Source organism: Gallinula chloropus (assembly GCF_964237585.1).
Source record: "Gallinula chloropus genome assembly, chromosome: 9".
Taxonomy (NCBI): domain Eukaryota; kingdom Metazoa; phylum Chordata; class Aves; order Gruiformes; family Rallidae; genus Gallinula; species Gallinula chloropus.
In genome coordinates, this window is record NC_140094.1 from 838,795 (window position 1) to 960,592 (window position 121,798).

At 42.6% G+C, this 121,798-nt stretch overlaps 4 protein-coding genes across 4 annotated transcripts; 2 read left to right on the plus strand and 2 right to left on the minus strand.

Annotated features, from left to right (window-relative positions):
- Positions 1-14,232: 14,232 nt before the first annotated feature.
- On the plus strand, positions 14,233-24,363 carry LACTB (lactamase beta; the record flags this gene model as incomplete). Its single annotated transcript, XM_084267997.1, has 6 exons — positions 14,233-14,490; positions 15,384-15,450; positions 18,249-18,439; positions 18,781-19,130; positions 20,623-20,784; positions 23,197-24,363. The coding sequence occupies 6 exons, from the start codon at positions 14,233-14,235 to the stop codon at positions 23,738-23,740; spliced, it is 1,572 nt and encodes a 523-aa protein (XP_084124123.1). The 3' UTR covers positions 23,741-24,363.
- A 2,509-nt stretch (positions 24,364-26,872) lies between these two features.
- RPS27L (ribosomal protein S27 like) lies at positions 26,873-30,913 on the minus strand. Its single transcript, XM_084268062.1, has 4 exons — positions 30,794-30,913; positions 30,402-30,510; positions 28,063-28,173; positions 26,873-27,065 (listed from the first exon to the last, which is right to left on the minus strand). The coding sequence occupies exons 1-4, from the start codon at positions 30,797-30,799 to the stop codon at positions 27,037-27,039; spliced, it is 255 nt and encodes an 84-aa protein (XP_084124188.1). The 5' UTR covers positions 30,800-30,913; the 3' UTR covers positions 26,873-27,036.
- A 6,468-nt stretch (positions 30,914-37,381) lies between these two features.
- On the plus strand, positions 37,382-62,044 carry RAB8B (RAB8B, member RAS oncogene family; the record flags this gene model as incomplete). The annotated part of the gene is given in 10 exon segments (XM_084267956.1): positions 37,382-37,505; positions 52,421-52,481; positions 53,630-53,690; positions 55,657-55,734; positions 56,584-56,673; positions 57,447-57,512; positions 61,019-61,069; positions 61,557-61,581; positions 61,711-61,784; positions 61,786-62,044. Coding segments are annotated over 10 exon segments (702 nt in total). The 3' UTR covers positions 61,858-62,044.
- Positions 62,045-76,254: 14,210 nt separating this feature from the next.
- CA12 (carbonic anhydrase 12) lies at positions 76,255-99,204 on the minus strand (the record flags this gene model as incomplete). Its single annotated transcript, XM_084267895.1, has 10 exons — positions 76,255-76,336; positions 76,439-76,523; positions 82,729-82,855; positions 83,867-84,024; positions 85,084-85,147; positions 86,587-86,682; positions 87,573-87,715; positions 90,019-90,198; positions 96,189-96,209; positions 99,114-99,204. 10 exons carry the CDS (start codon positions 99,202-99,204, stop codon positions 76,255-76,257), a joined length of 1,047 nt encoding a protein of 348 aa, XP_084124021.1.
- Between the last annotated feature and the right edge of the window lie 22,594 nt (positions 99,205-121,798).

Here is a 121,798-nt window from a genome sequence, read left to right on the forward strand (position 1 = left end):
GTGTAGGTCAGCATTTCACCTTGAGCATTCATTCGATTGTATTTTTCATGTTGAAATGAATGATTCAATAAATTCAGGAGAAAACATATATTTGGAAAAGATTGGTTCAAAGTGTATCTTATTTGTGTGGATCCTGGGGAGGGGGAGGAATTTATAAACCGATATTTGCCTCACTTTTTTTCACACTTTCTTTGAGCAGTTTTAAAAAGTATGCCTGTATGTAAACATTGTATAATGATATGGAATAAAATGCACATTTTAGGACATTTTTTAAATTCTGTTCTCCTGTGGTTTGTTTTTTTGTCACTTTGGTCTCCTGTGTGTCACTGCATAAAGCAGGCACCTGTGCAGTGTCTCTCACTGGGATGCACTGGGAAACAGTCTCTTCTGCACTGCCAGGCTGGTGGGTAAAAATGCAGTGAAGGGCAGTGGTTTGGACTGATGCACATCTGGAGCTGCTACAAGGGCCTTTGAGGGCCGTAATGCGGGAACCCCTCCCCACTGCTTGACTGTATTTCTGGCTGCACAAGGCATCTGTCCCCCCAAAGGACAAATCACTTCTGAAATCACTCATTGGTGACCAAAACGGCTTTCAGTAAGATCACTGCAGAACTCCCATAGATTCCTGCAGGAATTGAGCCCAGAAGGCCATGCTTCTGGAAGCACTACCCTGTCTACATGTCTTACCTGTTAACACATGTTCATTTACTTTGATACAGCACTAAACCTTGCAAAATGATGTGCCAAGTGAGATTGTGTCACCCAGCTTTGCACTACTGGTTGCTAGTTTCTCTATGAGTAAGATGTATCTATTTGAATGGCAAGGTATGACAATGAGCAACTTCAGAACTTCAAACATAATTCTCATTCCTTTTTCTGTAGTATGTTGGTGAAGGTTGATGCTGTCCTTCCTTCTAGCAGCAAGGAGCTCAGTAGGAGACAGGGGTCAATAACCTTCCAGATCATCAACAAATCTCCATTAGTGGACACTTAGCAAGCAACTGAAAACAAAGGAGTTTCCTAGCAGCTGGTGTAGTGGTGGAAGGGTAAGGTAATACAGAATCTCAGTTTAAGTGGGAGTAGGAGAGGGAAGATACACTTACTAGTGTGAGTCTGGCTATTTTGATTGCGTTATAAAGGGGAGAATTTAGTAACATCTCAAACTTTGGCATGATTTGTTAGCTGCTGCCAAGTCACTCTGAATGGTAAGGATGAGATCCTTGGCTTCACATTTCCCCTTAAATGTTTTTGGAAAGCAAAATACATGTTACAAGGCTCCTACGGTGCCTTAAACACTGGAGGCTGACAGTCTAAAACTCCAAGGAACAGCTGTGCAGAGGTAAGTTAATCTCTTTCTTCCTCCTTAGCACACAGATGAACTATCATGTAAATGGGTTCTAATAGTTCAAGCTTCCATCTACTCATGGCTTTGAGTGGTGCTGCTGGAGTAAGTAGGGCTGCTTCTCATAGGAAGTGCTGCACTGAGTAGTAGTTTGTAGGGTAGGGCCTGAGGCCACCCAGAGAGTTGTAGGCTGTGCTGGGAGCTGAACAGAGACATTCCTGGCACTTGGCTGTGAGTCTTCAGCAGCTGAGTGAGTTGCCTGCTCCATTGGATTGCTTTTATGATCCCATGGTCTGTGACTGGCTCCTACACAATCTCTGAGTGAGGTCAGATGCTTTGTTTGCTGCTTAAAATTGCTTGCTTTCCAGGAGACCACAAACTGCTTTGTGGTTTGGGGACTCTGAATTCACCTCTTACTGTGTGTGAGTAAGGAGGCAGCTGTGGTTTTTATGTCTCTTCATGAGATAGTGTCACCAGTAGCAGGGCAAGCATGTGCAAGCAAAGAGATAAGGCTTAATCTGGAGAGGAAAAAAAGTAAATCTGTAGAATAGACTTCCCCAAAATGCATTGTTGCAGATGATAGATCCATGAAGCTTCATGATGGGTACATAAAAGCTGTCCAGTTTCAATGAGACCTGAAGGGACCAGAGAACATAACGATGAATCAAAACAAGTGGCTGTTTTTGCTGACCAGTAACAGACACAAAACCAGGCAGATGGATGTATTTGCTGGAGCAGGAAAATCTCTTCTACTGTATACCATAAGCCATTACCCCTTAGGGATTCTTTGCAGTCAGTGCCTAGTCAGGCAGAACTTGGGGAAGGTAGAAAGCATTGGCATGTGAAAACAAATCGGGCTCTGCTTTACCCCCATTCCAAACCAATAGGAATTTTCCTCCTCTTGCAGCTACTGCACTGAGAATGTTGCTACTGAAGAAAGGACAGAACCCTGCACTGCTCAGCGTTCCTCAAGATGCACATCTTGGTTTGGAGAGCGGCTCACCCTTTTCTTCCATGCAAAACCACTTTTGGCAGTTTGAAGTGCACCATTATTGTGCAGCAATGCTGTGTAATTGTCATGGTTGTTCTGTGAGTTGGTCTCTCAATGAAATGAGTAGTTCTGAGAGCACCAGAATGGGTGAGACCTGCCTTCTTGCAGATTCATCTCTCATAGGTGGTTCTAAGCTTGCAATGATTTATACTTTTTTCCAGATACAGGGATGTTACAGTTGCCTCCTGGTCTCTCATGGGATTTTGCTGGTATTTAACAATATGCAAGGCATGCTGCAGGGTGTGCCTTTCCTTCCATGCTCACAGGCATGCTTTTTCCATTAGAATGGTTCCTTGCAGAAATACAGTGTTCCTTTTAGAGTTCGATGTGGTTGAAACTAGGCAGCCAGTTTGAGAGGTGTTGAGTGGGATGAGACAGATAAGGATGACCTCCAAGTCCCTTTTCTTTAACAAACAAGGCTGAAGTAGCCCACACCTGTGGAGCTCTAACAGCCAAGTGAGAAATGTGACTCTGTAGGGTGGGTATTATGTGTATCAACTGATCTCTGCTGTCGCTGATGCTGCTCACAACCTGGATTAAGTTGGCAATCTTGGTCAATGTTGTAGGAGTACCTGTTACACTGGGCTGGCTGTGGCTGTTGTAATGTCTGGTAGCAGCAGCAAAAGGAAGGAAGTGATGGGCCAACTGAAACATTAAAAATCAAGGAGGGGGGGAAATACTTTTCACATGGCTCAGCACTTGGGAAAATAGAGTATTTTTTTCCTCCCACGTTCTTCTGGGTGTGGGATTTATTTTCTTAAATTTCTGAGGGTTTTTTAATAATAAAACAGGTGCAACAGTGAAAGATTAAGTGGGAATGACAGCAAAATGGTCAAAGCAGTAGAGAAAGTAAGGATTATGCTGTATGTCTTCATGGGGTTGTTCTGAAAATGGTCCTTTTAGAGGGAAGCTGTGTAACTTCACTGTGTGTTGTGTTCTTTCCAAGGTGCAGAAAATCTGTACAAGTTTGCATAATCTTCTTGAGTCCAGTTCCAAACCTATTTAGTTTTTTGTAAGCCATAGCCTTGTCAGTTTGTGAGCTGTTGCTGAGAATGGCATAAATGCAGGATACCCCACATGATGAGAGCACCTTAGCGAGCAATCCAGATACCCCAATTAATTTATATGGCAACAGAAACAATGGGAAACAGAGGCAGATAGAAGCCTTACAGACACATTAAATAACATTCCTTCCCATTTATGATTTCTTGTCTCAGTGTGCTGAAGTGACAGTGTATTATGCAGTATTTTGGATTTGAATATAATGCCCTTTAAGGGCACCTCAGCACTTGTTTCTTCCTGTCTTTTTGCTGGTTGGAGGAATGCTTGAGTGAAGATTATGCAGCATCTTTTTCATAACAGCAGAAAAAATAATAGAGCCAACACACCTGCCAAAAAAACCCTCCTGCAGACCTAGCTGTGAATGTCATAATGTACTGGTGTGCATGGTTGTAACGCTGCTCTCATTTGTGTGCAGCAAACATACACTGATTATGGGTATAAAGGGGTAAAATGTGTGGGGCTGTGGACCTGCAAAGTATTTTGATTGCTTGTATTGCAGGGCACGACCATGAGCTGTTTCTTGGGCTTATGGCTTTCATTGATTCTTTCCAGTTTTTGCCCTGAGAAACAGAAATGTGAAGGAAGTGTCCATATGATCTGTCTCAGGCAGAGCTCATGGCAAATGAAGCCCTGAAAAGCTGGAATCAAAGCTCAGTACCCTTGATGGCTGTGAAGCAGGCATTCCTTACTGCAGTGCTGGGCACACACGGGATCAATCGCTCCTCTGAATCAGTGTGCACCATTTAAAGCAAAATTGCTCTTATTTATACAGATAAACTATACATATTCACTCTCATTTCCAACCACCACAAAGAACGTTGAATTGCCACAAGAAACTAAACCCAAAATATCTGGTGTAATAATAAATACAAACAGTTGCTTGAGCCAAGCACAGTTCAGTAGCCAGGAAGTAGCTTGTTCTAAACCTCTTGAAATCCCCATGGTGCATCAAAACATGCAAACACTTTCTAGTCTCAAAACACACACAGTCTCCTTATATTAAAGTTATATTAAGCCATTGTCTCTTAAGCTCCATCAGTGAATCGCAAACAGTGTGAAGACCCAACACCCAGCAATAGTTGTTTGTGCCACTGAGGGAAATGCTGCAGGTCTGGTGTCTCTACCGTAGAGTTTGTGAAAGAATCATCAGGAAGGGGAAACCTCAAAGCTCTGGTAAGTTGTTTCACCTTGCTGAGGGCGTATTAGCATTGATATTAATGTGGAGATCTGTGTAAGATTCCCATTTAAAAATGGAGTGTTTCTTTGCAGATTCACCAATAGGTCACGTTTCTCTTGTCAAGAATACCAGTTGGAGAAATAACCTGGGAAAATGCTTCAAAATATTTCCTGGATTATGGTTTTCTGTGGCCAGCCAGGAGGAGCCTGCCAGACTTCTTGCCATTTAATGAGGAGTGCTGTACTACTTCCGTATCTGCTGTACACACACAGACTACAGAACAGGCTAAAGGGATGATGTCATTTAAAGCTGCACGCAGGAGCTGAAGGCTAGTCAGAAGGGTACAGGCAGCATGGAGGTGACCTACAAAGGCTGAATCCCTGCCTCAAAATGCTGCCCTGTAGCTATGCCTTGTCCTGCACCCCTAGCCTCTGCTTGTGTCCCTCTGCTACAGCAGGAGATGGTTGGCACAGCTCAGGGAGCAGCAAATTCTCTTGTCACCCTTCATCTGAGTTTGAAGTACAATATGCTTTTCCTGCTTGAAAAAAATCAATAAAAATAATTTCACTCAGTGGTTCTCATCACTGGCAGGATCTGGGTTAAATTTCTCTATCTGAGGACTTGATCTCAGCCAGGAAATTGACAAGGCAGGAGGGGAGCAGGGGGTGGGGGAAGAGACAACTCCACCAGTTTCTTTGCTGCTTTTCAGCAGTTACCAAACATAGCAAATGTATGTATGAGCTTTCATTACATGCACATGAAGAAGCCCTGTCTTGAGTACAGGGCATTCCTTGGGAGATTAACAACTGAGTGGGAAGGATTGTGGATATGAGGATATGGCCCAAGGGCCCCAAACTGTTTGTCAGTCCATGAGAAGTGCTCTGTGCTGAGACACTGTTGTAAACTAAAATAAAAGGCACACAGGCCTATAAGTGCCTGTGGAGGAGAAGCAGGTATCGTTGCCTTTTGAGCAATTAAGTTATTAACTCTTCCTTCTGCTTTCCCATCAGTGCTGCCAGCATTAAGAAAACTGCAGCTCACAAAAGGCCTGATAAGAAGTGTTTACTTCCTAAGGATCCATTCTTTTTGTGAATCGCTTGCTATTAACAGTTAGGATTTAATGAAGGAAAATCAGTAAAATCCAAGTTTAAATCGAGTGCAGATTGCATATGGGGTTTTGTCTTTTTAGCTAACTACTTCTATCAAACCACACAAGTGACATATACAGCTTTGGCCATACACATGCGTGGAGTGTACACATCTAAGGCCTGCCTGTTTGACTAAGCCTTAGTCAAACAAACAGTTCCATTAGAACAAAGTCTCAGTGTTGTAGAATCGAGCTTTACAGGGTTGTTGCACAATAGGAAGTTCTCTCTTGCATCCAAGATGCTTGGCCTTTAGTGGCTGTGACATTTAGTACGTAGGTTTGAAAAACAAATGACTGTCCCCAGTGACAATTTCAATGCTCTATTTCACTTTCTAAAAGGAAGAGCCAGATGTTCAAAGGTGCCAAGCAGTCTTTTTCAATCCGAGTAGGACACCTCCACGCTGTAGGTAAAGGTGGGAGATTGCAGAATCCCTAAACTGCAGTAATACCAGAAAGCTCTGAAATGTGTTTTCCCAGTTCTTCTTTTCCCCGTTTTGCCTTTGAAGCAACAATGAACATCTTACTCTACTGCAGTGTGAACAGCAAAATGAAATGTCTCACTTTGCTTGGGTTGTAGATACATTTCTCAGACAATACGGGGATTTCTCTTTGTGAGCACCAGCTGTCCATGTAAGAAATGCTTCTTATGCACACCTGTTCTTTAAATTTGGCAGGCACCAAGTCGAGTAGGAACTTGCTGGCTTTCATTACACCACTTGGAAAAAATGTCCTCTTCCCTTAAGTAGAGCACAGCTTCCCCTCAGGCATCGTTGCACCTTGAGCTTCGTCTTCTCCTGGTGCGTGCGTGGACGCCGTGCTCGCCTTCGCGCTGCGAGACTGCTTTTATTGGAGCTGAAGGGATGAAAGGAATCCAAGCTGAGGGGCAGGCATAAGGATGAGGATGCAGGTGGGTAACCTGTTCTACTGAGTCAGGTTCAACAGGCTGAAGTGTAACTGTCAGTTAAGTGCGTGTGTACCTGCTGTGCGCCCCGAAGTAAATACAGCATCTCAAGCATGGAAATGGTTCGTTTCAAGGTCAAATAAATAAACTGTGATAATTTTCACCCAGGCAGTTGGTGGGTTATTCTGACTGGCAGGAGGGGCAGTCTGTCCCACACTTAGTGCTTGCTGCAGCAGTCAGTCATCCCAGGCAGTAGCCTTCCCTCAGGAGTGAAGTTTTCTAAATTTTCTTAGTTGTTTGCCATAGCTCTGCACGCAAAGCTTCAAAAGAAATACCTTCATATCACAGCACAGACCTGTGTAAATGCCATTAACTTGATTTATTCTTACTTTACATGTATGGAAAGGGGGTAGAGCAAAACCCCTTTGTGTGCTTCTACGTCTTTAGAGAGGCTCTTTTGAAACATGCCTCAACTTGGGAACAATGATGTGAAGCCAAGGTGCCTGTGGTATGCGTGGAGTCGCTCCCATAAGAATACGCACGCCCAGTGCCAAATGCCTCCACCCAAATGTCCGAGATGTTACTAATTTGATAAGAGGCCTTTTCCTGTTTTTTACTAGCCTGGGCAGTTTCTCAAGCTATCTGTGCTTGGTTCTCACGAAGAGCACTTTCAGCAGCACAGAGTATGTCTGCAGAGCAAAATGAGGGTGTAATCGCAGCACAGGTAGGTGAAACCACACCAGGGTGGGCAGTCAGAGCAGTGAGAGCGTGGAAAATGGGCTGGCAACCTGTGTGCACATAGAGCTGGATGAGTATTTGGTGTGAACTGCAGGGAAGCCTTTGTGTATGACAAGAGTCATAAGTAAAACCACTGCTGGAGCTTCAGGTAATGTTGAATGGATTGGAGGAAAAAAAATGCTGGAATAGATACTGAGAAGGATCTAGAGTCTTCTATCTAGAAGGGCAGAAAAAGACAGTAAATGGGAACCAAGATTTTATCCTTCACACAGGGATATCCCTGAAGATCCACATTCAAAATCTGGGAGCACTTTTTTTCTCCTGCTGCTGCTGCAGCTGTCAAAGGAAAGGTGGCTGTGGTTTTCCTTCCCGACCCTTAGACTCCTGCTGTGGAGGTGGCACGTGGCCCTGGCACTTCAGGATGGCAAAATGCAGCTGCGTGGTCTGCTGCTCTCCCAAGTCACTCAGTGGGAAGCAGTCAGAGTTCTCACTGCCAGGTGTAGTTATCTGAGACTCACTCATTTTGCTGAGGTTTGTATTTTGGGGAAAAGGGTGCAAAGTAGGCAGGTACCACCAAATCACAAGGAGCTCTTCCCAGAGCAATCCTCCTGCCCTTCATAGTTGTATCTTTGGGCATATGAGCTTCAGAATGATACTTTATGGTTAATATGTGTAATCTTTAGGTGTTTGGCACTTTCCATGATTGTGAGTGGTTACCTGGTTTTGAAGCAACATGCACCAGTCTGAAAGAATACACTTGGAACAGTCAAAGGCACTGCTCCTGTCTCCTGCCTGTTGCTTTGTGTGACTAGTGCTTATGCAAGCCACCCCTTCCCATGGTGTACTGCACCTCTACCCACTGAGTGGGGAGAAAAGCTGGAGCAGGTAAAAAGTTTAGGTGCAGCAACTGAATACTGATGATAAACGTGAAGCCACGCTCAGGCAAAGATGTTCCATCCTTTCAGTGCTCAGTTGTCTATCAGAAGAGATTGTTGCCTGGAGAGTAACTTCATGAAGAACCAGGAAATAATTTGGTGTGGGGTTTTTTTTTTTGTTTTCCTTTATTGACAGTGATATTTCACAAATGTTCCTTGGTTACTTACTTGCAGCTGGCGACAATTATTTTTCCTCTGAGTCCCAGGAGGCTTAAAGTAGCCCCTGAATTAAAAGTATGAGGAAATCACCACTTAGAAGCTGGAGTTTCAAAACCAATGTTTTTGCAAAGAAGAAAACGAAATGTGTCCACCCCTTGGCTGGTCTGGAACCACAGCATTCTCTTTCCAGCATTCCTTTCCCCAACATGCAGAATGTTTTCCCCAACTCCCATTCTGTTGTTTCTAGGAACTTTGTCAGACTGTGTGCCACTCACAAGACAAAGGCAGTAACAATGCAGCACTATAAAATCTTTCATATTCTATGTAATTGGAAGTAAATGATCCCCAGGTGACACAGCCTGAGTAGACAGGAAAGTGGAGTAAATGGAGGGTAATGGTGTTCTTTTTATGGTGTGCCTGTTGTGGGGGGAGGGGAAATACAAAGTCACCAGCCTGTGGTGCTGCACAGGTCCCCGGGCAGGAGTTGCTGCTTGGAGGGCATGGCCAGCCCTGCTGGGCTCCTGCTTGAGCTTGAGGACCACCACTGCTACCCTGTCTGTCAACTTGTGATGGGGACACAGACAATAGCATGACTGTGCTCCGGTGTAGTGTAGAAAGAGTGACACCAGGTTGAACTACACTCTTCCAGAAGTTAAGATGAGCTAAGAGGATGCTAAAGGTGTTGATCTCAGTGTCTAAAGACCCACTGTTTCCAATGCTACTCTTTCTCCTGGTACAGATACATTAGGAGCTTAAAGATTTGTTCCTGATTAATGTTTCTCAGCTGAACTGTTGGGGAATTCACCCATCCATGACTTCAGAAACCCAAAACAACCCGGAGAAGATTTTAATCTTAAAGCTGTGAGTATGCCCCTACTTATGTACCTTTTGGAGGAGGGATGCCTGGCTTTTGTCTGGGTGTAGCTGTTGTAGCACAGACCGGTGTCGGTGCACGTTGGTAGGGTTAGCAGCATTACTGCAGGCTGTGAACTGTAATCATTCCAGAAGTACCTTGTTTGATAAGCAAATAATAATAATAATAATAATACTCTGAGAAGTGCTATACTGACGAAGACCAAAGAAGAAATGTACGTGGGGGAGGAATGTGTCAGAACAACCCAGTTCAGGAAAACTCTCACAACCCAGAGATCCGCCTGCAGTGGAGACACCCCCTGTTGCCAACAGCTGGAAAAAGAGGGAAGGTTTCTTGCTGCCATCTACTGACGAATGCCTCCAGCCACGGGGTACTAAAAATACTTGTCTTGGCTCTCAAATGAGTGAAAGTGGTGCTCAAAAGAGAGAGAAAGCAGAGCGTGAGATCTCTCAACATCTAACGCTCCCTTTATCTGTCCTCTTTTCAAGTTCATAAGGAATTTGGGGGTTTTAATCTTTCCTTTGCTGAGAGTAGAAACATCAGGTGTGATTAAGGGGATCGTCATCCCTTTATTTCTGCATTTTCCATCAATATCAGGTTCCCCTATATCTATGTATACAAGCATAGATAACATTTTTAAATTGTTGCTTTCTTATTTTTCTTCATTTTTATCTAGCACAAATATAAATTATAGTCCTTTTGGACAATTTTAGCTTTTATCTGTTAATTCTTTTCCATTAGGTTCAAGACTTTTAGATCCAGAAGTCTTTAAAAAAAGTTACCACCTTTAATTTTGGGAATCCACTTGGAATTACTGTGATCCATTAGATTAATGGAACGTTTTGTTGTTTCACAAGATATCCAAACAAAGCAAGCAAAGGCCTTTCTTTATAGTGCTACTTCCTAAAGTTTTAAAAGCCCCTTCCTACAAACTCAGCCTGCAAGCTTCAGTTTGGATCTGTGGCAGCTGTTAGTGGCATTTAATTGGATGGAGGAGCAGAGCTGGGCTCATGATTTCAGAAATTATCAGGGGAATACTAATAGGCATCACTTGTTTCCTACCCTTCCAAGCACAGATGTTTTTAAAAACATTACCCACCTTTTCTGTTTCATAGGAAATGTTGTATTTAGCAGCATGGCACTGTAGAATTTTGCCACATCAGCAAGCTACAAAAGCAAATGAGATCTATCACCCTAGCAAAAATACTGGGATCAAAGTCCAGACCTACAACTAGGAGCAGCCAGAGTAACATCTGTTAAACATTGCTGAGACGTCAGGATCCACAAAAGCACTTGCAGAAATGGAGGAGGACTGACAAAAGTGATAAAGTTGTTCTCAAAATGCCTGAGGAATTTTTTTTTTTTAAGTGTCACGTTTTAGGAAATACTGATCAAGCCTCACAGTTTGCAAATACTTTATGCTTCCACCTGCTGCTGATCACCCACAGGAGAATGAGCATCTCAAACCTTTTGATGGTGGGCTGCACCACTGCAGAGCAGTATAAAAGCTGCTGCCCACTTTGTTTTTCCCTAGCTCACACAGCATCAGGAAAAAGGCAGTGTACACCACAGCGTGTGCTGCAAGAGCAGGGTGACTGGGAAGATACATCAGCACGTTCCTTTGAGGTCTCCTGGTACTGAGCCTTTGGTGTTTGTCATCCTCAAGGCTGTAAAACCTTACAGGATTCCTGATGGTGAGACTCTCAAGCTGGCCTGCATGGAGCTGAGTGAGCGCAGCTCTGCTTTGCCAAGAGACCCATTACGCTGCACCACACTTTAACACCCAAATAAGGCACACCTCTTCACACAGGCTCTTCAAATCTGCCAAGTACCACTTGGTAAGGAGGCAGAGCAGAGGAAAAGTCAGCTGGTTTAGTGTTAAACCATGTGAAGTTTCTCCACTGTGCCAGAGAGATCTCCAGACACGCTCTTCTGGCTGTGTTACATAAGGAAGATTGATTACAGCTGAGTGTCTGTACCTGTGCTTCTAAGCACTGATGGACAGTGGCAGGAGAAAAACCTTGGGAGTTGTGGGTTTTGGTTTGGGGTTTTGTTGTTGTTGTTGTTTGGGGTTTTGTTTGTTTCAATTCAGAACTGGATTAGCCTAGTGCTCGCTGTCCCTCATTTTCTGTTGCCATCAGTGGGAGCAGAAAATTCTCAAAACCTTGCATACCTGGTATTTCAACTCAAAGTCAACAAAACCAGCAGTTTAGGGAAAGATACAACAGGTAACAGTAGGCCATCTGGTGCTACTGGATCTAACAGAGCTCTTCATCAAGTCAACCTGAGAAAAATGGCACAATCCGTTTCTGGCTTAGACCCATTCAAAAGTTTGATGCCAAAGAGCTGCTGCTGAGCAGGTTAATGTAAGAATGCAGAGAATCCTGCTACAAAATGCTTCCAGAGACAGTTTAACACAGTGAGAGTGAGTTATGAGGAGGTAAACACAGTATCTTGTACCAGCTGTGTGTGCAGTTGCACTGTGGTAAGCAATGGAGTTTTATTGAGAAAATACTAATGTGCAATAAATGGCTGCAGTGCAAAGTGTGGCATCTGGTCTGCATTTGGCTTTGTGCATGAAAGCTGTTCAGCCTGACTTCCTGCCAAATCCCAAAGGTTTTGTGATCTTTGGACATGAACTCCCTGGGTTAGCATCTAAAACTTGTCCTAGCAGAGCGTATACGGAGCTCTAAAAGGACTGACTTCCTCCCCCACCCCACCCCCCATTTTTCCTTACAAGTGTGGCTCATTTTTTCCCCCTTTTCGTTTTATTTTAAGCTGATGTATTCCCTGTCAATATCTCTAACATGTATGGAGTTGCTGTTGTTCCAGGCTGTTAGCTGTTCAAGAATCCTTCAACATGTATACGTGGGTTTTCAGCCGTTTGTCTAAATGCCTCAGAAAGTCTCCAAGAAAGAAGTGGCAAACCCCTGCCTAATCCATCAAACTGGACAGTGTGGGCTTTCTGTGTAAGGATATTTCTGCACTGCTAAGTAATTATACTTCCCTTTCAATGCATTTATGATTTGCAGGGCTTGAGGTCCTTAGGACAGTCCAGTCTAAGGCATTTCCTTGGAAGGACAGACTTTGAACAGTTAAAAAGAAAGGCTACTGTGAACGTTTCTGGACTGTTTGGAGGCCATTGCATTCTCCACAGTAAATGAAGGGCTCTGCTCCTTTTGCCTCTAGAATTTTCTATTCACCTCAGAAAATGCAGTGTTTTGTTCACATAAGCTCATCCCTCCCTGTCCTTCCCTGTTGTGCACAGGCTATTGGACTAGGTAGTCTGAAATCCAGAAAAGGAGCAGTAAGAGTGCTGAAGAAAAGACTGGAAGGAGCTGTTAATGAGGGCTTTGCTCTTTTTTTACTTTCTTGGGGCTGGACATCACCTGCTCTAGCATCATTGCAACTGGTGATTTCATAGCAGGGACACACAGGAGGGGGAGGGCAGAGTATCTGGTCACGAGTGGCATCCCCCAGGGCTCAGTCCTGGGTCCAGTCTTATTCAACATCTTTATCAATGACCTGGATGAAGGGATTGGATGCTCCCTCAGTCAGTTTGCAGATGACACTGAGCTGGGAGGAAGTGTTGATCTGCCTGAGGGTAGGGAGGCTCTTCAGAGGGATCTGGACAGGCTGGACCGATGGGCTGAGACCAACAGGATGAAGTTTAACAAGGCCAAGTGCAGAGTGCTGCACATGGGACAGAACAACCCCATGCAGGACTACAGGCTGGGGGAGACTGGCTGGAGAGCTGTCAGGCAGAGAAGGACCTGGGGGTGTTGGGTGGCTGCAGGCTGAACATGAGCCAGCAGTGTGCCCGGGCAGCCAAGAAGGCCAATGGCATCCTGGCTTGTGTCAGACACAGTGTGGCCAGTAGGTCTGGGGAGGGGATTGTGCCCCTGTACTCAGCATTGGTGAGGCCAAACCTTGAGTTCTGTGAGCAGTTCTGGGCTCCCCAGCATAAGAAGGACATTGAGGTCCTTGAGCAAGTGCAGAGAAGGGCAACCAGGCTGGGGAAGGGGCTGGAGGGCAAATCATATAAGGAACGGCTGAGGGAGCTGGGGGTGTTCAGCCTGGAGAAGAGGAGGCTGAGGGGAGACCTTATCACCACCTACAACTACCTGAAGGGAGGTTGTACAGAGGTGGGCGATGGTCTCTTCAGCCAGGTGACAGGAGATGGGACAAGGGGCAATGGCATGAAGCTGTGCCAGGGCAGGGTTAGATTGGATATTAGAAAGTCACCATCCCCTGGATGTGTTCAAAAAAAGGTTAGATGAGGTACTTAGGGATCTGGTTTAGCACAGGATGGGAATGGTTGCACTCGATGATCTTCAAGGGTCTCTTCCAACCTTGTGATTCTGTGATCTTCCTGCCCATGAAGGTGTTTTGATGCCCTAGTTAGACATGTGGCTAGTAACTCTACTGACAGCTTTCAGGTGCCCTGGCTGTGCCCTGGCGTCAGGCACACACCATCTCCTGAAGGGTCCCAAAAGGCTGGTGTGAGGACCCCAAAGCCACGGACTGATCTGCCTGGCGAAGCCCCCGAGGGTGCCGGCTGTCGGGCACACCCTTAGCTGGGACTGCCTGTCAGTCTGGATCTGCTGAGGCGCCAGAAGCCCTCCTTTCCTTCTGCCGCCTTCAGCAGGGTTCTCACTTCGGCCGTTACCCGGCTGCTCAGCCAGCGCCCAGGCCGCGCCCGGCCCCAGCTGCTCCGGGCCGCGCCGCCGTGAGGCGCCGTTGCTCGATGCGCTCGGAGCTCGGCTGCGCGAGCGCTCAGGAGCGGCTGGAGCTGCCTAGGGCGGTGGCCAAGAGGTGGGGGCGGGGAGGGGGGCGCGGCGCAGCCATGTACGGGCTGGCGCGGGTCCTGCGGGGGGCGGCGGGTTGGGGGCGGCTGTCGGCGCCCTGGCGAGGGGTCGGCGGGGCTGCGGCGCGGCCCTGGGGCTGGGGGCTGGCGCTGGGGCTGGCGGTGGGGGTGAAGGTCCAGGCGCCGGCGGGCTGCGAGGCTGACGGCGGGCAGGAGGCGGAGGCGAATCCGCTGCCGACCCCTCGAGGCTTCGGCGCGGCCATCGAGAGGAGCAGGGACCTGCTGCAGAGGATCAAGGTGCTGGGCCGGAGGGGAGCCGGGAGCCTCACCCGGCTTCCGATGCGACCCGATCCTCGCCTCCGGGGTGGGAGTGGGGAGTGGGGTTGGGGCTCGTATCCCGTTCCCGGGGGCATGGCGAGCGCTGCGTGTGGGGAGCGGTTTGTGGGGTGTCCCGCCGGGCGCGGCAGAGCGGGAGGCGGGAGGCGGGAGGCTGCCGGCGCTCGCGGCCGGCCCTCCGCTGAGGAGCCGCTGCCGCCCCGGCCCGGCCCCCGCAGGGCCGCGGCCCGCAGCTCCTGCCGTCACTCGCCGGGTTCCCGCTCAGCGGCCGCAGGTGAAGCGCTGGCGGTTGCGGTAGCTGCCTGGCGGGACATTCCCGTGTTGGCCTTCCCGTGGGCCAGGCGCAGCTTGCTGTGGGGAGCTGGTTCGTGGCACGGCGTGGGGCCTGAGGGAAGGGCAGGCAGGTCTTCAGGGCTGCAGGAAGGAGAAAGGGGCCAGGGGGTGTTTGCAGAGCACCCCGTAGTTCCTCTGAAGATCGAACTGCAGCTCCTTTGACGTTCTTCTTGCGGTTTGTGTGCTGCCTTTAGCTCTGTAACGCTTTGTTTCCGTTCAGGTTTGGGGGGTTTTGTGGTACGTCCTGGTTGCTAATTTAGTTAAATTATTAAATAAATGACTTTATTTAAGTCACTACCTTGCTAGATATGTGCTTCCCAGTTGCTGGATTAAAACGCCTGGCTGTTGAAAACAGTTTATACCAGTTCAGCCCAGCTAGTATGTAACAGAATTCCAGCTGTTGCGTGACAGCAGTTTGGAGGTGAGATTCTAGGGCTGCTTGTACACCCTTAGGGTTTGGGAGATGCTCCTCAGCTGTAAATGTCTTCTGTCCTTCTTTCTGTTTTGTTTTCTTTTGGCAGGATGAAGCAGGAATCCCAGGTGTACTGGTGGGAGTTTCTGTAGATGGAAAGGAAGTGTGGTCTGAAGGTTAGTATACAGGAGTGGTAGTTATGCATGCTGTTGAGAAGTGATGAATGTTTTTTTAAATTAATAATTTAGGCACTTTAATTGGGCTGGGATGTCATTCACTTGATGTCCCATCTCTGGCCAGTAGCCAGAAACAGGTGCCTGGTAGGAAGTGACGCTTCCCTGGGTAAACTTAAGTGATTTCCAGGAAGTGAGAATTTGTTGAGGACTTGAATGTGCCAGTATCACAGAATCATAGGGGTTGGAAGGGACCTCAAGAGCTCATTGAATCCAACCCCCTGCCAAAGCAGGATCCCCAGGACAGGTCACGCAGGTCAGCATCCAGACGGGTCTTGAATATCTCCAGAGAAGGAGACTCCACAACTCCCTGGGCAGCCTGTCCCAAGGGCTCTGTCACCCTCACTGTGTAAAAGTTCTTCCACATGTTGGTGCAGAACTTCCTGTGCTCCAGCTTGAGGCCATTGTCCCTTGTATATCTCAAGTTATGTTTCAGAGCCATTCTTCCATTAGTTTGTCAGCTCCATACCCAAGACATACAGCTGTGCAGCGGTCTGGTGGAGTTGTATCTAGGAGATAAAGAACTGTTCTCCCCACAGGACCTTGCATAATAGTTAAAAGTAATAACAGCTCACGTTCAGTGATCTCTCTCTCATTTCTGGGCTGAGGTATGGATTTCTCCTGGAAAGATACTGAGATTTAACAGCTGTCATCCTCCCAGAAACTGCAAGTGATTTTTCTGGTTATGCAGTTTAGTAAGTAGCCTGTTAGTGCTGCTCATTTGGTGTTCATGAAAAAAACCAACCAACCTGTGTGTCTGCTTTCAGAAACATTTTCATGATGTGCCTTGGGTTTTATGGACAACTTAAACAGTAGTAGGAAATGGCAACAGATTTTATGAGTATGTTACAGAAAAGTAAATCTTTGTAAAAAAAACTTTCTTCTGACAGTCTGTTGTTGCATTAACTTTTTATATGTACAAAGTTGATATGTTTTCATTTCTCTTTTGTCATGACAGAATTGAGTTGGAGAGTTTCTGGTACCTTTTGTAATGTGGCCTAATGAAAAAAAGACTGTGCTAGGAATTTAAGCACAGACTTTCACAACTCACATAGCTTTTTCTGAGCTCAAACTACTTAGCAGTGAAAGCAGGTTTTATAAGACTCCTGCAGAATCCCTTCCTTGCAGAAAAATGCCTGAGGGAACTAGTGCTAGGGTTGCTGTTAATCACCAGGACTGCCAGATCCAGTAGCAAGACAGCTGCATGTGGGAGCATAAGCCATGGCAGTGCTTTCTATGCCCTGCTGCATACAGATACAGAGAAGAAGAACGCTGCCTTGAGTAAGTGGCTGGGGGATGGGTAACACTGCTTTAGCAGGCTTTTGGCTCATTTTGCTGTCTTCCTCCCTTCTTCATTTTTTTTTTGAAGCAGGGGAGGAATAAGAACAGGTAGAAGTTCAGTGTATTCTATGACCATTCTACTAAACCTGCTTTCTTGCTAAACTGATGGGAGCGATTTGAGATTTGGAAGGGGTTTTCACAGAGGAGTGCATCATCCGTGTTCACAGGCACCATGCAAGCACTGGAGTGGCAACTTTACCTGAAAGAAAGGGTCTTGGGCAACCGATATGCCATCTGTTTAATCATTAGACTACAGTTTTATATAGTGTAAAGGACTGTTGTGGTGTTGCCCCACCTGAGAGCCGAGCACCGTGCTTGGGGGTGGGGAATTGAGGGAGGGGGAAAGGCAGGGAGAAGAAAACCCAAGGAACCAATACTTCGCAGGCTGGGATAAGAATAGTTTCCTGGGGTAGCAGAAAGATAGATAATAATAACAGGACTTTCTAGCAAAATCCATAAAGCTGGTGATCCTCAGTGCAGTTTCTCACCACACCGCACAACTCGCACTGTGCAGCTCAGAGCCGTCCCGACACCGTATCATCCCCAGAAACCCTGCGTCCCGGAGCTGCCTGCTCCTCCCCTCCACCAGCCCCCCCTTTAATGCTGAACATGATGTAATTGGCATGGAATACCCCCTTTTGGCCAGTTCTGGTCACCTGTCCCAGCTGTGTCCCCTCCCTTCTCCTTAGCAGGGAAATATGAACAACTGAAAAGTCCTTGATTGCTTGGCAACAACTAGAAACATCAGTATTATCAGCACTGCTCTCCTCCTAACTCCCAAACATGGCATTCCACCCGCTGCTAGAAAGAAATTAACTCCATCCTGGCTGAAACCAGGATATATAGACAGACTCTCATTGCTTGTAGGGCTTGCTGCTTGTACTGAAAACTGATGTGATGACTGCATTTCAATTGTGTTTGTTCTGCATCACCGCTCGAGTTTTTTCAAATCTGGCTCAGACTGAAGACTTATGTGGAAGCTTGATAATGCCTTTAATTAATTCCAGTTCTTGCTACCAGATTTGTGGGTTGATGACTTAACAATTAACACTGGTATGGAGACTACTAAGATGGGTTATAATTGAATCTGTGTGGAGTGATGTTGAAACATAGAGTGTAACAACACTGTGTGGAGCTTTACAATTTAGGTCATTGCTATGAGCTTGTGATTGATTTTTCTTTCTCAGTTTCTGTATTGATAAAAACAAGACCCTTTACTGTTTAAGCTGTTGATTCAGAACAATAAAAGGATTATTTGTGACTGTTGGTCAGTTATTTTACAGTCAAATGCTTTACATTCCAGTTAAGGTAGAGGAAAAACATTTTAATCCATTGCAGATAATTAATCCAGCATGTCTCTGTGCAAAATATTTAACCACAGTGTTTTTATTTTCTTAAAGGTTTGGGTTATGCTGATGTAGAGAATCGTGTAGTGTGCAAGCCAGAGACCATCATGCGAATTGCCAGTATTAGCAAGTGCCTCACAATGATGGCTGTTGCTAAATTGTGGGAAGAGGGGAAACTGGATTTAGATGCTCCAGTGCAGAAATATGTCCCTGAATTTCCAGAAAAAGTCTACGAGGGTGAAAAGGTATGTCACTGCTTGTTGGTAACAGCCTTTTGGACTTAGGTTCCTGTCACTGCACAGCTGTGTGTGTCCATGTGCCTCTGTGTGGACCTAGTAAAACACCAAAAATCCCCTAGGCACGTAGTGGTGGTTGCTGCTTGAACAAGCAACACTGGGAAATTGGATCTTCAGTTTTAGATGTGTGCATTTATGTGTATATATTGCAACTTTGCTCAATACATCATATTTAAAAGGTCTTATATCTTTGTTCCTTGTCACATTGAATTTTGCTTTTCTGGTGACTTAGCATGTGTCATACCTTGAACAGAGAGACCTCCCAGGTAAATGCTGTCTTTTCTACTTAGGTCACCATTACAACAAGACTGCTGGTTTCACACTTGAGTGGGATTCGTCACTATGAGAAAGATATTAGGAAAGTAAAGGAAGAAAAGGAAAAGGCAAACAGAGCATTTAAGCTAACAAAACCCTGTCAGGATAAAGAACAGAAAGAAAAAGAAGGCGAAGGGGTTGAAAAGACTGATCCTGCCAAGCCAAGGAAAGGGCACGAAGGTGAGGTAAAGAGCCACAACTCAAAACCTGGCAGGAGAGACAAGGAATTTGAGCAAGAAGAGTATTATTTGAAGGAAAAATTTGAAAGTGTGATTGAATCACTGAAAATATTTAAAAATGACCCTTTGTTCTTTAAACCAGGTGAGTGTCTGTTCATTTAGGCCAAAGTATTGATTTTTTTTTTTTTCCTTTGGATTGTTTTACATGGGGTGAGGATTGTATTTGGGCTGTTCTGCACAAGCCATCTAATTGTCTTTTAAATGGATGTAACTTTTGAAGACTGAACTAAACAGGATTTCATCAGTTTGAATTTAGACAACTGTCTTGTATAGTATCTCTGCCAGTCTGCTGACTTACACAGGCAGGTTGGAATGGGGTACCTGCACCAGCAGCCTGTAGGTTCACTGTGTGATGTAGCCAAGTCTCAAAAAGTGATACAGAGAGCCCCAGATAATGCAGAAGAGAAAGTGGGACCACTGGTAGGAATAAGACTTTCCTTCCAGGAGCTCTAAGTAATTCAGTAAGTTCTGTGAAACATGCCAGTTGCTCAATTGGTATAATACTAAAGTAGATTATAAGCTTCTTACCAAAGTTATACTTGCTTACAAAATACTTTGTAAGCAGATACCAATTTGTTGTATTCATGCTCTGGCCTCTGAGCAAAAGGAAAATTTAATGAGGTACTAAACCAGAGCTAAAAAATCCTATAGAAAGACCACAGCATCACAGAATTGTTGAGGTTAGTTATTGCTGGAATTAAAGTTAATTCTAGGGAGGACTCAGAGGAACTTCAGGTGTAAGTTCAAGTGAGTTAGGTTAACAGGCAAATAATAATTCACTGCTCATAAACAGCAAATAATGTGCTCTTAAAGGGAGAGAGGTAGGAAGGGGGAGAAGTTAACCACATGCCATCTTGGAGAGTTCTAGGAGCCATTTCAAGTAAGAGATTTGCCTTGACTGTAGGCGGTTTGGCAGTTGCTTGATAGCAGATGTTTCATAAAAGGTGTTAGTGTAAGAATGGGATTTTAAAAAATGAAGCTTTGCTGTGTAAATAAATGATACTCTCTTAAATAATATGCATGTTAGGGTTCATAAAATCTTTCAGGATATGCTAAAACTATAAAACTAGAACTAGGAACACTCTATTAAGTGAAAACCTTGAGTGTGACCCTTGTCTGCGTATCTAGGGTGTAGACACACAAGCCACAGCAGGTGAGCGTCTTGCAAGAGGTAATGTTATGGTTTGCTTCAGCTTTCCAAGTCCAGGTGTCCTTGTTAGCAGTGGTGTGGTCCATTTTTGAGGAAGGATGTTAAAAGTCAGCCTGTGCATCTTGGCATCCAACCTGGCTGCACGTGCAGAACCCTGGAAACTATTTAGTCCTACTCTTGGAGTCACCTGCACTTAGCAACACCTATCTATGGTGATAGACAGAAATTGCTGGGGGCCAGTATCATGAGCTTGTGATTCACATCACATTAAAATGGGGCTTGGGGGAGTGTCTGTTAACTGATTATTCATTGTTGTATATACCCTTCTATTTGTGAGTGTGATTACTTTATCTTTCAGATTGCATTTAAGCATCATGCAGCTAACTTCCCCCCCCCCTCCCCTTTCTCATTGTGTTTCTTCAAGGTAGTCAGTTCTTGTATTCAACATATGGCTTTACTCTCCTAAGCGCTGTTGTGGAGAGAGTTTCAGGACAAAACTTTACAGATTATATGCTAAAAATGTTTCGTGATTTGGATATGCTGTCAACTGTGCTAGATGACAATGAAGCAATGATATATAACAGAGCAAGGTAAACAAGGCTGAAACTCCCCCCTGCCCCCAATTGTTGCTCTCTCTCTGTTTGCATTAAGCCAACTGAATTAAGAATGTGTGGGTTTAATATTTTTAAATTATTTATTAATTTTTTTAATGAAGTGGGTTATGGTATTGGTTCTGTAAATAGCAGTGTAAAAAATACAGAATAGGAAATGAATGTTTCCTGCTTCAAGAGTATATATAGGTAGGAATGGCAGGCGTGGCTGAAGTCTGCATTTATTTTGGATACAAACAAACAGGTAAATACAGAGTAAAATAAAGACACAGCTAGGAGGTTATATTAGAATATATAGTTACCTTGGTTTGCTTAATAAACTGACTTTTTAAGTGTTCCATGAAATTGCAATAGTCTCACAGTGACACAAGGTTTACATAAATTAGTAGTATCAGTTTTAACTGGAGTTAAAATTGTTTAACACAGAATATGTTATAAGAATTTATTTTATTTTTATTAACTTAAACCCCAACAAACCAAACAAAAACCCCAACAATCCCTCACACCAAAAATCCCAAAGCAGTTTATGTAACTGGATAATCCACTCCAATATAGTGGATAAGGATAGAATTTCTTGTCTTTCTCATCTTACTGACCTACCTATTTGGGCTCTGAAATTGAATAGTTCTGGAGAAGAATTCTAACTGAATCACAAAAGCAGATTATGAAAAAAGTCCTATAAAAACTAAATTCAAACTTTTTAGAAATGTGGCTTCTAAAGTGCTTTCCAAGAATGAAAATGGTGATGAACATGTTGAATCCAAAGTTGATACTGCTTAGCTATGGGTGTATATTTAATGTGTCACAGTTTGTGATGTTTCAGGGATAGCTTTACTGCTGTATTCCAAGATGCTTTCTGCTGGTATTTATTTTCCTTGCAAGTTGTCAGAGGCTCTTCTGGCTGTAGATCTGGATGCTAGTGATGTTCTAATCTGTGACGCATGCAGAGCCAAGTTCTTTTACATACATGTGTGTATATTAACCTTTTTGTAAACTGAAACGTGGTAGGGATGAAAGAATTGGGACAGGTGCTTTTTTGGGGGGTCTTTTTATCTTAAGAAAAACTGAGATGCCAGTGTGGTGGTTTTGCTTCCACAAATAGCTGGTGCTTGGAACTAGAACCTACAGACACACTGTGTTTTGTTTAATGGTTTGGTTATACTATATTTCACTGACAGGAAAACGTTTCAAAATTCATGTTCTAGATCTTTTAGGAGAGTAAGTCAAGCATTTAATCATCTTTGTAAAACGTTTTGTTGTGATCTGAAAAGCTGACTGTAGGGACACCAAGCTAATCAAGTCACTGGCAGAACTGATGAGACTATTGGTGTCTCTTCCTTTCCTCCAGCCTCCTGGTTTTCAGTATTAATGGCTTTCATAATTCTGATAAGAGTTTCGTTCCTTTTCAGAACTCCCCAAGTAGTACATGGGCCTCTTGTGGTTTAAAGGCCAGAGGCTGAAATTCATCAGATTTTATAGTTATTTTGTATAATGGTTTTGTGTGTTGTATGAAATCAATCCAGTGGTGACTGGGCTGTTTCTTTCAAAGCCTTGTTCAGTTTCAAACAGTATGGGATTGGTGGTACTCGGGTAAAGTGATGGCTTCCCCTTTGTGAGAGTGTATTTTGATGACAATAAGCTCTTCCTTGCTTGGAATAAACTTGGTAATCTTGTCCAGCTCTGAGGTTAGGAAAAGCTGTTGCAACATCAGTTGGTAGTTTTCTCCATTTGGACCCTTTGATGGCGGTGTTGGGTCCTGTCAGTCCTGGATACTTCAGGGTGCAATTCTGGTTGATAGTTTCTAAGGTATATTTTAAGGATAGGAACTTTTTCAGGACTCTTTGGTGCTTCTCAGTTCTATTTGTAGTTCTAGAACATTCAGTTGTTGTAGTATATGGCAATTGTGTTGGGGTAGGGGGGGAAATCAATCATAAATGGAAACTACTGTCTTGGAGCTGTCACCTGAGACTTGGGTGAAACTTCAGCTCAGCGTCTGAGAATCATAAGGCAGCTGTAAGATTCATCTTTCTTAAAACACTTAAAGAAAAAGATTAAAGAAAAATCCTGTGCTGCCTGATCTATAGATTTCTGTCACATCTCTTCTTTGTGTATTGCCTTTACTCTTAGTATATCCTGAAGTAAAGATATTAATACTTGTATTGAAACTAAGCTTCTAACTGAAGGCGTCACCCTAATTTTTGTTTTCCTGTCTCCATTTCTTGTTCATTTTTCTGCAATAAATGGATTTAAGAAAAAGGTGTTTAAAAAAAGAATCTCAAGTGCCATGAGTACAAACTAATACATACCCAGTTAGCTCTTTTAAGGTGGGAGAGTTTAAAGTAGTTGTGCTTTGTATCTGAGAATGACAAGTTGAATTTTCCTGAATTCTAGGTGTTACGTGTACAACAAAAAGGGACGGCTGGTCAATGCACCGTACGTGGACAACTCTTACAAGTGGGCTGGTGGTGGCTTCCTGTCATCAGTAGGAGACCTTCTGAAATTTGGAAACGCCTTGTTATACAGTTACCAAGCCGGCCAATTTAAAAGCACCGATGGCAAACTCCTTCCTGGGTACCTCAAGCCAGACACCGTCGCAATGATGTGGACCCCTGTGCCAAAAACAGAAGTATCATGGGACAGGGATGGTAAATATGCAATGGCTTGGGCTGTGGTGGAGAAAAACCAGCAATATGGCTGTTGCAGACAGCAGAGACACTATGCATCTCATACGGGGGGTGCAGTGGGGGCCAGCAGCGTCCTCCTCATTCTTCCCGAAGAGCTGGACTCTGAAACCATGGGTAGTGGGCTGGTGGCACCACCTAGAGGCGTAGTTGTTACTATTATCTGTAATATGCAATCGGTTTCTCTCAACAGCACTGCCTTAAAGATTGCAAGGGAATTTGATAAAGAGAAATGGATACAATACGTAGGTTAACGAAGGAGGTGAGTGTAACTGAACTCACTGTACTGAAACATGAAAAGCCAATGGAGAACATGGTATAATTGGACTCCAAGATCACTAAGAATACGTGAGGGAAATGCATAAAAAACTAACTGAAACCTCTGTGAGTGGTGCTAAACTTACGTGTCACTGGAATTCATCTCTCAGGGAAGTTCCTACCTTACAGAAAAAGATAATGTCACAGGCAAATTTGACTTCCTTTAGTACCTGTGTAAATCATCATTACATCACCAGGTTTATTTCTCATCCTGCCAAGCACTTGAAAGAGGTGAAAAAACTAGCATTGTTTTCTTGCACTGAGAAGTACAATGAATTATTTACCTTAATTGTTGAGCTTTTAGAAAAGTTCCCATCTTGATTTGAGCGCACAGAGAGGCGAGTTGTTACTCTTAGTTCCAGTCTACCAAAACTCTTCAGTATTACTTTTTAAAGAAAAATGGTTTTATGCTTAGGTTTTGTTTTTTCACATAGTGCTGTCCTTATCTGCTTAAAAAGCAAGAAAAACCCAACAAACCCTAAATCTTTAAGCTACCTCCAGAATGAAGATGTTTATCAGAATTATGCTTTGTCAGAATTGTGGGTCATTAGGAATTGGAAAAGAATGGAGCCAGAGTAATGTACATAAAATATTTTTGTTATTTAGATGTCTTCTCTTCCATTTTTATTGCACACAGAGTGTGAAACTAGTTTACTATTCAGTAAGAGTATAATTTCCACAGTCGAATATACCCAACATAGCACAACAGGGTGAGCTGTCTGACTGTCCTGTTGGGTTTGAAAGACACACGTGCTAACTTACATAGCCAGAAATGACCCTGCATTCTGTAATGTAGATATTCCTTAGATACAGGAACTGGGATCTCAAATAACTCCATAAAATATAAAGTCCATTCTTGAAGCCAGTAGTAGAGTTCTCACAGGCTTTGAGAAGTTTTGGGGTTTTTTTAAACTGTCCCTTTCTTCCACCTGGAGACCTGCCTCAGGGAGTCAATGTTTGCAAAAGGGAGAACAGGAGTTGTGTTCAGAGTTCCAAAAAAGCATTTTGTCATTTGGGGGTTTACCATAGGAATAGAGTAACATGTGGATATGTTAATTTTATATATTCCATAATGGCAAGGAAGATCTCCATAATCTTAAATGTTTACCCCCACCCAACAGACAGTATTTCCAGGCTGAGAAAAAAAAATGAAGCACCCTTCAGGAAAGGTTTGAATACTTAACTGTGCTGTTCAGTAGCTCTGCTTCTCTGAATTTAAGGAGCAAGATGTCTTAGGTAACAGCTAGCAGAAGATAGCCTTATCTGCCTCTTTGTCACGTTAGTGCTCTTAGTATTGTCTTCATAGTGGTTACCTGCCTGGTGATGAAGCTCCATGCTGTCACCTCTGATAATGCTTATTACCCAAGACTAACAAACCAGAACACTGGTTTTGTGGTGTTTGTGGTGTTTTGTGGTGTCAAGTGTTTTACCTCTGTTTTTAACTGAACCAAGTAGGGCTGCTTTACATCATAATAATCATTTTTGTGCCTTAAACTAGTAAAAGCTTACACCTAAACAGGTAAGAGGCAGATAAGGCTTCGGTTTTCTGGCCCAATCACCAAAACTTCACTTTTTTATTCATTAATAATGAGTTGTCTTTATCTCAAGAATATTGAATCAGCAGAGACAACCTTTGTGAACAAACTTTGGTTAGGTAATAAACAGTAAGTTACCTTCTCTTGCACTGAAGTCTGTGATACTGTTTGACAGTTCCATTGCAGTACTGGAGGTAAGCGTTCTCCTCCACAGGCTGCTGGGGAATCTTTCTCCCTGGCACCTGCAGCACCTCCTCCCCTCCTTGTTCACTGACCTTGGATGTCTGCAGAGTTTCTTGTATCTTCTCACTCCCGTCTCTGGTGGCAAAAAGCAGCTGCTTGCAGGTTTTTTTTCCCCTCTTAAATGTGATTCCCAGAGGTGCTGTGACTGTTGCTGATGATTGGCTTGTGGTGGGTCCTTGGCCAGTGGTGGGTCCAGCCTTGAGCCTGGCTGTTTACTCTGGGAAAAGCTTCTAGGGAAAGCTTCTAGATGGTAATTGCAGGTACCTCTCCTGCAGCACCCCAGCCCCCCTCCCCTCCCCTTCCCCCCCCCAGAACCTGACCATGCAAAACCACAACATCTGGTAATTTGTAGCAAGTTCACTCTTTGATTTAACTGAAATAAAACTTATCTTTCAAATGCAAAATACCCCATAATAGCAAGTTTGGGGGTTGTTGGTTGGTTTGTTCTGGTGGGGTTTTTTCTCTTAGAGACTAGAAACAAGTTTGGAAATCAATAAAACTAATAGAGGTTAAATACAAATTCCCAACAATAAGCAGCTCATCAAGACACCCCATACTTAGAGATGTTGATACATAACTTAAGGTATTATTTAGTAAACAAGATACACCTAATAATGTTTAAATGGGTTCTCATGGTTAAAGATAACATGCTTCTTAACAGCCATGTAGAAGGGCCAGCTTTTAAAAACTAATTGAAAACCTGTTTCCTCATCATGAAAAGGTAATTAATTAATGTTGGCATTTAATACTGAAAAGATGTATGGTCTAGCTGTACTCATTTTTTTTAATGAGTGGATACCATGTGCCACTGTTAGCAGAGTTTGCTGGCTTACTGTTGCTTGTATACTACATGCCTTCTCTATTTCTATTGCTTTCAGTGTTCTGCAAAAGACTGGGGTTTTTTGTGTTTGTGTCCAGAAATCTGTTACAGAATACAAAAATTACAGTTTTGAGAGCAGATGAGAGGGAGGGAAAACCCCACATATTCCAGAAAAACAGGTGTAAGTAGCTTTGTATTTTTCTTTAATCATGTTATTCCACACCACAGAGGAACTAAAGCAATGCTGAAAGCAAATAAGCCATTATAAATCTTATCTACCCTTTGCAATCCTTATAGTTATGAGTAGATGCAGTAACCAACTACACAAAGTGTAGTCGTAGAGCAGCATTAAACGGCTCTACTTGATTAGGAAGGGGAAGGATATGGACAGTCCAAGGTTTTCATGGTAAGTGACACCACACAATTAAAGTTTAGAAGTAAAATTACAAAAATAGAAGTTGTCTGCAAGCTTGCAGGAAAAGCACTTCATTTATTGAAAAAGAGATTCCAGCTCATTAGTCACCAGTAGGATGTAAATTTTACAAAATCACTCGTAATCACATTGTTGTATGAACAGGCATTTTTAAACTGTTAAGGCTTTCAGGAACACAGACCCCAAACCACATGCTGGTGTTCAGTGCTGCTTTCTTCTAAATGAACAGCCTGTAAAGAAAGCAGAATTAGTATAGAGATGAATAGTCCTTAAATTGTTAGGCTTCCTTAGAAAATTGCCAACCTAGCTTCAGTAGGAGAACTCATGCAGTAAGTTTAATGTATTGCAAGAGGTAAAGATTTAGCACTTAGAGAAGACTCAAACTCAACCAGAACAACAGGGCTGTTGTATAATTAATCTTAAAATAAAGCTAAGGTGTACTATTTCTTTTCTTCCAGATGCCTTTTAAAATTTCAGTCTGCTATTCTATCCATTAGTGACACACAGCCCACACTGAAACAGCTGCTAAGAGTGTTGATACCTTTTTAACTGCTCAACAGCCTTATTAATTAAGGTACTGTGTCCTTATATAAAGTACATAATGCAAGCATTACTCATTTCCATATATACTTACTTTTTGTCATTTAAACAAAACAGTAATATAATCTGGATTTGTTCTTTATTTTTTTTAACCCAGACACTGGGTTGCATCTCAAGATCGTGATGCTACCCCAGTTAACCACTGATAATTATATACAGGTATCCGCTCCCTTCTAATTTGTATATAAGCCAGGGAACAGCCTTCACAGTGCTACTGTTGAAAGGCTAACAGGTGAGCCACCACTAACTCCAGGTGTCAGAGAATCCCTTTAGCCTGGCAAAAGGGCCCTAGTCCTTTACCTGGTGCTTGTTAATGCGCTGAACTTACCTCAGAATTAAATTATCAGTGTGGATCACAGATTGGCTAAAGGAAGGCAAGTCAAAGCACCTAAAATCAAGAGTGCTCAACAACAATGTAGCTGCTTAGCTGCCTAGCCTACCTGTGTAGCTATTGACAAATAAGAATCTGAAGGAAAATACGCACTCCAGGGCCTGTTAGCGATGGCCTCACTGGCTCCACGTTCCAGGATCAGTTTTCAAAATCAAAGCTAAAACATCTGCAGGCTATAAATATGTAAATGTATTGATGTAAGTAAAATATTTAGGCTGATAAACACTGTTCCTTACCTTCTGTCAGCCTGGCTTTCCCCCCAGTAGGCTGACACAGGACCGTTGAGCACCCTACACACAGAACTACAGTCTGAGCATGGCTGAATACAGTGGTGATCTTGTAGCAGCCTGGAAAACAGCGTTGTTAAACTTGCCATGGGGTGTTTCCAGCATGACTTTACTGTATGCTAAATACTCTTGTAAAAATACTCTAAATAATCTTGTAAAAAAAAATAAAATGAAAAAATCTGTATTTCATTACACAGCACACCAGCTTAATGCCAACCACTCTCACTGTGGTCTGAAGTACTTGTTTTTCTAAGATGCATATGAAAGCAAGTTAGTTAATTGAAACTATTATAACTCCCCATGTGAAAATTAACACAGCCTGATGGCTGACAATCCCTAATTTGCCTGCTCTTGCAAAAAAGATGAGGAGTTCTAGACTACCCCTCTGTGCTGAAAAGAATAACCCATCTAGCTAGAGAAATAGTTAACTTGTAATAACAGAACACTGCTGTTGACAAAGTCTGGCAGCTGTGAATATAAACACTGCTGTTCAAATCTGTGTTTGCTTTCTGTTTAATAATTGGTAGCACAGGGCATGTGGTTGGTCAAGTTCTACAAGTTACACTTAAGGGACAAGACTTGGACAGAATAACTTCACTGCAAGAAGAGGCATCACTAATCTGTGATCTACAGCTTCTAAAATGCATGACATAAGAAAGGATCGTGGCTTAGACAAAGGGATTTTCGCTGCTTTCACTCTTTTTTCTGAAAAGTGTTTTTAATTAGCCAAGAGGAATTTTTGGAGAGAGAAAACTTGTAAAGAATTTGATCTAGATGTGGATATAGAAAATAAGGCAGGTAAACGTGGACACAGATTCCATTTTCAGCATGTGTGGACCAGAAAGATATGGTGGAATATATGCTATGAGGAACATCCTCAGAAAGCTCTGACATGAAAACTGGTTGGTAGGGGGAACAGAGTAAATAGATTTCAGTTTTAAATCACAAGTAGTAACCACACAAATCTTTGCAAAAAAATCTGCTAGCAGCTCAAATGTAACCACAGAAAATGTTGTTTTCTGTCCCTGAATGTGAAATTCCATGTTGAGAGGTTGTTTGTTAGTTTTGTGGATTTTGGAGGGAAATGAGCCTAATCCATTTCAGTAACAAGGTCCCAACAACACTGAAATAATGCATAAAGCCATCTGGTATTTTCAGTGCCTTGTGCTTACTTAGGACCAAGTCATCACTGAGGCTTTCCTGCTTTGCTCTATATATCCCTCAGACTCAATAACCAATTAGTCTAACAATAATGAAGACAGCTAATGGACCTACATTAACTGTATCTTCCTATACACATGCATGTACACCAGTTGGAAAGAATTTTAAAAAGAAAATAAAAACCAGTGACTTAGCCTCAGCAATGTAAATTTTTTTACATGTAACCACTCTTAATTTGTCAGTTTTAATGGATTTATCTCACTTTTAGATGGAAAACAACGTCTCAGAGCTTCTTAGACTCTAAGCTACTAGAGAAAGAATAAGATAGTAAGAAAACCTGAAAAACAGCCACAATTCCTCACTTCTAGTCAGGATGATCACTATTGTAAGTCCATGCATTTTCTTACTCCTAGAATCTTCTTAGACTGCAGTAGTTTCTAGGAGGTAAGTTACCACACTTGACAATTTCTGTGTCTTGATGTAGAGGTAGCTGTGCTGATCAAAGCAGCTGTTCTCTGCTAGGGCATACTCCTGTAATCCTGCTAGAAAATCATGTGTTTTAATTTATAAAAGAGAAACTGGTTATACAGGTGCTTCTGGGCCAAAGCAATGAAATCTGTGAAAAGCAGATGCAGGCACCACCTTCAATGTAACCTGTGTGTGTGTGAGCCAGGTGTCAGCTTACTTAACAGGAGGTGCTAAAGAGGCAGCAGTCAGCGGCAGTTCACTTACCCAACTTAGAAAAAAGAGGGAAACAATGTCTTCGATGTGAAACTCGTGCCGTTGATGCTTTAAAGCATCCCCTTCCTTACACGCACAGCTGAAGTGTTTGGGTCTTTTTTCTTACTACTTGCCAGGATTTTATAAAGGGTAAAAAAAGCAAAACCCCAAAAACTACACTACCCAAAAGCTGTCATGCCCCACCTCCAGAAAATAAACCAAAAAGCTGGCTGTTCACGCTTTTATTGTTAAAGAAACCCCACCAACGGGATACACGGACTTGTTTCTCCTCTACAGAGCAAATAAACCAGGTTTAGATTAAAAAATTATACATTTTAAGCACCTGAACCACATACAAGACGAAGGTTTTATTCCTTGTGTAAGATAGGAACGTTTTAAACCTTTACCTGGGCATTTTACATCCATAAAGTAGGAGTTCGGGCTCTGCACCAGGCGCTTCTTTTTGTGCTTTCTCTTCTCATCCTCCAAGGAGGGATGCACAAGGTCTTTAGCCAGCTGGGTAGGACGAGAGGAAGAAGGCGCTGCGCGTCAAGCGGCGCCGGGGCAGGCGGCGAGCCGCGCGGCAGCGGCGCCGAGGGTAAGGGGGGCAGCCCGAGCCCTCGGGCCTCTCGCAGGGTAGCGACGTGAGGCGGGGGGCGGTGACGGGGCTGCGCGGCCGCTCCGCTCCCCATCCCCACCCCCAGCGCGCCCCGTCCCGACGAGACCCGAGGGCGCGGGGGGTCAGCCCCTCAGCCGCTGCCCCGGGGAAAGGCCCGGCCGGCGGCGGTAAACAACTCACAGGCATGTCCGCCGCCGAGCCCCGTGCCGCCACCGCCAGCCCGCCCCCTCCCCCGCGCGCTCCCGGCGGGCGCCAGGCTCAAGCCGCTCTAGGCGCCTGGCGGACCCGCGTCTATGGTGTGTTCCGAGTTGTTGGGGGGGGCTGGGTCCCACCGGTCGGCCGCGGAGGAGGAGGCGGCGGGTGTCGCGCAGTGGGCGTGTCGTTCTGTCGCCGACATTGTTTACCGCGTTTCCAGAGCCGCCACCGCGTCATTTCCCTGCCCGTGGCTGGGTCTGCGTCCCTTTCCCTGACGAGGGAACTAGCGCGGAGGGGGCGCGCTGGGCCCGGCGCCGGCAGGGCGGGGCCGCGGGGCCCCTCAGCCGCCCGCGGGCGGGAAGGCAGCCTCGGCGCGCCGGCGGCTCTCCCTGCGAGAGGGGTGGGTCCCGCCTCCCTCTCACGGGTTCCTAGTGCTCGGCGCGGGGATGAATGGTGCCCAAGCCCCCCCTGCTTGTGTGTCAGATGAGGACCGAGCTGCCGTTGCGTGAGGTGGGGCCACTGTGCGCGCCCCTCTGCAGCTTCCCGCCCTGGGCGGCAGGAACAAAGGCAGAAGCGTTTCTGTCCTTTAAACTGACTCAAATAAACCGAGATAAAACTGCTGCGGGTGGTGGGAGCGAAAAGACCCGGCGTGCAGGAGTGTTTGGGTGGGAGGTTGAGTAAATCAATACGAATAATCCCAGATAGAGGCGGTAAAGGCTCTTGGGCGTCGTTGAATCGCGCCCGGAACGGTCGGGAAGTGCGATTCACGGCAAGGCCTGCGAGTGGCAGACACAGACCGTTGGGGAGCGGCTGCCCGCTGAGCCACATCCCCGCCCAAGGCAGAGCTGACCCCTGGGGCAGAAATCGCTTTTCGAGTTTGCCGTGAGCACCAGAGAAGAGATGTCAGTTTTCCGGACGCGCGTCTTTCTGACACCAGCGCTCTCGGCACTGGGGCGTCCCCTCCAGCGCTGGCTCTGTACATAACTTTCAAGATTCCTTCTTCCTACCCCAAAACCCGGCTTTATTCTGCGAGAACAGACCATTAGATTGGTCCGTGTCCCCATATCGGGTTTTGTCTCCTCCCCATCACAACCACTGCCCCGTAACATTGTAACGCTGTGTTAGCACATCTGTTTTCCTCACGGGCTGGAGTGGTGATGACACACAGATAGAGGTATTTTGGAAGTTACTTCTTGTTATATCATGGGGAATTTCACATAAAAGGCTCTGACTCATACTTTCCTCTGCAGGCTGTCTTGTGAAGCTAGAAACATAAACCAGTTATCGGCAGGGTCAGCTGTTGAGTCTCAGCTCTTCCTACAACCTTTCGGTCTTTTTCAAATGTATGTCAGATATCTCCAAGCAGAAGGGAAGGGGGAGAATCTACTCAGGCTGTTGCTTCAGAATCAGAAGGAGAATTTTGTTTTTCTTTATGAAAATACCTTCACAATGTATAAAACAGCAGCAACAAAAGCTGGATTCCTAAAGTGCTGCCTTCCTTCACCTCTTCCTCCTTGCTTTCCCTTCATACCCGTCTTTCCTGCTAGAAGCCTCTGGTGCTTGAGGAAGACTTTGGAGTCACAGTTTACATTAAAAAAATGTTTTCTGTGGAAGGAGCACCACACAGGACGATCTGAAAACAGGATGTGTTTTGGATACATCGCTCTGTTTGGTTCTCTATTTTGGTTTTACTTGGAGATTCATTTCCTTTCCTAACTGCTTGTAGTTCAGTGACCTGCTGCATGAGTCAATTCCAATGCATTACCTTCAATCTTAGGATTGAAACTATTTTTGAAGTATGCCCTTCAGAAGACAGAAACACGGCAGTGTCGTGGCCTGCAGAGAAACAGACAGATTCACGTCTAACGAAATTGCTTCCCCTTTCCAGCCTTTTCCCAGCAAACAAAGACTGATCTCATTTTAGAGAAAAGAACAGGAAACATTACCTGTCAGCTAGAAGGACAACAGAAAATTTCCAAAAGCTAATCTGGAGATGTTTAAAAACATGTTTGGGGTTTTTTCTATCTTATGAGTGGCAGTGTCTTGCTATTTACAGGCTGAATCTGTGTCTGTGATGACATGCATCATGGTGGTACAGTCAGCAAGCCCTCCCCACGATGAGGAATGTAGCAGCAGAGCACCCACTGAAACACAGTGCTACTCTGTTCTGTTCCACGTATGGCCTTCTGCAGCTGAGTTTGGGTAGGTCCATTGGATGTGCTATCAGAGGTTGCCAGAATACAGGCTTTTTGGGGGGCTTAGTACCAAATCTTGTTTAAACTGACTGTGGTCACTGAGGAAGTGAGTATTGGTTGATTAAAAAAAACCCAACAAACCCAAACCCCACCAAAATTCACCCTAATAATGCCTGTAGATGTGGATAGGCATCTCTGTAGAACTGTCATTAAGACCAGTTAGATTTCCATGCACTAACCAGCTCTAAGCTGCACTCAGCTCACCTCAAGTGAGTAGGTTCACTTGAAGTGGTGTGTTTGGTCTGGAATGCAGTCTGCCTGTGGTTTTGCCTGTGCTGCAGAGTTGAGTATTATAATTTTATTATAAATGAATGATGTAAGGCATACATTCACAATGCCATGTAGACATTTGGTTTAAATATGCTTATGCTGAGACAGAATCATAGAACGATGGAATGTCCTGAGTTGGAAGGGACCAATAAATATTGGGTCCAACTCCTGGCTCCACACAAAACAAGCTCATGTGAATAGTTTAGCACTGGAACTTGAAGAAGGTCCACTTTTATCACTACTGTAATAGCAAACTTGAAATTGATGTAGCTTACAGATCAAAATCTTACAGTGCTTTTCCTTTCTGGAATTGAACTTTACATACTTTAAGTTTTTGGTTGGGTTTTTTTCCCCAATAATGTCTTGCTTTAACATCTTCTACACAACATTCTGCAGCATATAAATATGGAAAACCTATATATTTAGATCACAGGAGTTCTTTGTAGAGACCAGAAAATTAAACCTATGCACTGATCTTCTTAAAACTAGGACTTTATAGCAGGGCATAGCAACATAGGAAATGCAGTAAGACGAAGTTTGGAACAAGCAGAAAAGTGTCTACCAGCAGCAAAAGACATATTAAGAGGAACCTGGGAATAAGGGGCATTTTTTTAAAGGAGTCTCACGTGATGGTCATCAAACTAATAAACTGGAGAGGTGTCTGCCAAAACCAGAGTTATTAAAGATATACATAAAAATATTATCATATTAGCTAGCAGAGTCCAAAAACTAAGGAGCAAAGCTCATGTTAATGATTTGCAGTTAGGTGGCATTCAGGGCTAGACTGCCTCCTAAGATTATCTTTTGTAGGACTTGGACCTCTGTGTTACAGTTAGTAATAACAGGATCCTGGTTCTACCATCACATTTAAAAATCTTATTAGGTTCTTTTTAAACATTCTACTTAAAACACTTAAGATGTAGAATTCCCTGCAATTTTGTATGCCTTGAACAGAAGACCTTCATTCAAGACAGATTTTGACACAGTTCCCCTTCACTTAAGCAGTCTCACCTTTGAACTGAGGGAAAAACCAGGATTTTTGAAACCTGAAAGCAGTCATGTCTGTCATTTGGGAAAGTAAAAACCAGGGAGGGAATGAAGTAGCAATATAGTCTGGGTTTCCTCTTAAAAATGTAGATGTTGGTAAACCAGTCACAAATATCTCCTGATTGTTTTGTTGGGTTATTTTAACGTCTGTGCAAAGGTGCTTGAGTTTATTGCATCTGAATAGGAGGAGTAATTACTTTTTGCTTTTCATAGAAGTAGCTTTCTTAAACTGAGTGCTTTGGCACATGCCCTGTACATACACCTCAGTAACTAATGGGATTCTGCTCTATCTCCTTGGGGACACGACATCTGTCTATTGGATGTGCTTCAACAGAGGTATTCAGGCAAAAGTGTTAGAGCACTCATGTAGGGGTTGTAAAGGGTTTCAAAATGCTGCTTTTTTGAAATGTGCACACCAGCATCACGCTGTTACAGTGCTGTCTGCCCTTGTGCAGTGTCAAAAGGTAAAGCATAGTATCCAATTTCTGTTTCCTACATGCTCAGTGTTCCCCCCCCAGTGGACGTTTTCCCACGTCAGGAAAATATGAAGTTTAATTCCAGTTGATCTATTTGACTGTAATGCAATGTAAAACAAATGTTGCCTTTTCCTGTTTAGTGCAGTAACACTGGGCTCCTGTGGAACAGGTACTGTAGCAGCTCAGTTATTGAGCCTTGCCAGCTTGGATAGTGCTCGTCAGAGTTTGACTAACGTTGCAAAATATGCAAATATACAATTACAGTTTTTCCATATTTGAGAAGATCAAAAAAATGTAACTCCCAATTTTTATGTCTTGTTTTTAAAGTTCACAGTGAAGTAAACATCTGTGCCTTGAATCTGGTGAACTGGCACTTGTCCAAATCAGAACAGAGCACAGTATCGCAAAGCACAGTGTAATTAAGGAGGGAAGTAATTTGCATTATTTTTCTATAAAACTACTCTTGAGTAACAGATGGCAATCACAAACATATTCCTCCAGAGACATATGGAAGCCTATTTGTTCCATAAAACTCAAGAGTGAGCATTAACCCCCCAACTACTCTCTTCAGTGCTGAAATATGATTGTGTGGCCATAATTACAGTACATACCAACTCATGTCTCCAAAAATACAAATACAGGGAAATGTTTCAAAAATTAGATTTCATCTTGACACCGTTTGTGATCACAAACATGTACTGCCCAGGAACACCAGACTGAGACCCTTAGCAAGGAAGAGTTGGGATAGTTAATAACTAGGAGCAGAAGGGCGTTTGCCTTGTCGTGGTTTATAGTGGCTGAAGGTATTTGTTTGGAGTGATTCCTCAGAATACTTCCCACAAAGGCAGCAGTAGCCAGGCATGAGACTAGGTTAGCCCTGTTTCACCCCATCGTGTTGTAGGTTAATGGCATTATTCTTTGCATGCTTGGAATGTGGAGGCTGACCATTTATGACAGTTTTAACATTCTAAACTAATTTTGTCTGATTCTGTACAAAGTCAGCAGCTATATTTCCCAAATTAACATTAAAAAAAAAAAAGAAGTGAGAAGGGACCATGTACAGTTGTGTGCTGCAGGTGGGAGATGCTTAGGAGCAGGTATCTCTGGATTGCTGTTAGGTGGTGGTATCATATTTGCACCCCCAGTTCCATCCGGAGGGTGCTTGAAACACTTGCAGCTAAGGAGAAGTTCTTCACAGAGGCTGCACCTCACTCCTGCCTTACTCCGGGTGGCTGCTGAGCAGGATGCCCTGCTGGGTGACTAGCAGGAGCCGTGCCCTGGTCAGTGGGTGCCAGAGGGACGTTCCTGCGTGGGACAGGGGTGGCGAGGGGGAGCCTGGAGGGAGCTCAGAGGAAGGTGGTGGCACACACCTTGCAGGGTGACAATCCTTTTATGAATGATTTGGGGAAAAAAAAAAGCTCTTCTTCCTTTGTTTTCCCCAGAAAGAAGCGAGAACTGTTGTAGTGATTTCTAGTGCCAGAGGTTTCTGTTTATAGCTCGTCTAAAGGCTACAATTTTAAAACTAAATTAAAGCAGTAGCTCTTTGCTGTCATGTTACAGCGTTTCAGTACCGGCATTTATTTTCCTAGTGCCTTGTGACATCCCGTGGGGAACCCAGCATGATGAATGCATAACGAGGCTGCCTCACACCGAGATGTAATTAGGGGTTGAAAAGGGAAGTTTGTAACAAGGTGCTCTAGAACAGCCACGTGTCGTTCCGTTCTAGAATCCCCGTGGGTTTAGGGGTGCTTGAGGCTGTAAGAGTGTTTTTTCTGTTGCATGAACAGCTCCCAAAGCAACGTGTGAACACCTGAGGCCCCAGACGCGCTGGCAATTCAACCGCGCCTGTCGGCGACGGGCAGCACGACGCCGTCACTCCCTGAGCCGCTTCAGCGGGTAAACGCGGGACCATCCACCCAACTGCCGAGCTCCCAAAGGCGGTTTGGCCCCGTCCCTTGCGGAATGAGGCCGTCCGACTGCTCGGCAGCTCTCCAGGTGTCACTGAAGTCAGGCTGCGTGTCCCTTGAGACACCCCACGCGTCTGCCGCCGCTCGAGCACCGAGAGGGCGAGGTCTCGGCGCTAATGGCCTGGCCGTTAACTAGCGCGGCAGGTTTTTAGCGCTCGGCCTCGAAGGTGAAGCGCGTGTTCACACGGCATCGCGCGGAGAAGCGCCCAGCAGAGAGGGCTCGGCTCGGCGGGGCCTCACGTCGCCTGCCGGCTCCTCCGGCCCCGCCGGTGCGGGGCTGGCCGGAGGCGCCAAAGCTGGAAGATGATCGGAGCTCCCTCGCTCCGCCGGCGGCGCGGACGGCACCGCCGCGCGGGTGCCAGGCCCCGCCGCCCGCTGACTACATCTCCCGTCGGGCGGCAGCGCTTCCGGCGCGCCGTGACGCGCGGCGGTGCCGCCTCCCGTGAGTGGGCGCCGGCCGGGGCGGTGCTGCGCTCCCTCCCTCCCTGCCTGCCTCCCTTCCCTCCTTCCCGCAGTCGCCCCCTCCTGCTGCGGCGGCGAGCCAGAGGCCGAGGGAAGATGGCGAAGACCTACGACTATCTGTTTAAGCTGCTGCTGATCGGGGACTCGGGCGTGGGCAAGACCTGCCTGCTCTTCCGCTTCAGCGAGGACGCCTTCAACACCACCTTCATCTCCACCATCGGTGAGGCGCCGGGGCCGGTTGTCGCCGCTATCCCGGGGGGCGAGAGGGGGTACTGGCCAGGGCCCTCCCGCCGTCAAAGGAGCCGCCGGGAGGGAGGAACGGGCGGGCGCCGCCCGTCTTCGCCGCCCTGGGTTAGGGCCGTGCTCGGCGGCCTGTGCGTGGCCGCTGAGCGGGAGTGGGCGGGAGCCCCGCGCCGTTACGGGCCCCGTGTGGGAGGAAGCGCCGAGGCGCTCCCGCCGTGCCCCGGCCGCCGCGGTGGGAGCGGGGGCCCAGCTCGCCCGCACTCGGGAGCCGGGCTCCGGCCCTCCCCGTGGCGGCGGCGGCGGGGGTCCGGCGGGGGAGGCTGCGCGGCGGAAGGGCCGGAGGGCGGCTCGGTGGCGCGGCCTCTGCCGTGACCCGCAGGATGCGAGCTGGTCCTCCGGCGGCAGCAACAGTTGGCTCGGCCTGGGCTGTGCGCAGCCGTTGGGCCGCTCGCCTGTTGTTTCTGCTGGCGGTGGAAGTGGTTTCCGTGGGGCTGCGGAGCGGTGCCGTGCGCGGCCGCGCTGTACCCCGGGTCCTGATCGTGGCACCGCCCGAGCTGCAGCGGGATCTTCCTGTCAGTTTTTCTGGCCCGTCTGTTACCGGCCGGCCTGTGTTTAGATGCAGCTTTTCGGAAAGCGAAAGAGGGCTTGGGCTGCGGGGGCTGACTGTGGCTCTGGCGGAGCTGAGTAGCGACAGTGGCCAGACGGCTCTTGGCAGGTAGTTTAACTCTTCTCAGCTCTTCTCAATGCCGGTGTGTGTATTCGTATCCACGTAGCTCCCGTTTTAGTGGTTTGGAGTAGTTCTGTTCAAGCTCCTTGGTCAGCTAGAGTCAGAAGCTCGTTCGCAGTGAGGTAGAGGAACCTCCTTGACACAAGTTGTTGTAAATTTCATCATGAAAGGGGATTTCTGAAGCTCAACTAACCTTTAACGAGCTGTGATGTATCGAATCAGGCTCCTGTGGCTTGCGTTTCTGTAAGGAAGGCTTTTCACTCAAGCTGTTTTCCGCTGAACTAATTCTAAGCAAGGTTTTCGAGTTCTTCCTGGAGATACCGCGGTATCGAAATGTCAGCCTGACAAGACTTTGGACACGGGATCAGCTACTCGGAGTTGAGGTCGCTTTTAAAATAAACCCAAGTACACTGTGAACGGGTGAAGGGGTAGTTCCGCCCTCCTAAATACCAGTTACCTCCACTAATGCTGGCCGTGAAAAATAACGCTAAGAGAATGACTAGACTTATTAGAACAAAATGGACCTAGAGATGAGGTGGAATAACGTTTCGTGTCACCCAAATGCAGTACCCTCTTCAGACGTTCTACTGCACTTGGTGCACAGGGAAGAAACAAGGTTTTTGTTTAGGCAGGTGTGATTGACTGTATGAGGTATGGCTGACATTTATAATCCTTTAAGAACAGATTTTTCCGCCTTCAAAAATATTTTTTAAGAATTAAAATTATTTTCCTCTCTCAGACCACTTTCAAAATGCTGTGTCAGTAACATCAGCTAATGAAGGCCAAGGAGCATTTTACCTAAAAAGGTACTTTACTGTATTTGTGGTAGAACAAAATGCTTAAACATGAAGTGCCATGTAGGTTTTTTTAAAAAAAGCCTAAATCAGTGCTCTGTTAAATATAAAATACCTCTTTATACTTTGAGATCATTAACAGAAATGGGTCCCCCTGTCTTCCATCCATTTTCTTGATGTTTCTTGAACTGCTTACCCTTTAGTGTATCTTTTTCTCCCTGATTCACTTTTTCACAGGACTGTGAATGTGATGGTCTTTTTTTCTTAGTATTCAGTAAACATAGTGGTCACTTCCTTCACTTATGTTTGCTTACACAAGGGTCTTATTTTCAACACTATTTAACTCAAAGAAACTTACTAATAGTTGAGGCATACTTCTAATTCCATAGGTAGCATTTGCAATTTCACAGTTACATTTTCCTTCCTATAATATGTTTCTTCAAGTCCCTTTTATCTTTTAGCAAAGGACCTACCAAAAGGAGAATTGACAACACAGGAAATAGTGAAACTGTTCGTAAAGTGCTGATGTATGCTTAAACAAAAATACTTGGGTGTGGGGTTTTTTTCCTCCCCTGTACTCCTCATGTATTGCTTGAGCTACTTTTAGGTCAGTCGTGTAAATCTGATCTGTTTCTCCTTTAAGATGTGCTCTCACTCTGTCTGTGAATGCATGCTGGCTGCTCCATACTGGTCCTGTTTTACAATCGTAACTAATGCATCTATCTGACGAGCTTAGGAGCACTTCACTTCCAGCACTTTGGATTTGTTCTTTTTTCCTTGACTAATAAAGCATAGCCAGCCATGGTGAGGAGAGAGACACGGATACAGTGCTTTTCCCAAACACACTCCCTTCCCAGTTAAGTTTTAAGGTCTTCAGATTGGCATTCCTAATTGAGTACACTGAGTCTTCCTGAGGTACAAGCCGGCCAGGCTGTTTTGTTTGCATGTTCTCCAGAGAGCGGATTCTGCAATGTGGTGCCGAATCCTACTCACTGTTACAATGTGTTTTCCCTTCACAGTGCTTTGCGCTTGCATGCTCAATATTATCAGCCCTTTGTGGTGCCCTAGTTCTCTTCCTCTGGTCGGTCTGCCTGCTAACAAGATCAGAGTTGGTTTAACTGTAGGAGTCTCAGAAAGCATACGCTTGAGATGTCCTGACGTCAGATTTTGTTGTTTAATCTTATATATGTAAATGCTATTTGTGAGTGAGGTGAGTCATTCAGAGGCTTTTCTTGCCTACAGTGGATTCAGTTTTTAATTGTTTCAACTTTTTTTTCTTAGGTTCTCCATCCAGCAATTAAAGCAGACTTTGTTGCCACGATGAAAGGGCCTGCATCATGTCTAAATACCAAATACCTTTCTTACAATTTCCCCCTCCTATTGTTGCTTCGTACATTAACTGAGGTTAAACCACAACACTTCAGTTACAAGAGCAATGGAAACACTTTCCAAAAGGGGAAAAAAAAATGTAGGAGGGGGATATGGAAATATTATAGAATGTTTGTTTCACCTAGCTTCAATGTTCGTGTCATAGAAATGAATCAGTAAGGAATTGTAGTTACTTTGACATCTTGTGTGATGTCTTTGTGTCATACTCTGCAGATTCCACCTCTCTTCCGCTGCCGTGTAAAACACGCCTGCGAGACTACATCCTTGTAGTTGGTTTGGAGGTTTGCAAATGGCCCCCTAACTTTTCTCCTTAAGACTTTGGTCTTGCTGTAATGATGGCTGTACTGATCCAGGCAGTAAGGTCTATCCTACTTCCTGTTGCATAGGAAGTAGGATAAAAGTACAGTGCATGTGTATCTATCAGACTTATTTTACCCTTTTTCCAGGCAACTCTGGCACAAGAATCATTTTCTGTCCTGACTGCCTGGCATAACGGGTACCTTCACTTCTCCTGAAGGGTGGCGAAGTTAGTTCCACCTGCGGTGCTTCTCTGTGTTCTCAACCTGTGAAAACAGGGATTCTTCTTTCAGGAACTTCAGGCAAAGGCAGGTCCTTGGCCTTCAGCAACTTTGCATTTTTTTTTTATATAGGGCTCTGTAGCTCCATTTGGAGGGTTGACAAGTCGTAATACTGCTGTGGTTCCTAAGTGAGGATCAGCATTTCACTCTTAACATGGGATAAAACTTCTGTACAACCAGAATGTGTTACGTAAGGCTATGTTGTTGCTTCCTGAGTGGAAAGTTCTGCTTTTGCTCAGTTCTACATGGAAAGTAAAATGCAGTTGGGTCAGTTCATATTCACTACTCTTAACAGCTCCTAAAGCAAAACTTATCTTGGAGTATCTCATGCGCATTTTGTTAGTAGTTTCATGGTTGTGTGCAAGAATAAGGAGCATTAACTTAGCAGCAGTGTCTTAAGTATCTTAACTTGCTGTTCGAGTAGTGCAGTCTGGTAGAACTGGATTCGGTATATCATTCCAAATAATAAGGTTTATTCTTTGCATTCCTTTCAGCTTTTTGTTTAAACTGGTTTCTATGAGAGCAGAGTCGTATCTTGTAGCCGATAGCATTTCGGACTGGGTACAAAGATGACTCTGAAACAAAATCTGTCAGAGTTTTTTTTTTTTTTTTTAATCCATGATGATACCAGCGTTTGGCAGGAAGCTGCCCACACAAGATAGTAGTGCATCTGAGAGTTGAAACAATTTTTTTGATTTTTACAGAAGTAACTTTTCCTTAGCCTGCATCTTGCAAAATATTGGACAGTAGTCCGGCAATCAAGCACGTGTATGCTGACCTTTGAACACTTTTGATGAAAACCCTTTGACAAGCAAAATTATCTGCTTCCCTTTTGTGGTGAAATTTCCATGTCTGTAATGTGTAATGGAAATTATTTTAGTGTACTGAAGTAAAATTATGCCTCACTAAATGTTTCTGCTCTTCTTCCTCATGGCTACTGGAATGATAGGGAAAAGATTGATTCTTGGTTTTTTGGGTTTTTCACACCCTCCTGTCAAGGTTCAGCACTCCCTGTCCTCACTCACTCAATTTCTTTTGGGCTCCTCTGGATGGTAGGAGCTGTAGGAGAAAACACACAATAATGATTAGATGAGCAAAGGGAGGGAAGGGTCAGGAAGGCATTGTCAGGTGTACTTTATTAATGGTCGTGATAGTAAATGAATTGTAAATTTTCGAAGTGACTGAGACTGGTTTATGTGTCTCAGGTGTCACCATTATTCATATCTACAGGATGGATGTGCATGGGCAAGGCTTGTGGGATCTGGGACTCAGATATCCCTTCAGTACAGCGTGAGAAGGAGGTCAAGGGTTTATTTGGGAGTAGGGGCAGACAGCATTATGGAGGTAACTATAAAACTGGAAGAATGTTTCTGTTTTTAAGGTATGTGAAGGGTGGTCAGCCAGATGTTATCCTGATGTTGAGGCATCGTAGCTTTAAATTATTAACATTTTGTGTCCCTTGTGACCTTAAACTTGATACTGACACCTAGCTGGTGACAAAAGACATCTTAGACTGTGATTTTTTCAGCTGCTGATGCAATTGTGTTGCCCTACTGTATCGTGCAACAGGCCAATAACATAAATTAACTTGTGTGGCTTTTACTGAAAAGGCTGTTGTGCCTCATTGCTGCATGTTACTCTGAAGCAGTGTGACAGATGTCTAACTGTTTCATGCCCATTCCTAATTGGCAGATGGAGGTCTATCTTTGTTATATGCTATCTAGTTATTTGAGTGGCAGGATGGCAGCTTAGACCTGTTTTTGTGGCTTGATTTGAATGCAGAGTTAAAAACAGAGACTAATTTTGGATGAATGTAGGAATAAACACATTGATAGTCACATAGCTCTTGTTTGGGAATTTTTAATTGTTTTTCGGAGGGTTTTCCTGGTCCTTCTGCAATAGGGCATTCTTGCTTCTTGAACTGACTTCTTCAGAATTTAACTGAAATTCATAATAACTCATGAAGAATGCACACATTGTGTTTGGTGATTCTTTATTTTATGTTCTGTGAGTAAAAAAGTAGATGTTTCTGATTCAAAGTATTTTATCTTTAGTCAGATGTTACGGTAGTTTTAAGTGCCCAGTCCATCAAGCCGACTGTATGTGTGTAAAATGGATCTGATCTTTTTCTAATGTGAATGAATTACCAATAACAGTAACTTTGCTGGAGTCACAGGGTGTAAGACTCCTGTGGGAGCAGAGCTGACCTGGAGGATTTCAACTCAAAACTTGAATCCACAACTTCCTGTCCCGCCGGGGAGTTGCGGTGGGTTGCAGTTTACTGCCTCTTAAAGGGCTTTTGACCAATAATTGCATGTAATATCAGCTTAATCTTGGGTTTCATAGTAAGCTTTCCTCTTACATTTAAGATATGACACTTTTGATTAGAATGTACGTAGTTTTAAGAGTCAACTGAAACATGTAGTACTTCAGAATACTGCTAAGGAGAACAAACAGTTGACCAGGTTTAAGATGATCTGTATTAGTTTTGCTGTTGCTGTGGCCACCAGAGTAAAAAACCTGATGCTGAATGTCAGCAGCATCCTCTTATGTATGGCAACGCCTAAGAACACGTAAGGCAGACTGTCACTGATATGAGTATGGCACCAAGTCTGGGACTCTGGAAGGACAGGTTGTGTTTAAGAGATTGGGAAAAGCTGAAGTGGCTGCCAGCCAGTGAACACACATACTGCTCCCCCCATCAATCCTTCCTTTCTTTCATCGGCCTGAGAAATACCTTTCCTTTCCTGAAACAAAACATTTTGCCTGTATGGTGCGACTTCTGGTGGGATTTAAGATGAAGTAAGGTATCTGTGTCAACCCAAGCATGGAAGGAAGATTCAGGAAGTCAGAGTAGGAGCCAGTCAGTAAGCTGGCTAGGAGAAGTCTCTGGCTTAGGAGAAGTGGCTAGAGAGGAATACTTGGAACATGCGGTGCCAGAGAGCGAGATGAAGGCTGCCATCAAAAGAAACTTGCATCATGTTGGAAAACTCTTATGTGCCAGAAAGACAAGTGTGGCCTTCGCTAGTAAGTTAGGTGGATTTTCCTGTAATTTATGTAGTAAAAGTCTTTCCAAAAAGTCCTTTGCTTCCCAAACAAACACCACCACCACCACCACCACCCCCCGCCATGCTTACCACCATGTAAAAACAGGGGCTCGAAAAATGATGTCTCCAAAGTCTGTTGAGAGTGCCATCTTTAAAAATAACTTCAGTATCTTTAAACCTCCTGGTTTGGCTTTTGGCCTGTTTATTAAATGATGATTTTGATGAGAACAAATTATGTGTAATGTCGTATTAAGCACTGGTCTTCTGAAAGAATAATCAAATACTTGTCTTTCTCAGCCACCTTCTAAATGGGGAAATCTGGTGTTCTTACTCATCAAAATATGTGGCAAAGTAGTTGGGTTTTTTTCTTGTGTAGTAGAAAGCCATGTGGTGCACATCCCATTGGCCTGAGGGGAAGAGGAATAATGTCAGCTGCATTAGAGGTTAAGTGAATGTGGGGCTGGGTCCTTGGGAGACTCCTGCAGCCATTTGTGTTCCATATCTCACCATAGTTGTAGTGTGAAATACAGAGCAACTCCTGCACTAGCATGGAACTGCAGCTAGTCAGGTGACATCCTGATGTAGGTCCCATGCTGGAACTGCTTGCAAGCTACTTGGGGACTTCCTTTTGGTCTGTGTTAACTGGGGCCTGAGATTAATGATTGGTTCAGTGGAGTCTGTGGTCTGCTACTCAGAGGGGAGAACTGTGACTGCATGTTATGCCATCAGCTGTCACTGGAGATGATGGCAAACTGAATTATGAAACTCACAAAGATGTAAATAAGCTGATCAAAAGAGAAAAGGATTTGGTCGTGACTCCTCAGTGGCAGCACCTACCCTAATTTCAGCTGGCTGTCAAACTGTAGCCTCAGCTCAAGTCTGTTAGCCAATTTTAACGTGTGCTGATCTTCAGTTACGTGCTGGTTTGAAAGGAATATGTTAAGCAACAAAGTTAGTGCATTCCTCTTAGAGACAGTGACTCTATAAATAATCCTTAAAATAAACCAACTTTTCTGTCTGTATCAGTTGTGGAATTTTAATATATTTAAAAAATGGTTTAGATGAAACTGAGTTACTACCCAGTGTAGCTTATTTAATATTAAAAATAAAAGGAGAGGTGGACATAGGTTAATTTCTGTGTACCTTCATAGAGATGTAGCACCTAGGTTGCAAACCCTAAAAGACATTCTGCAGGGAGCTAGCCCTTTTAAAGTCTGGCTGTTGAGACAGTGGGTAATTTGACTCGTGTCAAGCAGTAATTAAAGTTTCTACTGTCATGGTGGTTTTTAGTCTTAAATTTAGATCGAGTAATTTTGCTGGTTTAAAATCATGGAGTTCAAAGGCTGTTCAAAACAATCTGTAAATTCTGAATTCAAAGTGTTGAAAAGGGAATTTCACTTCTGCAGGATCTGCTGCTAACTCTGAAGTGCTGCAGTGCACTGTTGTGGTGACACAGCTTATAGGAGCGCTGTTACGAGCAAGTGGCTGAAGAGCTTCAAATCTTGGTATGATAATCAGATTATGCTGTAGGTTATTGGGCTGTCAAAAACTTGAATGTCTCAAAGTATAGGTTGGTCAACTTCTGATGATTGTAAGCTGTGTTCTGAATCCCTTGTTCCCTTCTAAATAGGAATTCCATAGCTTATCTATAGAGGGGAAGCTCAGAGTGGTCGCTGTACCTACTGTAGGTGAGGAGATGTGAGGAAGGAAGCAGCAGTTTGCTCAGCATTATGAGCATCGATCTGATCTTGGTAGCAAGTTTCAAGGTCTTATGAGCAGGAAACGGCCTGATGTTATACACACACACAACACCCATGTTCTTTATTGCCTTGGCTACTTTAGCCATTTGTATATATTGATTGTTGCCAACGTAGTGTGTTTAAGCTCTAAGAACTTTTCAGTATTAATGTCTTTCAAGGTGCAAGTCACTGCTCTGTGTGTCATTCTGTCGGACAGTGGTATTAGATTCTTTGTATGGGTGAATAGTAAGATGAAGAAAGGTCAGTTAACCTGAAGGAGCCTACTACTAAATGCAGCCTACTCTGAATTTAGTAGTGTTTTGTGGTTTCTCACAGGCTGTCCAGAAGGAATAGAATACAGCTTTGTCCCTGTAAGTTGTGAATGGATGAATGGAACTGGTTGCAGTCGTGCATAATTCCAAAATAAATTTATCTTACAACTTTTAAAAATTTTTGACCTTTGCCCTGGTGTGTTGCTAATTAATTTGTGTTAATTAGCTGTATTTTTGAATGGTTGCAGGAAAGGACTACTGCATCTTTAATTTACATAGTGATACAAGACACTGCTGAGATCATTTGAAAATGCCTTGCAGATGTTACTAGGAACTAAAACCAAATGTTCAAGTTCAAAATTATTAGACTTTGTTCTTTTGCATGAGGCTGTATGACACACTGGTGTGTTGCAAGTGCTCCCCACCCTGCTTTCATGCTGATCTTGTTTCCTACTTGGTCATTTCTTTCTTTTACTGAAATCCTTCAAGAAACTTCTAATAAAGGACACTTCTGAGCCCCCACTTACCAATCTTTATAGATTGAGACAGTACATAGATGTAACACACGAAAATACTCGCCTAAAAACCCCATTTTAACATATGTATTTAATCCAAACCCTGTGCTACCTACTGCTGAGAGCAACCAAAAAATAGAAATCCCTGGGTAAGCTTGTGGGGAGCAAATTCATGTTCCTCAGCTGTTGGGTGCATGTGGAATGAAACAAGTTCCTGGAAGGAGTTGTTCTTCACATGGGTCCGTGCTTGGAATCTGCATGGAAGATGTTGCCACTCTTCAGGTCTGTTCATGGATGTCCACACGAAGCTCGTGTGTGTGATCATTCCTGATACACCTGCATCCTTCAGAGAATCAGCAGAACAATACCAGCTGTTGCAGCTGTGCTGTAGAAGTACTACTGCTTATTAGTTCTGATCTTCATCTATGCAACTTAGTCACTTCTTGTTTACAAGAAGCAAAGCCCATGGGGAGAAGTATTTTCCAAGTCATTTTCTCCCAGAATTCAGCAATTTGAAGGCGAAGCATGTGGATTTTCAGTCATGTTTTGAAGGGAGGTTACAAATCCACTTGCTCATTTCTAAGTTGTTTTTCATGCAGCCTTAGCCCTGAGTGACTGCAGGAAAATGTTTTCCTTTCACTTTGTGTATCTTGAAGACTCTTGCGTATGGTGTCTTGCAGTGGAGAAGTTTCAAAATTCTCTCTCTCCAGCTCTGCCCACTGAAGGAAAAAAAAAAGAACCTCCCCCATATAAACCCAGTAGGATAGGAAGAACCAAGGCTGTGAGCTTGGAGCAAGCCTGGCTTGGAAGCTGATGCTGAAGTTCCAGTTGTTCTGATACTATATTGCTCAGAAGGGTAACGAGACTTTGTACTTGGACTTCTTTGTAATGAATTCCTTTTTATCATGATCTATGTCCAGTGGTGATAAGTGCCACAGAGTTTCTGTTTTTCAGGGAACCTTATTGGAAACAATTTTTCTTGGAGAAGTCTTTTTATTTCCATTTGATTTTACTTCTTCCATTCTCACTTCAAAAGAGATTTAGAAAAGTAGGACGGTAACTTCTTAAAGAGGATGGGGCTTTTACTGTGTGCAGGCCATGCAAAACAGATCTCTTCATTTTTAGTTAGATAAATAAGATCTGATACTGTGATGCATTTTTTACGTTCTTTGATAGATGGGTCTAGTGAGATTCTTTCTAGCAAGGAAATTGGTATTAATTTTTTCACAGCTGCCTTGCTGACTATTGGGGGGGGGTTCATTTTTTTAAAATCCCATGGCTTGTCTAATTAAAAACAAAACCCAAACCAACTAAGCCATTTAAACTGCTAGAATATTGAGTACTAGCTTTATTTTTTAAATAAAATATTCCTTTGCCAGAGAGAGAGAAATACTCTACTGTGGTAAAAAGAGAGGCTAGTATATGCTATCCAAGATTGACATTTATTTGCATCCTCAAAGGTCTTGACTTCCTGGCTGATTTCTTGCTACAGCTGCACCAGAAATGTTATTTAACGTTTCAGTCTGTGAACTTAGTGAAATGGGAAATGTATGAAATCAGTTTAAGTTAACATCAGCAGGAGTTGTTACCTGATCATACAGCTTTTTCACATGAGGTCCAGCTAAACTGCAAACTGATGTTGAGCCACATGAAAAATTAACTCAAAATATCGGTAAACTGTGTAATACAGGTAAATATTAAGAATTCTAATGTTTGCTTGGCAGTGGCTATGAAGTGCTTATTTACTTACTTAAACATTCATTTGTATGTGTTTCTGTTCTGTCTTTCACCACTTGCGTTCTTCAAGAACGTGCCCCTTCCAGTACCTTCTTGCTAAGCAGACTGAAGATTAGAGAAACCTTCTTCAGGAAGTATTTGCTGGTCCTGTTATATGCTGGTGCTGTTGTAACAGTTCACTTGCTTCAGATGGAATGCTTTGGTTTGGTTTCTTTGTACTGCAGCATTTTCTGCAGCAGCAGTTTTGTTTGAAAGAGGAAACAAGACACTGCGTAAGTCCGAACAGTGGTGTGCTGCAGGGAAAAGTGGTAGTGGGAGACCTAGCTGGAACTGATTCTCTTCTGTAGCCCTCAGAACCCTGAGCTCTGAGGACTGTAGGGTTAAAATCATGGATAAGAGGAGAACAAAAGACTAGCAGTGATGCCTTGAGTGTAAGCTACTGTTCTTAAAACTAAAGCAGCAAAATGAACTGTTTTGGCATCTCTGGTGTTTGTCCTTACATTCCATGAAGAATGGTGGCAGAGTAGTTTTGTTAAGGTGCATAAAGGTGCTAAAGCTGGAAAAGGAGCCTCTCAGTATGTAGTGCTGGGCAGCCCTGCATGTTTAGTATTGCAGTGCAGCTCTTTGGAATGTTTCCCAATGTCTCTCTAAAATGATTACTTTACAGCTTAATTATGGGTAAAATCTGCTGGTTGGCTGCAGTAGGAAGGAACATGTAACTAGGGAGTGGAGTGGTGGAAGAAGTAGCAGCAGAAGAGCTTTCAGTGTTTGGGATGATGACTTCTTGACTTAAACCAACCAAGGCCTAGGTGAGGCTGGTCTCCCTGGGTTACGTGGCGTTGGACAATGATGTACCTTAGGGGGTGAATGTTAGTGGCTTTGCATAGTGATACAAGGTAAATATGGTAGTGTGCAGCTCATGGGGTTTTTTGTCCTTATGTGGCACTGACGAGACTGTTTCATGGTGTGCAGGATTTCCCTGCTCGGTGTCTTTGACACAGGTTTGTTAGGAGCTGTGGGAGAAAACGCCCTTGGTTTAAGTGAGGAGAGAGGATGCATCCCTGGCCTATAGTTAGCAAGAATCTGAAAAGGATTTTGAAAAGAACAATAAGCCCTTGGCTACTTTTACACCTTGCTGTGAGGGAAATGCAAGCAACTGCAGTCTGAACCAATGCATGGTTCGGGTCGCAACGTGGACCTCATCCTTGCAGGCTGTGAGGTTGTGGTTGCTGCACAGATGTTCTTGTATCCCTGTCTGTTTTGTACTGACTTGCTTGGTGGATGCCAGTGTGTCAGACTCTTGTGTGGCAGCTTAGCCTTAGCAGTTAAAATAATTGTCCTGTTAGCCTGTGCATTCTAAGAATGAATCTGGGTCTGTTTTCTCAAAGTGTGTCAAAGTTAACTTCAGAGGGACACCCAGATGTTTCAGTACTTCCTTACTGAAGAGAACAGCATTTCACATTGCACTTTAAAACTGTGAAAGCAGTGAAGCATTGTTTGCAGTGCAACTTTTTAGTTTGTGAATGGCTGGGTTTTTTTTTTTATTAGACCCAAGTATCTTTTCAAACGTTTCTATATCCCGGTGCGTGACTCTGTGCAATAAGAACTCGTTGATAAAGGAAACATTCTGTCCCTAATTGCCTTTGAAATGCTAGAGTCATTGGAGTGTTGTACATGGCGTAGTTTAAATTTAGCTGTAACCAAAACGTTGCCTGTGCTTAGCTGTGGAAGTGTGCTTGGCAGGAAGTGGTAGCACATGTCACCAGGCTTGCTACGAACGTTTGCAGCTCACCACTTCCTGTTACTGAAGTGAAAGAACAAAAGAAACACCGGTTTCTAGTTCGTTTTAGCCTCCAAAAAGTTGCAGTTGCATTTCTTTAAACTTCTTTGTATGAGAACAGAGTTATTTAAGGCCTTCCCCTCTGTATTCTTCTTACAGCTTTGAAATTCGTCTTTATTTGAGAACTTTGGTGCGCTTCTTACAAGAAGTCTTAAGTTTCAAGAGGGTTGTGTGCAGATCCTCAAGTTCAGAACTGATCAAGGGAATGGCTGTATAAATCGGTTTTGTTGCTGTGAGCGACACGGCTGACCACTAGAAACCAGTCTGTGCCAGCCATGGATTGCTTCACATTGGGACCTGACTGCAGCTTGAGCTTTCTCAGGAGGTGGTCACATCAGGAGGCTTTTCTTGCTGTTGGTGCTGATGTATCTTAGCTTCAGGAGCTGATGGTACACACAGAGCTATCCTTAACCCAGAGTGGCCTCTGAGCTGTTTTCCAAGTCCTTGTTAGGCTTATTTGGGGCTAGACACAAAGGAGCTTTTAAAACTGATTTAATTGGGCTGTTTTCCATGATAAAATACCCTTTCCAGAAAAATCTGTAGTTCTGCTTTATAACCTTTGAGGCCAAAAGAAAATCTATTCAGAGCAAAGGTCATTTGTTTTCAGACCCGAATACAACTACCTGTGCTTTCAGCAGGTGTTGTACCTAGTTAGGAGGAAAATCTTTGCAGCAGGGAAGAAACAAAAATCCTACCAAATGTAAAATGGAAACACTTGGCCAAACTTCTGCTACATACAAGGAGTTTTTTAAAAGTATGTGTAATTCTTACGATATTTTTAGAAGAATGCAAATTAACGAAAGTATCTTTTTTGCCTGTAAATCTACTAGTGAATCTTGGGAAACTGCAATTGTAGCAGTAGTCATAGCATTTTAAATTACTGCAGTTAATTTCATATGCTGTTAAAAGTGCTGATGTGATACTTCTGCTCATAATTCGTATTCTTACTAATGGGCTAAACTACGTATCCGTAGCACACCAAGATTAAGTGGTTGAAACTTGGTGTTTTCAGGATATTCAAATATTACTAGTGCATGTGAGAAGAAAGTCAGTTAATGAATGTCTATATTTAATATTCAGATGCTACTGTAGTATATTAGAAAATCCCATAGCTTCCTGGTTAAGTGATGGATGAATTCTTAAAGCTAGAAACAGCATTTTCCCAATTAAGATACTCTTGATAATTCTCACTTAAATTACATCTGAGGAAAGAAGAAATTAAATAAATAAAACCCCCGAGTTTTACAAACTATGACTAAATATCAAGTAACTACATAAGATTAAGGGAGGAAAGACTGGGCCATTAGTTTCAATAATGACTAATTGGAGAGTGTATGGGGGTGGATCTTCTGGGATTTCAAAATCTAGCAGTCAGGTAGTGGGACTTCAGCAGTCTCCATTTGAGCTGTGTTACAGGATAGGTCTAGAGGCAGGAAAGTTAAAAAAAGCAAAGGTAGAGGCTAATCTGTGTGGCAATCTTGACTGATTCAAAGATACATTTGATCCCTCTCAAAGTTAAAAGACATTATTAAGCACTTGTGATTTTTTTAATTATTTCTCTTTTCACCCATGGCTTAATATCTGTCTTCAGAATCACTCTTGGAGCTGATAAGTTTCATATGGAAGCATAAGGAGGACAAAGGAGAGACAAGTGTTTTCCTTTTGGAGCTTCCTTGAAAATCTCAGTTACTTCTGAACTGGTGTTCTGGCAAAATTCCATGCGTGGTCTACTTCAGCCACCCTCGGTAGCTATCTGCATAGCTTTTATCTCATATGATGCTTTACCTTTTACTTTGATGTTTAGTTAGATTGCATTGAACATCAGTTTTCAGAAGTAGATGCCAGTTTTGAAAAGGAACTAAAGAGTCATAGTATGTATTTTTCCATGGAGCCAACAGAGATTCCAGGGAATTGACTGGAACTTCAGAGGCTAGTCAGAAGTTGGGAAAAATATAAATTCCAACTAGTGACCTTATTGGTGTAAAATGGAAGAATTTTGAGATTAATTCTTCCCCTCCTAATCTTGGCTAACTGTGGGAGTGAGTCTGAGCTTGGCCTGTTTTCATTGTGCAGAATAACGTATCCTTGGCGTGTTGTATGGGGCTGAAAATCTTTGTGCATCCTCAGCACTTCCTAGTGTATGGAAGAAATGACAGTTCTTTTGCCTAACCTTGTTCTTACCAGATTGTCAAAAGGAAACTGGATGCTTCCTTTTAATTTATTGTTAAACTTAGAGTCTCTCTTTCTCTGGCAGGAATCGACTTTAAGATCAGAACAATAGAATTAGATGGAAAGAAAATCAAGCTGCAAATATGGTAAGTATTCCAAAGTAATTTAAGTTTTCAGAGAGTATTAAATTAATTTTTGAGCAGAAATGCTTCACAACTTTTTAGGCCTGGGTGTGCCAGAGTTTTCATACCTTTTATTCATTGACTGTCTGTAAGATGAATGCATTCTTCTAGCTTGTTCTTGGAGTGGTTCTGCTTCAGCAGCACAGAAAATAGCCTGTTCACATGCACACGTTACAGCAACTTCCCATTTTATCAAAAGCTGTCCTCTTAAATGTGCTTTTAGCTACTGTGTGTGGAAGAGAAACACTTAACTCCCTAGCTGTAAACTAGACTGTGACCTAATCAAGTGTAATCTCCTCTGGTAGCTTGGTATTTAGTTGTACTCACAGAGTAAGTGATTATCACGGTAAATGATAATGCTGCCATTCCTTGCCTGGTGGGTTAGTAGGGACTGAGCCTCCTGATAGCAGCAGGAGGAGTGGCATCATTACACATGAAACTCTTTAAATGCTGCTAGTGAATGCAGAGCTCTTGCTGATTTTCAAGGCCTAGAAAAGATGGGCGTGATGCTTCCACGTGAGACAGAGTTCCCAGCAGTATGATTCTTCTGTATGTAATGCAAGTCAAAGTGTCTGCTTGTTGGTTTAGTTTTTTGTCATGCCTTTGGGGTTCAGCTCCCCCTAGGTGTCACTAGTAGCCAAGCACTTTGGTCCTCTGGTTCACTCCCAGAGGTACTGCTTTTAAGTCACCTGGGATAAAATATCAGCGCGCTAAGATGCAGCAGCTGACTTCAGTAGCTAACTGGATGTGAAAATGCACCATCCTAAAATATTTCACTGCTACGTGTTGTATTTGTTGTGTAGTGCAGAACTGGGATGAATCAGAGCTGCCTTTTTGAATTATTCTAGGGGAGGCTGTGCAGTGCTGAGTTGTATTGTTTCCATGCAGATTTAGATGGTTTTGTGCCGTATTTATGGTGCTTCTATAACCACGGATGTAAGTAGGATAGCTTGGGAGAGAAGAACATGGTGAGGGCTGAAGGAACCTGTGCAAACAGCTTCTAAATGGAATTTTTTTCTTACTGAGTATACTGTTACACTGTTCAAAAAGACATCTCTGACTACAGAAGAGTGTAAAGATCACCTCAAATACTTGTTTTCATTGAATTTTAGGGATACCGCGGGCCAGGAGAGGTTCCGCACAATCACAACAGCCTACTACAGAGGAGCCATGGTGAGTGCTCTCACTTTAAAACAAAAAACCCACATTAGGCACAACTAGTGTAACTGGTTTGCTGTTCTTCAGGTTGTATCATGAATGTCTTCAACTGGAGGATTGGACAATAGTGGCTTGAGATGTGTGAATAAAGTTTGTGGCTTGATTAGGCTTTTTTTTTTTTCTCTTTTTTGTGGTGGTGTTTCATTTTTAGTCCTGTCTTCTGTGATGAAACTTCAAGCCCTATTGTCTTGCTTAATATTATTTAAATTTCTGCAGATTGTAATAAGGAGCTGATGTACCAGGCTTTAATCAGACAAGTTTTTTAATGCAATCAACCCCATAAGCATTTGAAATGTTTGAAAAATCGTTAATGAGTGATTTTAATGTTAAAACTATATTTTCACTGAATTGCTTTCCCTTCAACCAGTTGAGAAGGCAACATGTGGCTAGAAATACAATCACCTACAAAAACTACTGTTACTTTCTCCTCCATTAAGAATGACATGAAGTCAAATAACTGACTTGTACCACAAAGAGTGCAGGCTCTTAACTGCTTCTAATGGTTCTCAGCTCGGTGATTTGAGATACACTTATGTTGGGAAGCTGTTCATTTCAACTTGCTGATTACTAGCTGTGCTGCTGCATGTTCTTAACTGCTTTTCATGAATGGATCCATTGCTCATGAATGGTTCTGGCCCTGGGTCTAAATAACTCCACTGTTATAGAATGCAGATGGGAAGAAATAGTAATGGTTGTGGCTCTGGTGCTTAGAATGGTTTTGACAGTGATGTGGTCTTCTCCCCACGTCCCAGTCCACGAGCAAGGACTTCTTGTTTTACAAGGAACGATTGGAAAGGCAGTAAGGAATAGAGGTGAACCTGGCAATTTGTCCTTAATGGAGCTATTATGGTTTCCCATACTTGGCAAATTTTTGAGAGCCCACACTTGCATGTGTGCATAACCGAAAGAGCTAAAGCTTCTGGGAGACCACCTGATGTCAGCTTTGCTGGATGTATCCACTGGCCTGGTGTGGTTTAACCCCCAGTCAGCAACTAAGCACCATGCAGTCACTTGCTTGCTTCCCCCATAGTGGGATGGGGGAGAGAATTGGAAGAGTAAAAGTGAGAAATCTCACAGGTTGAAATAAAGACGGTTTAATAGGTAAAGCAACAGCTGTGCAGGCAAGCAAAGCCAGCCAGGAAATTAACGCCCCACTTCCCATCGGGAAGGTGGGTGTTCAGCCATCTCTAGGAAATGAGGGGTCTGGCACCCATAGTGGTGACTCAGGAAGACAACTGGCATCACTCTGAATGTCCCACCTCCTTCCCCCAGCTTTATGTGCTGAACGTGATGCCATATGGTATGGAGTGTCCCTTTGGTCAGTTAGGGTCAGCTGTCCCGGCTGTGTGACCTCCCACAGTTCTGTGCACCACCAGCCCACTCACTGGTGGGGTGGGGTGAGAACCAGAAGAGGCCTTGGCTCAGTGTGAGCGCTGCTTAGCAGTAACAAAAACACCCCTGTGTCACCAACATTGTTTTCAGCACAAATCCAGAACACAGCTCTATACTAGCTACTGTGAAGAAAACTAACTCTACTCCAGCCAAAACCAGCACCTGGCCCCAGCAGATCAGATCTCACAGGTTTGTCATCTTTGGCTGCTTAAGGTTCCCGTTTCTAGATGTGCCTCTGACAATGGAGTACAGGCTGCTTTTGTAGTAGAATTTTGAAACTTGTCCTGTCTATAGGCTAATAATTTATAACTTCATTAGGTGGTGTGTTTCACTGGTAATGGTGGCAAAAGATGTTAAATAGTAACATTTTTGGGTAGGTTCTCATCAATTGTATAATGCTTTGAGAAAGTATTGTAGATATGCAAGTCATACGTTGAGTTTCTTGCAAGTATAATAAAACCAGCAGTATATGTCAAAAGTCATCCAATAGTGCTAGCTCATGTAACTAGATTTTCTTAATTTTATTTAGGGAATTATGCTGGTGTATGACATCACAAATGAAAAGTCTTTTGACAACATAAAAAACTGGATAAGGAACATAGAGGAGGTAGGTACTTTGGAAAGTACTTCTTACTCCATCTCATTATTTTCCTGTGGCAATTAGTAATGAAGTAAATATTCATCAAGATAATGACTGTTCTGTTGAATTGCAGTTGTTACTGTGTTGTGTGGTTTTTGATCATTTCATTTGTTTTGGGTAAGCTTCCTTTCTGCTAACTTATTGTCAGTTATTCAATGGGACATGCTGTCAAGTAGGGATAAGTCATTATGAAGTTAGAGGAGAAACCTTAATTTTAGTGAAGCTGTTGTTAGGTAACAGAATCTTACTGTGGTTTTTGTTTAGTTTTTGTTTTTTTCATGAAACACAAAATCCATGGGCTTTTCTCTAGTATTGTTCCTTGGCTCTTAAGCAAAATTCCCGTATTAGTGACCAGTTTGACCCAACAGTACCTGGGCTAGAAAAGTTCTCATGTTGAAGGGCATTTGCTGATATGGTGATTACTTTAGAAGTCAATTATTAGTAATCTGTTATAAAAAATGGAACTGTATCACTTAGTGATTCTCCAGCCAACTACCCCGGGTGTCCCTGCATCGCGTGGAAATAAAGCGTGTGCTTGCAGCACAGCCAAACGCCTGTGCATGTGCACACGGTATGGTATTTGGTTTGTAGTGATATTCAGGCACATTAAATCTAGGAGTATTTATTCCAGCCCATTTTAATACTGAAATATTAAGTTGCCTGTTTCAGAAGCCAGTCTCTTTCTCAGTAATGCCTTGGCATTAGATAACCGTTTTTAAAACAAATATTCTTTTGTGGTTGAGTTTGACACATAAGTAAGTTTCTTTTAAATAATCATGTACTTGGTTTCTGAGAGATTACTTTTTCTTCTGTCAGCATGCCTCTTCAGATGTAGAAAGAATGATCCTGGGTAACAAATGTGATATGAATGAAAAAAGACAAGTCTCAAAAGAAAAGGGGGAGAAGGTAAGCTTTGGTGACTTGCCTGTTTTAGATGTCTGCTTTTTTTAGGACTTTGGCTGCTGGATATTTGGTGTGTTTTAGGCATGTGAGAGATAATGGGACTGTTGTTTCAGAAACTTCCGTAAATTATAGGATGCCAGGTTTGGGGTTTTTGTTTTTTAAATAGCACTTGACTGTCTTTAGATTTTAATAAACTAAATTATACTCTTGTCTTGAGGGATAGATCCTGTGAAGAATGTTGACATTTGCTGTAGCCTGAAGTATTCTAAATCTCAATATAAAGCTTTCTGTATCTTTGGATCATGTTGTGCTCAGTTCAGCATGGTCGTTACTTACTCTTGTTGTAAGTGCTGCTGTTAAAGCTTAGTAGTTCATTGTGCAGAGCTGACAAGCAAGTATGGAAACTATAGAATCTATCAGGTGCACAGCCAAGGTAGTGTAGTTGCTGGTAACACCATTTATGTGACGATTGTACATAGTTATAATTCCTATCAGTGAAGATTTGATCTTGTGATTCTTTTAGGTACTAAATAAGTATTTTCCTGAGCAATTAATCTTTTTGTTGGTTTTGAATTTACATGAACATATGTCCTGTTCTAATATTATGTCTAGTTGTCCAGTAACTTTAATGTTTCTGCAAGAGAAAAGTGGAAATGAAAGTTGGTTTGGTTTTTAAAGCTTGCTGCAGCATACAACATCTGTTATGAACTTGTGTGAAACATTCCTTTTACCAAGGAACATAAAAAAGATTGAAAACCTTTTAACCTCTCTTCCAGTTAGCAATTGATTATGGAATTAAATTTTTGGAGACAAGTGCAAAATCCAGCATAAATGTCGAAGAGGTAAGAGATGAGTGTTACGCTTAAGTGTGTTTCTTGAACTGCAGCTATGGAGGCATCTTTCATGATCTGTTGGGCTTTCTGACCTGATCTGGGACCTGAAGTCCCACCTGGGTCACCAGTCTTGTTAAATACAGGGGGCTGCTGTAACATCAAGTATTTTCTTGGTTTTTGCTAATATCTGTAATTGCTTTTTAAATGGGTGTTACCGGGTGGTTTATTGTTACTGTAGCAAACAGTTCTGTGGTTGCTACTTCAATTGCAAGCGCTGATGGACAGGGGATAGGTGGTGGTGTGGTTTTAATATGGTAGGCAGCTAAAACCATCACACAGCTGTTCAGTCAATCTCCCTACCCCCTGGAATGGGGGTCAGAATTGAAAATAAAAAGGAAAAACTCATGGGCTGAGGTAAAACCAGTTTAATAAGATACTAATAGGGGGTGTGTGTATGTATGTATGTGTGTGTGGTGCGTAGCACAGTTGTACAACACAGTCACTCATAACTCAGCTAGTTCCCACCCAAGTCCCCAACCTGAGAATGACACCTTATGCTATGGAATATCCCTTTGGCCAGTCTGGGCTGTCTGTCCCTGCTGTGGCCCCTCCCAGTTTGTTGGGCACCCCTTAACTTCTTTTTGGCAGGGCACCATGAGAAGCTGAAAGTCCTCAGCAGCTTCACAACAACTAAAGCATGTCTGTAATCTAAAACAGTGCCCTGTACCAGCTGCTAATTATAAAATTTAATTATATCCCAGCTGAAACAGTGAAAAGTGTCATTTTAGATCAGTGCTTCATGCAGGAAACTGGATTCAAGAATCTTTACTTTCCAAATAACCTGCTGTGGTGTCAATCACCCTTCAGGTTACTAGTAAATGTGTTACGCAGATGAGACTGAAGATTTGTATTTTAAGCTGGAACATCAGCATAGACTGTCCACAAGTTGATGTTACAGGAAGAAGTCATCTTGCAGTACTTCAGCTATACAGTTACAATCTGTTTTTCTGCAAATAATCTTTGTGATAAAAACACAAGATCCCTATTTATGAGAGCATAGAATCGGAAGGAAGAGTGGTTCAGATCTGTCTTACCATGAACCACTCATGTCACCTCAGGGAGGCTGGGGGAGGATCTTAATTCTATGAAGAGTGTGGACAAGAAAATAATATGGCATCAAAAGGCAGTTAGATTAAGTTTCATTCAGATAAGGCAGACTTGTCTTAAACATTGTCCCTGTACCTAATAATCCAAAAGCTTTTCCACGTGTATTGATGGGATACTTTCTTTAAAAGTCCTCCAAATATGGACTTAATTCAGATCATGCAGTGAACAATTTAACTAGAAACAGAAGAGATTGCTACTTCAAAATAACATGACTGATGCTGTGCCAGCCAAGTGGCTTTTCTTCTGATTGCAGGATGACTGCCACACATTATAGTTAGAATGGACTTATGTGCATAATGCTGCATTTGGAATAGTGCCTGACCTGATTTTCAGTGTCATTATAGTTCTTCCAGCAGACAAGGGATGTGTGAACATCAGCAGCTAATACCAATGATGGAGAGCAATAGTCTCCTAATAAAAAATACCTGCCTTTCTCATTGATTCCTCCAGATAGTTTACTTGCTCTTTCCTGATATCACCTGCATTTTATTGTAACTTCTCTTGATCATTAAATGTTTATAAATGGGTGTGCCACAGTACAAGAGGGATGCAAAACTTTTGGGGAGCCTCCAGAGGAGGGCAATGAGGATGGTGAAGGGTCTGGAGAGGGGAAGTCTTACAAGGAGAGGCTGAAGACCCTTGGTTTGTTCAATCTGGAGAGAAGGAGGCTGAGGAGGAGACCTCATTGTGGTCATGGAATCACAGTATGTTTGGGGTTGGAATGGACCTCGAAAGATCAGCTAGTCCAGCCCCCCTGCCAGAGCAGGATCACCCAGACTAAATCACACAAGAACATTTCCAGGCAGATTTTGAATGTCTCCAGAGAAGGAGACTCCACAACCTCTCTGGGCACTCTATTCCAGTTCTCTGTCACCCTCAGAGTGCCTAAGAGTTTTTCTTACGTTCACATGGGACCTCCTGTGCTCCAGCTTGCACCCATTGCCCCGTGTGCTATCACTGGACATCACTGAGAAGAGGTTGGCTCCGTCCTCCTGACACTCGTCTTTTACATGTTCATAGACATTGATGAGGTCACCCCTCAGCTCCCTCAGCCTGTCCTTATAAGGAAGATGTTCCACTCCCTTAATCATTTTAGTAGATCCCTGTCCTCCTCGAACTGAGGGGATCTGTTGCTTCCTGACGAGGAGGAGCAAAGGGGCAGGCGCCGATCTCCTCTATTTGGCGACCAGTGATAGAACCAGAGGGAATGGTTTGAAGCTGTGACAAGGGGGTTTTAGGTTGGGTATTAGGAAGAGGCTCTTTACTGAGAGGGTGGTCAAGCACTGAACAGGTTCCCCAGGGACGTGGTCACAGCAATGAGCTCAACTGAGTTCAAGAAGCATCTGGATGATGCACCCAGTCACCTGCTCTGACTTGTCTGGTCTGGTGTGGAGCCAGGAGTTGGACATAATTATCCCTATGGGTGCCTTCCAACTCAGGATAATCTATGTTTCTGTAACATTAGTTTGTGCTTACTGCAAATGACTTGGCTATCTGAATTACTTTTTTAAGTGCTGCATTAACAAAGTGTGACTGGTATAGGCATTCGGCATGTAATGGTTTAGTTGTCTTTTCTCCAGATGCTGAACTTGTGGAAATGACACAGTTGTGATATTCTTGTGATAAGTGATTTAATTTATTTGTTTTGAATTATTTGCATTAAGGGAGAGTCTATCTTTTCATACATTCCAAACACAATAGAGGGGAAATGTTTACAGTTTTCTGCATTCTGGAACTGTCTTTGGATTGCTGGATAGCCATAAATCTTGTTTCTCTCTGCTTCTGGAGAATTGCAGAACTTTTCTGCTACAGAAGTTTCTTTGCTTCTTTATACATTGAAGTCCAAGTTGCTGTTTTTTGCAGGAGTTATTTTTAAATAATTATTTATTTATTAACTTTAAATTAGGGTTGTTGGAAGCACAAATAGCATTATGGATAGCCCAGAAGCAAAACTTTTGGAGGACAGAAAGCAGGTTACCCTTACTGTAATTTCTTGGGCATGCCATCCTCAGACCTCTCTGGATTTCAAATGATGCACAGGGCAGTCAGGGTAGAGGGGTGGCGTGGTGTGTGTGAGTATTAGTATGTGATGGGGAAGTCTGTTCACTCACTTCAAAGATTAAAGACTAAAACAAAGTATTTTTTTCTTCTAAAGCATGCTTTTTGCAATTTGAAGTAACCAGCTATTGTACATAGTGCCTTGCAACTTGAAGCACTAGTGGTGGCGTACAGAATACTGTGCTGTTAATGTGTCTGGCTACTGTATGGTGGGTTTAACACGTATTGTAACTAACTCTTTCTTTTTATTTTCATTTTTCTATTTTATTTTCGTTTCTGTTCCTCACCAGGCATTTTTCACACTTGCACGGGACATTATGACAAAGCTCAACAGAAAAATGGTTTGTATTTCCAGTTGTCATACAAACTAGATAGAAATGACTGCTGTAGTAATTGGCTGAGTAGTAGCCCTATCAAAAAACTCCTGTGGCTTATGGTATATGATAGATATTTGAGCAAACAATACTTTATCACACATCAGTGTGTAATTGTTCTTTATTTTTCATTAAGATTAACACTGGGTAGCATGAAACTGATGTGTTCTTCCTAAATGTAACAGTGTAATCCTCGCTTTATTAGATGTCAGATTACATAGTCACTCCACCAGCTAACACTTGAGATACACATTGTTGGACAGATGTTTCTTTTTTAAAATACAGTTTTATTGAGTGATTACCAGAGTCTGGATAATTGAGGAGCTGAAGTTAATTGGGGGAGGGGGGGGAGGGGAGGAGGCAGGGGGCGTGGCAAGGTAAGTGGGAGGGAAGCTAGGAAAGCTAGACTCAGTTTTTTCTGCAGTTTATGATGACGAAACTCTTTCTCTTTCAGAATGACAACAGTTCATCAGGGGCAGGTGGGCCAGTAAAAATAACAGAAAATCGATCTAAGAAGAGCAGCTTCTTTCGATGCACGCTACTTTGATGAACTTCTAATGATAGACTGCAGCACACTTAGAACCTTTTCTGCTTCTTTGAAAGCACAGGGTCACAAAGCCTCAGAAATAATACCACCAAGCTGCTGCTGAGAGCTCCATTGAACGTAGACTGCGATACACAAAATACCAAGTGGATTTTGCTCACTAAGCCTATTGACCTGTCAGGCTCTTCTTTCTCAGATATGGAAGCTATGAAGTGGAGACACAATGCAAGAGTTAACTTGTTTTCCTTTTTTACTTTCTGGTTTATTGCCTGTTGCAAAAGCTGCTATGTTTCTTTTAACTTTGCACATCCGTATTGGCCTCTTACTGCCTGTTACAGCACAATCTTACATTTGTATTTGCACAGTTGGAGTTGTAAGTAAGATTCTAAACAGATTTGTGCAGGTTTTTCTTCTCTTTTTAAACAAATTTATTGTCAAGCAGAAGAGGCAGGGGAAAAAATTCTCACTTCCATTATTTTCTATGCCGTACACTTGTGGCCATGACTGCAGTGTGGATGTTAACGCTCTAGTAATGAGAATTACTGTAACAATTGGCATTTGATGATTTGTATGGGTTTTGTCTCTTGGATGCACAAATCTGTTCATGCAGAAGCTATGGCTTCTATTCCGAATGTAGTATGTTGCTTTTCTTTCTTTACCAGACTTAGCAAAGATGTGTTCTGAATTGCCAGCCACTGTCTAATTCACAGATGCACCTTTCAGTTATGTGAATAAACGCGGTATCTTTCCTCACTCCACTTCCCTTTGGTAGCTCAGACTGTCTGCACTGGGTTTTTGTTTCTGATGAGGAAGCACACTCTGGAGTTGAAGTCTTCGTCACAAGTTTGCCTCATCGCTATCACTTAAGTGGCTTGTGGAAGCTGAATGCATGAGTTTTGAGTAACCTCTTTGTGGATTAATTTGATCGGGAATGACTGCTTCTAAAGGTGACTTCCATTTCTGCTGTAATTCTAAGGATAGTTCGTGAATGTCTATCAGCATCATCCCTAGACAACAGACATGTCCAGGAGCTAGCTTCCTGTGCTAAATAAACTAAAGTTTATCAACTTCTGGCACTAAGGAAATGGTCACGTTGGGGCTGTGATATACTGTTAGTTACACAGTTAATGCTGAATGCAGGAAGCCCTCTTTGTTCTGCTCCACCAGTTACTTTTTCGTCTAAAACTGGTACCGTGACCTAGACTGTTAGAAGCAGAGTTGAAACGTAGTTGCCTTTTTTACTCAACTGAGCATTGTATAACCTAGTCTTTGTTCTACTACTTTTCTATTGTCTTTGGAAAAAATTTCCTCGATGAGCAATTAAAACAGGTGCTTTTATTCTGTTGATGTGCCAAACTTGGACCATTGTAAGCTTTAACTACAAGTTTGTGTCCAGCTTGTTAGTTATTAGGGGATTAGGTGTGTTCTGTCATTGTCAAAGTTAACGTCTGATGTGCTTGCTTTTGCTTCTCAACACTGTCTAGAGTCGTACACAGTGTGGTTGGCTGTTACCACAGAGAAGGGCTTCATTTTGTGGTGACAGGTACTGAATTTGCCACCTCTGGGTCTGTTGTAAATATTTTCAAAGCGAACAGGCCAACAGCATTAGATTTAAGGACTTCCTGATTTTTTTGAAAGGTTTGACATTAGTAGCTGGCTTCATAAAGTTTTAAGTGCTTGTCAACCTGTCCCCATGTGCAGTTAATAGAAATAGTTATTGTAACTAGATGGTGAATCTCGTAAACTGCTGTTGCTGCACTAAAACAGAGAAATCTTCATGGCAGCAAGGTTTAGTGAAGAAACAAAGCAACCCTAACTGCTCTGTTGTCTACCCGTAATGTTCTTCTCGGACAGGCTACAGCAGTTACGTATTCTGTATGGTTTTAAAAAGTGCTTCTATACAGAAAGTGTTGTGACACCAATTACGAATGTTGTTTATTTTCAGTAATTTACCTCTGTCCTATTTGGTGTCGTAATACTTTGGTTTTTATCTCAGGGGTTGTCTGCAAACCAAAACTGACATGTTCTGTGTTTGGCACCGTTTACAGAATGCTCTATATTGTTTTTCCTGTCTTTGCTGTGTGGCTGTGTAGTTCAATGTTCGTTTAATATTAGTCTCCATGAACTTCCCTTTGAAAGAGCCTGTAAGTAGTAGAGTCTATGAAGTGCTTCTTGAAGCAGCAGCGAATTGGGGTATCAGCTCTGGGGGGGCGGGGGGGGGTGGGGAGGCGGGATTGGGAGAGAAAAAAACTTGCTATTTTCTTACATTTAGCTGTGCTAAACTGTACATAAATGTGAGGTAAGACCATAGGAAATTCACTTTATGCATGATAAAATAACGCAGTAAATATTTCACTTTGCTTAATGTTCATGTAAAGTTCATCTTTTTCTATTCGTAGAAGAATTTAATGCAATTTTGTTGTCCCATGCTGAAACTGAAGAATTCTAATTTCATGTGGTCTTATGGATAAGGTAAAATGCAGATTTCTCTCTCTTTCTTTGTTGTTTTGCCCCCAACCCTCTTCTCCAGCAGTATTAAATGGCTGAGTGGCTGCACTTTATTGGTGTGCTAACTTCTGGTCAGTATAGACCTTGTTCTGTGTACAGTCTGCCTTGTCAGACGTGGAAAAATGTGCTGTATCTTAGCGTGCAAATCAGCTGTATGTTTTACTGGGAATCTTTTTAGCTATATTTTCCTTTAGGGTGGAGCCAAATGGTATGTTCTGCCTATGCATCAGGTGCTGGGTACTACAGACTTTTCTGATGTCACTATGATTGTTTCGTGCAGTCTTTGTTGCTACTTTGCTCAAAACTATATAATCTAAATTTTGAAGGACTCTTAACTATACCTCAATCAACTGGTTAGTGTTCTAAAGCCCATTAGAATGAAAGTCACGTAACTATTACTCATTAAGCAGCAAATGCATTTCTCTTTTGTTCCAGAAATTGCCATTAACCTTCCAGGATAGGCAGATGTTTTTTGATGGATTTTGAAAAAACAAAAATGCTGCTCATGAGTTTTATGAAATCTTTCCCACAGGCCTGTGTCTGTGCACTGTACCTTGGCCAATATTTGTTCTAAATTGTTTAAAAAAAAAAAAAGCCAAACAAAACCAAAACTGATCTCGGTGCTTTGCAGTTTTAGCTTTCAATCTCAGCAAGATGTAGACAAGAAAAGCTTCTGTTAAGGGTAGAATATTTGATTTACTGTCTGGAAGTTTTATTATTGCTAAAGCTTAAACCACTCAAAACTTCATGCAGCTCATGTTTCTATTTGGGGGATGGTCTAAAAATGCTAATTTTCAGACCTTTTTTTATAGAAAGTGTTTCCCATTGTAAGTACCTTTCCCATACTAGTCCACTGAAGTCAGCTGAGTTAAGTGGATCATTTTCACAAGTGAATAAAGGAGTCTTGAATATACATATCTCATTAAAATATTGTGAATGGATAATGATTTGAAAGTACATGAATAATATGTAGAATGCATATGTGTTGTTTGTGAAAATGCATCTGTTATTTGGTTATCTATTAATGTAACTGAATTTTTGCTATGTTAAACTTCTTAAGGATTGGTCTGTAGGTTATAATAGGTCTCCTCTCCTCCTGGCACTTCTTCCATAAGTGAACTGCTTATGCCATTCCCACTCTTATAAATAAAACTTGTATTTCTTTCCTCCACAAAAGCAGGATTTCCATTGATTTTTTTTTTTTTCTTGTTTCGGGTGAATTTAAGTATTTCAGTGCATTCCTATGGCCTTACGAACATTTTTGCAAATAAAACTTCAATTACAGTTATTTTAATGCTATATAGCTACTAAATTCAGAATAAAAGGTATAGTCCTTGAGAAAGTGCTTAATTTTGAAATAGAAGTGTTCTACTGTGTGTGTTTAAGCACATTTTATCTCTGGTGTAAAAGTGTAATGTGAAGAGTTCCTGCAGATAAAAGTGAACTTTGTCATGTGGTTAACTTGTAAAACTAATCAATGTGTATTGATGTGTATAGACAAAAAGCCCAAGCCCAACCCCTAAAAAACCCTTCACGCTCCGATGGTTTTATTATTCCATGTGAACTTTTTTACAATAATGTGTGTCTCAAATAAAAGTTACATAACGAAAAGTATTTGGAGTATTTTGTATGAAATATACACCCTTCTGAAGTAACTTCTGAGCAGTGGTAATAAAGGTAACATGAGACACAATCTCCAATTTGATTAAGAATTATCTACTCACTTAAGCTGTTAAAGTTGTTCTGAATCTGTGTTCTGGGAAAGGTGTGACTCTCTGGTAACCTGAGGCACAAATGCAATGAATTAATTCAGCAAATACTGCTTTTCCAGCTTCCTTCAACACTGGACATTGAAGGTTTTGGCTGAAATATTTGTCAGTTGTTTTATTAGAAATAGTTCTTGACTTTCAAATTACTGTGGTTTGGTGGTAACTCACAATTGGTATGAAAATTAACAAACTGAAGGAAAGAATGGTTTTGTCTGCCCAGGACAAAAGCGGATTAATGGTTGAGACGCCCAAGTGGGAAAAAGCATTCGTGAATTTTAGGCATTCACCTAATTAGCTGAATTTAGCTGACAAGATGTATTGTTTCTAGACCTTAGCATCAGAAAGCTAGAACCACATTCTTGTTACACCTTACTATTTGCTGGCTTTGGTTTGTTTTGTTGAGTGGTTGGCTTCTTGGTTGTTGGTTGGTTGGTTTGGTTGGTTTTGTTTGTGGGTTTTGTTTTTTTTTTTCCCAGGCTGCTTCTGCTGCTTTAGGACCAGTTTTTTAAACATTGTCTGGCAGATCCCCTTGATCTGGTTCTAGATGCTCAGCAGTCATAAAGAAGTTAGCGTTGTGCATCTGCATCATTTGCATGCTCCATTTGGTTAAATGGAAACAGTAGGCATACTCACGCTGTGTAAGAACAGGGATTTGTTACAGTTCCTGGATCTGGTTTTGGTTGTGGTCTAGCAATTATTATATAAATAGTGGTGATGTTTTAGACCAAAGGCAAGTTGTTCGTATGTAGATCTAGAATGTATCCAGGTTTTTTAATTTAAATTGCTTTTTCCTAAATTAATTGTTTTCCAACTTGCTTGACTAGTGGTTGAACTATACCAATCATCGAGACTGTGTGAGATTTCAAAGTCCGTTTCCTTTAGAAATAGTCTAATCTTCCAGAAATACCTAAGTGAAGTTTTTATGTTGCATGTTACTCTTGCCTTGCTATAGAGGTTTAAAGAAAGGGTGTGAAACAGAATGTAAACCATAAGACTTTGTGCTCTAGAATGCTTTGTAGTTTGTTGAAAAACCTTTTTGCTGTCTTCAGCAGAGCACATCAGCACTAAATTGTGGCCTGAACAAATATTACATTAATTCCTCTGAGAACATACTCAGTACGTATTGTTCCGGCAGTGTGCAAAATAAGTAAATTTTGAGCTTTTTCCTTATCTGAGGAATTAGCATGTTCAATAAATGTGTAGAAAGTGTGTGCAACTTGAACTCCAACACTGAAGTCAGTACAATGTATTCAAAGTCAACAAGAATTCTATAATTGTGCACAAAGGGTTGAGAATTTCACCCTATTAAAGATGAAGTACCTTCATTGAGTAGATGATTAAGATGACAATGCAGTTGTGCCTTTTTCTGCTCCCTCCAAGGGAGTATCCATGGTACACAGCTGTGACTGCTATCCCAAGGCCTTGTGTTAGGCAGTGGTCTCTCAGACCGATGGACTTCTTTCAAAATCTTGGTGGCTTTTTTTATTTTGGGGGGGGGGGGGGGGGGGGCAGGTTGGGGGTAGGGGAGGAAATATTACCATTGTATTCACTTTACCTTTCTGATTTAGTGTAACACCTCTGCAGAACAGCATAAGCATGCTACTGTAAACGTGTTTGGACAGAAAATGGCATGCTCCAGAACTGCCCAGCTGGCAACTTTCTCAGCTGCTTACTTTCTCCATTTGTGACATTTTCATCACTGTTTCATCCACGTACACACTTTTGTTGGACCACTGGTGTGTGGTCATCTTTCCAGACAAGTGCAGTCTGTACTTGCCCGACTAACTACAACTGGAGTGCAAATTACTCTGTCAGTAATGCTTTAAAATAAAAGTTGAATGTTAGATTTATTTTTTTAAGGCTGTTTGAAAATTCTTGGTGTTACTTTTTTTTACCTTTTTCTTTTTGTTTTCCTTTCTAGGTAACTTAGCCGCTAACTAGCTCTGGTATGTATTCTAGATGGACAGAATTTTTCCACGAAGCCTGAGCACGTTCTATCCATGAATTTATCCACTGCTTTCATAATCTGCTTCTGCTCTTCCTCACCCAAAATCTAATGACTCTGTACAACTCATGTTTATGCTCTGGATCAATAAAATATGGGGAAATGGGCAACTATCTCCCATGTGTGGCAAATAGTGTTTGTAAGGCGTTCTCCATAACAGCACTAGGAAGTGTGCTTGAAGCACCTCTTTATCCCAGCGGGGGGGGGAGAGGCAGGCCTTGAAAAATAGCGTCGAATAACTCAATTGTGCTTTGGGTGCCACGTTCTATTGACTATTTCCAGGTATGTTACACTTGCGGAGACTTTCTCTGTTCCCAGGGAGGGGAGGAAAAACCCAGTGAAGCTCAAGCGGGACCTGAAGCACCTGAAGCCGTTTCCCCCCCTCACGTCTCCGCGCCCAGGTGGGGCGGGGCTCTCCTGAGGGGAGCGGCGCCGCCCCGCGGCGCCTCAGGGTGGCCGCGCGCGCTGCCTCGCAGCTCCGAGGTGCCTGAGGCGGCAGGTCGCTCCCGGCGGGCGGCTGCACATCCCCCCGTGTGCCGGGGAACCTCCCCGCCTTTGGGGAAACCGGCAGAGGAGGCGTCCGCGCCGCCTTTGGGCGCGGAGGGGAGAACGCGTCGCAGCGTGCGGGGTCCAGGCGCCCCTGCCTTGGCAGCGCGGGCGGGGATGTTGCTGCCCGGCGTGGCGGGAGCCGCCGTCCCCGAAAAGGGTCTCCTGGCCCGCGGGGCCGGCGCTCTGCAGTCAGTCACGCGCTGCCTCGCTGCGAGGCGGGTGGCCGCGCCGGCAGGGGGCGCCCTGCGCGCGGTCTGGGTCTCGCCCAGCCGGCCCCGCCTCGCGGGCACTGCGCTTCCCTGAGATGGCGGCGGGTTGGTCGCGCCCCGCTCTCCTCTTTTGAGACCCGTTGCGAGGCGGCCCCTCGGAGTACCCTACTTCCAGCGGCCGGGAATGCCCGCAGGGATTGCCGGCCGCCTAGGGTGGCTCTGGGCACATCTGCCCCGCCAAAATACGGCCGTCCTGGGGCATGGGCTCGCAGGCCCGGGCAGCCGCCGGGGACCTTGGCCCAGGCTCCCCACGGGGATGCTCAGCAGCCGCGCCCGTTGCCCTTAAAGCGGCTGGGGTGCCAGGCAGGGGCTGTGCCGCCTCCACACCTTGCCGCCGTGCTGTAGCGCTCGGGGGTAAAAACACAGGGGTCTGGCGGTGACTGAAGCCGGGTTACACCCGGGGGCTGGGCGGAGAAGCTCCCAGCGCTGCTGCGTCGCGATGTCGGTAACTCTAATCCTGCTGCGAGGGGCGCAAAGCCTCTCCCAGCACCAGCTGCCCTGGAGGGCTGACACACCCCGCGGAGCCGCTGCCCAGCTGGGCGAGGCCTGGCGCCGGGCCCCCACAGCCTGCAGCCCTGCGCTCGCCAGCGGGGTGTCTTCCACCTCCGATACAGAGCCGGGCCCTGCGCTGCACATACACATTCTCCTTCATCCGAAGTTACTGTTGGTGCTTAGCAGGTGTTCCTGAGAGCCCCAGCTGTGGTAGGAAACGGACTTTTAGTCCTAAAAGCATTTTTAGAAGCTCGTCCTGCGTTTCTGTATTTCCTCCCACGGTGTGACTAGGTTAGGCCTGCCTTAAGTGGCTGTGACGTAGTTTGTGTGACAGGGTAGAATTGTTTTAACAGTTTTAACTACCCTGTCTGCATCAGAGATGAAAGTGCTAGTTTAATTTTTCTTAGAAGTTTTGTATCATAGGAAATGCACTCTTCTTTAGACTGCATTTCTTTTGTGGTACTTACTCTGCAACTCTCTAAGCAATTTGTCTCGTTGAGATCCTTATTAGAAATTCCAGATGGTAGTGGAGAATGCTGCATGAGTTCTTGGGAATTCCCCCCCCCCCCCTTTCTGATTCAAGGGTGTCGTTCATCTCGCCAGTCTCCATGCAGCTTCCTGTGTGTGGTTTGTTGCTGTGCAAATTGGTGGTGGCCATTAAGCATCAGTATGGAAAAGATATGCTCGTCTTTGGAGTGATGTTCTCTGTGGTGCCTCAGGAACTATTCCAATTTACCCCAAACAGACTTGATTAAATTGTAATAAAGTTTTAAACTGTGTTTTGCTTAAGGATATAGAATGAAATGTTTTATTTGATCTTTAAAATTGTTTGTTTCCCTTTATTTAAGTTCCATCTAAATGAGAACACAGTTAATGGAGTCAGGTAAGTTTTCTGTGAAGTGGGTTGCAGTCTTGTGGGATACCCTTCAATATCATGATGTTATCTTGTGACTGCAATATAAAACATCAGATGAGGGAGCATGGTTGAGTGCAAGAGCAACAACTTGTTTCACTGACATGGAATTGCACACATAGCATTCTGTGATATTTGCCTTACTCTGTAATGGCCATTTTATGACAGAAATGTAAATCTTTAATAGCTCAGTAAATGTCCTTTGCAGTTACCTTCTTATAATTTGGGTAATATGTGCACAGGGACAGTGAGATTGCTTTTGCCAGCTCTCTGTCAAGAGATTGATTTCTGATGTAGAGCCAAGAGAAGATTTAACTTTTATTTTGAAGTAACAATTGAAAACTTTGACGTATCTTCCAAAAATCTTTCCAAAATCTTCTTTCTTCGGGGAAAAGGTGGCCAACACCAGTTTTGATCAATTTGTGTGTGTCCATACTAATGACTTAGATACCTGATTCCACTGGACTCTATACAACTTGGTGACAGACACACACGTGTATCTTATGTGGAGACACGTTACCACGCGGAGAAGTCGGACAGGCTGCCCTCAGCATTTCCTGTGCGACCAAGATGAGGACTGTGCTATGATAACTGTGTCAATCATTAGATGACATTAATAGTTAATGGTTCAGCTCTAGAAGTGGCTGAGATGGTCAACACATAGATGTGTGTGCAAATGTTTTGCACATTCACCGTAGTTAGAGTATTATAAATGACACCATCTATTAAGAACATTGCTCTGTGCTTCTGACTTCCAGATGGTCACCGAAGACCTCCATGCCCTGATAATATACTACCCTGCTCACTACTTTCACTCATTCAAGATCTAAAGGTCCACTCTCGTTCTTTTTTTTACAAGAGATGCCAGATGTTTGCTTATGTGGCTCTGGAAAGGCCCCATGGCAAGTCATTCTCGATCTACAACCGTGGTTTGCAGTACGTGAGCGAAGCCTCCCCTGCGAGTTCACTGACATCAGCAGTGAGGGTTAGAGAGCAAGTTCACCTATGAAATTTTCTGCTGCTTATTTATTTATTTATTTTTTTGAGACATGCAGGGCCCTGACATTCAAGTGTTAGTGAAGTCCCTTATTATTAGTCTTTAAGTAGTAGAAGGTATCTTTTTTCCCTCTTAATTTTAGGGAGCACTTTCACGTATCTCTAATTGTGCAGTTAATTCAGTGAGTGAACATTAGCTCATCAAAAGTTTAGTGCAGCTGACTTAAAGTACTAGTCCCAAAGAGGCATATTTCTTCATATATTCTTATTGAATTATTTGCTTGCCTTTTCCTTCAGGGTATTCATACAAAGTGTTAGAATCAGAAGATACTCTGATATGTCTTTTCCTTATTTTACTGCTTTTCATGGCCAGAAACATTTGCTGTTTTAATCCCATGACTCTGTCTGTAGCTGACGGCACCATTATTTCAGATGGTAGGCTGTGGACTTCCTCTCCATGATAGTTCAAGCAAATGACTGTTAATTTTTATAAACAATAGCCCCACATATTTGCAAATAAAATTTGTTAAAATAATTGAAAAACCTACAGGTTTTTGTAAAAGTTAGTGAGCTCCACAGGTGTTCTCAAATGACATATTAAGAGAGTCCCATTTTTACTGCGTGCCAGCTGAAAACTGTTCTTGCAGGTAGAAATTCCAGCTTGAACTGAAATCAGTTTTGAAAGAGGAAGGGCAGTCTGTTCAAATACGTGTTCCTGTGCTCTTCTAAAGCTGAAATGGGTAACTCCAGCGTGAGTGGTTCATAGAAATGGAGAAATCATTTGATATGGGCCAGCTGCCTATGTTGAAGTTGGTGGATAAAATGAAAGTTCTTTCACCCAGTGCTTGTTCTACCCAGAAGGGATTTTGTCCATATGTTCTTGGAATATGATCCATACCTGTAGTAGCTTGCAGTAACTTGCTCTTCTGTGCTTTTGCTGATGAGGTTTTTTGACTTGTTCTTGCTGAGGATTGCAGGAGTATGGAGCAGCGCCGGCTCTCCTGTTGGCTGCTCTTGTTAATACTGCTTTTGACCTTCTTAGAATAAAGAGTCAACCTTATTTATCCAGTTTTTAAGGAACAGGTAGTGTTCTTTGCCCTGACATAGACCTATGGATAAACAAGAAGCCAGCAGAACTACAAATCACTGTAATGTTTTCTGTCTTTCAGCGTGTGACACTCTAATTCCAACCTGTCCCACTTTTTAGGGTGGGACATCATCAAAGTTTAGAGTGATGGGTTTTGGTGGGGGATTTTTTGAGTTGCTAGAGATTTAACTTTTCTGGCAAAGCAAGAAACTGTTCTTTGCATACAGACAAAAAGCAGAGAACACAACAGGAAACGCTGATGAAAATTGTCTGAAGAGTACAGAACCACCACCACACAACCTTTCTCATTCTTTCACTTCTTGTATAGCAATTCCTAAAGGGAAATGATTTCATGTTGAGAAAAACCTGACCAGTCTTCCCCCCCCCCCCCCCCAATACATTCCTTTAAGAAAAGTGTGGAGGAAAAACAATGTAAAAAGTAGCAGGGGTTCTGATTGTGTCTATACTTTTCTAGTGGATTAATTCCACGAAGATTTTACAAAATCTGTGCAGAAGCAGGTAACGTTTGGTTCTGTAAAAATAGCTCAGGAATGTTTTGTGCTAGCAGCTTTTAGGGCATCTGCTGGAAATGTAAATCGGTGAACCTGTGCACATGGGGTAATGGTGCTTGTGCAAATGTACCGTGGTGTTATTAATTGAAGTGAAGGGGCTGCTGCCTGGCTTGATTTTATCAGTGAAACTTAGATGCACCCAAAGGCACTCCATTTTTTTCCATAAATGATGGGCAGGTATGTGCGTTATCAATGGGCAGATAGGAGACTCCTTAATAAACTGCTGTTGCCATTGCTGGAAAAGCATTTGGCTTTTCTTGGAAGCTAGTTGGGTTAGTGGTATGTGACTGTGACATTTCTATACTATGTGCCTCCAAAACCATTTTAATGTACCAAAGACTGTGGGTACCTAGTTTGGTAGAAAAGCATTCCCTGAGTAGTGACACTTGACTTTCAATTCCTTTTTCTACAGTAAGTGTTACAGCATATGTGTTTATTTTTACGTTTCCTTTTGCCGTTGTCTCCAGAGGTGAAGCTATGGTGGCAGTGAGGAAGTAAAAGCAGCCACAACTTTCCCTACTTGATTTTTTCATCTCTAAGTCACTAGATGGTGCCATTTCACTCCACTGGACTCAGAACCAGGTTAGGTATAGAACAGCTTTGTACGTTTCAGAAAAAGTAGTGAGTTGTCTAAGGCTATGCAGTAACTTGGTTGCAGTTCTAGGTTAGAATGTTGATGGGGGACAAGTAATTTAATTAAGACCAGAAAACCCCAACAGAAGACCCTGTAAGGGACAAAGTTGTACCGAGTTGACCTCACACTTTGTTACATGAACTATGATGATGTCCTGAAGAAAGTTTTTTCTGAATAAAAAAAAAAAAAAGAAAAGAAAAGAAAACCTGTTAGCTGCTGTTTTGATAACCTCTTCCCAGGAAGGGAAATAATCTGGACTAAACCAGGAAGTAAGGCAGTTGGGAGAGCACCTCTGTGAGGATACTCCTATTTGCTTATGGGAAGTGAATACTTGTGAGTTTGGATTTGAGATTATATTGTAACACTATAGGTACATTGTACCACAAAGGAATGGGTTTACTTTTGCCACAGGGAAATGGAAGGAGAGTTCTACACCCCCTGTGGCATCTAACTCACTTCTTTTCTGGCTGAAGTTATTTGCTCTTCATTTCTGCTATTGGAGCCTCAGAAATGGGTCATTCCATTTAAAAGGGTGTGAATTGTGATTTTGTAACTTGATTTAATTGATTATGGTAGCATATTAACTACATTTGTCTGTCTGATCATATATGTTTTTTCTGAACATCTGAAGTGTTGTGTATGTAAGAATGACTAAAGAAATGGTCTGGAAAGTATTTAAAAAATGGGATCCCTCAGCCACATTTGTTTAGTAAGCCTATTGAAGAGCCCAGAAAACATGGGTCTAGATTCTTTTATCTCAGGGACCACTGGCAGTGCAAACCAGTAATACAGGATCAAGGAAAAATAAAATTTCCCACGTTCTTCTGTTTTCAAAGGCAGCATGTATTTCATAGAGCTCCATGCAATTAGAGTGTTATGGGTGGGAGTAGCAGGAATATGTTTAGTGTGAATCCCTCTTCAGTTTGTTCTTTTGCTTAAGTAGTAGTTCTGAAGGCCACGTGTTTTGCCCAGTGTGTAACAGGTTCTCTTTGCTAGCAGTGTGAGACTTTTCCTCACAGTAAGCATATAGCACTTGGCTGAAGTTTTTATGCTGCTTCTTACAGATGCCAAGGATGGTGCTTGCAGAAGAGTTGTTGATTGATGTTTCTAATCAGCTGAGTGGAAGATTAAAATACTACTTAAAGTATTCTTCTAGAAGAAATAAGAGAAACTGGAGAACCGTCCTATAAGTTTATTATCTGGTCTTTCAACACTTGTATTGAAAGAGTAAGTAGCGTTCCCCATAGCACACAAATTCTGCTTTTCATGTAGTTTCAAACATTTCAACAAGATAATCATGATGCACTTGTTTATGTGAGAGAAAAATGCTGGCAGATGCAATGTACTTAGTTGCAAGGTTGTGGTCCTAAAATCCCATACACTAAGTATGAATAAGTTATCTCTCCTTACACTCCAAAGCTTGCTCCTGACATCACACAGCTCTCTTGGGAATGGAAGGGCAAGAATCTAAAATGTAACTATGCATTTGCCATCTTTAAGGGAGAAAACACTTACAGTAACACTTTCTTTCTTTTAAGTCACAAATGTGGTGATGATGCAACTGGATGTAAAAATGGATCTGAGGGTAAAGTTCAGATTGGAATTTCCCCAGTAGTTTAGCAGTGTTCAGACCTGACATTATTTTAGGTGTCAGCCCGCGCTTCATCACTTCCTGCCTGTAATCACTTCTTGCCTTTTCCTGAAGCAAAGCATTTCAGACCCTCATTTTAGATGACATATGCATAGGAATTCTTTATACATCTGGGGCTATGCTGGCTAAACCCTGTTCTTCCTGAAGTCAATAACATTTCACTCTGTTTTCAGTGGAAACAGACTTCTGTTTGTGCTTCTTGCTTTCAATAATGCATAATCTATGTAGGTGGCAAGGTTTGAAAAGATGATTTTGATTACTTTCTAAGAAATTACTAAATTTAGAGAACTAAACCAATGAAACCATCTACTGTATAATTGCAGTTGGAACATCTACCATAAAATCAATCAAAATTTTATGATTAAATGGCAAGTCTGCTTAAAAGCAGCAGAAACTCCATTATCCCCACATCATTCACACACACACACTATAAGAGTAGGATAATAAGACAAGATGCTTCTCTAACTCCAGTGACAGACAGAGGCTGACCTGCATAACAGATTTGTGAGGCTGTGTAATAACCACACATGGGCTATTCCTCTAGCAGTAGTGCTTTTTCAGCACACAGTTCCTGTGTTTGACCCCCTTTACTTCACTTGAACCCCTTCACTTTAACAGTCCATGTGGCCCTCATTGCAATTACACTTTTCTTTTCCTCTGGTATTACTGTTACAAAGCCACTAGTGAATGTCCTGGCATCATTTGCTGTGATTTTGAAAACCGTATCCATTGAGTAACCTAGTTCAAATTCTGATCTCAAATTGCCCTTTATCTTGTTTTTATTCATGATGCCAAAACAAATACATTGATTTAGCAGGGGATGGTGCTTCTGGTTTATTGAGTGTCTTCAGGTTTGAATACCCATGGGAATATCTGTGCTAAACAAGCCATAAAACTGGAGTTTAGGATTAACTGTAAAATCTATTAAAAGACACAGACTCAGTAAGCAGCAAACATGAAAAAAACGTGGTGAGGAATTTAGCTCAGGAGTATTCACTGACCACATCTCCCTGGAAAACAAGGGCTACAGAAAGCCCTTTGGCTGGTGTGTTTGTAGAATGTTGTGGGGGCTTGTCGTTAGCCAAGAACAAGAGACATGTTCCACCAATGCAGAATATATCAGTGCTATGAATGAAAAGGAGCTTTTGTGAGAGAGCAAAGCATCAAAGTTTGGAGATGTCTTCCTCCTTGCACGTGCCTGGTTTATAGATGACACCTCTGTTGTCTTCACCTCTCTCTTTGCAGCTAAGACAGAAGAAATGTATTAAATAATTGTAATTCCAATGAAGGAAACCCACCATTGGTTACTCAAAATGCATCCTGTGATGTGGCAGACAGACTTCTTACCTTTTTCTCTTCAGTAGCCAGAAGGCTACTGCAAGAATGATGAGAACTCCCAGCACACAAACTATCACAACAGAAACAACAAATCCTAGGAAAAGAGAGAAAGTGTGCAAAGCAGTTAATTTCCTTTCCTCAGAGGAGACGGTTAGTTACAACATTTGCACTGTGCATCTGCAGCTTTCCCACAGCCTGCTCGTGCCTCTCTGCAGTTGTGGAAGGGATAACTTTCCACAGATGTGTGCTGGAAGGTCCTGATCCCACAAGGGAATCCACAGTTCTCAGGGCTGTGTATTTAGACACCTGCTGAAGTCTCAGAGCCAACGTGCAGGCCTAGGCGTAGCAGATCAGAAACTCTCGGAGTTTCAATGCTATGCTGCATAGATGAGCATAAGCAGAACTGAAGGACTGAACCCAGGGATGTTAAAGCTGATGCCTTTGGCTTTTTTTTCAAGGCAGAAGAACACCACTGAACATGGGCATCTGAAAAGAGATACGCTTTGCTGCTGAGAACATTGCCCAAAGGCATCTAAGAAGGTAAGAACGAATTCAGGCTATTAGTGTGTATAACTGATCTCACGTTTGCATTGAGATGTTAAGCATTATCATTATAATGCTGTCTTTGATAATGAACTTCATACATATTTTTGGCAATGAAAACATCCTTATTTTGGCCTTCCCAAAGATCCTGAAGGTGAGCACTCTTTTCTTAACTGCATTTTCATAATTAATTTACACATTGCTTTTTATATTTTTATCAAACAACTGCTTCTCTCTAAGCAATATTGGAACCTTTTCAGAGTGTAGCTGACAGGTGTAATGTATTCTATCTAAATATTTTCTTTTATTAAATCAGCTGTTGAGAAGACAGAAATATAAAACCTGGAGTTTAACCTTATCCCATTTAACCATTAGAAGCTTTATTCATTTTAAGTCCCACTGAATTAAAGCAGCTTGCAGTCCATGAAGTTGGAAGAAAAACTGTATGTTAAAAAAGATGAGTTCTGTTATAATAAAGGTGTATCAAATGGACGAGAAAATGTGACACCAAATATATAATTGTAGAAAAAGAGCTTGTAGTTTGAAGAGGAAGTTTAGGGGGCATTTCTGTTTGATAAGAAGACATTCTTGCAAAATTTAGTTTGCAAGTATCATCAGGTGCATAATTAAAACTAGACACCAGTTTCCATTTAACTTGTGGGCAGTGGGAGGTTTGAACATTGTAAATTGCAGCTACATGTATGTGAAGCTGATTTTGTTAGAATAGATTGCTGACAGGGAAAATACATTACAATACAATACATGATTGAGATTTGCTGCATGATCCTTCAAGATTAGAGACATTTTGAAATTAGCACTTATTAATAGTGTGCATCAATTCAGTTTCTAATTATTGGTGTCCAAATGTGGGTGACTGAACTCTTCAGTCATTTGCCATTTTTAATACAAAATACCCTCAGTGGCCCCAACTTGTGGCTCTTGTGCTTAGGTGAAGGTGGCAGCCCTCAGTCTGGGCACCGAAAAGGCAGAAAAGTTGCTCTGAAAACCTGCTTTAGTAGGGACCTAGGGTGTGTACAACAGGATTCATTTCACACATTTCTGGGGTTGCCTGGCCTGAGCCATGATTCTGTGTATGGCCTCCCCTTCCTAATAACTGTGCTCTGTTCCTACCTGTGGTACAGCTGGCTGCATCAGGCTGGGCACTTGCAGCCAGCAACCAGGTGCACTTTCATTGGGCTCTGGCAGGAACCTTTTTGTGGGTTTTTGTTGGTGAGTTGTTTGGGATTTTTGCTGGGTTTTTTTGGTTGGTTGGTTTTTCTGGTTGGGTGAGGAGCTGCACCTGTGAGGAAGCCTTTGTGGCCATATTAGGCAGAATGTGAGATTACAGGGCTGGTGAATACCTTTTTTGAAATGGGTACAGCATTTTTCTGTGGTTCACTGATAGAGTCAATGAGCTTTTGTAATTAACTGTACTTAGATGGAATGGGATTTCTATTAAAGTAGCACATGAGCAAAGCCTTTCATAGCCATGGAGACCAGTTCTTGGGTGAGAACAGCAGGATGGGCAATGACCTGTACAATTCAGCTCTGGTAAGCCACGCCAACTTTAAAGATACATTGAAAATGCTTTTATTGCTGGTATCATCTCTGCATAGGAACCAAATAATATGGCTTAGCAGAAGGACAGCCAAATATCGTTCTTGGATTTGGCACTGGTTCACTGCAACAATTTTAAGAAAGTCACATCTGGGTCAAATTTCCCTCCCTAGATGGAAAAAATAATGCTTATACTCTGTGAAGTGTTTAGAGATTCCTAGATGAAAAACACAGCATCTGATTTTCAGTTCCTGGGATCATGGATTGTAACTCTCTATCTTCTCAGTATTGAGTGCGATTTAGAGAGAGATGGTAGTCAGGTGCTGAAAGATCACCTTAACACAGGAAGACTGCATTTCTGACTGGCCAAGCTGGCTCAGAAAACCACTGGCCTCTTTGATGTGGTTAGCAATAAGCAAGCTACCCCTGCCAAGTCCACCAGGTATTGAATCTTAATGAAATGAGAGGGTAGAAGAAGTAAAAACTGGATCTCCAAGTTTCTGTGGCGAACTGGTCTTAAACATAAGGGAGCTTACTACAGAATTTCTGTTACTTCAGTAAGTAGCAGTGGTGTTGCTGTAGTAAATTGTGCATGGATTTAAGAAAGACCCTGCAGAGGAAGCCTAGTCTCAGAAACTTGGCAGCTGTATTGCAAATCCTGGTTCTGCTGTTTAAAATCATTGTACATAATCTGATTTGAGCAGAGATTTGAAAGGGATTACTGAAATAGCTCTTCTGAACCCATCTAGTTCTCTAGTTGGCAGTGGATGTTGGGATTGGAAGTTTGGGGAGAAAGTTTTAACCCTCTTCCTGGTCGGATGCCAGGGGGTAGAGGGGGTATTTCTAGTTGGCCAATCCACAGAGCAGATAAAGGACTGACATACTCTAGTTCTTTGCCTTTTTTTACCTGTTTTCAGTTTACTCAAAATACTGTTTGTACAACTAAAAGCAGTTTGTAGGTTAATCATGGAGCTATTAAGGATTGTTGATGCTTTGGTAAACTGGTGATTATCTTAGAATCTAGCAACAAGGAAACTACTAGCATAGCACTAATTTTAAAATGAGGTTAAATTGAGACATTGTTCTATTACCATTATACTCTGCACGTGGCAGCATAGGGATTTGATGAGAGACAGGAAGATAGAATAGACTACTATGACATTGCCTTTATGTACTACACAATGAGTATACAGTCAAGCAGCAGAACCAGCAAAATCCCAAGTGTGAGGTGTGTGTGTGTGAGATGCATATAGTCACAGAAATAACTTCTGTCCAATGTAATACTACAGTCAAGGAACAAGATTCCCACTTGTTACCAACAGGATACAAAGCAATCTGTTTTCTTAGCTGATAAATTGGTAGGGAGGTTGTTCCCTTACTTATTCTTGACTCAGGAGCAGTAAGATTAGGGTTATTGTTTACTGCTGAGATTGCAGAGACTCTGCATCATGTGTAGCAGAAAGGCATTCCTGATCTTGCAGAAAGCCTAAACTCTTACTTTTTGTTAATATCTGAGTTGATGCAAACTGATGCAAAACTTTGGTAGGCAAGAGTACTTGGGATTTTGTGTTACTCACAGTTTGAAACTGAGCTCCAAACTATAAAGAAATTAATGTGAGAAAAGAGACAATTGATCAGAGCAACCTCTGTCAGCAGCAAGTGCAGAGCAGAAATTATGACTTTAAGTAGAAGAAAGATAAGACAGAACTAAACTAGTTTAGATATTTAGCTATCTGCTGCTAGTAATGGGAAAGGTGGGCAGCAAATAAGCAAGGCGACAGATGGAGAAATGACAATGAAAGCAGAAAAATGCTTTGACTACCTGACTGGAAAGAACTAGTGTGGGTGCTTATAGTGCTTTGCACTGGAGTATCAAGCAGCTTGGGAGTGTTTTGGAGTTATCTGGATAATGCATTCCTAGCTTCCAGGATAAGGATGGGAGATGAAAACTACTATTTTTGGGGAAAGTCACTTTTCTAAGCCATTATTTGCAAACTGGAAACTCTGAACAGGCAGGAGAGTCTGCTAAAATCTGAGCACCTTTCAAGATGCTCAGTAAAAGTACAAAGTCATATAGTGATTACTTCATTCATTGGGTGTAACATCTTCAGCTCCATGATCATACATTAAGCAAAAGATTGTATTATGCTGTTTCTCTGCACCTCAAAATTTGGAAGTATCCCATCCCTTCTTAAATCACTGCCCCTGCTTCTGTGCTGCAAGTTAAAACAGGTGTTTTTCTCATCAGTAGCTTTCTGCTAAGTGTACAGAAATAAGAACCTGAGGTAGTTTGGATCCCTGAACTGCACTGAAAACTGTTGTCTTTAGTACTGTAGCCTGCTCTTCTTTACATTCCTGGTCCATAAGGCTCTTCCTGAGGATTCACTGCATTAACTGCAGGTAGAACAGTTAATAGAATAAAATTCAGGAGACACAGCAATTAAGCAGATGTAGCCTTTGTTGCTGGAGCTCTGGAGATTTTGAAATGTAGACATTTAATGTGGAGCTGGAGGATAGGAAGTTATGGCTTGAGGTTCGAGCCATATAATCAGTCAGCTTGGAACTGTTCACTAAAAATAGAGAGAAATTAAGATCTAAATCATTAGATCTCAATGAGAGAACTGTCGCTAAGTAGCAGGGATGGTAGCATCAACATACTTATTTAAATAATTACTGAGTTACGTGCAGTGATTCCACAGAAGGCACTTAAAAGAAACCTAATGGTAGAATTATGTCCCTGTTATGGGAAACCTAAGAAAGATTTCTAAGTGTTCCCATGAGAACTGAAATGGTCCCTAGCCACAGAATTACTTCTGAAATTGTCTCTGGGTCTTATCTCAAAGATGGAGTTTTGCTTTAAATAAGGGCCAAGTGCTGTTGATGCTGCAAACTGCTCTTGTTAGGAGTCTCGATGCAGCTAATCTGACAGAGAGACTATCCAGCGTTTGGTGATGAATGTAAATCATCTCAGATTTCAGAGAAGTATTTTGTCTGGGATGTGTCTTGGCTGATCTATTGCTAATTTTCACTTTTCTCCTTTATAGATTTATATTTAAAAAAGTGTATTATGGACAGGGTGTCTGCAGAGGGGGATGGGGAGGACAGCTACTGCAGTATGCCTGCAAGGAGAACTGCTCCGTGCAGCAGCTATGGTGTGAAATTTCCCAGTATAGACAACTCCTGTGTTGGCTCCATTCTTTTATCTAGACAGTGGAGAAGCCAGTAGGTGAAGTTGAAATGATGTGCTCATACGTTTTATTAATTCAGAAGTTTACTGCTTGGCCAGAATTTTTCATGGTCTTCTTTTCTTTTAAAAATCTTGTACTCTCCATTTCAAGTAGGATAGTGGCTTGCCTAGATTTATCTCTCTTCAGTGTCTGTGCCAGCTTCACAGCTGCTTAATAGTACTTGTTCTCCAGATAACACAGCAATTGGAACAATACATTTTGCACCAACAGTACACTTAAATGCCTTACTGTGGGTCACAGCTAAGCTTCTCACCACAGATGCAGATTTTTGTGCAACCCCCCCCCATACATTGTCATTGTGTAATGCTCCATAATTAACCTTTTAAATCAGTTCCTTGCCATAAGGTGGCAATTTATTTCTTTTTTCAATTGTAACGCTGGATCATACAGTGTTCTGAATTACCTGGAATTGTCAGGTTTGGATTCCTCGATGACCTATTTTGATTCTACATAATTTCTGGAAAGCAATCTCCCTGAAATGCAAAGTTCTGATTCCCTTTTAAAAGTGTGAATAAAACCGATCCTGATCTCACTGAGAACAAGCAAATGTCCTTGGTGAGACAGGGCCTGCTCAGACTCCTAATGCTGACTGAAACAGCTCGGTTGTAGAAAACTGTTTAGTGTAGGTAGTGACAGCAAATATTTCTGCTAAGCAAGACAAACCCAAACATGCCTTCCTTCTTGGTTCTCTGTGCCTTTGATCAGAAGTGTTGCAGATTTTCCAGCCATTGTGGCAAAAGCCCTTATATACTCTTTGAACACCTTACTCTCATACAGTTGCCCAGGCAATAATGCAGTAAAGGAAGAAAAGGGAGCAAAGTGAACTGCAGGAAAATGAGATTGCTCTATTTTTGCAGTGTCACAGTGCAATAGGACTGCCATTCCAGTGTTTCAAGTTTACCCTAATCAGTGTGCACCGTTTCTGGGCACAGAAGCTTCCATAGAACTTACCTTCGCGGAAGGAGATGAAAACCCGCCTTTCATGGAATTCTTGAACGTTTCGGAAGTTATCAACCATCTCCAGGGGTTCTGGGTCATCACTCTCTGTGCAGTACATGGCTGTTTCCAGTGCCAGTAACTATAAAGGCAAAGCACCCTGTTTAGCTCCCAGAATACAGAAAAAGCACTGCCAGTGCATGATGACTAAGTGTGTGTGTGATTTTTTGATTTTTAAATCAAAGGGGTGGTCAAAGGAAGAGAATATGGTAAAGTCTTGCATGGTCTGTGAACCCAAATAAAGAATAGTGTGTAGAGTGTGACGTCTCCAAACCCATACTTGTATTTTTTTTACATCCTGATAAAATTAATCCTGTATAATAATATTTTTTTGCCAGGAAAACTGGATGAGAGGAAACATGGTGGCCCTTTGCAGCATGTTCTCTCCATCACAGTCTAGCTCCTGAGCAGTACTAAAAGCTACTTGAACTCTTTACTTTGGTAAAGTAGATCCTGACAGGGTAGACAAAATTAAGAGATTTTGATAATAACATTTTCCCCTGTTTGTAAGTAGGTGAATCTGAAGATAGTGATTGGGAGTTTCTAGTCTACGTAAGTGGCCACCTAAGAGTAAAGAGGTTGATTAGATGAGCACAAAATACACAAATTAGAGAAATGCCATGGGATTCAAGATTGGCAAATGACACATGGCATACTTTTTAGAAGCTGAACATCTACCCAGGCTGTCATACCAAATAAGTCAGGATCGAATTAGCAGAAAAAGACTGAGTGAATAGGGTTCAGGCTGAACAAAAATGATCTGCAAGTGACTCATGGAAAGACTCAAAGCAGGGAGTAAGTGCATAGTGAAAATGGAAATGAATCTCACTTGACTCTGTTTTTTCAAGCTGATAGTGTACCAGTGGCTATGCAGTTGTCCATCCTTTGTTTACTCTGGTCAACTGGAAGCAGGTTAACTACAAACACAATATGTTACCGATTGATGTCAGGTCAGTGCTGCTCACTTAAAGGATTTTGGCATTGGTCATCTTTCAGTTTTACAGGAACACAAGAGAAATCCAGGAAGAGAGAATATGTGCTTACTGTTCTTTAGCAGACACGAATCAGGAAGATGTGCTGTATTTAAACTTGCCTGCTCTTGTGAAATTTTAACAGGGTGTCGGAAAACTGTCCAGAGAACGCTAGGGTAGCAAGGAGGAGTTGTCAGGGAGCCTTCATAGCGATAATACTCATCCAGTCTTTCAGGAAGCAGTTCTTGAATGTTGAAACCAGGGACTTGGACCATCTGATCTAAAACAGGGGATTCGTGTTAAATGCCGCGTCGTTACTACACAGATAGTACATCCGCTACACCAGTGAAGTGAATTTGCTTTTCAGTAAGTGGGAGGCTTTGCAGTCATATTAACAGGAGAAGAAAAATATGTTTTAACAGAGATGTTCCAGCTTAATAAGGATTACAGCTTTTTAGGTTTCCTAAATACGAATCTTGTCATAGATACAAAATAGAATCCTGTAATTAAACTGTAGCCATATCAACCAAAACCCACCATATGCGAGAACTAAGGCCCAGTCAGAAACACGTGGTGCATGCTACACTCCTCACAGGACTGCACTGCGTTTTTAAGTCTTTCACAGCTTGTGACAGGTTTGTCTGGCTTTTCTGGACTCTTTTCCTCACAGAATCATAGCATGGTTTCAGTTGGAAGGGACCTTAGAGATCACCCAAGTTCCAACCAGGGAGGGGGCATCTACCACCTCCCTGGGCAACCTGTTCCAGGGCCTCAGCACCCTCCCTCGTAGTGAAAAATTTCTTCCCAATAACCAATGTAAATCTATTCCCAATTTAAAACCATCCCCCCTCATCTTACCACTACATGCCCTTCTAAAAAGTCCCCCACTCCAGCTTTCTGGTAAGCCCCCTTCAGGGACTGGAAGGCCACTGTAAGGTCTCCCTCAGAACCTTCTCTCCTCCAGGCTGAACAACCCCAACTCTCTCAGCCTGTCTTCATAGGAGAGGTGCTCCAGCCCTCTAATCATCTTCATAGCCCTCCTCTGGACCTGTTCCAACAGTTCCATGTCCTTCTTATGATGGGGACTCCAGAACTGGACACAGTACTTGAGGTGGGGGTCTCACAAGAGCAGAGGGACAGAATCACTTCCCTTGACCTGCTGGCTACTCTCCTTCTGATGCAGCCCAGGATACAGTTGGCCTTCTGGGCTGTGAGCGCACATTGTTGCGCTGGTTCTTCAGCTTTTGTCGTGCTTTTCTTCAGCTGGTCCAATCCTTCTCAGGGTAACATCTGCTACTCTTTGCCATTCTCAATCCAATGCAGTCTTACAGCCACTCACCCTTGTATTGCACATTCCGGAAGTGCCTGAAGATCTTCTGGTAGGATGGGTTGAAGGATCCGATCTGCAATGAGCAGACTGTTACCAGCTGTACGAATCACCACAGTCCAAATATGAACCTTTGCTTCTGCTCACAGCAGAAAGGGGTATTTGTTGGCCTCTGGCATAAGGCAGGCGCCTCCACTGTCCAAGTACTGGTACACTAGAATGGCATAAGTACCTCAAAACATTAACAGTATCCTCAGAATCCCAGTAATGCTCTTACTCACTCCAGAGCTCTTAGAGCTGCTTTGTCAGAATCCTGTCTGAACTACTGCCTGTTAGACCTTGCCTGTGTGTGTGCAAGACCTGATGACCTTGCCTGTTCAGCATGCTGTGTGAATGAAGAGAAACCATTTCCTCTGAGAGCATTGCAGGTGTAAGTTCTCAACTGACAGGCTTCTCAGATCATCTACTGGTTTCTCATCAAGGCCACATATTTCCCATAACTCAGCTATCAAACAAGACCATAGATTTCAACCTCTGTCAGCAGCTTTTCAGTCTAATAATCAATGCCTTTTTTATGAATTCTTTGGAGTTGGTGCTTAACAATTCCTCTGACAACCAGGCAAAATAAACTGCTATCCTTAGATTAACTGTAACAGCCACCAGCTGTCTGACAGTTTTTCAAAGACATAACCTCCGTTGTTTCCTTACTTGATTTTTAAGCACCATTGCTTAGAAATAATCAGAATCCCACTATTATTCCCTCTGATGCTTTTCACAGCTGCAATGTCCAAATTAACTGAAATTAAACACAAAATTATTGTCAGTCTTAGAGCTGCTAGGAAGTGAGCTTGCATAACATTAATGAGAATTAGAGCTTTGTCTGCCAACATTTTCACTTTTTTGATGGAAAACTTGAGTGGTTTTGTGGGGTTTTATGCTGCAGAAAATCTTTACATTTCAAAATCTGCTTTATAGAGGAGTTTCAGTCCTCAGGAAAGAAAAGAATTATATATGTACAAGCTTCTAATTTTTATTTTTCCAGATCATTATTATATTTGATTGCTTGTATGTGGGGCTTTAGAGGGAAAGAATGGAAGAGCTGTTCTTCTCTCATCTTAAAAAGGGCAATGAATTTACTTGTTTACTGTAACCTGTGATTCAAAGAATCTGGGAAGTTTGTGACCTGAAGACTGTGGTCAAATCTTAATTACATATAGTGGCCAAAGGCAGTTGTGTCTGCCTGTGCCTCTCTGCTGTGTTAAAACTGCTTCATGCTGTGAGAGGCAGTTTGAGTTGCTGAGATTGAAATTCACCATTGCCTGTTGTTTGATAAACTCTGCCAATCCTTAGTTTGCAAATGAATGGGAAAATGGATTTAACATAGCTGAAATTACTTTACTGAAAAACATGAGGACATATTCAGAATTCCTCTGTTGTTAGAAGTTGTTCCTGTTTATGTATATGCTGCTGGTGTATGGTTTGAAAGCATATTCTAAACCAAAAAGGTTATCTTACCTCAAGAAGAATAGCCAACACTGCCAGCCCATCAGCTTTGTCCATTGCTGCTGTTATATCTGGATATTTCTCAGAATTATAATGTACAATATGCAGCTACAAAGAAAGGAATACTGTGTTATGGTAACATCCAGGGCATGCTCACATTTCTGTTTCACAGCTGAGAGACCAGTGCAGCCACTTCAGCTTAAGACAATGCAGTGGGATCTTTCAGTGATTTCTGGGTGTAGTGGTGGGATGTTTTTAGAGAAAAGGGAAAGGTTCTGGAGCTCCTGTTCCCAGCCCTGCTGCAGCAGTAACCCCACACACCCCCCCTTCTACGTAATGGGAGGGGGAAAGAGGATCGATCACTTTATCTCAACCTTAGTACTAGTAAATTTTTCTGAAAAATAATATCTTGGCACTTTTGGGACTCTCTAATATTTAGAATGCAAAACTCAGTGTTAGATTCAACTAGAGAAGAAATGGATTCCTGAAGTGCTGTTATTCAAGCAAATTATTCTGACTTAGATCTCTTTCAGTCACTTTGGGGTAAATGTCTGATTGGTACTGCTTTTCAAAATCTATTCCCAAACCCATAATTTAGGATTAGAAAAGATAACAGTTCTTCACTGGACAGAGGAAGATGAGTAAAGGTAGGTACAGAAGCAACATTGTGCAGCTAAAAGATAGACCTGGTTTACAAAGATTCAAGGTGTCAAGTATCTAGCAATTTTGCTTGAAATTACTTAAGTGACCCAGTGCCAGCCCTGAGTTTAGAACCTAAATTCTAACTCCCTGACTTGTGGCACATTGATGAAAGTACATCCCAGCCCATCCTTTTTGTGGGGCGTAATGCATTTTTTTAGTATATACCCAGATCATAAATACTTGGATGGGAACCTTGCAGCCTTTTATAGCCATAACCCAAGATAAAGATTCCACTTTCAAATCACGGGGCCTGCCCAACCTTCTTTGTTTCTTTCCCTGACATGAGCTTGTCTTACCTCTGCTGCAAAATGCTTCCCACTGACTGTGTGCTCTGAGCCTTCTGACTTGTTTCTGTTTCCCCAGTGTAGGTGAAGTTGAGATGCAGTGTATTCAAATGGGAGGTTTCTGATGTACATAGTAGGGGACAGGTACATTTTCACTGAAAGCAGACCAAAACCAGATGGGAACAAACAATATCACAGCTTTCAGGCACAGCACAAGTAAAAAGACCATGTCTAAGTATATTATGTATGGAGCATGAACAAAGCAGATTCTTAACCCAAATCCACCTCAGGCTGTGGTAGGAGATAAACACTTTATTGTCTTTAACCCTTTGTAGGCAATTGAGGAGAATACCCTTTTTCTGTTTCCTAGAACTAAAGGAAGTGAATGTGAGGATTGTTGCTCCTGAGGAGTGCAATACTACCTCACTCTTCTTGAAGAGATGATTGCTGATTGTGTGACAATTGCAAAACTTGGGCTTCTGTGCCTACTTTCAATACCCTTGTAATGGTTGAAAATGGCTTAATAAACTAATATTTCTCATGGGATTTTTAAATCATTGCTATACTGGACTCCTCTGCCTCCTCTTTTAGGAGCATATGACAAAACCAAATAATTATCCCCCTCTCCCTGCTTCCACCAAACCCCAGAGCATTGATGTCAAGCAGCATGATTAATCACAAGCCATAAGAACTAGCATTTGCTTTCTTGACATCCTGGAGGAAGACCTTTGTATGCACTACCCTCCCTTCTGCTCACTAATGCTTTCCAGTGTGGAAGACAAGGCTGGATTATTTTTTTCTGTGTGTAAAAATCACAGTAGTAATTCTCAGTTTAGCAGAAGCACAGTTGCTCACTTGAGAGGTTTGATATTTCACAAAGTTAGTAGTTTATGTGAAGAACAGATTTATTTCTTTGCAATTTATTGTTTTCCACTGTGAATATACCTTGTTTCTGGAGTGTCCCAGACATTTTTTTCAGGGGAATCAACCTTAATGAAGGAACAGCTGCAAACCCATGTATTTTTATGCTAGTGCTACAAGGCTTTTTTTTGAACCCTACTGTTTTCAGTCTAGCTGAAGCAAGTAATTGTGTCTGGATTAGCTGGCTGATGAAGCCCATTAATTACATATAGAAATGACTGATACGACAGTACTGAGCATCCTAGAGATTTCCTCTCTAGCCATAAGAGGAGATAGCAGCAGATGGTGTGGCTTCTAGAGTGGGGTGCATGTTCCCTGCTTTCTAGGGCAGTATTGACTTTTTAGAAGTGAATTCCTGGTTTTGCAGAGGGGAGGAATTATTTTTGTCTTGGCTTTCACTAGGAAGGAGCTAAACTTTTTGTTTTAGGAGCAACATCTGACAATGTTAGTGATGTAGGCTCTTCAAGGAATTTGTCTTCCCTTGTGTGTCTGCACTTGTGTTATGTAAGGGATAGGTTCTTGGTGTTTTTCCTTTGTTTCCACTTGCTCTGTGGCACTGTAAAGTCCTCAGTGGCTTTACAAGTGTTTACAGAAGTGTTTCCTTCTCTGCCTGTTGCCTGTCACTTAAATCAACCTAATATGTTTAACTGTGACAGCATAATCTTTCACTCAGGACCAGGAAAGGCTCCTAAGAAAACAAGGTTCACAAGGACAGGACAGCCATTCCTAATCTAAAGCAACCTGGTTTTGATGGAGAAATCAATCAAGAGGAAAACCAGGAACCATGCCTTAAGAGACTGGCCCTTACTGAAGAATGGGCTTATGTTCTACAGAGCAGGTTTACCCCACTAAAAGTGTGAGTTAAAAAAGAGGTGTTTGCATGTTCGGAATCTTCTAACCAAACATGCCGGAGAAGAGCAGGCACAGTTTTATAACACAGATTCTTTTGATGCTTGTGCACCTTTATGACACTGCATCTTCTCTGATTTTACATACTGTGATTTTGTAATGCAGTGGAGGGCATGCTTGTATGTTATTTCTAATTATTTCTTTTTGTTTATTTGTTTATTTGTCTTATCTTACAGTAAAGTGGTTTCTGTCTTAAGTTGAGGGAACAGAACGGTGCTCCTAGCTTTCTCCTCCCACCCCACCACGTAATTCAGATGAGCTGCTTTGATTAGACTGGAATGTAAGACACCTATTGCACCAGTATTTTATGAGTTCATCTCTTTTTAGCAGGATGACAAACCTTGTTTCTGTTTGGGAACACTCCAAACAAAGTAATGAGAAAAGCCAAGGAATTAATTCTGTCCTGCCTAGAGTTTATTTGAAAACCATTGTCAAGTTGGCTCACTGTGAATCCTTTCCTACTGGGTACCTTCCGAAGTTTCTCCAGCCTGTCCTCTAGACATATGTATGCTGATGTGAAGGCTTCATCATCACAGCTTCACTTCATCTTATAATCAAAGTACTTCACCCAGGAAATAAAAAAAAAAAATCACAAGCTCCAGCAACTGTCTCCTTCACAATCCCTTACCTGAGTGACCATTATTGGTCAGTGTAAACTGGTCAGTGGAGGGCACATTATAGCCTATGAATTCTAAAGGCAAGAGATTAGAATCGTACTGGAGAATCTCTTTGTGGAAATCTATTGGCGATTGGAGTACTCCTCCACAGAGCGGGTATTTCTTTGGCCAGGCCTTCTCTCCATCAGTACCTGTGTAAGTTAAGAAGGGGACATGTTTCTCAAATCTTAACCATGCAATGAATATAAACCCTCCCCGTTTTTAGCCTTCACCCCAAATTTGGAAAAGAAGCCTTTTCTGGATTAATACTCTTTTTTAAAAAAAAAAACCCTATTTTCATCTTTCCAGCGTGCTGTTAAATAGAAAAGGGCCAAATGCCAACAAAAATCTAACACATAGACATTTTACTGCCCCTCAACTGCTGTTGATATTACACTGCTGGAGAGCTGCAGGCTTGGTAGCTCACCAGTTCAGGCCTGTAGGCAGCAGCACCACAGCCAGCCACAGTGCCTCTGACCCTCTTGTGATGGTATTGCTCCTCTTCACATTCCACAGGGGTGACAAGTAGAGTTTGGATTTGTGACAGTATTTTGATTACTTACTGACATGAATTACTTCTCCCTGTGGAAGTATCACGTATAGGCACAGAAATGCAGCTGTTCCAGCTTTCTGAAGAGGTGCTGAAAAAGTGACTTCACATCAGCAAAGGAAAGCTTCCATACTTTTCAGTACACCAAAAGCCAGACCCTTACTAGCTTTTCCTTATTGTACAAACTGGCTGGCTCTATGTAGCAATACTGTATAACCCACAGTGAAAAGCTAACTTGAAAAAATGAATGCTGTTATGATAATTTGACCTGCAATAACTTGTTCAAATTCCACTGAAAATTTCCTTCATCACAGTCTTTTGCCTTGGGTAGAATCTACAAAGAATAGATAGCATCAAGAGATTTTTAATTATGCTTTAGATTTAATTACATATTAGTAGCTAGCAGCTGTTCACAAGCTGTAAGCTGAGACCATTTGGATTTAAACACTAAAAGAGGTACTTGCAACTTGTGTTTCTTCTTGACTCAGAAAGTTCCTTGTGGTTCTTGCTAAGGCAGGAAAGTCTTTTGGGATCAACCAGCCTGATCTGTATAACACAGGCAATTGGATCTCTGTGGATTAATTTCTACTTCAATGAGGCCATATCCTTCAGAAGGGAAAAAACATCTACTCTTCCTTTAAGCATTGCAGGTAAAAGATCCTTCATTAGTGCCCAATGGATTATTACTTTCCTTGGCAGTTTGCTTTTCACTGTGAGTTTGTCTAGCTTTGACTTCGCTTAGATAGTGATTGGTTTTAATCCTTTGTGTAGAAATTGAAGGGCCTCCTGTTAGCAGACTTTTGTTCCTCCTTGAAGTCCTTAGAGAAGACACAGTTTCCCTCTTCTCTTAAATATAGAGTTCCTTGAGTCATAGGTTAGAAGGCTTCTTTTCCAGCCCTATAATGTTCCTTGTGGCTTCTTTGAAGTCTTTCCAGTATGTTAACATCTTCTATGAATTGTGAATGCCAGAATCTAATGTTAGATCAGGTCATCAATGGCAAAGCAAGTTCAGATCTTTCCTGAAGCAAAACTAGCAGTCAGGAGAGTATTATTAGAGGCTTGCCTTATTTTTTGTTTAATATGAAGCCCAGTTTTCCGGGATATGGATAGTGGAGGTGAATCGGACTTAAACATAGTGTATGAGACAGAACTGGCAAGTTGTATTCCAGTGACCAAAGACAGACTTCCTTGTTAAAGCTGTTTAAGGTTATTCAAGACATAGATCAGTACATGTGTGGATACTCAGACTCAATCAGAGCTTTTCAGTGTAAATAGGCCTTGATGATGTTGTAACTTAGATCTTTGACTCCAGTTCATTTATCACATTTATTGCATTCATTTATCTCTGCTTAGGTTTTCAGGGTACTATCTTAAAGTTACAGAAATTATTTTTAAAAGCTAGTAAATGTTATGCCAACATTATAGAAAATGCAAACTCTCCTCTACATATTTTTAGCAAATAACAGATCCATCCAGAAGAGCATAAACTCCATACTATGGGATATGTATATTCAAGACTATTTCCTAGGAAAATATATATCAGGGTATATCAGGAAACGATAGTTTCTTGAGGTTGAAACTTGATATACAAGACAACATTGCTAAAATTTAACACTTTCCAGGGAGCTAAGACTTAGAGTGGTGTCAGAAAAAATTGGTGAGAAGCCTTTATTGTAAAAAGACTTCATTAATTTGGGGTTTCCATGCCCCAATAACATAGTGAGTTTGCAAGAACACTTTAATATATTACATATCATATAGGTTTGGAGACTTGATAATTAAATAGGTAATTTTTAGTGGAGACATAAAATAGAAATCTAGTTCCAGCCAGTGGAAACCATGTAATGAAGAACTGCTCACTTTTTTCAGTGCTATGTTTGGATGAGTTGAATGCCCTTAAGAAATGGCAGCAGACTATGGGTACTTCCACACCAACATCAGCGGGTCAGAAGGGAGAGTTTTGTGTTTTTTAATAAAGAGTTGTAGTTATTGCATGTACCTTTCATCTTTACTAGCAGTTATCCTTTCCTTGACATAAATCTGCAACTCCCATCACAGGATTTTTAAGCTACAACATTTTTTTCTTGTTTCTCACTCCTGGTCAATTAAAAAAACCCCAGCCAAATCAAACAAGCCCCTTTTTTGGTACAAACCCAGTTTTTCTAGAAATTCTGCCACATGGTCTTCCTGATTTCAGTGCCTCGAAACTCCTGTCTCAAAGAGTTGGGCTCACTTGCAGCTTGGGTTTGCATATGTGAAATTGAGATTTCCATGATAGACAAACCATGCAGCTGGAAGGCATTTCTCAGCCAGCTCTGTTGAAAATGAATGGTTGATTGTGAACCAGATTTTCCTTTTTCTGTGCCAGCACATTCAGATAAATTCAGATGTCTGTAAATAAAGTAGTAATCATTCTTCAGGTAATCTTGCTGCCCAGCTGTACAGTGAGCTGAATGGAATACACTCAGCACCATGGCTGCAGCCATCCGTTGTATCTTCTGCTTTGACAGCTTCTAGCTTTCCATGCCTAAGCCTTTAGCCAGCCCCATAGCCCTAGCACTGCTGGGTGATGCAGGACAGATGTTCCTTTAGGAATGATATCTGCTCCTGGGATGTGGGGAGGACATTAGCTGACTTTCAAAACAGAAGAAAATAGGCCTATGAGACGCTAGTGTTGCCAACTGTCTTTTGTTCTGATGAACAGTTAATATTCGTGCTGCATGAGCATCTTACAGGGTACCCAGGTTCTCCTCATGTGAAGTAAAATAATGCAATAAAATGCATTGGGTGAGTAACACAGGGGAAGTCTTTGCTATTTTTGCAGCCAGGCAGAGCACTGCCTTGGTTTCAGCCAGCTGGAAACCATAGCTGCTGTTAGCCCAGGGCTGTTAGTAGCAAAGTTTCACCCAGAGCTCAGTCACACCATTCTGTGTGCACACATCCAGTATGTGTGTATCACCCACATGTGTGTCCATTGGGAAGCTTGTGAGATTGCTGAGGGCTGTAGTTGTCCCTGCTTCTCCATTCATTCAAGTGCCATATGAGAAATTCTGGACTTGTTCTAGTGTGTTCACTAAAGTTGGCAGTTCATAAGGGCGAGTGCAGGGGTCTTAGCACAGGTTCCTCATGGTACCGAAGTGAAGTAGAATAGTTGGCAAGAGTAAAGCTAAAGAGTTTGCAAGTTCAATTAGCCTGATGTCTGTTACAACAGTTCTCATGTCTATCCTGTGTAGTGTGAGGTGGTCTCCTCACATGCTAAAGCATGTTAATACTTCCCTTGGCACTGTTCCTTTAAACTTGGCTGTAAAGTTAGTAGCTGTTTGTACGTTCTAAGGGGGTGATTCTGATTCTTTGATTTCATTCCAGCTTTCTTACATTACAGAAGCAGAAAGCCAGAATCCAAAGAATTAAAGCCTGCCTCTCCAATTCTACCAATTCACTTTTTGGGAGCAGAGGACTTCAGGCCTGCAGCTTCCAGCCACACAGCAACATTGCCAAAAGTTGCATTCACGAGTCATGGGGCACTGGGACAATTCCTTTAGTTCTTTAACTGAAAACGCTTTTCTTGACACACTTCATCTACTTTGTCCATTTTAGAGAAGGTGAAGCAGCTCATCAGAGGACACAAAGAAAGCCTGTGTCAGAGGGGGCTGAGGGCTCATGCCCCAGCTCATTAGCCTGTGCTGTTTCTTCCAGGCACTTTTTCTTGGGCTGTATACAAGAGTGGTGAAGTCAGGAAGATCAAATAGGGTTGCTGCAGTTTGGCTAAGGAAGAGGCAAATAGAGGGAGGAGAGGTTTAACATTTATATATATACATATATATATTTCTTTTTCTGCCTTATTTACTAGTTTCCATTATAGCCAAGTCAAATGTTCATTTCTTTGGAAAGCTTGCACTGAGAAGATAAGGCCTGATCACGTGCAGTGTCACCCTGCTTTGCCACCATGCCCTGAGCTGCTGGTGCTATATCAACTCTTGGTTTTACACGTTGCCGTTACGAGCAAATAGAACTGTCGTTGACATTCAGCACCCGGATTTCTCCTCCACCCTCAACCTTGTACCCTGACCCCCATCTTGGCATCACTCTGCACTGATTATAATGGCTTGACTTCCTTTCACTTCCTGTGTACTTAATTCTAGTGGGAGGCATTGCAAAGTGTTGCAGGGATAAAGGTAAATGGTGGAAGGTGTAGGCTGCAGTAACGAACCAGGATCAGTAGGAGAGGCTCTTTTCTGGCTGACTGTGGTCTCTCTAATCACCATTTTTCTCTGTGCAGACTGATATTCTACCTCTGCTTTTTTTCAGGTGTATGAAAAGATCTATTCTGTACAAGTTCAGTTGTGACTTCAGTTTTTTGAAGTTGCTTTTATGTTTTTCTAGATATATTTGAAAATAAGTAACGGAAGGAAAAAAGTAAGAAACCTGTTTTATCAGCCTTCCTCTATCCTCTGGTACATGCTAGAAATCAAACTGCAGTGTGGAAGTGCTTAATGAGAATCAGTCAAGTTGGGCACTGAGAATAACATGCACTGAAATAAACACTGGTACCCAAATTCTCAGAAAGGGAGAAGCAACTGATTGAAACAAGCATTACCCTGGGAAGGAGGACAAAGCTTCTACTTTGATGGTAGCAAGAGAAGTCCTGCTTTCCTTACTACCCAGCAGGGTTAGGTTTCTCTGACTGCTGCTGTCAAGGTGGAAAACCCAGGCCATTGTTATTCAAACCATATTCAAGCTTTTTTTTTTTTTTCCTAATGTGAATATGAAGTAGAGCATATGTATGTATACTGATAAATAGGTTAGTACCTATAGACATGCAGCTGAGAGTTTTCTTTTTGCTTATGGCAATCAAGTAAGCCAAACTGGAGCACAGCCAAAGGGAGTAGTTACTAGCAGCAAATTCAATCTCAGAGGTTCTTTGTCCTATCTTGGAGCAGCACCAAAGGCTTAAGAACAAGCTTTATTTTTTTTTTTTTAGATTCTCAGTACTGCCTACTTCTTTGTGGGCATATGTAACACTACTCTGAATGAGAAAGTAACAGGCTAGAGGATTTGATCAATTAAAAGAAAATCTCTAGATAATTCTTCGTCCTGAGCAGCCATCAAATCCTCTGGTTTAGTGGCTGAGTTAAAGGACTAGTGTGCAAAAGGACACTGCTTTCCCAAATGTGATTTATTTTACATTGCCAGTGCCAGGATTTTCAGGGAGCTAGGTCTCTGGTAACACAAGACAGGTAACTTGCTGAGCTCCGTGTCTACCCCACATGGGTAGGAAGAGGTACAGTTTTAGCAGAACTAAGCTTAAATGTGCTGCTGGTCTGTGACTAGAGGGGAAACAGAGGCCTTTGGGGAACCTCTGAAGTTGTAGGGCCAGTCTTAGTCTGCTGAAGTTCCTGTCATTCTGCAAGGCAATTTAGAACCCAATAACTGGCCCTCAGTCACCCAGATACAAAACCTGGTTGATGCACAATAGATTTCAAGGCAGTGGGCTGGTCCCAAACTGAGTAAAGTTTGTGAACCCAGTAGGTTCTCAGCAGAATACATTTAGCAAAGCCACAACTTCATATATACAAATTAGTTAGTACTTACCAATGTAAGACCATTTGGACCCTGTTTAAAGACAAGAGAAATATTACCATGAATATAAGAAACTGATCTTACTCTGTAAATAAAATGCCACTTAAACCCATATACTGAATTTTCCAATACTTTTATCTGTCTTTCTAGCCCCAGATGTTGAGCAAAACAGATGCTTTCAAAGATTATGGACCCACCTCATGCAGATTATAACTACAGTTATGCCTGTGATCCTGCCCATAGGGCTTGACTTTCTTGTGGTCACTTAAATCCTGGAGTGAAAGTTGTGTCAGTCTTTTTTTTTTTCTGTGTGTGTGGAATAGCCACAGACTCTGTAGGTAGGTACATCCCTGTTTTTTTTTTTTTCTGGTTAGGAAACAAAGGAATATAAATGGGGTGTAGCTATAATGAACCCCTCTCACAACTAGTTGAGGGGTTTGAAAAACATTAGTGGATTGCCAGTTGCTGAGAAATTATGGACAGCCATTTCTGTACAGGAGCTCTGGGATTTGCCAGTTGAAACAGATAGAAATAGATGGACTTTGAAAAAAGGGAGTATGGTACACAAACGTATGTAACTGAATCCTGGGGGACTGGGAGAGTGTTAGAACGATCAATATTTTTCCATTGCTTAATGATCTGAGCTTGCAGGAGTGTCTCTGCTTCTCTTTGGGAATGACTTATTAAATGCTCTTTTAAAACCTTTTTGTCCTGAAACTGACTTAAGAGTCCTGCAGCTTGCTGTCTAATTACAGGTGCTTGTCCTGGCAGATCTGAACAGTCTTGGTTGTCAGGCTAATGCAGGTCTTTATGCTCCACAAATTTAATTTTATTTCTGCTTAGAAAACAGTCCTGAATTAGGAGTCTTCCAAACACTCTCTGTGCCTGTGTGTGCGTGCAGGCATGCACGCAAACATTTAGCTTTACGTGCACATGTCTTAGTACATCATTCTTGGCTGCATTTCTTATACTCTGAAGCATGGTCAGATGCAGCTCTTCTCCAAAGAATGTCGTGTGAAATGTTTGGGAATCATTTGTAGGGATGTGTGAAACAGCTGCACTTAGCCCTTTTGTGTTGCTGTGTGCTGGGTACACTAAGCTCTCTCGTTAGGACCAGTGTGCCTTGTGCTTTGACGCTGGATTTTTCAAAACAGGGTCTGTGCCATCGTTCTGGCTGAAGTCCCCAGGTTCTTCGCACAGAAGAATTAACATGCTGTCTTAGATTTCAAGATGAGAAACCTCATTCTCCTTTCCCCTTCTCTCTGTAGGGGATGATCTGTTACTGAGTTTTTCTGGGGGTGCTTGTGTCCACTGGGCAGCGCATTCAGTAGGTAAAACTTGTGTGAAGACAGCATCTGGCTGTCAATGGGTTTTAGAAATCACCACATCCTCATCTGGGCAAGGTTTGTAGAAATACTGGCTTGGCTACAATAGCCACTCTCTGCTCATGCTCTTACTGCCTATTAAAATGTGGATGGAGTGTCAGAACTAGGATTTTTATAAACCTCAGAACAGTCTGTTTCAAATGTTTTTGATATTTTGGCTGTTTCTTGCCAAGTGAAATTTTCCTTAGCCTGTGAGCATTTTGATGATCTGCTATTCACTACCTTTATGACTTTACTGATGAGCACAATAATAGCAGCTAGTGTGGATAGGGCTGATGCACATGTAATGCTTATTTCATCTAACTGATATCAGGAGATGAATAGATAATCAGATGGCTGATTCTTTTTGATTTTGTCTAAATGAACACATAGAGCTGTGAAAGTGATTTACTGCCATCCTCAGACTGTGCTCAAGGTTGCTATTGCCCTTATTCTGCTTGATACTGAGGTGAGGATGAGGCAGGTCGTCAAACAGTCTCCCAAAGTTGGAGGAGTTGAGAGTGTCTGATTCACATCTAGAAAGGAACTATCAACAGCTCTGTACCTTGGAGCACTCATTATTGTTCATGTTGGTGTGAGTGCTGATGAGTGACATCTTTACATGCCCACGTGTGGCAGAGAAGTTCCCAGGACCAGTGTATCTGTTTCACAGATCAGTATTCAGGGAACAAGTATGTTTCCAATGTAGCTGTGAAAGTGGGAATGGTTTTAGTGATGATAATCTATGTCAGCTGTGTCTCTGATTTGGGAGTATGTCAGAGACAGGCAGATGCTGTAGCTCTTTCCATTTCATGGTACTGGGTATCTAATTCTGTAATAGGAATTCTTTAGCAGTCCCTTCAGGATGTATCACAGTGGGTATCTTTTCAGCACGTCCTCTCACTTCCAAACCTCCTGTGTAAAATGCTTGTCTTTGTGGAGCTCTGTATGAAGCTGACTGCTCTGCATTGTGCTGGAGCCCTCAGCATTTTTGTCCAGTGAATATACCTGCTGAGTAAGTCCTCGCGCACAATCCTTTACGAAGATTCCCTCTTATATTCTATAATCACACAAGGTGGATAATAATTCACTTGAATGGATGAAAATGGATTATATTCAGCTTGAATAGATGAACACTGACTCCTAAAAAGAGGGTGGCCCTCTTTAAATATAAGAGAATGAGATCTACTTTATGGAGCACTTCACAGGGAATGCCTTATTTTCCTCTGGCTTAAAAGTGAACAGGGCAGGGGGAAAGGTGTGATGCTTCCACTAACTCTGAGAAGGGCCAGTCTATGCTTCATTCTGTGAGAAACAAAAGGATCACAAAGCAAGGCATGTCAGGCATGCAAGAAATCTGTAATGCAAACTAAATCAGAGGAAAAATTTATTCTTCCTATATATATCAGAATACCTGTTGTGAGAAATTGAAATAAGGATACTAATGCCAAACTGCAGACTGCAGCAATATGCAACTTTGAACATGCTATTGAAATAGTAATAATTAAGACATGCATACATCAGCTGTCCTAAATTACAAGTGGCAGTAATATAGAAAGCTGAAACACTTTACCTTTCAACGGCGCTTGCAGTGAGAGTTGTATCTTTAGGAAGAAAATAAGCACAATAGTGACTGTGACTGTACTGAAGCTCTTGGCTGACATCTCAAGGAAAGGCTTATAATACTCCCACAGTTCACAGGTTCTTTTCTACTCCGAAGAAACTTCCTTGAAGAGCTATGTGGCAAATAGAATGCACATGTACAGAGCTTCTGCTAATGAGTTATTCCCCTTCGTTCCCCTTGTCTCTCTCCTTCCTTCTAGGACTGCTTTTTATAAAGCTCCTGAGACTCAACCCCAAACAAATGATGTAATCAGACCTGCCTCTAGGTCACAACACCCTCAGAAAACTGATCATATTCTTCATTACCTCAGTTTTAGTGAGCTCCTCACAAAGCAGGCTCCAGCACTTAGGGAATTTAAATGTGGGACTCCAGAAATTATTTAGCAGACACACAAATGCTTAAAAAAAGCTGTTCTCTTATGGGCCATACCACAGTAGAGTTTTTCTAGCCTATTTCAGAGTGTCTCACTCGACTCCCATTTTTGGATCAGTGTGATTTAGCATAATGGTCCACTGTGAGGACTGGAGGGAGGGGAAGAGAAGTGAGGCTGTGTGTGGGACTTAATAACTCAGAGGCATCATGAACAGTTGCCACAAAAACCATCCAACTTGTCAGGAAGGATTTTTTTTTTCTGAAAGCTCTTGGAGTCAGGGGAGCACATGAAGCAGGGAGGAGTGAAAATTCATGAAGAAACAGCTCCAGAGTCTAATGTTACGTTCAGCACATGTATGGACAGAGGTAAAGAGGAGCACAGGGTAGAAGTTATTGTTCTCCTCTGAAGGTGACCGGAGAATAACCTCTTCAACTGAGTGCACCATCGATAGCCAAGGAGCAGAAGATGGGATTGGAGAGACTGTTGGCTTTAGTTGAGTGCATTATTACTTATAACTGTTTTGAAGTGCTTACTACATCTCAGTGACAGCTTTGTAGCATGTATTAGTTTTGATTGGTCAAAATTCATTTTCAGCATCTTCATCAACTGCTGTTTAATTGGTCAGTGTTATGGGACTTGCTCATTTTTCCTACCATTATATATGAGGCTGATAAAGGGAAAGCTGACTGGAGTCTGGCTCGCTTCTGTCTAGATTCCAAACAGGCTAGAATCAGTCTGTACCCTCCCGAGCTAGGTAGGGGCGGGCTGCAGAGAGCAGCAGTGAGTAATTAAAGTCTCCTACCCTTTTAGAAAGCAGCTGTTGTTGAGTCCAGTTCCTCTCTCATACTTCTCCTTAGTGTTTTGTAAATCTAGATTGTAATTCTGCTTGTTTTGTTTTAGCCAGATGCAATCCAGAGGGAGAAGACATGAGCTATCCTGAAAACGTTGTTAACTTGGCTTTCAAAGTGCTGTTGTTGAGAAAAGAGGGCTGCTGTCTGCTATGCTGGTACAGAGTGGTATGCTGAGTGTGTGGAGGCACCTGAGCTCCCAGCACTCGGCTGTGGCTGTGTGCAGGACCTTCCCTAACGTGCCGGAAGTTTGGAAACATAATTCTGTAAGTTTATATAGAAGCCTTCACAGAACTGGCAGCCTGTCTGACAAGCTGCTAAGGCTGGTATCAGTTACAGCTGAAAATTACCTCCTCTACAAAAGACTCTGTTGTGTAGGAGGGTGTGGACTGAGCTATCTGCAAAACTCTTTTTTCCTATCCCCTTCCTTCCTTTTTTCTGCCAGTGTTGTAGAAATGTTCCCCACACTGCAGTGTGCTCTGATTCTTAGAATCCCTCTCTGCTCTTTTTTTGCATTTTCACACTCGACACCTCTCTCTCCCAAGCTTTTGCTATGGTTTGGCTTCACATCCTTGGGAGGAACTCCAGGCTGTGCTTATGCTTTCAAGGCTAGCTGGATAGAAAGCTCTTGGCTTGCAAAACACAAGCCACAGGAAAAGAGAAAAAAACCCCAACCTACTCCCTGACAGTTACCTGCCTGTGTTCTGCACAGACCACACAGGTCTTGCCATTTTATTTTGTCTTGAAGAAATACGAAGTTGCCAGCAGTTGGTTCTCATGTCAACGTCAGTCCAAGGCAGTATCTCACAGATTGGTGGAGCTCATAAGAAGTAGTAGATTTGGATGCCCAGTGTGAAAGGTTGGATTGAAATTTTGTGGTGTGGGTTTATCAACTGTTAATTTGCACTGTCTCATAACTTTGGAGGTGTTTGCCAAGGCAAGTCATCCTGGAAGGAGCATAGGACAAGTTTAAGGCAACTTACTCTGCTGAAAAACACCTTCCACAAATGTGAGCGTTTGCCATATAAAATACATGTTTACAGTGCAGTATGCAATAGGCAGCAGAGCTAAGAGCAGAGAGAGCAGGAAAGGCTATGTGGATAATAAAGAAGGAAACAAAATACAACTACCCAGCAGGACCATGGGCTTCAGAGGAGACTTAGTATTGCTATGAGATTCCCTGATGACTGGAAGTGCAGAAGGGCAATTACCCTGTACTATAAGATAATTCCATGTCCTGTTTTTCCTAGTTGTGATTTCCCATTTTATCTCCACCTGATAAAATCATGGATCATGAATCCTTTTTAAAAGCAGGATCAAATGCAGAGTGCTATCTGGCCTGAATATAAATCTGCTTAGCAGCCCCATTATTTCTGTTCCTTGTTTCTTCTACCTTTTGTTTTTGGTTGGTGTTTTTTCTCTAGAGCAGTTCATTGCAAAACTTTCACTTCTGCTGTTCTCAGCTGAGAAGGTGGTAGAGCTTGGGTGGCTCATGCTACAACAGCAATGTAGCAATGGTACCAAAATATATACCATTCAATTGTGATCTAGCTAATCAAGACTTTGCAGTACAGGCTGATTTTTTTCAAATTACACCAAAACTTTGGCTTTTCTGGCACCTCAACAAAACAAACTCGAGGAAGCATTAAATACTACCTCAGTCTCACAATGTCCAAACAGAACAGCTTTAAAAACATTTTAAAACTTTAAAAAAATTTAAATTCCTTCTGTTAAGGTATATTTCAAAAGGTAGAAGATGCACTGCTGTCAGCACAGTTATTTGCAGTCAGATTGTTCTGTACCAATTTTTCCTCTCAACTTCTCTGTGTAGAACTGGGAAGAGGAAAAAAAAAAAAAAGAACAAAGCAGGACATTCATTACTTTCCCAGGGTGTACTGCTGTAGAAATTAGACAATGGTAGGGTAAATGGCCTGTAGGTAAGGAAAATTAGAGAACAGCACACGTGAATGAACACAGATGCTTAGACCTGGGCAGTGCCATAACCAAGCCAGCCCTGCATTATATGTGTTCAAGAGCTATGTGTTTCTGTTGTGATGCCCCTTTGTATTGGGGCATATGAAGCAATCTCACTACAGACCATCTTCTTGAGTAACTTAGATTAGCAAAATACTAATTTGGTTGGAAAATTTACTTTTTGTTTTGTTTTCCATCATACAGCTGAACGTGTCCTGTCCTTTAGGAGATACTTGCATGAGGTCTGCTGAAATAATGTACACTGAGACTGCTATGACCCCCAGCCAAGATTATTACTGCTGCTTTCTGCAGTGCTCAGACTTATGTATGCTGAAAAGAGCAGCTCCTTGCTGATGTGTGTGGTTTTGGTATGGTAGCAGTTGCAGTGGATGCTCAGGTCAAGTATTGCAAGTGGATGAAGGTGGGGTAAACACCTTCATGTGTAAATATCCTTGTTTTGAAAAGAGCTGTGCAAACTTAGATGGCCCACACATGTTCTGTGGTTCACCAGCAAAGGAAATTCTGCTCAGTCTCACTTACCATTGAGTTCTGCTAATCTGATTACAAAATCAAAGACCTCTGGGTTTCCCACTGCTTCTCTCAGCAAAATCAGCCCATCCCCATTTTTTCATTTCATCCCCTCGTAACAGTCCACACAGAGAGAAAAACCTCCAAGTACAGAGTTTCCCATATTGGGAAACTACTTCCTATTGCCTCGTGTTTTCTAATTTGTCCTTAATTTTTGGATGCATAAATACTCTGGTTTGTATTTGTTGTTCCATGAATTACTTCATCATGTCGATGCCCTTCAGTGTGATCACAGTAGGTATGAGAAAAAGATACAGGAAAAAGAAATAAAAAATGTAGGTACCAAGTGATGCTGTCACCATCTGCAGTAAATCAACAGACCTGCAGTGACTATATGCTATTTGAAACAGGTTCTGCAGGTCTTTCTACAAAAACTATAAACGAGCTAGAATAGCCCTTTTTCCAATCTGAATGGAAAAAATTAGTTCTGCAGTTGAGGTTCAAGGCTACCAGGAATAGCTGTGTTCCTGACATGCCAGTTGCCAGACTTATTTGCTAAATCAAACTCTGCTATGGTCAAACAGATGCATTTCCCAGTGGTGGACTCAAGAACTTGGGAAAAAGGAAATGATGCTGACACGCTTCCTGTAATTCCAGAAAGCAAGAAATTAGTATCCCTGTATCTTTATGATTGCTTTGGCCTTGCTGACACAGCATCATCCAGCATATGCTCAAGCAACATTTCTTTGGGGTTTTTTCCTGTCTTCACTGTGCTTTGCTCTATTGTGTTTTTCCCATGGAATAAACATTGAACCAGCTATTACTCTATATACCTTGTTGTATCTTATGGATTCTTTTTGCAAATTAATTCCAGAAGTGTTTTCCATGCTAGAGCTTGGGAAAGGATTGTATCATCCCAGCTATGCAGGAACCAAACAAAGAGTCCTCTCTTGTAGCAGGAAATCAGGTTGGGAATGTGGGCTTTAAGGTGTTCTTCAGGGAGTGTCAGCATCTGAGTTGCCGAGCAGGTTAATTAAGGAGAGTTACCTTTCAGTGCCTCTTTGAGCTCTCTGCAAAGTTAATGGGAAAGTTTCTTTGTTTATTTTGCTGCAGGCTGGTTATCCTGGGTGCTGATCAGTCAATAAGCAAAAGAGACACTATTAAATATTTGATACTCCCTGTCCTTTGTACCTCCCTGTACCCTACTGATAAGGGTACATTTGGAGTTTTCACTTGCAAATTTTATGACGATTTGACTCACTCCTCCTTACTGGTGTGTTTAACTTCAAAGATGAAGCTGAAATAAAAATGGAGAAGAAGGCTTTGATGTGAACTGCATCAGATATGCTGATACTGCATGGGTCCTTTTCTTTAAAAAACATTTTAGCAAGCATATGGATAAGTGACCATAACAAACAGACTCTTTATGGAGCACCATGCATATTGGAAACAGGAAGCAATCAAGAAGGTCAGTTGGATCCAAAATAAGAAATTGTCTCAATATCTGCCATAACTAAAATCAGTCTGAGTCATAGTGCCATCTCTTGGGGTGTCACCCATCTGCTCCCCCAGGGTTGTAAGGCTGCTGGGTGTTAGGGTGACTGCGGGTAGTGAGGCCCAGTGAGAGGGGGTGGATGCAAGGCACTGTTGCCAGCTGGCTGTGGCACAGATTACAGAAACCCATGCTAGTTTACTGATAACCTACTGCATGTGAGCAAAAGGTCTAACCCCAGCACCATCTGAGGAATTTTGGAGACCAGGGGCACAGCATTGCCAGGCAGGTGTAGTCTAGTTGTCTCAGAGGCCCTAACAATGCTTGAGGAGTCTTGGGTGTCGGGCAGTTTGCATCAGTGACCCAAGACTGAGTCCTGTTTTCATGTTTGAGCTATGCTGGAAAGTAAATCTCTGTTGGCTGTGTTTGAAATGTCAGCGTATGCTGCCATTAAGTGCAGCCTCTTGGGGTCTCTGGATGTGCACATCAAACAGGTTGTTCAGAACTTCAGTATTTGTTGTTGCCTTTGTTATGCTGGCTTCCCTAGAAAGGTTGCTGTTGATAAACCATCCATTTCCAAGTTACATGATTTTTTTGAGGGGTATTTTTTTCTGAGGTAAGTTGCTTGTTTCCTTGACAGGATCCTCCTTCAGGCCTTTCAGCCTCTCACAGCTGCATTTCTAAATTACTGTGCAATGCAGGAAATTGTTCAGTATCTTTGCTTGGATTATACCTGCCCTACTGAAAGAACACACACTTCCAGTTAGTTGTTTGACAAAAGCTGAGAATGGTTAACCCTCCTAGGTGTTGCTGTCTGACTTTCACAGCCAAATCTTAGTGCTAGGAATGTCTTCTTATCACCTTGTCCACAGGAATGGATGAAAACCACAGGACTGTCCTGCACCAGTTGGCTGCAGTCACAGGGCTGGATACAAGTACTTAGTACAGGTGATGCAAGATTGGCAGAAGCAATATGTTGATGGCCAAGTTCTTTTTTTATGGTGACACTGACAACTGCTGAATCACCTGTTAATGAGCAGCCTTGATGTACAGAGTAGCACACTGAGGGTTACAAGTGAGGGAGGGAAGGAAGGAGAGCAGCAGAGTTGGTAGATGAAATACAGTTATTTATTACTGTTGTTATCGTTATTCAAGGACAGACTGGATTGGGCTTTGAGCAACCTGGTTGAGTGGAAAGTGTCACTGCCCATTTCCAGTTGGAACTAGATCTAGTTGGTCCCTTCCAATCCAACCTGTTCTGTGATTCTGTAACAGATGGAAACGCTGGACTGCATACTGTTACTCATCACATATGGCTGTCCCAGGTCTGCTTGCCTTCCTAGGGCAAAGGCCTGAAACTCATTCATATTTGGCCACACGAGTGTATCTAAGAGAGCTGGAGGGGCTTGTGCTCCATTAAATTCAGGAGACACTAACCCAAAGCCTTGGATCTTTGTATCTTGTCTTCAGGAGCTGAATTCTGGTCTTGATTGGGGTGGCACAACCAGCCAGGCAGGAACAAACTGGAGACACAGGACCAGCCATGGAATAGGTATCTTGGAAATCCACTGATTATTCTGATTAGATCATAGGTCTGGTTTCTGCCTTCTGGGCTTAAGTGCCAGAGTTCCTGCTGCTCTATTATGGCTTGAATCCCATGGCTCAGTGTTGCACAGGCATGTGTGTATGCCTGTGTGCAGTTCAGTGAGACTCATACTTAAAAATGAAACCAGAAACGTTCCAGAGGGGACAAAAAGGAATTTTAGTAGAAGTCCCAGAAATTAATTTTGAATCCTGTGTTTGTTTTCAAGTGACAAACCATTAGCCTGCAGAAACAGCAGATGTGTTGTTCTGTTGCAAAACCTAGGTCTTCCTGGCATCAGGTGACTCTTCAAAAGGCATTTGCAAATTGGGAACTAGGGATAGTTGTAATTTCATCCCTGGAAATCAGTGTTTAGTCTTCTTGGCTGTACAACTAGGGCTTGCACCTTAGGAATCACCAGATGAGGACAAAGAAATCCCAGAAAACCTGTGTGTGAGAGGGAGCCCTAATATTTTGGGTATTTCAGAATGAGACTGTATGATAAATATGTCATAAAACAACTAGGAGGAGATGGACATATCCATTTTTTAAAGGGATACATCAAAATGTAAAATCATTACTACATAGCTAGTTAATAAAAAATGTGTATTAACTCCTTATTGGCAGAGATCAGACTTTGAAGTGAAGTGGCACTGTGGGGACTGTAGATAACCTTCTCTTTCTTGGCAAAGGCACTGAATGTGCATCCTGAGGCACAATGCATAATGGTTGATATTTTTCTGCTGTGTTTTCATTTTGTTCTTGCCTCATTTTCATTACATTAGAAAGTCTGGGAGGTAAGAACTACTTCTTAAAAAACCCTTCATAGTGGGGATGATGCACAAAACCAAGTTACTGATCACTGGTCATTGCAAGCCACAGAGTTACAGCAAGAATTCATAAATCCAATGTACTACCCTCTAAAGTATATTCTCTCTGAAATTCCCTACATGTTAGTGATTTTCCATGTGGCCTCCCAAAAATATTATGCCTCTATGAAAAAATTCTACTCTGGCAGAATAGGCCAGTGAAATAAAATTGCAGGGTTCTTGCATGGTCTGAAGTATATGCTTAATGGGCTGGGAACTGACAGACGAAGCAGAGCAGCAGTCCTGGATTTCCTGTGTGTTAAGGCCAGGCACTAAAATGTGTGGCCACACAGAAACTGAAATCAATTTCCCCAACTTCTTTTTTCAAACTAGCTTTCAGATTTAGAGCCTCTCTTCCCCAAGTCAGCTCTCAGACAGATTTGGAGGAGCATGTAAGATCACATCAGGCACGGAACTAAACCCCCCTCTGAGTGCATATACTGTTTTTATCAGTGTACCTTTTCAGAAGGATTAGTTTCTCTTGAATTGCTAGGTTGAATTTAACCCATTACAGTAAAAGATGACTGCAAAGCATCTTAGCCTCAGGTTCCAGCTGCTAAGAAAACTCGATTTGTGTTTAAACAGTAGGCTGAACTGTGATGCTGAGAATAAGTTAAGCAGCACCCATAAAAGAAGCAGCCTCAGTGTTGTATTTACAGTGGCTGTAACTATAACCAGTTAGAAATAATTATAGTCTTGGCATGCATGTGAGTCCAAAGTCCAAATATACTGCCAGTTAATTTCTAGGCGTTCACATTAGGGTCTTGAGAATAAGACCTGTCAAGAACCTACTTAGTTGCATGTGGGGAATATATGCAATGAATAACAAGCTGAGTGTAGGCAAAGCTAAAAATTAACCTTTTTAGTGCTAATAGATTATATGACTTAACAGAGCTTCTCAGTCACAGGAACGAGGTGGATAGAATGCTTTGTAATGCACTGTATGTGCAGGACTGGCTGTGTGTGCTGTGTGCTCTGTGGGCATGGCTTAGTCTATATGATGACCTCTAGGACATGAGGATCACCTCATATGCAATGGGAATCACAGAGGCCATTCAGGGGAGTAGCTGATGCTGGTCCTAGATTCATCATTCTGCAGTGGGGCTGTGGAAAGTTTCCCAAAGACTGTCAAAATCTGCTGTCTGTCTATCCATCTTCAGTAACCAGTATTTGGGATTATAATAGCCTCTCTAGCCTTTTGTATTCAAATTACTCCTTTTTGAATACACTGTTGGTTCCAAAACCCATTCAGCCTTCTAGGAACTATGAACTGGAGGGGTGGAGGGAGCTGTCAGGAGGAGAAAAAGCTCTGCCGATGGGCCATTAAGCCTGAGTCATTACTATTGTAATACAGGTTTTAATATTGTGCTACATCCCTGCAGTGCTGCAATGTTTGCCCTTTGGGTTTGGCAAAGAGAACAAGAAGATGAGAGATTTCTTGAAGGCCTAGATGTGGATGGGGAGCACTGATGATAGAACTGGTCAACTTCAACCAAATGCAGCAAAGGAAACCTGGTGGATGAATCCTGGGCTTTGAAGACATGGCCAAGGAATCAGCACTCTGCTTTCCTCCTTCTCTGCCGTTAATTTAACAAGCTCCTTTAATGAGCTTGACCCAGTCCTTACAATGCCAACTGTTGGTGACTCACATGCTGGGGTGCCACGTCTCCATTTACTGCACCAGTGTGTTCTCCAGGCTGCACTTCCCCACTTCCAGCACACCTCAGTGGGACACCAGATTCTTTGCAGAATTTCCAGAAAATAGTATGAACATTGTTGGAGGAGTGCTGGGCATGACCATTTTGTTTCCTGTTTTAGAAAAAAAGCAGAGGTGTTCTTTTTACATTATGCAACTTGTCTTTACCTCATGGCTGGAGGGAGAAGGGAGGGGAGCTCACTCAAGAGTACTTCTCTGCTTTTCCAGCCTGATGTGTGGAGATGTATATATTTGCAGACCCTTCTGTAAAGCAGAAGTATCTCATTTTGGTCTTTGGCTCAGAGCACTCTCTCTTCTGAGATGCTACATTGTGATACTGAGTGACCAGTAATGACAGGGCATCAAGTTGGGAATATGTTGCTGTGATTGTGTTCTGAAGCATATTAAAATGGGATTTGTAAAGCAAATGTAGGAGAAGCATTAAATATCACCTCTCTTCATCTGTTGGGCTTATTGGAATAATGGCATTACCCCTCTAGAGAAAGATACCTCACTTTTTCATTACAACCACTGATGTATCAACCTGTTGCAGGTTCCACTTTATCAGGGACTCAGATCTTTCCCGGTCATTAGAGTGGAGCTGAGGGCCTAATTCATAGAATCATAGAATCATAAAATGGTCTGGGTTGGAAGGGACCCCAAGGATCATATAACTCCAACCCCCCTGCCACAGGCAGGGACACCAACCTCAGGCCTGGAGCTACACAAGGCTGCCCAGGGCCCCATCCAACCTGGCCATGAACACTTCCAGGGACGGGGAATCCCCTACCTCTCTGGGCAGCCCCTTCCAGCCCCTCACCACTCTTTCTGTAAAAAACTTCCCCCTAATATCTAATCTAAACCTTCCCTCCTTTAGTTTTAGTCCATTCCCCCTTGTCCTGCTATTGTCTATCCTTTTAAAAAGTTGAATCCCCTTCTGCTTATAAGCTCCCTTCAGGGACTGGAAGGCTGCAATGAGGTCCCCCCACAGCCTTCTCTTCTCCAGGCTGAACCAGCCCAGCTCCTTCAGCCTCTCTCCGTAGGGGAGCTGCTCCAGCCCTCTGATCATCTCCGTGGCTCCTCTGACCCCTCTCCAACTGTTCCACATCCTTCTTGTATTGGGGCCCCGGATCTGGACACAGGACTCTGGATGGGGCCTCACAAGGGCAGAGTAGAGAGGGACAATCCCCTCCCTGTCCCTGCTGCCACCCCTCTGCTGATGGAGCCCAGGTTACCATTGGCCTTGTGAGCTGCAAGAACCACTGCTGGCTCATGTTAAGTTTCTCATCCACCAGAATGCCCAGGTCCTTCTCAGCAGGGCTGCTCTCCAGGAGCTCTTCTCCCAGTCTGTATCTGTGTCTGGGATTCTTCCATCCCAAGTGCAACACCTGACACTTGGCAGTGTTGAACCTCATTAGGTTCCCCTGGGCCCATCTTTCCAGCCTGTCAAGATCCCTCGGGATGGCTCCTTTCCTTCTGGGGTGTCGACCACACCACTCAGCTTGGTGTGATCCGCAGACTTGCTGAGGGGATGGCAGAGAATGACCATGTGAATGATGTGCAACCAGAACTGGTATCTAAAATAGGCTCCAACAAATTTCTTTGTCACCTGCCAGGATGCTGACCCCTGTCACCACATGAAAAGCACAAACTTTATTCTGTGTTATGAGAGGTTACCTAGTAAAGCTGTATGGAATAATAAAAGAATCACCTCTTCTGTGGTCACTGCTGTGACTAACAGGGGTTCTCTGTACTCATTTAAAGTATGTTGAGGATTTGCCTGCGTAGGGGGTGATGAGAAAGGATCCCTGCAAGGTGGCAACAGACCAGAAAAAATTTCCATCAAAAGTTTCCAGCAAACCTAAAATGTGAATTCATGGTACTCTCAGGTGGGCTTTATATAACTAAATAGTAGGTATGCACTTGTCAGTCACTATATTTGTCCTGTCTGCACACACTGGAAAGTCCAAAAGTATGGTTTAAAAAAGGCTCAAGCAAACAAGTCAAGAAGCAGAGCACAGCAAAGTGAGGCATTCTGCTAAAGATGGAACACAGCCTTCTCCTCATTGCTTCAAACTCCTTGAATCCTCCAGAAATACTCCTCAGAATAACAGGATCATTTTTGTTGCTGGCCTCTGCTCTGTCTGCTTCATTCACCACACATGGTCAATGGTGTGGTGGCTTGGCTCAAGAGCTTAAATGTGAGACACTGAAGGAGCAGCCAGACAAAAGTCTTGCTATAGGGAACACAGAGGCATTCAGATTCCTGCATCTTCAATTATGGCCTGGTCTAGGTTCTAAACTGGCAGTATAGCAGTGATCTGGACAGGGTACCAGGAGTCCCCATGCTGGATTTCAGTTTCTGACTGACTAAATTCTGCTTAATTTCTGTCTCTACACCTTTGTAAATATCTGTAGATGCTGCATAATTTCCACACTGCAGCCAGACAGACCCATAAAGCAGTGTGAACTGGAGAAGTTTGGAAAAAATGACCTTACTGCTCTGTTTCCTCCATCCATTGGTGCTATTGCACTCCTTGCCCTAAGCGGAGGTTTGCTGCAGTTGACGCTGCTGCACATAGGTTGAATGCAAGGGCCCTTTGTCACCACTCCACTAGCTCCACCAACACAGGGTGGCTGCTGGAGTCAGTCCAGAAGTCTTTTCATTTCTCTTGGAGTGTCTGTGTGGCTAAGGGATGTTATGGACTCATTAACTTCTGTGCAAACAAACCCAAGTAACTATGCCAAGTCTGCTTGTGACTGGGGAAAAAAACAAAGAAGAAAAAAAAGAAGGGAAAAAAAAAAAAAAAAAAAGAAAAACAACCCCCAAAAGTGACTTTACAGCTTTTTCCAAAATATCTTTGTCTGGAGTGACTCATTGATGTCTGCTACACATCAAGTAATCTAAAGGTACATTTTAAAATAAAACTGGAAAGATGAGTATTAACTCTTCTTCAGCCTCAGCTCCAGATGTATTTATGGCTTGGTGTTCTGGGTTGGGACTATTCTAAATCAACAGGAGAACCTATGCTTAAGCAACTACAGGATGATAAAAATAGCTGTCTCATGATGGCCTTGCAGAGTGAGCTTTGCTTGTGAAGAAATTCAAGGCAAGAAGGCAAGCCATGCTCCATGCAGTATTTTATTAGCTCTGGAGACATGAAAAGCTTGCTTGGTTTGTCTTGCTGGTAAACACTTTGCCACTCATATTTTAGCTTTAAAAGCCAGTGTGAAAGAAGTCAGTGTTGTAGTTTTCTGGAAAGGTAAATCTCTTAATCATGATTACAGAAACCAGGGAGTTAGGGGTGGGGGAAGCAGGAGAGGGAAATCAGGGCCAGTGCTTTGCATGAAAGCATGAAAAATGTGTGTGTGTGTGTGTGTGTGTGTTAATGAAATGTGCTCTGCTTATGTTTTAATAAAATGTTTCAAAACTCTTCAAAATATTAACTGTCATCCAGGAATGCAGGGTATCCACATCTTCTGGCCCCTACTCCCTTTGGGAAGGCAGTGCACCAGTGGTGCAGCTACTGGTCTGAAACCTCCCCACAAGAGGATTTTTCATGTAGGCCCTAAGAACATGGGGCTGCTGGAGTTTTCCTACCAGCTTGTTTACTGCAGCAGTTTTGTGTCCAGAGCTGCAATGTGGTATTTCATACATAGCAATAACCACATTATCATAGCAAATAGGGTAAATGGAGACCAGCATAACCCAGCACTGAAGATTGTCCTGAATAGCCTCTCTCATTACAGAACTGTGAACTGCTGCAGACCGTTGCTTATGGAGGTGCTGCTGGGAATGGGAATGCCTTCTTTGCTGACAGGCAGTGCATGAAGAGTTTTTCCAAATTAGATGCAGAATTCTGTCCAGATGGTGGTATATCCAGATGGATTTTTAATTTCACATTTAATTTCATCCCTGAATTTCAGCTCTCAGTGATGCATCTTCACAATACCTGATGACTTGCAGCCAGCTAAGGAAACATAACTTCAAACTGGTAAAACTCTGAAAGGTTTGTAGGTCTCTCTGAGTGTAATTTGCAAACATTATAAGCAGCATGTGCCAACACCACACACAAAAAGTACACAATGAAGGGAGAAGGCAAGTCTGCAGGTAGTCCTAAGTCTTACCTTCCTTGTACATTGAAACACTGTGGTTTCACATGGGTAATGCTCTTACAGCACCATCAACAATATCTGCTCATTTTCCCCATGTGAAAAGGTCAGAATCACAGAGTCATAGGGGTTGGGAGGGACCTCAAGAGATCATCTAGTCCAGCCCCCAAAGTTGTGGTTCTCTTTCTGTAGTTAACAGCCAGGGTTCACTCTAGACATTAGCAAAATATCGGCCTGGAATAGCAGCCAGATGGCAGCAGAAATGCCTGTGCCACAGCCTTAGACAACCAGTCTGGTTGTGGCTGTGGATGGTGCTCAGGAAGGAGACAGAATGGGTATGGCAAAGTTTGGAAACAGGCTGATCAGCAGCCCAGCAACTGAAGTTGCTGTTTTCAGGGGATTTTTTTCTTTCCTTCATGGCTGGAGTGGCTCCATCACAGCCTTTTTTCTTAGGAAAGGCCAAGAGCCGTGTTTAAGTGGATGACAAGCTGTAACAAGAAGTCAGGCTTGTTAACCTCTGTTTCCTGAAAGAAAGAAAAGAAAGACTGTAATGAGATGCTTGAATATCACACAGAAATAGAGATAGCAATGGTGTAAAGCTTAAGCCCTGAATCTGGGAACAAGGTTCATAATTACATGCCATGGTTATGAGTACCTGAATGCTCTGGCTATCTATATCAGCCTTTTCATCTACTATAGCTGTTATGTTTACCCATCAAAAGAAAATCATCTTACACCCTGCAAGCATGTCTTGGTTAACCTGTACTTTAAAGTTTTGGCTCTTATGTACCTGAAAGGTGTTGAGCCTACTGTTTTCCTTTGGACTTGCATGAAGTGGCATTGAGTGAGACAAAAGAAGAATGGGGTGCCCTGAATTAAAAGCCCTTTTTTTAAACTGAATTACATGCCACACAAGTTTAATAATTTCTTGGGCTTAGATACTCAGTCACATTTACAAGAGTAAAATCTCATTGTACTCTAAATGCAGGCCTGGCAGTCTCTACCTACTTTAAATACCACATGTAGGATAGAGACTGCACAGCAGTGAGTCTCAAATTGCTTAGGCTTTGGTAATTCTTAGGACACAATGGAACATTCAAAGTGATCCTCTACTAACACATCATTTTTCCAGCTGTTTGCTGCTTTACAAAGTAAAGTGCTAATATAAGTAGAGATAGATGGTGATGAGGCATCTAGTTGTAGCCCATTTTACACTGCTTGTATGTTTGATCATGGGAAGTGCTTCAAATGAAATACAGAATGATGATGTCAGGGATATGTGAATCCGTGAAGGCATCAGAGTGTAGTCAGGCAGCTGCTGCTTAATTATCTTTAAGTGATTAGTCATGGGGTGAGGAGGGGCCCCAAAATGCAGCAGGTCTTACCAAGCTGACTCATTTACTGACTGGAACATCTACTCTGGTCTCTGCTATTAAAGCACACTTTTAACAAAAGGGAATGAAGGGTTTAACTGAAGTTCTGTGTCATCTTAGATTCTTTTAGACACACAAATCTCAGAATGTACAGAAACGCATGTGAACGTGTGGCCATGGTACAGTGTCACAGTGAGTTGGGGATAGTTGCATTTATGTGACTCTGGATGAGTTAGGAAGCACTTCCTGAGGGAGTGCCAATGAATTATTGCACCTGTTATTTCCTGGCCACACAGGCATTACAGAAATCAACCTGGTTAAATTCTACAGTCTAGCAGGTAGGGAAGTAGCAATGAAGATATGTAGATATGTTTACACAGTAGCCTCAGTTATATTGAGTTTAACTGTACTAGACTGAGTGAAAGAAGTAACAGGCATTGCAAATTTAACATTCTGTAAAAGGTCTTCAGATAGTTTTCTTGAATGTGAATTGTGGACATGCTATGTACTAACTTCCATCTACAAAATGTCCTGTATTTAAATACTTGTAACTATTTGGCCATGTATTTAAGTATATACACATACATGTATGCATGACCATGCACACCATATTTCAGTGTTGACCTTTAGAGTGAAGCAAGTCAAAATCCCAGAAAACTCATCTACATCTCTGTTCTTGAAAACTGAGGGCTCTCTGTGTCAGCAATTCATAAGAGGTCTTTGATTGTGGCCCTGAACTGGCAGTCACCTTTTGCTGTACTGAGTTCGGTGTTTGAAGCTTAGCAAGACATCTTTGAAAATCTAGTACTGCTCATAGGGCATCCCAGCAGCTTCTTATTTCACAGAACAAGCTGAATAGCTCCCTCTTACTCTATTTTACCATCCCAGTTTCAAGTTGCAGCTGGAGCAGAAAAAGGTCAGGTGGGCTTGTTCAGTCATTGAATTAGCAGATGTTAAGTGGAGTGAGGAAATCTGAACCAATGGTCTCCTTTTTCACCATCCAGATTGCTGCTCAACATTGTGAATAGCTAAGGCTAAGGAATAACATAGTAACAAATCATATAATCCTAGCAGCATGGCAGGAAAATTCCTATTTCCCTGGCAATGACCTGGTCTCCAGACAGAGTAAAAGGAGCTAACACAAGTCTCATTCACCTCAGTTAGCAGGGAAGCGTATATACTGTCTGTGTGTACAATGGCAAGTTTTTCCTGGGGGATACTTTGGAGTCAAAACACTTCAGTATGAGAATGCTCTGAGACACTGGCTCCTTTTTGTAATAATACTTGCAGTTCTTTGTGGTCAGTAAAGTGGAACCAAGATCTAATGTGTGCACAGTATAGTTCAAAATGCTTGGTACAAAACTAGAAGCAAGTACGTGCAGCAGAAAGACAGGTGAGATACTTTTGTAGCTTACAGGAAACAAAGAACCAAAAATAGCTTGTGAGTATTTTAGCTACTGACAGTCTTGTTTAATGTAGAGGGAAAAGAGATATTGTTTATGTACTGTTACAATTCACAGGCACACATGATACTTCTACTGTAGAAATAACAGATGTTAGAGGTGAAAAAAGGCATATTAGTTCACCCAGTTCATCCTGGGACCTTCCCATCATACTCTTTTGTGAGTTTGGGATGGGACTTTAGAATTTAATGTAAACACTTCTTTTACAGTGTTTTCTTTACATGGTCTTTTCACAGGCAACTAGATTTCATATTCTGATGCCTGAGTTTTAAATAGTATCATTCTGTACGATCTCACCTTCTTCCCAGTCCTCCTAGATGATCATCAGAGTAATTCTTCCTTTAACTTCTGCGACTGGATTATTGTCTGTTTTTCTTAGATTTGTTAACAAGCTAATCAGGGTAGTGAAATTCAAAACCTGCATGTCATTTAAACATGCAGTGTTTGTGACTTAGCAAAGTCTATGATTTTGCCCCACGTGACATAAGAAATATTTCTAGAGAGTTTTGGATTCTGCACTCAAATGCTTTTGAACACTTTCCCCTTCCTTGATCAGACAGACAGGCTGGTTCCAGCTATCACATTTTCCAGGCACATAGGTAGCACTAGGCTTTCTTTCACCTGGATCCTTTGGAGTTGTTCTCCATGCTCTGACATTGTATGTAGACTGAGATGCCTATTTTTTTTTTACTTTTTTTTTTCCCCAAATATACTTGCAGTTTACCAAAAAATTAGTAAGCCTCATTCAGTTGTGATGAACAGAAATTAGTTATGTTGGCTATAAAACGTTCTGGTTTTATTAAGATAGAATCATGGAATGGTTTTGGTTGGAAGGGAATTCAAAGATCATCTAGTTCCAACCCCCTCCACTATATCAGACTGCCTGAAGCTCCATCTAACCTGGCCTTAAACACGTCCAGGGATGGAGCTTCTACAACCTCTCTGGGCAACCTGTTCCAGTGCCTCCCTACCCTCATAGTAAAGAATTTCTTCCTAACATCTAACCTAAACCCACCCTCTTGCAGTTTGAAGCCATTCCCTCTTGTCCTATCGCTACACTCCGTGGATCAAGAGTCCCCCTCTCACTTTCCTGAGGACCCCTTTAAGTATTGGCAGGCAGCAATTAGGTCTCCCCAGAACCTTCTCTTCTCCAGGCTGAACATGCCCAACTCTCTCAGCCTGTCTTCCTAGGATGACATAAATCCTGCTAATCTTAAAAGTAGCTTAAGCACAAATACAAAATCGTTATTATATTTTCAAGACTGCATTTGGGAACAATATAATATAAAATTGATGTAGCTGATTACAGTAAAAGCCAAATGCCAGTTACATGAAATAATACTGCTGGATGTCACCCTGATGCACTTGCATTATTGAACAGACTCTGGAGGACAGTATAACAATTGATGAAGTTGGTGTTGAAAGCTGCCAGACATATGAGGAGTTTCAGGCGTTTGTTTAAAGCATGAATTAAAGATAACATTTTGTCCATACAAATAACACCTTTGAAAATAATGTGGAGAATTTTTAAAAATTCTGTTTATTTGTATAATTAATTTTTCACATCTCCCTATGTTTGTTCAAAAAAGCCACCTCAGGAAACAGTCACATTCACCTTTATTTATCCTTTGCACTGTGACAAAGCTGTGATAGTGCAGACAAGGTAAAGTTTGACTCAGAGTCAAACCATTGCCTTTGTTCAATGAGATGCTTCTGAAACCCTTGGAAAAGTGACAGAAAGTTAGTGTAGGCTCTCATAAATCAAAGCACTAGAAGATATGTTACTTTGTTTGAAAATGGGAATTCTAGTGAAAAGACTACAGCTCTTGGCTTGTCTGTTGCACAACTCACAACACTGTGTTGCAAACAACAAGATTAATTTGGGGAGCTTTTAATAGTAAGGAACTGTTCGGTTCCTGCAGAGGAGTATCCAGTCTAGAGGACTGCATCACCTCAAAGTACCCTTTCCAAAATGTCCCCTTTTTGGAACTGGATTTTGCAGGCATGCTCAGCAAGAGCAAAATCAAATTGGTTACAACAGATTCCATGAAACGCCAAGTTGTTGTCACGGCCTAGAAACTGCTCCGTGTCTTTGGGCAAACTTGAACTCTGGAACAGGACACGTTTCTAATGGTAGCACAGTAACAAATTGCATCTCTGGGCCGCTCTGACTCAGGGGAATGAAACAACCTGTTGATTTCATTTGAAAGAAACACACAAAGGCAGCTCCTCAGCCAGTCTGAACTCACATTAACAGAACTACAGTGTATGTCACCTGGGGAATCAGACCCCTAATTCTGATTGTGTGAAAGAACATCCTTCTAGAGAAACATACATATGCACACACATACAGAGAGAGAAATACACACAGAAAAAACCCACCATAGAGGTGGGTGTGTACATGTTTGTTGTACACAATCCAGCCCACGTGGATTCTATTGAAACCATGAAATTCCTTTGACCAGTTTCCATCTTTTCTCTGTGTTTCAGGCTCTGTAGACCTCAGGGGTACCTACTTGAATTAGACTTTTTGAAAAAGTAATCTTCTGTTCAGGTGAAATCTGTATCAGCCTAATACAGTTGTACTGCTAGTCAGTGTTACTCCCCTCGAGAAGCAGCTCGTTAAGAAATAAGAGCACTGGAGAGACCCATTAATCCTACGGAAGCAGAAGTTCAGGTCATTCCATATAGTGATGATGCCAGGAGAGGGGAACGGAGAACACGGCTGCCCTTTGGCACGGTCTGGTGGTACCCTTGCGCAATACTTTGTGTCACATCGCCCTCTCGAGGTCTGTCTGCGGGAGTGTTGTGGTCACGCTTCGAAGGTCGTTACACCTCTTTGCAGGCTTTAATCTTACGTTCCCAATACCGTCACAGAGGCTTGCTCTGGGCATTTTCCTAGCTATAAACTGCTGTCCTTCACCTTGGGCAGCCTGCCCTTTAGAGAAGAATCGTGAGCTTTCTAAGGGAGTCGCTTGTGGTGTTATGATCAAGCACTGAAAAAGCTTGTGACCTTTATTTTCAGAGGATGTGCAGGAAATGGAAAGAGATTTGTTAACGAGACAACGTGGTGCCGGAAATGTGCTTGTGGTACTGAGTGTGCTGTAGCGAGCCTCCTTTCTTACACAGATGCATGAGGCTAAGCTGCTCTCTGCTGCAGAGATGGCATGTAACTCACAGAGCTGCAGACCAGCCTTTAGTAAAGGTTTTATTAAGCTGAAGCTGTGAATTAGAGCTTACCTATATTCTGATGCTTTTGGTTGCTATATTCCATGCCAGTTGTCTGCCTAAAGTGTTCATCTACCTTGACAAAATCATTAATTTCCTTGTGGTGGGCTTCTGTGTAGGCTGTGTTGCTATCAGCATTGTATCATACCTTAGGTATCAGCTAAACTAGTCTGATCAAAGGAGGATGGGAGCAAGAGATGGGTTCTAGTTGCAAATCAAGTGATTTGTACTCACGAAATATTACTGAAAAAGCAAATTGAAAAGGAAGATTATACCTAGAACTTCTGCTCCAGTTTTCCTCTGCATTCAACATGTATGCCACACTGCAAGCCACTTAAAACTACCCCTGTTGTAGCAGTGCTTTTGAGATCCAAATGCTCAGAGTTGCATTACCGATCATTAACTTTTGATTTGTAGAGGCTGCATTAGAAATATACTTACTGCTCTTCTAAATTGTCCTTCCTCACATATGTGATAACTGCTGTACATCAAGACTCCCTGATTGAATAATCCTTACTTAAGTATTTATCTTGGCAAGCAGAGATAAAAAATTCAAAGGCATTTGTTTTGGGCACGGCAACTAAAATGAAGAAATGTTCAAATATTTGGGCAAGATTGCACTGTTTTAAAGAGTTACACTGAATGGCTGTCAACCCACAAGTGAAAGGAGGAATAAAACTTCATTATTACCTTGCAAAGGAACAAGGTGACTAGCAGTGTGAATGATTTTGGCTCCTAAACATGGAACATCAGGGATGGAAGATGAAGGGTCCATCTCGGTAAGCTGACACTTTTTAGTAGTTAGAGAAGTGAAAACCAGTGTCTGTCATTCTAGGCCATGCTGTGCTTAGCAGAGTTATGCAGTCCCTCCCAATCTCCTGTCTTTCCAAGCACCTTTTGTTCTTTTATTTCAGGAATCTTAGTAACTCCACAGCAGGGGAGAAAGACATTGCTCTGTGTGCAGAATATTGCAAGTTAAACAGTTGCATCTTAATAAAAAAGATAACAAACCATGGTCAAAGGCCTCTTAGTTAAACTGAGTTTGTATCTATTCTTTGATAAGTCTGCAAGTTTGCAGTCTTCTGGACTAAAAAGAGGAACTCTCTTCTCTAAAAAGAGAAAGCAGTACATATGCTTTATAGGTCTAGACATTCCTGAGGATGTCTTTCTTCTGTAGTCTGTGTTCATTAGCTTTGCTGCAATGGATCATGCCTTTTCACCTTAAAGATACTACTGACACTCCATTCCCCACCAGCTGCCCGAAATAGTAATGCTCATTCCCATCTGCTGTCCTGTTCCAACTGTTGCTCTGTTTGTTTGGGGAGACAAGATGTCCATGTCCTATTGACTGTTCCCTCGTACCTAGATCTCTTAGTATCTTGCCAGAAGGTATTCTTCCAACATGGCTGTGTGTATAAAAACTGTTCTAATAGTTTATAGTCTAATAGCATTGTAGCTCTGCCTATTTCAATCCACTGCCTTTAGTGGAGACACAATAGCTTGTACTGGCAGCCATTCAACCCCAGTGACTGCAAGGCCACACTCTTCTTTTGAGACAGACCCTGGTTTTGTTTACTTAGGAAAGGAGTGGGTTCTCTTCTCTAGGTATAACACTGCAACTGTTAAGTCATGAACAGGAGAGCTGAAATTAAAGTAGATAATTAGAAATATTTAAACATGTTTATTTTACTATATTTAATCCCTCTTAACTAGTTCTTCCTTCTGAAAGACTACTGCTAACATAATCCACACAGTAAGATAAGAACTGACAGCTTTGGTTAAACTCTGGTTGCAAAATACTACGCAGAGAAAGCCAAGTGACACTGCTACAGAGAGAAAAATGAGAAGGGCAGATCCGGCTGTGGTTTCTTTCTCATTGCTTGTGTGTAAGGATGGGTGGGGCATGACAAGATAACTTAGGCATTGGTTAGAAGAAAGCAACTGCAGTCAAACTGCTGCTAAAATTTAATGTTATAAATTGTGGCAGAGGGTGGAGAAGAAACTGAAGGACCCTTTGGCTAAAAATAAACACGGTAGCATGACTATCTGTTTGCTCTTTAAACTTCTACACGTGATTCTTAGATGTACATCACATTTGTGCTGCATGCCCTCACGATTGATTTTTGCTCTATTGATACAACACTTGATAGAAAACTGTACAAATGCACATGCTGTCTGTAGAACCTGCCAGGTAGATGCTGGGAATGTCACTTACCCGATTGATCAAATGTGACAGTTTTGAAGGACGGGGAGCATGGGAGGGAGCTCCACGGTTTTATGTCAAGGTAACATCTGCAGCCTTTTAATTCACAGTTTGATATCTATGGACTAGTGCAGCTTCTAACTACCCAGCTAGGAACACAAACTAATTACACCAAGCATACTCCAAGCCGTTTCTGATGCTGTGGAAAAACCTGCTCTGAATTCATGCTCTGAATCTCCACTCTCGGTAGAGCAAAGGGGGTGTGACCACCAAGACATCTTTGGTAAGAGTATTTAAAGCATCTCCTTGGCAAATCCAAACAGACCGTCTCAGTAATCTCCGAAAGAGCGCCGTGCTGTGTAAAATACAGCAGGAGAGATGCTTTTGGTGTCTGAGTGCAGGTCACACGGCAGGCAGAAAGCACAGCCAGATCGCGCTTCTCACAGCAGTTACGATAAAAGGTCTGAAACTCTTAAAATGTAGGAGTAGCTCACAGTTCCTCAGATAAAAGCAGTAATGCCCTGGGTGTTAGAGCGGCGGAGTAGTGAAAAGAAGGGCTGCGCTGATGCGGCGCCCGCCCGCCCGGTGCCGAGACACAACCGCAACCTTGTTCCGCGCCGCCTGGAAAAGCCGCCGGGCAACATCGCTGCTTTCCGCGGGCACCTAAAGGCTACCGGCACCAAGTGGGAAGTTCAGTAACGTGCTCGAGTTGAGGCCAAGTAGCTCTTGAAAAGCATGAGGCAAAGATACTGGCAAGCAAGCAGCGGAGGGACGAGATCAGTACGGCTTCCCGTCGGCTGAAGGGAGAGGTTAAAGAAAGACGGAGCGTTTGAAGACACCCGCCGTGGGCTGTGCGCCTGGAAGCGCAGGCTGGCTGAATACAGCGCAGGGC

What these genes read in the sequence shown, in the direction of transcription:
- RPS27L (XM_084268062.1), bottom strand. An exon ending in TATGGATGTAAAATGCCCAG is followed by an intron (nt 28,174 to 30,401) that starts GTAAAGGTTTAA and finishes GCTGTTTTCCAG; the next exon opens with GCTGCTACAAGATCACCACT. An exon ending in GAAAGCCAGGCTGACAGAAG is followed by an intron (nt 27,066 to 28,062) that starts GTAAGGAACAGT and finishes CTTTCTTTACAG; the next exon opens with GCTGTTCATTTAGAAGAAAG.